This window comes from Podarcis gaigeae, assembly GCF_964106915.1.
Source record: "Podarcis gaigeae genome assembly, chromosome: 12".
NCBI lineage: Eukaryota > Metazoa > Chordata > Lepidosauria > Squamata > Lacertidae > Podarcis > Podarcis gaigeae.
The window spans coordinates 8,372,017-8,516,195 of NC_139688.1; the positions used below are offsets into that span (position 1 = coordinate 8,372,017).

General features: G+C 46.1%; 1 protein-coding gene across 1 annotated transcript; it reads right to left on the minus strand.

The window, feature by feature from the left end:
- Window positions 1-13,239: 13,239 nt before the first annotated feature.
- MINDY4 (MINDY lysine 48 deubiquitinase 4) lies at window positions 13,240-110,878 on the minus strand. The gene is made up of 19 exons (XM_083704073.1): window positions 110,644-110,878; window positions 107,795-107,914; window positions 106,223-106,440; window positions 103,252-103,495; window positions 99,201-99,655; window positions 82,765-82,823; window positions 81,823-81,932; window positions 79,766-79,882; window positions 77,820-77,908; window positions 72,493-72,597; window positions 65,010-65,073; window positions 59,717-59,782; window positions 57,501-57,568; window positions 41,170-41,233; window positions 39,373-39,534; window positions 27,161-27,341; window positions 23,761-23,833; window positions 14,785-17,896; window positions 13,240-14,354 (listed from the first exon to the last, which is right to left on the minus strand). Exons 1-18 carry the CDS (start codon window positions 110,704-110,706, stop codon window positions 17,848-17,850), a joined length of 2,307 nt encoding a protein of 768 aa, XP_083560199.1. The 5' UTR covers window positions 110,707-110,878; the 3' UTR covers window positions 13,240-14,354; window positions 14,785-17,847.
- Window positions 110,879-144,179: the final 33,301 nt, after the last annotated feature.

Consider the following 144,179-nt stretch of genomic DNA (forward strand, 5'->3'; position numbering starts at 1 on the left):
GCTCGGTTCGACTGCTACCTCCAAGCAAATGAGCTGACAAGAGGGTCTGTAGAGCAGAAGCGGGGCCTCTTCCTTAGCCTTTGTGGCCCCAAGGTGTTCGCGAAGGCCCGAGCATTGGTCGCGTCTTTAGCAGTCCAGGCAGCACCGTGGGACACGATTCAAGAGAAGCTCTGCAACCACTACACGCCAAAGCCGTCCAAGATTGCTGCCCGCCATGCGTTCTACCACCGGAACCAGGCAGAGGGGGAGTCAATTAAGAACTACACCGCCGCCCCCCGACAGGCTGCAATGCACTGCGAGTTCCGAGCCTTAGACGATGCCCTGATGGATCGAATTGTCTGCGGGGTCCAGACATCTGTCTGCAATGGCATCTCCTCGTGAAGCCAGACCTCATGCTGCAGAAAGCCATTGAGGAGGTCATGGACTCAGAAGCTGCTGAAGCCCAGGAGATCCACAAGGCCAGCAGCCCATGTCACACTACCTCTGTGCCCCCAACTGTGGCCCCAGCTCCGGAGCAGTCAATGGAAGGCAAGTCTCCACCTACATCTTCCTCACAAACTGAGGGCATGGAGCCGAGCCAAGCCATTTCAGTGGGTCTGCCTGGCTCTCCAGAGACTCAGACCACCGCCGTGCCTGACCATCCGCCGTGTCCGCTGACAGCAGTTCCTTCGACAGCAGCAGAGCCAGGGAACTCAGGCTCAATGCCACATTTGGTCGCACCACAGTCACAGCCAGAATCGGAAGGCCACCTGGACTCTGGGACTGGCCCTTGGCGATCCAGCTGGGTTTCCAAGCGCTCAGCATATTTAAAATACTATGTTCATTGGACAAACTGCACATGTAAAGCTGTATGGTGAATAGGGTCAATTAATATGCTTATGGGCCTTACTGAAACCAATAAGGGTATTGCTGTATGTAATGGAACCACTATGGTTGTAACTAATGCCTTATCTCGGTGGGGAGGGGTGTTATGTATTGAAGTTCTCACCCTGGCCACCAGGAGTATCACGTATATAGTTTTTACTCAGGTCCACATCAGTTACTTTAGGCGGGAAACCCTGGGTTGTTGTTGCTACCACGTCGACAGCCGGCTGCCTATAAAAGCAGGCCGGCTGAGCTGTTTGCTGTTCAGTTCTGTTCCAGCTTACAAATAAAGAGCTGCTTTGGAGAAATCGCTGCATCATCTGCTATGTCTACGCACTATTTAACACTAATAAACAAACCGCTTCCAGACACCCTGTAGAAGATGCAGAAACTTACCATTTGGCATTACCAAACACTTGAGACAAGCTTCCCCAACCTGGTGCCCTTGAGAATCCAGCATCCTTGACCACAGGGGCTGTTGGGAGCTGAAATCCTACAATCTCTGGAGGGTACCAGAGGGTGGGTCCACATTGTGCCTTTGCTCCTTCTTGGGAAGAAATGAGTTGCTGCCTTATTTATAACACACCACAAATCATGCCTGGGAATGGCCACCATTTTGGAGAAACATTTATTGCCCGTGGACAACATGATTTACAAGTGCCGACTCAACGCCCTGAAAGCCGAAGGGAAACAGATTGTTGGCATGACAAAAAGGTATTTAGCACGTTATAAACAAACCCCTGTTGCATTTCCTTTGAAAAATAAAAGAAAAGGGCAGCCTACCCGAAACCCCTCAGGAAGGAGAGAGATGTTTTCTGCAACTGTTCCAGGCAAAAACGTCCTAGACGACAGTCAGCGAAGCTCTCTGGAAATCTTTTTGGGAAGGGCCGGTGAAAAACATTGTCGCTTCATGATTAGAGCTTCCTAAATCAAGTTTTGCTGGCATGACATGAAGTGAACAAGGGCAGTAAAATCGAGGAAGTACATTGTGCTTGCGTCCCGGCCTGGACATGGAGAGGTTATGGGCGAACCGAAATGTCAGCTGGCTGGGATTGTCTTGGTTTAATCCCTGGCCTTGAAAGGTGGGAACTGATCGTTCACAGAGGGGGATGTAATTGGAAAACTCAACCTCACATTGAGCTCTTCTAGTTCCAAAGATGGACATCATGCAATGGCAGCAGCTTCAAAGAACCACCTTGGCTTTGGGACACCATGAGGGTGAGAGCATCACCTATCCATTTTTCAATCTTCACCATCCAATTTCCAGAGCTCCCAGTGAAGGGGAATTGTTAAATCACCTGGGAATTGTAGCTCCAGGAGAGGCATAGGGTGGGGTCTCCTAAGCACTCTCAGCTCCCTTAACGAACTACGACTCCCAGAATTATTTGGGGGGGAATGAAAAAGAATGTTCAGAGTAGTATCTCAGTGCTTTAAATGTATGTAGTGAATGTTATGTACTAAAGTTCTCTCCCTGGGCCAGCAGGGCGATACTGTAGTTTTCACTCAGGTCCACATATGCAAATAAGGAATTGAAAGTGACGTTCAGTGATTGGATAGTTACAGAAAGTTGTTACTGTTGCTTTGTAGCTGAGCTCTATATAAGCAGGTTGGCTGAACCCTTCAGCCCAGTTCTGTCCTGGCCTGTGAATAAACAAGAGCTGTCTGAAGAATCGCTGTGTCGTCTGATATGTTCACCCACAACTTAACAGTGAATGCAGTCTTGGTTTTTAGCGACGTGCTGTTGGGCTACCCATGTGGTACTGCAGTCTTTTCGGGTATGCACCCAGGGGATTTGGGGGGATTGGTAATTATTGTTGAGAGTAAGGGTGAGTGCGTTTGTGCGGGGAAATGTGTGCTGGCACAGGTTGGATTGACATTAAGTTGTGTTGGTGGGTGTGGTATTTGTTGGCAGTGTAGCTAAATTGCACCTGGGAAGCCAAATCATGTGCGATACCGACTCTCTTCTCGAAATTAAAACAATGTCCAAACACTTGTTAAAATATTCAACAGCTTTCTACTTTCAGAACATATAGCTAAAGAAGAAAATATGCAAAGTACAGTGGTGCCCCGCAAGACGAATGCCTCGCAAGACGAAAAACTCACTAGACGAAAGGGTTTTCCGTCTTTTGAGGTGCTTCGCAAGACGAATTTCCCTATGGGCTTGCTTCGCAAGACGAAAACGTCTTGCGAGTCTTGCGAGTTTTTCCCCCTTTCCCCCCCTTTTTCTAAGCCGCTAAGCCGCTAATAGGGTTGCTTCGCAAGATGAAAAAACCGCTAGACGAAGAGACTCGCGGAATGGATTAATTTCGTCTTGCGAGGCACCACTGTATTTACATTGCCGTGCTTATCCAAGCATGGACTAAGTTTTCCTTAGCTGAAGATTACAGCTTCTTCCTTAAGCATTCAAGCAAATCTGTGTATTTCTCTGTTTCCGGGGCTTCCATGACCCAGCAAGGCCACACAGTTCCTTCTGGGAGGTTTCTCCTTCCAGAAGAATTCTCCTTGCTGCTTTTTTAGGAGAAGGTCAACGTCTGTACTTCTTTCTGTCACATGCATTCACACAGAAACATTACCCCTCCTCTCTATTGTGTTGAGATAGAGTGTTATCTAACACAGTCTCTTCTCCAGCGTTCATGGAGATGCAGCCGTTACAGTCAAGTCACTCACACACCAAACAAAATGGAGAACAGAATAAGATACCTCCTGTGGGACCAGTTAACCAGTCACACAAGAGTTACTGGGGAACATTCCAGAATCAAACACACAACAACGCATTTAAGCACTCCCAATTTCAGAAAATTAAATCACTATACTTAACATAATTTGTGTGGGCATAGAGTAAGTGGAAATCTATTTTATAGATTTTTGATGTTTCATCTGTTTTATTGTGTTATGTATTTAAATATATTGTTTGCTTTTCTTTGCAAACCACTTAGTCAAATGAAAAGCAGTCTATAAATATTTGAAAGAAACAAACAATATTACACATTTTGTTGAATGAACCAGCTGTTTTGAGTCTTGGGAGTTTACATGTGCAGTCATTAGTGATAAGGTCCGGGAAATCAGGGTTCAAGCCACTCCTCAATGCTGAAGCTCATTGGATGGTCTTGGGTCAATCTCAGCCTATCCTAACTCATGGGGTTGGTGTGAGAATCATAGCTGTCAACTTTTTTCCTTTTCTTGCGAGGAATCCTATTCGGAATAAGGGAATTTCCCTTAAAAAAAGGGAAACGTTGACAGCTATGGTGAGGATAAAATGGGGAGAAGCTATGTGAACCATCTCAAGCTCCTTGGAGGAAAGAGTGAATATAAATGCACTTAATAAACAATGAAATCAAATAATTTGTTCTCTATCAACTATGCACCCAGTTCAATAGCCCTGGTGCCTATAAACCAGGGGTCAGCAACCTTTTTCAGCCGTGGGCTGGTACACCATCCCTCAAACCATGTGGTGGGCCAGACTATTTTTTTTTTGGGGGGGGGGGATGAATGAATTCCTATGCACCACAAATAACCCAGAGATGCATTTTAAATAAAAGCACACATTCTACTCATGAAAAAACACAGATTCCTGGACCATCTGCGGGCCGGATTGAGAAGGCAATCTGGCCACATCCGGGCCCCCGAGCCTTAGGTTGCCTACCCCTGCTATAAACCTCCCCATTCCCCCAGCCTCAAAGCCATCGAGATCCACCCTTTGAACCATCAAAACCTTCCAGGACCTACCCTTCCAAACCCTGTTAGGTTTTACCACCCCTGCCCATCAAAAGCTTGCAGGCTCCGCCTGTTATCTAACCCCCAGAAGACCAGGTATTTGTGAAACGCCTGTTTGGCAGCCCTAACTGTTATTCGCAAGGCTCAACCAAAACAAACAGGTCTAATGAGAGGATTATGTGTGTTGGACATAATTCACCGATATCTATTCTCTGCGCAATGCAGCGAGGGCAGAAAAGGCCAGCGCTTGTTTGTCCTGCACATTCTTTGCTTGCATTCTGCAAACAGATAAATACCGGTGGAACAGCATGGCGGCAAATACTTGGCATATTTAGTTGCTGATGATCTGCAGGCCTGGGCCCAAGGAGTTTCAGAAGATCTGGAAAGAAGCCAGTTCCAAACCCAAACCAAACTCTCTCTCTCAATCTCTTCACATCTCCCCCTTCCCCTTTTGTGCTTTGGGATTGCTGTGGAAAAGGAGTTTCTGCTCATAAAATGCACCCCAGAAGCTCTCAATATCCTCAACCTTGGCAAGAGCCCAGGGCCCTGTTCTCAGCCCATTTGTCAAGTGTTATCGGCTGAGCGCTGACTCCCACCCCACGAGCAAATCCTACTTATCCTTTCTCGACTGCCAAGCCCTCCTGGAGAGCCTTGATAAATCTGACGTTTATCAAGGGTTGGTTTCCCTTAAGCAACATTTCTGCATGAATGTGAAGACTTCTACTTTGGAGGAATTCCTGGTGGATTCCCAAGCAGCCCCCCAATACTGGAGTGTAAACATAGGGACATAGGTAATGGTCTTATTTCCAGTGTGCACTCAGATGTGAGGGATGTTCCCTTTGTTTTCCTGATTACAGTGGTACCTCGGGTTAAGTACTTAATTCGTTCTGGAGGTCTGTTCTTAACCTGAAACTGTTCTTAACCTGAAGCACCACTTTAGCTAATGGGGCGTCCTGCTGCCGTCGTGCTGCCGGAGCACGATTTCTGTTCTTATCCTGAAGCAAAGCTCTTAACCTGAAGCACTATTTCTGGGTTATCAGAGTCTGTAACCTGAAGCGTATGTAACCTGAGGTACTACTGTATAATGCTACCACTTCTGTTCCCAGTGTGGTACTGTAGTTAGAGCAGGGGTCAGCAACCTTTTTCAGCTGTGGGCCGTCCACTGTCCCTCAGACCATGTGGTGGGCCAGACTATATTTTGGGGGAAAATATGAATGAATTCCTATGCCCCACAAATAACCCAGAGATGCATTTTAAATAAAAGGACACATTCTACTCATGTAAAAACACACTGATTCCAGGACCGTCCGTGGGCCAGATTGAAAAGTCGATTGGGCTGCATCTGGCCCCTGGGCCTTAGGTTGCCTACCCCTGAGTTAGAGTGTCGGACCAGGACCTAGGAGACCAAGGTTCGAATCCCCGCTAGGCCATGAAGCTCACAGAGCTGGGCAGTCTCCGTTTCTTGGCTTCAACATGGGGATGAAATGAGGAATAGCTGGACCTGTGATCTGAAGTAGCAGGGCTCTTCTTCCATTCCTCCCTCAAATTGTACGAGCAAAGATTGAGCTCAAGAACTTTGGGCAAAACTAAAAAAGAAAGACAGCATCTTAAAATGTGGAGACATCACCTTGTCAACAAAGGTCCGTATAGTTAAAGCTATGGTTTTCCCAGTAGTGATGTATGGAAGTGAGAGCTGGACCATAAAGAAGGCTGATCGCCGAAGAATGGATGCTTTTGAATTATGGTGCTGGAGGAGACTCTTGAGAGTCCCATGGACTGCAAGAAGATCAAACCGATCCATCCTTAAGGAAATCAGCCCTGAGTGCTCACTGGAAGGACAGATCCTGAAGCTGAGGCTCCAATATTTTGGCCACCTCATGAGAAGACTCCCTGGAAAAGACCCTGTTGTTAGGAAAGATGGAGGGCGCAAGGAGAAGGGGATGACAGAGGACGAGATGGTTGGACAGTGTTCTTGAAGCTAGCAGCATGAGTTTGACCAAACTGCGGGAGGCAGTGGAAGACAGGAGGGCCTGCCGTGCTCTGGTCCATGGGGCCACGAAGAGTCGGACACGACTAAACGATTAAACAACAAAAAAGCTTTTCTGTTCACTTTTTGAAATATGGCAACCCTGCATATATCTGTAATGGCTGCTGATATATTTAGGCAGTCCATAATATATCAGCAGCCTGCTGGGACACTCTTGTAACAGTTTACACAGCAAACGGGAAGCCAGTGTTGTACTTCATCGGCAGGAGGGATTGTTCTCTCACGGAGAGTCGCCTCTTGCCAGCAGCTCAGAAGTGAACATAATAAAAGCAGAAATACTGCGGAGTAGTCATAATATTAACTCAGATAACAATAGGTGGCTTGAGCCTTGTTGAGAGACGCGCTGAGAACTGATAGCATGGACAATCTGGACGGCAAATGTGTTCCCCTGAAAGATCACCAAATATTAGTGTACAAAAATAAAATCCCAGAGATTTGGGAGCTATTCCATCATAATAATTTTACTTTTTATACCCCATACATCTTACGGGGTTGCCCCAGTTACTCTGGGTGGCTTCCAACATATATAAAAACATAATAAAACATTAAACATTTTAAAAAATACCCTTCCCTATACAGAGCTACCTTCAGATGGCTTGGGGATTGCATAACTCCATATCTTCCAACATTTTTCTGATGAGAATAGGGAAATCCTAAGGAAAAGCAGATAGGGATGCGGGTGGTGGTGTGGGTTAAACCACAGAGCCTAGGACTTTCCGATCAGAAGGTCAGCGGTTTGAATCCTTGCGACAGGGTGAGCTCCTGTTGTTCAGTCCCAGCTCCTGTCAACCTAGCAGTTCGAAAGCACAAAGTGCAAGTAGATAAAATAGGTACCGCTCTGGCGGGAAGGTAAATGGCGTTTCCGTGCACTGCTCTGTTCGCCAGAAGCGGCTTAGTCATGCTGGCCACATGTCCCGGAAGCTGTACACCAGCTCCCTCAGCCAATAAAGCGAGACGAGCGCCGCAACCCCAGAGTCGGCCACGACTGGACCTAATGGTCAGGGGTCCCTTTACCTCTACCTAAGGAAAAGCGGGACATTCCAGAATCAAATCAGAAACCAGGACGGCTTCTGTAATTCTGGGACATGTCGATAGGAGCCTCCTAACAACTCTCAGCATCCTTAACAAACTACCCTTCCCAGAATTCTCTGGGGGATGCCATTACTGTTAAGGGTCTGAGAGCTGCACTTTCCATGGTGGTTTAACAATCCCTCTTCCCAAGGAACTCTGGGAACTGTAGTTCTGTGAGGGGAATAGGGCATCTCCCAACAACTCTTAAGTCCTTCGCAAGCTACAGCTCCCAGAATTCTTTGGCAGAAGCCACAACTGTTTGAAGTGCTTCAAATATGTGGTGTGTTTGTTGTTTGTTCAATTTAAATCCTGCTACCTGACCAAAAACTCGGATTAGTTCTAAAACTCTTTTTGTACTAGTGTCTGGCTCCTGTAGGGTCAAAACTAAGTCATCTGCAAAAGCCTTCAGTTTGTACTCTCTGGCTCTGACCTGAACTCCTTTAACCAGCTGGTCACCCCTTACCATGTTTAACAGAACCTCCAGGACTAATATAAAAAGTAACGGGGAAATTGGGCACCCCTGCCGTGTCCCTTTTTTTTTTTTCTTTTTTTTTTTTTTCCTTAAAAACCTAGCAAAAGAGCATTTTATTTTTTTTTTTATAATAATTTTTTATTATTTTTACAAAACAAAGAAATCAGGGAACAAGGGTATAGGAAAAACAAACAAATCACAAACAAATACATAAAACGTGACTTCCCCATACCTCCCCTTCTCTGCATCATTATTTTAATTTTGCCTTTTGTTCCGAATATATTGCACCTATACCATTTTCAAATCTTTGGCCTACCCCCATCCCATGGAGATTCTTCTTCATAAACTTCCAAGAAATATTGTCAAAGGCTTTCTCCGCGTCCACAAAAATCAAAACTGCCTTCGTATTACTATTAACTGTCAGCATTTCTATTATGTCAATTATGTTCCTTACATTATCCGATAGGTGTCTACCCGGGAGAAAGCCTGCCTGGTCCTTATGAATCTCCTCCACCAACACTTTCTTCAATCTTTTTGCCAAAATGTCTGCAAATATTTTGTAATCCACATTCAATAAAGATATTGGGCGGTAGTTCTTGATCTGTTTTTTATCAACCTCAGTCTTTGGTATAAGTGTAATAAAAGCTTCTTTCCACGATTCAGGTGCCTTCCTCCCCTCTAATATTTCATTACAAACCTCCTTAAGCGGCTGTATTAACCATTCCTTTAACGCCTTATAGTATCTGGAGGTTAGTCCATCTGGTCCTGGAGATTTCCCTAGTTTCATATTCTGAATGGCACCCTCTATTTCTTGCTCAGTTATTTTCTCATTCAAAGTCTGCACACTCTGTTGCGAGATTTTTTGTAATCCATATTTCTTAAGAAAATCTTCTATTTCTCCTTCATTTTCTGGCCCTTGTGCATAGAGTCTTCTGAAATAACTCTGAAAGCAATTACTGATCTCATTTGGCTTAGAAATGTTCTTTCCATCCACCTCCAAACTTGTAACAGTGTTCAATTTCTGTCTCTTCTTCAATTGCCATGAAAGGAGTTTCCCACATTTATCTGCTGATTCAAATGTCCTTTGTCTCATTTGCTTTATCTTCCATTCTATCTCCTGTTTCATCAGTTCCATATATTGCGTCTGGTAAAACTTAATTTCTCTCAAGATCTCATGAGACTTTGGTTTAGACCTCAATTTCTTTTCGCCTTCTTTTATTTTTTCCAGAATCTTATCTTTCTTCTCATTTTGTTTCCTCCTTTTTAGGGAATTCTGCTGTATTAGGAAACCTCGCATCACGGCCTTGCTTGCGTCCCAGATCACTCTTTTCTCCACCTCTGTCCTTAGATTTATCTCAAAATAGTCCCTCAAAGTTTTTTGGGCCTTTTTGTAGACTTCTGGATCTCTAAATAGGGTGTCATTCATTCTCCATCTAAAGGAGCCAGCTGTTGTTACCTTCATTTCCATCTTTACCGCGTTATGGTCGGAGCATGTCTTTGGGCAGATTTCCACTTTTTTTATCATTGGAGCCATTCCACTAGTAATCCATATTTGGTCTATTCTTGTCCATGTCATCTGGGACTCTGAGAAAAATGTCCCCTCTCTCTCGAGAGGGTTTCTTAGTCTCCAAATATCTATCAAGTCCATGTGGTCGGTCATTTCAAAGAAAGTCTTAGGTAATCTCCCATCCTTAGAAATCACCTGTCTTTGTGCTTTGTCCATATATGTAGAGACGACACCGTTCATATCTCCTAAAAGAATCACCTTATAATCCAGGTAGTCCATCAGTGTCTTGGAAAAAAACTTAACAAGCGGGGAAAGAGAGAGGTTTCAAGAGGAAACTGGTCTAATTATGGCGAAAAAAGTGAAATGCCTGGGAATTAATATGACACCTAAAAATGTGAATTTATTTAAAGACAATTATGACAAATGTTGGACTGAGATTAAGAAGGATATAGAAATATGGTCGAACTTGAAGCTTACCTTGCTAGGACGAATTGCAGTGATTAAAATGAATGTATTGCCTAGAATGCTATTTTTGTTTCAGACATTACAAATTGTGGATAAACTGAATTGTTTCAAGAAGTGGCAGAAAGATATATCTAAATTTGTCTGGCAGGGCAAAAAGCCCAGAAAAAACTTTAAGATACTTACTGATTCAAAAGAAAGAGGGGGATTTGCCCTGCCAGACTTAAGACTGTACTATGAATCGGCAGCTTTCTGCTGGTTGAAAGACTGGCTACTACTTGAAAACGCAGACATTCTGGATTTGGAAGGTTTTAATAACATGTTTGGTTGGCATGCATATATCTGGTATGGCAAGGTTAAAGTGCACAAGGGTTTTAAAAACCATATTGTCAGGAAAACATTATATAATGTGTGGACTCGGTATAAGGATTTGCTGGAAAATAAAACTCCCAGGTGGTTATCACCAATGGAGGCTAAAGAGGTGAAGAAGCTAAACACGAGAACCAATTCGCCAAAATATTCTGAGATTTTAGAAATAGAGAGTGGCGAATTTAAATTACAGAGTTTTGAGAAGATAAAGTCCAAAGTACGAGATTGGCTCCATTATTATCAAATAATGGAGGCCTTTAAACAAGACAGGAAAATTGGGTTCCAGGTGGAAAAATCGAAATTAGAAACTGAACTGTTAGAATCCAATACTAAGAACCTATCAAAGATGTATAACTTGCTGTTGAAGTGGAATACAATTGATGAAACTGTTAAATCAGCAATGGTTAGATGGGCACAGGACCTAGGACATGACATTATGTTCGCTGACTGGGAACAGTTGTGGACCACAGGTATAAAATTTACGGCTTGTAATGCCTTAAGAGAAAACATTATGAAAATGATTTACAGGTGGTACATGACTCCAGTCAAGCTTGCTAAGATTTATCATTTGCCCAATAATAAATGCTGGAAATGTAATGAAACTGAAGGTACCTTCTTTCACCTTTGGTGGACCTGCCCGAAGATTAAAGCTTTCTGGGAAATGATTTATAATGAAATTAAGAAAGTACTCAAATGTACTTTTCATAAGAAACCAGAGGCATTTCTTTTGGGTATGGTGGGCCAACTGGTGCCAAGGAGGGACAAGATCTTTTTTATGTACGCCACAACGGCAGCAAGGATTCTACTAGCAAAGTATTGGAAGACACAAGAGCTACCCACGCTGGAAGAATGGCAGGCGAAAGTGATTGACTTTATGGGATTGGCAGAAATGACCGGCAGAATCCGCGACCAGGAGAAAGAAACTGTGGAGGAAGATTGGAAGAAGTTTAAAATATATCTTAAAAATCGCTATAAAATTGAGGAGTGTTAAAGTGTGAAGGGAAAGGAAGATGTATAATTACAGCTATATTTATTCTTTTTTATTTAATGTGATATTGAAAAGGAGAATAAGGTTAAATTTTAATTGGTTAAAAGAGTTGCTGAAAAATTGTGAAACTAGGATGCAAAAAGGGGAAGGTATGGGGAAGTCCGAGAAAAGAGGCTTATGAAAAGGAGGTTAAGAAAGTTGGATCTATGTTTTCTTTTTGTGTGTGTCTGTTGTTGTATGTATTGTTTAGTGTTGTTGTGTTGATAAAATTGGAAAATCAATAAAAAATTATTTAAAAAAACAACAAATATGTGGTGTGTTTGTGGCGTAACTTAGAGCCATCATTTTAATGGCTCTATTCTGGGTAGAACTTAGTTGGACACAACCCTTTGTTTTGTTACGTCAGTGGGGGCTTGTTTCTCATTGATATACGCAAGCATATATGTTTATATATAAATATATTTACACAGGGCGAGTAATGCGTTTTGGAGAGGTGCAGAAACACACGAGAGGCAGGGAGGGCCAGTACCGGCACTGGAAAACAGAGGGAATTAACATTAAACATTGACGCAGCAATTATTGTTGCTTAACACACAGTGAAATTGTCAAATGTTTCGCCAGACCGAGAGCCCCGCGTTCACTTCAAAGTTTGCTGGAGGTGTAATTTCGCGGCAGCCTAGAAATGCGTCTGTGCCCCTCTCGCCTGAAAAACTTTACTACAGTGGTGCCTCGCAAGACGAAAAGAATCCGTTCCGCGATTCTCTTCGTCTAGCGGTTTTTTCGTCTTGCGAAGCAAGCCCATTGACGGCTTAGCAGATTAGCGCTATTAGCGGCTTTTAGCAGCTTACCGGCTTAGCGGATAAGCGGCTTAGAAAAAGGGGGGAAAGGGGGGGGGGGAAACCCGCAGGAACTTGCAAGACATTTTTGTCTTGCGAAGCAAGCCCATAGGAAATTCGTTTTGCGAAGCACCTCCAAAACGGAAAACTCTTTCGTCTAGCGGGTTTTCCGTCTTGCGAGGCATTCATCTTGCGGGGCACCACTGTAGTCTCTCCCAAAAATAGGGTTTCCAATAGTGAAGATCTGAACAAAGTTGTTGAGGGTTTTTTTTGGGGGGGGGAGCCTTTGCTTTCCCCCGATTTTTAAAAATAGCACTACTTGCCATATGTCCGAGTTTCCCCTGACATTATGCCAATTCCCAGACATGTCAGGAAAGACCCAGAAACATGGCAGCCCCACCAAAACTCTCACATGGGGTGGAATTTGGCAGCAATTCTATTTAAATATATATTTTTTTATTCTCACACACAGTTCCTCAAAAAACAGCCGTGTTTTTTTGGGTGGGGTGGAGGAGGGATACAAAGTTATTGTGACAGGACCAGCCAAAATATCTTTTCCCCTTCACATCTGCAATAGGAAGGAGTGTGCTTCTTATTTTATCACCCCTTCCCCACTTATCTTCCATGTCAGCTCAAACACTTTTCTCCTCAGCCCGGGCCGCATCTCATGTGTTTTGAAACCATGACAAGAGAATTTGCAAGAGCAGTCCAGGGTGTGTGAAAATGCTTTCCTAACAGTAGTTTGAACATATTTGGTATGATTCATTTGTTAATTCTACAAATGGCCTCAAAAAAAAGAAAAAGAAAATAAAAAGAAAGTCTGCTTTTCTGCTACAAATACAGTTAGGAGCCACCCTGAATTCCTTCGTTTGCTGCTTATGTGGGGAAAATAAATAATAATGCCTAATGTTAATCTTCGGGCCTTTTTTATTTACAAAATGGCATGTCCACTAAGTACAATATATTTTGCTTTAGAAATAAAATCTGGAGCTGCAAGGAGCATCGCCAAAGGCATGTACTACTACGTTATGCTGAAAACATTTCTGCTAAGCATCGTATGCATTTGCTTTGCTTAATAGAAATTATAGCAAGTGTAACTCAAAAGATATGCTGAAAGGCACATTTCACTTCTGGTAAACCGAAGGCACAAGCGGAGAACAAGATAACCTGCCTGCAGTCCTTTGACTTCTCCCCACATCCAACCGCCGCCGCCCGCAAACCTACTTCACCGAAATAACAGAATCCAGCCCCCAAGATGACCACAATCATTTCAAGCCAAGCTCCAACTAGAAGGAACTGGGCAACGTCTCATCAGGAAAAGGTGAAGCTCTTTTCACCAGTGAAGACTGACAGGCCGCAAGAGAAACCGCCCACCTCTTGTCATTTTATTTCCGATACATTCCTAGATAATGCATTTGATAGAATTACTGGAAACGCTTCTAGGGACGTTTCAGTCTAGACGTTTCGGTCACCACGGAGATCAGCATCTCCCCTGGGCAAATTCTCTCCTTAATCCCAGCCATATTGTCTGCTGGAATGCCCTGTGTGAGTCAGGGCCGTCTTGGAGATGCGTTTCCTTGCCCATAATCCACACTGCTTATGGCTTGCCAGCTGGGCAAAGGAAACTCACAACCCTGTGGCCTCACTTCAACCTTACTGTACTGTGACCAAGCTTCACATGCTAACTCCCAACAGCTTTAAGGTGGGATCAGTTGCCGGAAATTCCTGCAGGGATGCGAGGCCTTGAAGGAGCAATTTATACAGTCATACGTCGGGTTGTGAATGTGATCTGTGCAGAATGCACGTTCGCAACCCGCAGCGGCGCGTCTGCGCACGTGCGGATTGCGATTCAGCGCTTCTGTGCATGTGCAAAGCACAATTTAGCACTTCTGCGCAAGCGCGACCCCCAAAACCCGGAAGTAACCCGTTCCGGTACTTCTGGGTTTTGGTGGGTGGGTCCGTAACCTGAAAAATCGCAACCTGAAGCATCTGTAAGCCAAGGTATGATTGTACTGGGATAGCCACTGTAATGGTTCTAGGGGTTGCTCACACGTAAGCCGGTGCAAACACCTGGCTGGGTTGCCTGAGTGAACCTTTTCTGTCCGGACAGCCACTCACCCGTGGCTGCCTCAATCGCTGGCAGAATCCGTCAGTGGGTGTTTCTTGAACTTCTTCCAGCAAAGAAGCTCTTTGACGCCTAGTCTCCTCCTACTCTCTCTGCGCGAAAGCCTTCTGCGCAAGGAGGGCGTGGGCAGCGGAGGACCTCTACTCTCCGCGCTGGTCCCCGGCAAGGAGTCATGGGACCGCCTCGCTGCTTCCCCCATCTGCCCCCCTTCTCCACTGGTGCTACGCTGATTCTCTTCCCCAGAAGATGGGCTGCCTCTCCCAATCCTGGGACGCTCTCTGGATTTTGCTCTCTCCCTCCGGCACTGATGGCAGTTCCCTGACAGCCACCATCGTGCTCTGTGGATGCTACTAGACTCCTGACTCCCATCAGACCTTGGTTCAATGGCCAGGGGTGATGGGAGATGCATTTCAGCAATATCTGCAGCAGACATAGGCAAACGCCAGCCCTCCATATGTTTGGGACTACAATTCCCATCATCCCTGACCACTGGTCCCGTTAGCTAGGGATGATGGGAGTTGTAGTCCCAAACACCTGGAGGGCCGGAGTTTGCCTATGCCTGATCTGGAGGGACTCAGATGTCCCCTAGCTGCCCAAAGTGGCAACCCAGCCAGATGGACAGGTTATAAGTAATAAACTATTATTATTACCCTTACATGGAGTGACCCATTCCCAGAGCTCAGAACCCTGGCAAAACATTAACCGGGTAGCCAAAGCAGTGTCCTCTGTTTTGTTTGACTACAATTCCCATCCTCCCCGATCACCATGGACAGCGGTCAGGGATGATGGGAGCTGGAGTCCATCAACATATGGAGGACGTATCACTTTGGCTCTTCCCGACAGATGCCAATAAATCTGCATCAGCAATGTGATCCTGCATCCTTAGGCGGTGGAAAGGTGGAAAGAGGTGTTGCGGTTGTCATTTTTTTTTTAATAATAAAACTGGTTGCAGTGCAGCAGGAAATATAGCTTGCGGTTAGGGTGGGACAGTGGTGGTGGGGACCATTTTCAGCCAAAGAGGCTTGTCTCCTGGGGGGCAAAAGTAGAAGGGCCAATGGACCTGACTCTTAGCTTTTGTTATTATAGGCTACATTCCAGCTGCACAAGTCAGCGGTATCTGTACACATCTCTCCTTCCATCCAGGCAAACAAGGGGCAGATTGCAGCCAGGCAAAAGCACTTAAGGTGCGGAGCAGGGCCGGTGAGGGGTGTGCCCTGTTTGGGGTGGGGGAGGAATCCTAAGGGCCAGAGATAGAGAGAGCTAGCAGGCCACATTTGCCCCCAGGACCTGGGGTTCCCCACTCCTGGGCTGGAGCAAAAATAGGAAATGAGGAGCCAGTAAGCATTTAGGCCACTCTGCACACTGATGAATACTACGTGAACCTTGCAAGCGCAGACACAGGAAATACCCAAATAACTATCTAGGTCAGGCATCCCCAACCTGAAGCCCTCCAGATGTTTTGGCCCACAACTCCCATGATCCCTAGCTAACAGGACCAGTGGTCAGGGATGATGGGAATTGTAGTCCCAAAACATCTGGAGGGCCGAAGGTTGGGGATACCTGATCTTGCTACTTCCTGGAGCTTCTGACTGACTGACAGAAGCTGTGCCTGAGACCTGGAGGTAAATGTTAGAGAGCCAATCAGGGATTGACAAAGGGGCACAAGCAATGGCATAGAAAGGGATGGCAAGAGAAGCTTGGGTGACTCTCTTGACGTGGAACCCTGTGGAATTTCTACGGGGGACTTGCTTTGTTGCACTGCTGGTTAACCACCGAGATTGGGGCTGACAATCCAGCTACCTCCCCTAGTGGAATATAGTGTCTTTGGAAGAATGAGAAACCTTTATTTTCACCTATTTTTTATCTGCTTCTGCGAAGTCTGGGCAGGGGCGGGGACGATAAAGCTTTTGTTCACTTTTTGCAACTCAGTCGTCTTCGCTGCACCAGTTTGGTTTGACTGGTGGATATAAATCTGCAGGGATACTCGCAGTTCAGGCACCTTAAAAAGACCATAAAATCTGGTGTTTTGGCAAGCCAGCCATCATGATTCTAATATCTAGATTGTTTCAAAAGCACACTTAAATGCAGATCATGACGATGTATTGTGACCTAGCTTGCAGGGGGTGGCCTTTAATGCTTAAGAATTACAACCGGATAGTTCTCATTGTCCAACAATATTTTGCGGGTTAGATAAGGGGCCCCTTAGTGAAGGGATAGTCAAGGTAGTGCCCACAGGCACCAGTATACCCACCAGTACCTCCATAAAGGTCTCCATAAATATCGCCTCAAAAATTCGCAACACACAACTGTTTGCTCTTTGACCTCAGCTCCCATGTGTGCTGGCTCAGTCTCCTCTATACTGGACATGTCCCCATAAAACATGACATTTCACTGGGTGTCAGTGAATCTTCCTATTGATCTTCCCTATTGATGGGATGGCTGGCTGGCGGTGGGGTAGGCCCCCCGCCATTTTGTGACCCTGTTTCTCATTCAGCTCTCTAAGAAGTGGCAGCCATTACGCCACAGCACCGCAGCAGCCATTTTGTGCTATGTCACGTCCCAACCAACGGCTGCCATTTTGTGACGGGCACCCACGGCACTTTCTCGGCATTCCAAATGGGCCCACTGAGGCCTTTCTTGGTGGAATGAAGGGAGGACCAATGCTCTTGACCAGGCATAGTCAAACTCGGCCCTCCAGATGTGTTGGGACTACAACTCCCATCATCCCTAGCTAACAGGACCAGTGGTCAGGGGTGATGGGAGTTGTAGTCCCAACACATCTGGAGGGTTGAGTTTGCCTATGCCTGCTCTTGACTTGGGTCTCTCGGTAGCCAGGAGTCAAAGGACCAGCAAAAGGGGGAGGAAAAAAGAGGGGAAATAATAATAAGCATTGGCAGTGATACCCTTTGGTCCAGAGTGGGGAGCCACTAAGTTAGCCTAATGCTTGATCACACTATTAGGAAGAACAGTTTCTTCTCTCATTTTTGTGTGTGTGCTCTCCTGTTTCCTTCATTTAGAACGGAGACAGTGAAAAACAGCCAACTGTGGGCGCAGTCGACGTTGTTTAGAAGCAGATACAATCGCAGGACGTGGATTGGATTCAGAAACGGAACTTGAGTAGATGTTGACAGATTTACTGCTCTCTCCCCGCAGCTTGTTTTGGCTGTCAAGGTTGGCTCTCCATTTTCACACGCGGCACGCAGCGCAGACCCAGATGCGCGTGTGCGCACGGCCGCTTGTTTACAACAATGGAAGGAGTGCGTGGTGCTCCAGGTAGAATCCTGAAACATCCTTCGGCCTCGTTGCGTGCGATGGAAGCATGCACGGCACCTTCCGGGGTTTCCTATGGCTGTGGGAATGGGCTGGTTTTCGGTCGCTGCGGGCCGCCGTGATCACAGGATGGGTTCTGTGCCGTTCCAGTCGATGACGGCACCTTTCCACCTAAAGGCAAAGCAGAATTGTTTACTTGGATGGGTTTTAAGGTGGAATTACCACAAGACTGGCGAGGACCGGTTGAAGGAGAAATTAACAGCTGAACATGAAAAACAACATGCAGGATCAGGCCCATCCAGTCCAATATCCTGTTCTCACACGGGACAACCAAATGCCTAGGAGATATGCAATGCAAGCAGGATCTGAGCACAAGGGGCTTCGAGCAACTGGTATTCAGAAGCACGACTTGCCTCTGGCTCTCCTCCCTTTGAGGTTTTGAAGCAGAGATAATAATAATAATAATAATAATAATAATAATAATAATAATAATAATAATAATTTTATTTATACCCTGCCCTCCCCAGCCAAGACCGGGCTCAGGGTGGCTAACACCAGGTATAAAAAGAATTGATTAAAAACAAGATTAAAGTACAACATTAAAATGCAGCCTCATCTCAGTAGAAACTCAAATCAAATACTTTTTGGGGATGAAAACGTCAAGTCTTCACCAAGGCCAACTATCCAGACTGCTCCTACATGGGCCAGAAAAAAGCCAGGGAAGTCCCCAAATAGGAGTTCCATCACAGAAGGAGAAAGGAAACAGGAAAGAGGGGGAAGGGATCAAGTTGATTCCAAGCCAAAGACCAGGCGGAACAACTCTGTCTTACAGGCCCCGCAGAAAGAAATCAGATCCCGCAGGGCCCTGGTCTCATGAGACAGAGCGTTCCACCAGGCCGGAGCCAGTGTTGAAAAGGCCCTGGCTCTGGTTGAGGCTTATTTGACTTCCTTAGGACCCAGGACCTCTAGGGTGTTGCTATTTATGGACCTTTATGGATGCTTTGGCTGAGATTCCTGCATTGCAGGGGGTTCGACTAAATGACTCTTGGGGTCCCTTCCTACTCTACAGTTCCACGAATCTATGATGCCAGAGCATAGCCATCATGGTTGGCATCCGTCAAAAGCCCTCTCCTCCTCTGTGAACACGGCCAGTCCTCTTTCAAAGGCATCTAAGTTCCTGTCCATCACTGCCTCCTGTGGACATGAGTTCCACAGTTAACTAAGTGCTGCGTCCAGAAGTACTTTATTTTTGTCTGCCCCGAATGTCCAGCATTCAGCTTCCCTAGACGTCAGGGCTAGATTCGCCATTTTAAGCAAAACAAGAAGGTGCTCGGGGCATCAAGGGAAGGGGGCACCCCAGATATTTTCCCGTTGCTGGATTTACCATGGACTGTATCACAGAGTTGTAGGTCTGGAAGGGACACCAAGGGTCATCTAGTCCAACCCACCTGAAAATACAGGAATCTCAATGAAATTCAAAGACTATTTAGTTAAATATGTTAAGATAACTTAATTGGAAAAATTTGCAAACACCAGATAGGCTTAGGATTTAAATATGTAATGTTAGAGAATATCATGTTTAAAGTTAAAATGAAAAGAAAGAAAGATGTTAAGTGATTAAGTTAATTTTTTGAGAAAATTGGATTTGGAAAACTGTTACAATGATATACACTGAAATTCAGCCAGGCGGATTTGAGGAAGTCACTTAATAATGTTAAAAAGATTAGATTAAATACAATTAAGATGTATGTTTGTTTGTTTAAAAATTTTGGAAAATCAATTAAAAAAAATAAAGGAAAGAAAAAGAAAATACAGGAATCTCAGCTGAACAAAAATAATGGCGCAGCTGAACAAAAATAAACGTTATTTTATACTAATACACCAAAATGAGCATTATTTCCCCTCTTACTGTAGGTTTCGTTTCATTTTGAAAAATCAAATTTTATTTTAAGCTTTATTGCTGTTTATATTCCAAATCAGATATATACAGGAGCACCAAAATCTTTTAAGCACTTAGGACAGGGGTGAGCAAACTTTTTCAGCAGGGGGCCAGTCCACTATCCCTCAGACCTTGTGGGGGGGGGCGGACTATATTGGGGGGGAGAACGAATTCCTATGCCCCACAAAAATAACCCGGAGATGCATTTTTAATAAAAGGACACATTCTACTCATGTAAAAACATCAGGCAGGACCCACAAATAACCCAGAGATGCATTTGAAATAAAAGGACACATTCTACTCATGTAAAAACATGTTGATTCCCGGACTGTCCACAGGCCGGATTTAGAAGGCGATTGGGTCAGATCCGGGCCCCGGCCCTTAGGTTGCCTACCCATGACTTAGGACCTCTAAAGAACTTAATCTGGCCTTGCTAGATGTCTACGAATTCTAGTTTCATGAGAGAGGAAGGAAAAAAAACTTCTCGTTTTCCATGCTCTGCTACCATCCTGTCGCCTCTCACTCGCCTTACAAAACGGAACTGTTGTTCCTGAGTTGAGAGTCAAGATTCTGCGACTGAATGAGGCGGGAAAACCCTCTCAGGAGGAGAGCCTCGGCCCAACGACGTCACATGAACCGCCTTTACAATGGGAGCTCATCAGCAAACGCTTCCTGCCGGTGGCCTTCATAAAAGTGCCCCGAGGCTTGAATCAGCCGGGACCGATTGTTCTCTTAAGGACTCTTTTGACAGTCATGTTTATTTATGGCTATGACTTCAAAGGAGCTCCAGCGAGGAGCCAGAATCGTTGAAATACACTTGGGAGTTCAATGGAGAGTCAATTCTCGCTTCTAAAAGCTTTTGTAACAGCACAGGTTTGCCGCCTTAATTGACTCGGGAGTCAGTCCGGGAATGCCAACTGCACATCTTGTTTAACTTCTTTTATGTCCTCCAAACACGTATCTGTTTTTTAAAAGACACAGAGGCCTCTCTGGGTCTCTCTTCTTCCCACTGTAACTCTGCAGAAAGATGTTGTAGAAACTTGGGTCTCTCACTGTTTTTGGACTACAATTCCCATCATCCACAGCTGCTGGTCCTGCTAGCTAGGGATGATGGGAGTTGTAGTCCAAAAACAGCTGATGACTCAAGTTTGGGAACCCCTGTTGCAGATCATGCAGCTTTTCTGTTGCATGTTTGCTTGGTTTTTTGCTTCTGCGTACATTGTTTTGAATGTGCAAATAAATGGGATGCAGGAGTCGTCTGACTTCTTTGATTTCCACTACGTATTTGTAGGGTCAGACGATTATGCTGAACCTATCTTCTGATAGACAAACTAGACAGCATCTTGAAAAGCAGAGACATCACCTTGCCAACAAAGGTCCGTATAGTTACAGCTATGGTTTTCCCAGTAGTGATGTATGGGAGTGAGAGCTGGACCATAAAGAAGGCTGATCGCCGAAGAATTGATGCTTTTGAATTGTGGTGCGGGAGGAAACTCTTGAGAGTCCCATGGACTGCAAGAAGATCAAACCTCTCCATTCTGAAGGAAATCAGCCCTGAGTGCTCACTGGAAGGACAGAGCCTGAAGCTGAGGCTCCAAGACTTTGGCCACCTCATGAGAAGAGAAGACTCTCTGGAAAAGAGCCTGATGTTGGAAAAGATGGAGGGCACAAGGAGAAGGGGACGATAGAGGACGAGAATGTTGGATAGTGCTCAAAGCTACGAACATGAGTTTGACCAAACTGCGGGAGGCAGTGGAAGACAGGAGTGCCTGGTGTGCTCTGGTCCAGGGGTAGTAGTAGCTATTAGAAATAAAAGGAGTTATGCTTCACAGCCAGCTTCCACGTTATTCATACTCTGCACAAGTCTGGTACTCACAATGCACAGTTGTGGGTCCTGTGCATTGGGACCTGCTTTCCAGAACTGGAAGGTCTCTGAAGGTGCTCCAGTCACCTAGCTCAGTCGGGGCAGAACCAGTTGTTGAGCCCAGTCGCTGACATTGGTTGAAAGGCGTACTGACAGATGGGAGTTGTAGTCTGACAACCTCTGGAGGGTACCAGGCTGTGGGGAGGCTGACCCAGGATAGGTCTGTTGGTAGCGCATGAGACTCTTAGCCCCACGTTGAGCAAAAGAGCATTGCAGGGGGGTTGGACTAGAACCTTTGAATTCCAGAGATATGCTTTCAAGCCAAGGGAATTCCAGGAGAGGCAGGCCTCAGGAGGTAACAAAATAAGACGGCTGCCTTAGAGATCACGGCGAGATCAAAGTTGCAGCCTACCCTTTGGCAGAGCTAACAGAAGTTATTTCCTCTTGCTGGAGACAGAAAACAACAAGAGGAACAGGAGTGTGATATGAGCCTCTCTCTCCCCCTCTCTTTTTTATTCCTTGGGGCGATGGAATACATTACGGGCACATGACATTCCGGGGGGAAAACTCGAGAAAGGCACATTCCTTTCGTCTCTCGGATAAGAACCAAGCTTCTCGCACAGGTGACGGGAGTTGCAATGCAGTCTGAGGCTGGAAGCAGCACGAGGAATGACAGGATGAGGATGACAGGAGATACACAGCAAAAGGGTTTGCTCTTAGGGATTTGCAAGACATTTCAAAACATAGGGTATCCCAAATCCACTGAAATCAATGAGCCTAAATTAGTCAGGCCTACTAAATTAGTCAAAAGGGATGCGGGCGGCGCTGTGGGTTAAACCACAGAGTCTAGGGCTTGCTGATCGGAAGGTTGGTGGTTCGAATCCCCGCGATGGGGTGAGCTCCAGTTGCTCGGTACAGCTTCTGGGTCATGTGGCCAGCATGACTAAGCCGCTTCTGGCAAAAACAGAGCAGCGCACGGAAACGCCGTTTACCTTCCTGCCTGAGTGGTACCTATTTATCTACTTGCACTTTGTGATTTCAAACTGCTAGGTTGGCAGGAGCTGGGACCGAGCAACGGGAGCTCACCCCATCACGGGGATTCGAATCGCCAACCTTCTGATCAGCAAGCCCTAGGCCCTGTGGTTTAACCCACAGCGCCACCCGCGTCCCAATCCTCCATAGGAGGAGCAGGCAAAACATTCATTGTGCAAGGATTCCCCCATTGCCATCAGATCTGTGCTAGAGGAAAAACAACGCCTGTTGAATTTCTGGCTGTCATGCAACTGTTAAAAGCACAGGAGCCCTGCCAAGAGAAAAATAGTCTCTTGTCGAGGAGTGGAGAGAGTTGGTGTATCATCTGCACATGAACTGTGAAGGCTGAATATTTGCATAACATATCAGATAAGTTTTCGGATGTTCTGAAGAGGAACCCCAATTGGCTTCTGGTTGCATCTTTGGCCAAACAAGTTAGCCAGGTTTTTGAAGCATTTTAAAACCCCTTGAATCTGTTTGAACAGAGATTCCAGCAGGACAAAGATAAAGACATAAACGAAAGTGTGTGTTTGCAGGCGACAGTTATTTTATCTAACCTTCTGAAAATCCACCACCTGGAAATTATAAAAGTGTAAAGAAAAGAGAGTCTAAGGGATGAAGAGGACAATCAGGCAGGTGTATTAGCAACAAAACAGGTTGTGATGTTTGAACAAAGGCTTTAATGGCAGCTGAAAAGGCTCCTCACGTTCTCTGAAAATTGCACATAGGCTGCAGATAACGCCTTTTGCTAAGCAGTGTGCAATTTAGCAGGAGACGTAGAACGAAGAGCTGCCACGTGCATTTTCAGCCTGCAAGGGTTCCCAACTACCATCTGACTATGAAGTCCTACCAAAGGGACTAATTGGCTGCAAGCACTGAAGACATGCAACTCGCTTGAAAAAATATGAACACGACAAAATACTGTATTTTTTGCTCTATAAGACTCACTTTTTCCATCCTAAAAAGTAAGGGGAAATGTGTGTGCGTCTTATGGAGCGAATGCAGGCTGCACAGCTATCCCAGAAGCCAGAAGAGCAAGAGGGATTGCTGCTTTCACTGCGCAGCGATCCCTCTTACTGTTCTGGCTTCTGAGATTCGGAATATTTTTTTTCTTGTTTTCCTCCTCCAAAAACTAGGTGCGTCTTGTGGTCTGGTGCGTCTTATAGGGCGAAAAATACAGTAGCTCTGGACTTCACCTACTTGGTCCGAATGCAGTGTTCCAGCGGAGGGATGAGGTCATTATCCTTTCCTTCAATGTAAGGCTGTGAGGTATCTAGAGGGGGAAAATCAGGCATCCATTAACATTGCGTGTGAGAGCATCAAGCATATTTAACGGCTGCATGATTACTTTGTTATATTGTGTTTGGATACCTGTGCAGAAATAAGTCTTTTGCTTCACAGCAAAATTTCTTTTGGCCCAGTGTTTTGGTCAAGACCACACCCAGTCTTAACCTGAGGAAAGGCTGACCCAAATCATCCTTCAGTCTCATCTAAGTCTTACTTAGGCTGCTGATTCTTTAGTTGCAACCTTGCCTGTGCAACAGGATATATCGCTTTCTTGTTTCTGTTTCCATTGTCATTTCTGTTGGAATAATGCACATTTTCCTGGTGATGCTATTGGCCTCTTAAACCTGACTCAGCTTGGGGTTCCAGCATGTCTTTTTTGGGGGTATAATTTTTATTAAATTTTCTGTTTTACAATTTGGAATATTCATTTAAACAACCTTAAAATGTCAGTGACTTCCCTTCTTCTCTTTCTGTGGTTCATTTTGCATATCAATAAATCCCTGCATATTTTACATAAACAAAACCATTCAGTATTCCATTATTACATACATCAAAACTTGTTTACACTGTTGAATTTATCTAATGGTGCCAACATTTTCAAGTGTACACAATTTCCCCCGTATAATAAATAAACATTTTTCAATTTCCTTTAAATGTATGTTCTTCTTGTTCTCTTATTCTATATGTTAGGTCTGCAAGTTGCACATATTCCATCAGCTTAAGTTGCCATTCTTCTTTAGTTGGGATCTCGCTCGTTTTCCATTTGGGGCTAACAAAACACGGGTCGCAGTAGTGGCATACATAGGGGGGGTAAAGGGGACCCCTGACCATTAGGTCCAGTCGTGACTGACTCTGGGGTTGTGGCGCTCATCTCACTTTATTGGCCAAGGGAGCCGGCGTACAGCTTCCGGGTCATGTGGCCAGCATGACTAAGCCGCTTCTGGTGAACCAGAGTAGCACACGGAAATGCCGTTTACCTTCCCGCCAGAGCGGTACTTATTTATCTACTTGCACTTTGATGTGCTTTCAAACTGTTAGGTTGGCAGGAGCCGGGACCGAGCAACAGGAGCTCACCCCGTCGTGGGGATTCGAACCGCCGACCTTCTGATCGGCAAGTCCTAGGCTCTGTGGTTTAACCCACAGCACCACCCATGTCCCTTTTAGTGGCACACATAAATAACCTTTTTTGACACGTGGGAATTCCCATCTGAATTATCCCCAACAAAAAGAACTCTGTGGGGCTTTTTTGAAAAGTACTTGGTTCCAGCATGTCTGAATCTGGCCATGTTGCTGTGTTCCAAAAGGAATTTCCCCTTTCCTGTCTTCAGGCTGGAGAAATCTGATTGTCCCTTTGACAGAGGAACTGGGTGTAGAAAAAGCAGGGGTGGGAGTCACCCCCCCTCCGCAGGACACAGGCCTTGGGGGCAACATTTTGGGGGCGCCTTTGTTGAGTGTGACCAGAGGCAACAGCAAGCAGAGCAGCAACTGCGACCCCTGAAATGCAGGCATCTTTCGCCCAGCATGGGACTTGAACCCATAACCCTATGATTCAGTGTCTCATGCTCTAACGACTGAGCTATCAAGGCAGAGGTTTCTATACATAAACATCTCTCCATCACCCAGGCCAGCAAGAGGCAGCTTCAGAATTCAAAGACTTATCCCAGCCAGGCAAAAGCATTCTGTGTCTATAAAATCCTTCTCTCTTTTTCCAGGTGGAGCTTTAACTTCCTTGGTCAGTTTTCCTGAAAGTGCTGTAGCCCAACATTTTGGGGACATATGCAAATATTTTGGGGACATATGCAAATGTTTTAAACAACAACAATAATAAATTTTATTTATACCCCGCCCTCCCCAGCCAAGACCGGGCTCAGGGTGGCTAACACCAGGTATAAAAACAATTGATTAAAATACAACTTAAAGATTCCTCATGCTACTTGTTGTGCAAAGGGTGGGTAGGTGGGATTTTTATCAGGATCATGGCTGAGGAGGGAAGGGTTAAGCATCCCCTCCCTGTGTCTTGCAGTACGGAAAAGTATCGCACCCTCCGGCCAGGCAGGGAACTGGGACTTTTTAAAATAAAAGCCAGACAAGTTCTGCCAGCCACGAAACTGAAGCGCCATCTATTTGGGCCCTGAATTTGGCCACTGAAACCACCTTCTGGCAATATGATAAAGGGAGAAAGAGGCAGGCAGGGCCCAGCCCTGGGGGGGGGGGGGTCAAATGCTTTTGGAAACCAGAAGGGAGGTGGGGGAGAATTTCAGAGCTCAGCACCGAATTCCACTCCCCTGCGGCTTCGTTTTCCCGTCGGCTGAACGACAGTGTTTCATAACACCCACTGCCTCTCTCCCTTGCCGTTCCTCTATGAATAGCAGCCCACAGCTCTGGAGCTATTGGCAGCCGGGGTTGCCAGGATGGTTAGACGTGTGGGTGCGTTTGGAATGAAAGCAAAGAGTTTTCCTCCATTCAAACTGAGACGTGTACAATACGCCGAAGAACAAGGAAAGGGCTGGAAAAGTTTGAGCCTTGCAGGTACCATGGCAGAAGGCTGGGGAGTGAAAAATGTAAAAAAAAAGCCAGTTATGAAGGTGTCTAAAGTGAAACCTAGTACATGAACCACAGCTGCAGGAAGTCAGCAGGAAACAGCTTTTCTCAAGCTTCGGACTACAATTCCCATCATCCATGACCACTGGGCTGGGGATGATGGGAGTTGTAGTCAACCACATGCAGGGACCCGAAGTTTAAGGAGTCTGGGATGGTAAATAAGGAGAGTTGAAGGATGCCAGCGTGAAATTGCATCTGTTTTGAATGGTGATCCAGAAATAGGATTTCGCAAATTTCAAGACAGTGAGACTAAGCAATGCAATATGGGAAGACTTTAAGCTAGGGGTTGCCAACTGTTTTCCCAATAGCCCCTGCTGCTGTGCTTGTAGCAGCAGGTTGATGTGCAAGAATTAAGCAGGTGAGGCTCATTCAACAATTTAATCTGCTTTTCATGTGGACTTAAATGATGTAAGGCAGCGAGTCCTTCAAACTAGGACTGAAGACCAGGATCAAATCATGGTTTGAAAAGTTGTCTTAAACCACAGTTTGCTGGCTCAAATGTAAAAGCAAACTGTGGTTTGATCAAACTTATTCAGCTGCCAAGAGGGAAGAGAAGGGAAGGATGGAGCTCACAGAACTTGTCCTTGCCTTCCAAAACATGGTTTGGAAAATCAGGAATGAGACGTCTGAAGGCACCCTAAGCCTCTTCATGAAATGCACGATTCAAAACCACACGCCCACCCCAGTTTCACTCTTTTGTTTGTCTCCCTACCGACGGTTAGACGGATCTCGTCTTGCTGATTGGCTAAGCCGTCGTAGTAATAGAGGTCAAACCGCCTCTCGGTTTTCCAGTCCGCGAGCAGATCCTTCCGCAAGCAGAAGAGCACGCTGAAATGGCTTTCGCTGCACACAACCCAGATTGGGAACTTGGGGGTCTTCAGGTAACAGCCAACCTGAGCAAAGGGGAAAGAAAAAAGTACACACATTTGGGACAAGGTTATATTTTCACAACTGGATAATGCCCAAAGGCTCTTTCGATCTTATTCTCTCAGTGGAAGACCATAAGCATTTTAAGAAGTGGGAGGAAAGTCCCTTCAAATGTCGTTTCTGTTTCCTAGCAAAAATCACAACCATAATAATCTATTTATATGCCACTCATCTGACTGCGTTGCCCCAGCCACTCTGGGTGGCTTCCAGCAAATTATTTCGCCAGGTGAGAACATTCCTCTTCAACTTTACAGCCTTTTAAATGTGTCTGTGGAAAGGAGGGTGCTATTGTTTTCCTGTTTTGTTTTACTTATTTACTGGTTTTTATCCTGTATTTTATTCTGTGAAGCGCCCTGAAATCTTATGATGAAGGGCAGTTTATAAATCTAATAAAATAATAATAATAAAACCACAGTAAAACATCACACATTAAAAACTCCCCTAAACAGGGCTGCCTTCAGATGTCTTCTAAAAGTCAGATAGTTGTTTATTTCCTTCACATCTGATGGGAGGGCGTTCCACAGGGTGGGAGCCACTACTGAGAAGGCCATCTTCCTGGTTTTCTGTAACCTCACTTCTCACAGTGAGGAAACTTCCCAAAACAAGACTGCCTTCAGATGTCTTCTAAAACTTGTATAGTTCTTTATCTCCCCGACATTTCCTGTAACTTTGCTTCTCGCAGGGAGGGAACCATCAGAAGGCCCTTGGAGCTGGACCTCAGTGTCTGGGCTGAATGATGGGGGCAGAGACGCTCCTTCAGGTATACTGGGCCGAGGCCATTTAGGGCTTTCAAGGTCAGCACCAACACTTTGAATTGTGCTTGGAAATGTAGCAGCTTAATTCCATACTGCTGATGTGACATTTGAAAGCCTAGGCATTGTTGGCAAGGCCAGTTGGAGGCTCTTTGAGTGAGAAGGACCCGTGTTGTGAACAACATCAGAAGAGCCCTGTTGAATCTGGCCAAAGACCCATCTAATCCATCATGTGTTTTCCCATCTGAAGTTTTTGTGATTTCTAGCAGCTCAACACCACCACCTGTCTGGCCCAAAGGAAAAGGTGGGTGAACATTTGTTCATATGTGGTGGAACTGTAAGGTGGTAAAAAGATTTTGGGAAATGATATATAATGAGTTGAAAAAAATGTTTAAAATAACCTTTGTTAAAAAGCCCGAAGCCTTCCTTTTAGCTATTCTAGGTGCCGAAATCCCAAAGGAACAAAAAAGACAATGTGGTCACGGCTGCACGGATGTTATTGGCCCGGAGATGGAAAGAAGATAAAGTCCCTACCAGAGAAGAATGAAAGATGAAGTTAATGGACTATGCAGAAATGGTTAAAATGACCAGAAGAGTCAGAAATAAGAAAGACCAAAATTTTAACAAGGAATGGGATTTGTAAACAGTTAAAAGTAGGATAGGAATATCACTTGTAGTTTAAGGTTAATTCTGGACATAATGGAAGAAGTAAAAGGCTTGGATTATCATAAAAGATGCAGGAGGAATTGTTTAATAATAGGACCCACAAACTCCAGGAGTTTCCTGTTTCTATGATTTATGCTTGATATATCTCTGCAAAATTTTAAGTTGAAAAACCAAATAAATATTTTAAAAAGGAAAAGAAAAGGTGTGTGAACATGCAGGTTATAACAGTGTAATAATAATTATTATAATAATTTTTATTTATATCCCGCCCTCCCCAGCCGAAGCTGGGCTCAGGGTGGCTAACAACAATCAAATAATCCAACTTTCTAAAAACATCTCATTCTAAAAATTAATTAAAATCAAATTGATGGCAACCGCTAAGCAAAATTCTGTGCAGATTGCCAGAGGAGGGAGTCAGGCTGCGCCCTGACCAAAGGCCTGGTGGAACAGCTCTATCTTGCAGGCCCTGTAGGGAGTAATAAAAAATATTTCAAAAGAAGAAGAAGAAGTTAGTGGTAGGAGCAGATTCAGAGGGGCTCTTGTCTGTGGGTCCCTTAACGAGTCACCATCAAATGCCCAATGATGCGGACCTTTGACGCCAGTTCTGAATGGAACAACTGCTTTCCAAACCCTGTGTCATTATAAGGCCACCTGACCTGCTTTCTTTTTGATTGAACAATTAGATAACCCTATTCCCCCCCCCCCCTCATTGGGGGATAAACCGTTCTCTGCTTCATTACTTTGATAATGACTATTTTTAAAGCCATTGTTCCGACAATGGTTTGTTTGTTTGTTTCTTGGGTAAATTTTTGATTTGTGAACAGAGGCCCGCAGTTATAAATACGCCGTCAGAATTAAACAAAGAGAGAGAGAGAGCAAAAGGTAAATTTCAAAAGGGGGAAAGATAATATCGCAAGGATTTCCTTTCGAACGCATGCATATGGAAGCGTTTTGAAAAGCAAACAAGCCGTTCAGCTCTTTCCCACTCCAGAAGAAACAAATTCTCAAGAATGCCGTTTGATGTGAAATGAGAAACACATTGAAACGTTTCTCCGGAGCGAAACCGCAAATGCCGCTCAATTAAAAGATTTTCAAACTTTCTAGCTTCAAGGAACCTTTTCCACATCTATTTGTTCTTTAAAAACAGACGACAAAAACCCCCTCCATGACCAACACAGAATGCCTGTAACTTGCATAGCAGGGACAGACAGAAAGCAAGGCTGGAGCTACCGGTAGATTTTTGGGTGGTTTGCAGAACACTGACAAATATCTCTGACTCTCCACAGTTTAACAAGAACAGCGAAGAAGAAGAAGAAGAAGAAGAAGAAGAAGAAGAAGAAGAAGAAGAAGAAGAAGAAGAAGAAGACTCTATCTGTGACAATTGTGTATGACTTCCGGGAGTTTACCCTTCACCTTCTCAGGTGAAGATAAAAAATTATGCCACATACCCTTTGAAACCCTTTCATATACCTCAGCAGGGAGGAGTACCAAACTTGGGGAGGAAAACTGTTCTATGCAAAGCAACCTTCCCCCTTAATAATATGTTTAAGTGAAAGACAACATGGCCACTCAAGATTTTATGATCGAGAGTTATTGGTCTGAATAGTCTAATCTACAAGAGATCCCCTTCAAACTTAGGTTTTAATATAATGGTTCTTTCAGGAGCTGTATCCCCCAATAAGCAGTCATTCATACCCAATGTTACTTTGGATCACAAGATGCTTTCATATTACTGATAATATTCACAGGAAAAGCCAACTGGGCCTGAAGCCATATTTTAACTTACTGCTCAGACTTTTCTTATGGCTTCTTTTACATCTTTAACTCTGATAAGAGTTTCCAAGAAGCTAAATCGTCACCATCCAATCAATCAAAATGCATTTTCTTCTCTGCTGTTGAAACCACATTCTGATTGGATATATTCCACAAAATCTATCACCTGCCGACATCTCTCGCTTCTACCACTTTGTTCCAGCCATGACAATTCCATACGACTTGCTCACCCCCAAAACAAAATTACACCTTTACTGCCCATCATTCTGACGTGTGGTAAACCAGTCTTCCAATAACAGATTCCCATCAGTTCAAACTCCCATGCTCAATCCTTGCCGAGTTCATTAATTCAACAGCCTCGGCTCCGTTTACAGTCAATCAAAAGCTCCAGGTCAGTTTCTTGACATCAGATGTCCAACTCAGCTCTATAAATAATGTTTCCAGCACCACTCCTTGGCTTGAACAAGGGTTCCCAGCACAGTTTATTGAAAGATGTTCCCATCACAGTCCATTTATCAGATTCCCAACAAGGCTAAAATCAAGTACCATATTTTTTGCTCTATAGGATGCACTTTTCCCCCTCCAAAAATTAAGGGGAAATGTGTGTGCGTCCTATGGAGCGAATGCAGGCTCCTTGGCTTCAGCGATAGCAATGCGAAGCCTCCGAAGTGCAGAGGAAGCGCGCCCTCCGCATTCCAGAGGCTTCGTGTTGCTTTTGCTGAAGCCTGGAGAGCGAGAGGCGTCGGTGTGCACCGACCCCTTTCGCTCTCCAGGCTTCAGCGAAAGCAACACGAAGCCTTTGGAGCGCAGCGCAAGTTCCCGCTGCGTTCTGGAGGCTTCAGGTTCCTTTTGCTGAAGCCAGGAGAGTCTTGCTCTCCCGGCTTCAGCAAAAGGAGCCCAAAGCCTGAGGAGCGCAGCAGGAACTTGCACTCCGGCAGGGAGAGGCTGGAGGCAGCTATGGCTTCTTTAGCCCCGCGCAGCCTCTCCTGGCTGGAGAGGTTGCACACAACTAAAGAGGAAGCCAAGACAGCGAGCGGGATCCATCCCGCTCGCTGTCTTGGCTTGTACCATGGCCATGTGCAACCCCTCCGGTAGGGAGAGGTTGCGTGCAGCCTGTACGCTGCTCTTTGGGGCTGGGGGAGAAATAAGATTTTTTTTCTTGATTTCCCCCTCTAAAAACTAGGTGTGCCCTATGGTCCGGTGCGCCTTATGGAGCGAAAAATACGGTACTTGCTCCCTATTCTCTTTGAAATGAAACACGTGGTGCATCTTGTCTATGGGACCAGTTGCTCTATTTGTGTCCACCCCCCACTCCCAGTTCAATTCCTGGCATCTCCAAGGCTGGGAAAGAAATGCCCGACACTCTTGAGAGACGGTACCAGCCAGCGTTGGCAATATTGCAGTAGATGGACCCGTTTCCCTCCCCCTCTCATAATACCAACACTCAAGAGACCTCCTATGAAGATTCAGAACAGACAAAAGCACACAACACATAAAGGATGGAACTCACTATATCAAGATGTAATGATGGACTACAATTTGTTGGCCTTAGAAGACCACTGGATAAATTCATAAAGATGGATTCATAGAGTATAATGGCTACTTGCCATGACGACTAAGTTCTACTTCTGCTGCTGGAGGCACTGGGAACTGTGAATCTGCTGGGAATCGTGGATGGGGAGAGGCCTGTTAAGCTCAAGTTCTGTGTCCTGTGTGTGTGGGCTTCCCAGGGGCATCTGGTAAAAGGTAAAGGGACCCCTGACCATTAGGTCCAGTCGTGACCGACTCGGGGGATGCGGTGCTCATCTCGCTTTATTGGCCGAGGGAGCTGGTGTACAGTTTCCGGGTCATGTGGCCAGCATGACTAAGCCGCTTCTGGCGAACCAGAGCAGTGCACGGAAACACCGTTTACCTTTCTGCCAGAGCGGTACCTATTTATCTACTTGCACTTTGATGTGCTTTCGAACTGCTAGGTTGGCAGGAGCTGGGACCGAGCAACAGGAGCTCACCCCGTCACGGGGATTCGAACTGCCGACCTTCTGATCGGCAAGTCCTAGGCTCTGTGGTTTAACCCGCAGCGCCACCCGCATCCTTTCATCTGGTTAGCCACTGTAAAAACAGGATGCTGGGCTAGTTGGGCCATTACCATACTAATTTAAAGAGTGTAATCTGTCAAGGATGCTTCCCCGCCAAAGGAATGCACACGACAGAAAGCTGACTCTTTATTGTCAAAAATAACACAGTCGCTTCTACAGCTCTAGAGACCTACATACACCAATCTAACAGCTAGGCAGTTATTCCCAGGTCTGTGCACTATGGAGCAGTTGCAGCAACAGAGGACCGAGGACCCCCCCCCCTCCACCAATTTATGTACCTTCGCCCAATGGGGCTGCATGCACACAGAGACTACGCCTGTATGGAAGCTGCCTCTGCTCACCCCTCTTCAATCCGCTCCTGGTTCTGGGAGAGGGTGGTGCAGGAGAGAATGGAGATGCACCTGGCCCTTCACCTGCCTGACCTGCCTCTTCCTCCAACCCATCCTGTGCTCCACCCTCCAGCTCTGAAGCTTCCCCCCAACATCCAGGTCTTGCCTCCTGGCTGGTACAGGTCCCCACAAATCACTGGGCTCCTCTCCCGAGTCAGACTCCAGCACCGCTTCCCTGCTGCACACCCACCAGTGTCTTGCCAGTCTCCAATATCATTCATCATTGGCATTAAATGAAATTACTTGTAGGGCTGCTAGACAGCGTCTTAAAAAGCAGAGACATCACCTTGCCAACAAAGGTCCGTATAGCTCAAGCTATGGTTTTCCCAGTAGTGATGTATGGAAGTGAGAGCTGGACCATAAAGAAGGCTGATCGCCGAATAATTGATGCTTTTGAATTCTGGTGCTGGAGGAGACTCTTGAGAGTCCCATGGACTGCAAGAAGACCCAACCTCTCCATTCTGAAGGAAATCAGCCCTGAGTGCTCACTGGAAGGACAGACCCTGAAGCTGAGGCTCCAAGACTTTGGCCATCTCATAAGAAGAGAAGACTCCCTGGAAAAGACCCTGATGTTGGGAAAGATGGAGGGCACAAAGAGAAGGGGACGACAGAGGACAAGATGGCTGGACAGTGTTCTTGAAGCTACAAACATGCGTTTGACCAAACTGCGGGGGGCAGTGGAAGACAGGAGTGCCTGGCATGCTCTGGTCCATGGGGTCACAAAGAGTCGGACACGACTAAACGACTAAACAACAACAACAACAAATTGTAGGGCATCGCCAGCCCTGGAATTCTATTAATCCATAAACACACACACACACACACACACACACACACACATATACTTGGGCAGAGTCCTGTTAGACCAGGCCTGTTCTCACAGGGGCCAAGTCGAGGCCCATGGAAAACCTGTAAGCTGCACATGAGCTTCTTCCAGGAGGCTGAAGGGTTTGTCATTAATAAAGCGCATTCCCATATGGACAGGTCACGTCCGAAAATAAACACAAAGATCAGGCTGTTCTATTATCACTTGCAGATTTGAATAGGAGTTGAGAACATGAAAGGCAATGAAGAGAGGAGAAAGGATGGAAAGAATCGAGAGGTTCAGAACAAATATAACAAGCTCAGATCTTGACAGGGAGATCAATCAACTGTGTGATGCAGCAGCAAAAAATAACTAATGCTACTCTGGGCTGCACTAACAGAAATAGAATGTCCCAATCAAGGGAAGTCATAAAAAAGGTAAAGAACGACTTGGGTTGCAGCGCTCATCTTCCTTTACTGGCCAAGGGAGCTGGTGTTTATCTACCTCCACAGACAGTTTTTCTGGGTTATGTGGCCAAAGCATCTGTCAGAGGGAAAGGGAGTATCTCTCTCTCTGTGTTCATTAGACAGTGCATTTATTTTCTCAACCTGGCTGCTGAGAATAGAGGTATATTGCCATTCTAGAAAAAAGTGGCTTCATTTTATCCGAGACCTGCTGCATCCACTTAGCGCTGTGCCAAACGGCTCAGCCGTGCAGAATGAGCATGCACCATGAAATTTACAGCATGCGGTGCATTAAAAGAAAATGTTATGAACATGATGTGTAAAGGTAAAGGACCCCTGACAGTTAAGTCTAGTCGCAGACAACTCTGGGGTTGTGGCGCCCATCTTGCTTTACAGGCTGAGGGAGCTGATGTTTGTCTGCAGGCAGTTTTTCCAGGTCATGTGGCCAGCATGACTAAGCCGCTTCTGGTGAAACCAGAGCAGCACACGGAAATGCCGTTTACCTTCCCGCCAGAGCGGTACCTATTTATCTACTTGCACTTTTTGACAAGCTTTCGAACTGCTAGGTTGGCAGGAGCTGGGACCGAACAACGGGAGCTCACCCCGTTGCAGGGATTTGAACCAATGGCAGATTCACACTGGGCCATCCACAGATCATTTCGCTGTATGAGAGCCAGTGTGGTGTAGTGGTTAAGAGCGGTAGATTCGTAATCTGGGGAACCGGGTTCGCGTCTCCGCTCCTCCACATGCAGCTGCTGGGTGACCTTGGGCCAGTCACACGTCTCTGAAGTCTTTCAGCCCCACTCACCTCACAGTGTTTGTTGTGGGGGAGGAAGGGAAAGGAGAATGTTAGCCACTTTGAGACTCCTTAAAGGGAGTGAAAGGCGGGATATCAAATCCAAACTCTTCTTCTTCTTCTTCTGTATTAGTTGTTCTCCAAAGCTTCCCCCATGTTATTGCCTAGAAAACATGAACGTGGGTCCAAAAAATGAAAACCAAAATGTCTGTGGTCCGGGAAGTTCCAGGATTCCATCAGGAAGTGATGGGAAAGACACCAGTTGGAAACAGAGTACAGTCAACAACCATTTTGTGCGGCGGTTCTGTCCTGACGGGAGGCAGGCAGGATTAGGGCGAGCGACACTCCAACCTTCCCTGGACTGGTGCAAAGGTGGCCTAGATTTCTCTGTCTCCCTCTCTGGTATGGTTGTTGCTTCCAGGGCCTGCTTTTTTTGAGTTGTCTTTAGCTCCTGTGATTTCTGATGGGTTTTACATTGGTCCGTTTTAGCCTGTGTTGGATTCTTGAGGTTTATTGTCACTTTTTATTTTATCTTGCTTAGAGCACAGTCTAATTGGTCACATTTCTCACTGACGTGCATGATGCCCAGAGAGCTTGTTCACGAGGCATCTGAGAAGCCTAAGTAATACATACCATAAATAAGTAAATATCCCACATTTCGCCCTGTGCTCTAAAGGGATTCTAGCATTTGATTAACATACGGCGTCTGGGGGAAATTGGGCTCCCGGCGAGCGACTTAATCAATTGCAGAAATTCCTGCAAAAGGGCATGCCCATTTTTTGCCTTAAGTGAAACTCCTGATGCAAAGAGGCTGGATATATGTGTACATATATAATTATTGAAATATGTGCCGCACCACTGTATGTTGGAAGGATTAAGTCTCCAGGCGCACGAGGGAAGCAGCGAAGGCAAATGAAATTCTAGTGGGTTTAATTCTTCCTTGGCTCAGTTCTAAAGCAGGCTGGGGGAGAGCGGGCGTGCTGTCTCCTCTCAACCACCGGTGTGTAAACAAGAGAGAGGCTCGTAATACTCCTTAAAGCAAGCTGGCATGACCAGAAACCAAGCTGAACCCAAACTTTTGCAATCACACACACACACACAAACACACTTAATTCTCCTGCCCGAAATGTCAGCAAATGGGCTCAGTCAGCACTGAATTAACTTGCAGTAACTGAAACCTCAGTGCCTAGGACTCAGTGGGTAAAACCTCAGTGCCTAGGACTTGCTGATCGCATGGTCGGCGGTTCGAATCCCCGCGGCGGGGTGAGCTCCCGTCGTTCGGTCCCAGCTCCTGCCCACCTAGCAGTTTGAAAGCACCCCTAAGTGCAAGTAGATAAATAGGTACCGCTTTATAAGGGGAAGGTAAACAGCGTTTCGTGTGCTGCGCTGGTGCTGGCTCACCAGTTGCAGCTTCGTCACGCTGGGCACGTGACCCGGAAGTGTCTTCGGACGGCGCTGGCTCCCGGCCTCTTGAGCGAGATGAGCACGCAACCCTAGAGTCGGTCACGACTGGCCCGTACGGGCAGGGGTAACTTTACCTTTTTAACTAAAACCAGGAATGGAAAAGCAGTAGGGGGAGAGACACATGTTCAAGGATAAATGCAGGGCTGGGGAACCTATCACTTTCCAAGCATGGTTGGGCTTTTTGTCAACAGGGGGAAAGGCTGTAGCTCGGTGATAAAGCATCTGTCACCCTTGCAAGCAGAAGGTCGCAGGTTCAATCCCCAGCATGACTGTCAAGCAGTTCTTACTATCAGAAAGTTCTTCTTGAGGTTTTGTTGGAATTTCCTGTCTTGTAACTTGAATCCATTGGTTCGGGTCCTAGCCTCCAGAGCAGGAGAAAACAAGCTTGCTTCATCTTCCATGGGACAGCCCTTGAGATATTTGAAGATGGCTCTCCCATCTCCCCTCTGTCCCCTCTTTTCCAGGCTAATCATGCCGATTCTAGACCCTTTATCATCTGTCAATATCCTTAAATTGCCGTGCCCAGAACTGGACACAGTATTCCAGGTGTGGTCTGACCAAGGCAGAATACAGCGGTATTGTGACTTCCCTTAGGGATGCGGGTGGCGCTGTGGTGTAAACCACTGAGGCTAGGACTTGCTGATCAGAAGGGTGGCGGTTCGAATCCCTGCAACGGGGTGAGCTCCCGTTGCTCGGTCCCTGCTCCTGCCAACCTAGCAGTTTGAAAGCACGTCAAGGTGAAAGTAGATAAATAGGTACTGCTCCAGCAGGAAGGTAAATGGTGTTTCCATGTGCCGCTTTGGTTCACCAGAAGTGGCTTAGTCATGCTGGCCACACGACCCAGAAGCTGTATGCCGGCTCCCTTGGCTAATAAAGCGAGATGAGCGCTGCAACCCCAGAGTCGTCTGTGACTGGACCTAATGGTCAGGGGTCCCTTTACCTTTACCCTTTAACTGTAAGGATGGCTGAGCTTTTATCAATAGTTTCTCAAGAGTGGTGAACGGCACTATTTAGTGGGAAGAAACTCCAATGAAAATACTTGTCATTACAAGGATTATTATTTTTTTAGTATTATTATTTACATGGCTGTTTATTTGTATATATTTTTTAAAAAATTATACGTGGATGTTTTTAGGATTGTCTTTATTTGTAATGCCTAATAAAGGTTCGGCAAAGTAAGCGTCATGGACATGTTGTAGAATACATCTCTCTACACCCACCCACAAAATCCCACCAGGCAGGGAGGGGGCTGCTTCCTTCAAGACTCTTTACAGAGTTGGTCAGGCTCTAGCCACCTCTGCAAACGTTTTTGAAGAAAGCTAGAGGGATAATGAGATAATTCTTTTTTTAAAAAAAAAAAAAATAATTTTTATTAACCAACCTATCAAATCAAATCAAATCAAATCACATCACATAAATTCCGAATTACAAAGCCGAATTTTAAATTTTTGTTGGAGGGACCCATATTTCAAGTTCCGAAGGGGGATTCCGATCATCTTCTTGCTGCTGCGTTAATATCCATAAATCTGTCCTAATAATGTTCATAATTCTATCCAATCTTATCTTGCTGTTTCCACATCTCATCTTGTTTGTATATTTTTCTTTTTTTCTTTATGATCTTTTCTGATAATCTCCTTAAGCAGGTAAACACCAATTATAATCCTGTGTGAATTTTTCCGTTCCTCCAATCATCATATCAAGATGGTTTCCATATATCATCACTTTCGTAAATAACAGCACTCTTTCCATCATTAATCTCGCAAATCTGTTGCTCTTTAGTCCCTCTGAGGAGGCTCACCCACAATATAAAAATAGATATGTTCCTCCTCCCAGACATAAGTCTTCCGACAGAACTTGCCAAAATGGCGATGGCATTTTTTGCTGCGTCATTCCAAAGCTCTTATGCTTTCCACGATCTTCTTGAAACATGCTTTGGTTAGAAAATTATCTCCACACAGTCATAAATCCACAGCTTAAGTCATTTAAACGACATTTCTGACTTGAGACTTGTGGGTGGGGACGATTCTTGGTTAATCACATAGAGAAAAGAAAGGAAAGTTTTCCCCCCTACCCCATCCAGTCCCGTTGCCGAACATACCGAGCCTTGGTGTATCTTCTCATGATTTATTCTTGTTCCTCCGACCCGTCTTGTTTATCAGAGATCTCTTCAGTTAGCAGTCTTTACTCCCCCTCCTTCCTTGAAATATGTGCATTAGATTCCTCCTAATTGTTTCTTTTGAAGTTCTTGCAGCTAGAGGCGCGAATGAGACAGCGACCAGGAGAGCCGAGATCCACACAAGGGTTTTCTGCCTAGTGCCCCCACCCCCACAAATTCGGGGGTGGTATAGGGCACAGCAGGCAAGGGCAGTCCCCCTCACACACTTGGGGGGGGGCAAGGAGGCTGTTTACTCCCATCACAGCCTCTTAATTACCTCGTGTGGGTCGGAGAGATGTTATTGTCAGCCATCTTCCGATGCGCCCCTAGTGGCCCCTCGGGATAATGAGATAATTCAGTAGAAGGCACCTCCATATGCTCCTATATTTCCATGGGGCTGATTACAGAAATTCACCTTATTATCCTGGAATGCGGGAGGAGTAAGAACAACATAGAAGTAAAGGAACACGGACACACCCCAATTTTGCACAGATGTCAGGATGGAAAACAGTGTACCCTGTGGCTCAAAGAGGGTTCTCCTCCTGAACTAGATACAAGTAAATCAAAGACAGCCTTTCTGGACAGGGGAAAAGGCCAGATTCATCAGTGTCAGAAGCCCTTGGAATTTGGTGCATACCTGACAGATGTTGTAGTGCTCAAAGAGGGACAGGACGCCGACGTCGCTGCGGGCGGAGACACCTTTCAGGAGGGTGATGTTGCCGTTCCCAGAGTCTAGCTCCATCACGTCGTTGAAAACGTTGGAGACGGCTTGGCCAGTCAGGAGCAGGTTAACTAGTTCCTGGTTACCGCAGAAGAAAAAGGGGCTCTTGGAACAGACACTGGTCTGGTAGGAAGAACTGGTGCTCATGTTCTAGGAACAAGCAAGGGGGTCGCCTCCTCCTTCTGCAACAAGCTCCCTTGCAGGACCAGAAGAGGCATGAAAAGGGCAGGGGAGAGGTTGGTTGCACATGGGCACAGTCTCCAATTTCTTCAGGAAAGCCTTGGAGAGTAGGGGACTTCAACAGCTGTGGAGAGGTGGGGATTTTCAGTCCCAGCAACTGATTCCTGAGGATGAGCTGCTGTGCTCATTAAGGCCTGACACTCAGCCAAGTCTCTCAAAATCCTGGTTTTGCTAATAAAGAACTAACTCCAACTTTGAACAGTGTGATTTACTGCCAGCTGGTTATTTGGCAGTGGGTGCCATGGGCAGCCCTCCCCCCAGAGTTCCATCTCTCTGGCCTCTCCCAGATCAGTCCCTTCCCCTGCAGACAGAGAGAAACTTCTCCAAGGGATCTAGAGGAAAGTTGGGTTCAGCTGAACTAGTCCTAGAATAGGGGTTGGCAAAGTTTTTGTGGCTTGCGCCGGTTCACGGTCCCGCAGACGCCGCAGTGAGCTGGAGTGCATGTGTGTGTGCACATGCATGTGCAAACGCTATTTTCGGTGATCCTTCCGGCAGAGGAAGCGTGCGCAGCTTCCCATTGGCTGCAAGAGCTTCCTGCAGCCAATGGGAAGCTGGCCAGCATTGAGGAAGGCGGTCCCCGCTTTGCTCCGTGCCAGTTTAGCGCGGTGCATGGGAACCAACCGAGCAGGCGACGGGGGTCCCTGAGCGGGCAGTGGGGGTCCATGGGCCGGTTAAATGAGCCCCATGAACCGCTTGTGACCCATGGGCCTTGGTTGCTGACCTCTGTTCTAGGACTAATTCTGCTGGACCCAACTTTCCTCCAGATCCCTTGGAAAAGTTTCTCTCTCTCTGCAAGGGCAGGGGCTGATCTGGGAGAGGGCAGAGAGATGGAACTCTGGGGGGAGGGCTGCCCCAGTTCAAAGTTGGAGTTAGTTCTTTATTAGCAAAAACAGGATTTTCAGAGACTTGGTTGAGTGTCAGGCCTAATGAGCACAGCAGCTCACCCTCAGGAATCAGTTGCTGAGACTGAAAATCCCCACCTCTCCACAGCTGTCAAAGTCCCTTTCTTGCCAAGGCTTTCCCCAAGAAATCGGAGACTGTGCCTGTGTGCAACCAACCTCTCCTCTGCCCTTTTCATGCCTCTCCTGGTCCTGCAAACAAACTTGTTGCAGAAGGAGGAGGAGACCCCCTTGCTTTTTCAGCAGCCTGACTCATCCCTGCCTCTTGACGTCCTCTCCTCTCCTGCTTCAGCTTCTGCCTTGGATTGTGGGCTGCTCTCTGCCACAGATTCTCCCTGCTCACTAAGCCCTGTTACCTCTTCAGCTTCTGACACCTCCTGCTCCTCCTAGTCTCTGACCCTCATCGTCATCCCACCACCAACCCCCCAGCTCTGAGCTCTTTCCCTTTGGCGTCCCCCCAGCTGGTTCCTCCCACCATTCCTCTGCGTCCAACCAAACCATGGCACCCGCTCACAAAATTCACCCCCTGACATATACATTTCGGGCCCGTCTCAGAAGCCTTTGCCATATTTACCTGCGTACAGTACCCGTGTGCGCCAATCAGCCAGTTTGTGATCACGTCAAAATCTCCACGTACTCTAGGGTGGGATGATAAAAATGAAGGCAGCAAAGTTAGATCGACTGAAGTTCCCACCAAAAGGGCACATCAAAAACACATCATAAAAATGGGTCTAGTCCAGGGGTCAGCAAGGTCTACCTCACTTGGGCCGGTTCACTCCAGCAGAGATCCCTCCATGGGCCGGATCGTTCTTGTGCATGAGTGCACATAGCCACGATTTCCTGCGTCTGCACAGATGCGATTTTTGGTGTCTGAGCATGCGCAGACATGATTTCCAGCACCGTGGAAGTGAGTCCCCACGCCGTGCTGCACCGGTTTAGCACAGCATGTGGGGACTCGCCGAGAGGGTGGCTCGATTTAGGGGCAGTTCATGGGCCGGTTAAAGACCCCTGTGGGATGCTTGTGGCCTATGGGCCTTACCGTATTTTCTGCTCCATAAGACGCACCTGACCATAAGACGCACCCAGTTTTTAGAGGGGGAATGCAAGAAAAAAAAAATCTTTAAAGGGAGCGCTGAGCAGAGGGTGTATGCATCCCAGGCTCTGCTCAGCGTTCCCTTTCACGAGCCGCGTGGAGCGTGTTTGCGGCTCTTGGGGGCTTTTCCCTGAGGAGGGAGAAGGGACTGACAGGCTGTCCTTCTCCCTCCTCGGGGAAAAACCCCCAACATGCTCCACACGGCTCTTTAAAGGGAGTGCTGAGCAGAGCCTCCCGCCTGCATTCGCTCCATAAGACGCACACACATTTCCCCTTACTTTTTAGGAGGGAAAAATTGTGTCTTATGGAGTGAAAAATACGGTAGGTTGCCTACCTGGCTAGTCCACTATTTTGGAGACTGGGCCGGGTTCCGTGACATTCTGGGAGATGGCTCTCAAATTCTGCCATGGGTGTGTAAAGTCCTATTATAAGTGTGCACCGTTCAACCCAAGTGCATTTTGCATTGCTGCTGCACACTTTAAACCAGCCAATTTCTTGCCCTCCTGATATGTGGATTTCAATTCCCTTCAGCCCCAACCAGCACAGAATCCAAAACATCTGCAGAGCACTAGGCTGATGAAGACTGCCTTAAACCCTTTTGATATATATATGCAATCATTAAGTCAAGACTCTGGAGGAATCTGGGTGATTTAAGAAGGGCTGAACCTGAAAATCCTCCCCCAAAGTCAAATGCTAGAATCCATAGGCCTCCTCTATCTCTCTAAATAAAAGACTTTATTCAAAGAATAAGGCCACAATATCTTTCCATTGTCTACATGAGTATCCTTAGAAAGTATTCAGGAAGTTACTATGAGTACTAAAAGAATCAAAAAAGAGCCTTTATCATGGAAAGGGCATTCAAAGAGCATGTTTAAATTTTTAAAAGACGATAACTTATAAAACATTATTATTATTTTAGCTACATTAATGGTCGGAACTCTTTTCAGAGCTGAACTGACAAAGCAGAATGTGAAATAAGGAGCAGTCAAAGGGAAAATATCACTGCACACTTTCATGGGGCTTCAGAAAGAACCACCTTTGGCTACTGGCCACGGTTTTTCGCTGAGGGAACAATCGCACGCTGGAAACCCCAAACCTTTGCTAGAAACAACTGACCGGTTCAACCTGCGTCAATTAGGGGCCGTGGGATGTGGAGTCCGGACAATAGGAGGAAGCTTCTAATTCCATCCTTGGGTGCAAACGGTCTGGGAATCTTGAGTTGTACCTAAGAGGCTCGCAGGGGAGTGACATCTGCGCTTCGCATCATTTCTGAGAGTGAGGAAGCCATCAAGGACATGGGATGGAGACGGACGGCTAAGCTTGGGTTGTATTGAAATCCCCTGGGTAATCTCCATTAGGTACATGTAACTTGGTGAGGAGACAACCAGGCAACCTATCAAGACAGGCCAAGCGTGAACAACATGGGAGTTGGGTCCATTGCTTCGGCCTCCCGCTGCACCTGAGCCGGGCAAAATACAGTGTACCTCGGGTTACAGATGCTTCAGGTTACAGACGCTTCAGGTTACAGACTCCGCTAACTCTGAAATAGTACCTCGGGTTAAGAACTTTGCTTCAGGATGAGAACAGAAATCGTGCAGCGGCAGCAGGAGGCCCCATTAGCTAAAGTGGTACCTCAGGTTAAGAACAGTTTCAGGTTAAGAACGGACCTCCGGAACGAATTACAGTGGTACCTCGGGTTACATACGCTTCAGGTTACATACGCTTCAGGTTACAGACTCTGCTAACCCAGAACTATTACCTTGGGTTAAGAACTTTGCTTCAGGATGAGAATAGAAATTGTGCAGCGGCAGTGCGGCGGCAGCAGGAAGCCCCATTAGCTAATGTGGTGCTTCAGGTTAAGAACAGTTTCAGGTTAAGAACGGACCTCCAGAATGAATTAAGTACTTAACCCAAGGTACCACTGCAATTAATCTGAGCAGATGGAGGTGAAAGAGAAAGAGGGAAAGAGCCTCACATTTCCATCTTCCTCCTTCGGTTCAACACACTTTTCACGAGACAAAATAACGACCCCCTCAACACCTCGCAAGCAAGGGAGCAGTAAATGGGGTGGCCAGTGCTGGATTTATGTATAAGTTACACAAGCTATAGCTTAGGGCCCCGCTCTCTTGCCCCCCCCCCCCAAAACAAAGGAGGAAAAAAAACTGGATGTACATTTCCAAAATATAAGATAAAAAATAAATAAAATAAAACCTACATACAGCAACAGTGTTTTGTGTTGTGTAGGCTCCTATGATGTAAGTAATGGGCCCCCGCCCATTAGTGGACTACTATGGTGACATTGATATTGATATTGATATTATATAAAAAAATGCATTGTATTAACTACAATTGCATTGCATAGGTTATAACACTTAATTTCATATTAATAAAGCCATTTATAATTATTAGTAGTTTGGTCGGGTGGCGGGATTTAAGTTGAACAAGCAAAAAACTAAGGTTCTAGCAAAAAATTTGACAACTACAGAAACAGATGAGTTCGTGAAAGAAACAGAATTAAATGTGGTTAAAAAAGTAAAATACCTAGGGGTGTATCTGACCTCCAAAAATTTGAATCTGTTTAAAGACAACTACGAGAAATGTTGGTCAGAAATCAAAAGAGATTTGGAAACGTGGTCAAGATTGAAACTTTCCTTGTTGGGCCGAATAGCAGCTATAAAGATGAACGTATTGCCAAAAATGTTATTTTTGTTTCAGACCCTACAGATCGTGGACAAGGTGGAATGTTTTGGAAGGTGGCAGAAGGATATCTCTAAGTTTGTTTGGCAGGGCAAAAAGCCCCGAATAAAGTTTAAGATATTAACTGATGCGAAAGAAAGAGGGGGATTTGCCCTGCCAGACTTGAGGTTATATTATGAATCCGCAGCCTTCTGCTGGTTGAAAGATTGGATCTTACTGGAAAACACTGATGTCCTAGATCTGGAAGGGTTTGACAATGCTTTTGGGTGGCACGCATATTTGTGGTATGACAAGGTTAAAGTGCACAAACTGTTTAAAAACCACATTGTCAGGAGAGCAATTTTAATGGTCTGGACAAAATATAAAGACTTATTGGAGAGTAAGACTCCGAGGTGGCTCTCACCGGTGGAGGCCAAGGCACGTAAGAGACCTAATATGGAAGCCAATTGGCCTAAATATGGGGAAATTATTGAAAAGATTGGAGACAATTGGAGGTTGCAGAGCTTGGAAAAACTAAAAAACAAGGTGCGAGATTGGTTGCATTATGCACAAATTCAAGAGGTCTTTAAAGTAGATAAGAAGGTTGGATTCCAGGTGGAAAAATCGAAACTAGAGACAGAATTGTTAGAACCAAAAAGTAAACTACTTTCGAGAATGTATAACCTGCTGCTTAAATGGAATACTCAGGATGAGACAGTCAAATCCACAATGATAAAGTGGGCGCAGGACTTGGGGCATAACATTATGTTTGAAGACTGGGAAAGGTTATGGAACACCGGAATGAAATTTACGGCATGTAGTGCCTTGAAGGAAAACATTATGAAAATGATATACCGGTGGTACATGACCCCAGTCAAGCTTGCTAAGATATATCACCTGTCTGATAATAAATGTTGGAAATGTAAGGAGGCGGAAGAGACACTCTTTCACCTCTGGTGGACCTGCCCGAAGGTGAAGGCCTTTTGGGAAATGATTCATAATGAACTAAAAAAGGTACTTAGATTTACCTTACCTAAGAAACCAGAGGCCTTCCTCTTGGGCATGGTGGACCAGAGGGTGTTTAAGAAGGATAGAATTTTTTTTATGTACGCCACCACAGCAGCAAGGATTCTGATTGCAAAATATTGGAAGTCACAAGATTTACCCACACTGGAGGAATGGCAAACGCAGTTGATGGACTACATGGAACTGGCCGAAATGACTGGCAGAATCCGAGACTTGGGAGAAGAAACAATCGAGGAGGACTGGAAAAAATTTAAGGACTATCTGGAAAAACATTATAAGTTGTATGAATGTTAAAAAACGCACCTTTTAGGAAATTCTAGTTTCAGTAATGTTAAACTAAAGAAATGGAAATTAAGGTACAAGAAGTCAGAGATAGAATAATGAAACAACTTTATTGTGTTAAAATGAAAACGTATATGATTTGGGTTATAATATATTTGAAATTGGGTAACATGATAAAATGAAAGATACAACAAGTATTGAAACAAGTTAACAAATTGCTGATGTTATGTATCACAGAGAATGCAGGGTTGGGAGGACGCGGGGAAGTCCAGTAGATTTGGAAAAAAGAACAAGAAAATTTGTAACTTTCTTTCTCTACTTTTATAATATGCTCTTTATTATTTTTTCTGTATTTCATAAAACTAATAAAAAATATTATATAAAAAATATATAATTATTAGTAGTTTGCATCATATATTTGCACCGATTATTATTATTTACACCGATTATTATTTCATGTTATAGCAAGTTTCTAGAGACTGGATTATAAGTCTTTGTAAACGGTGTTTCTACAGGAACTTTTGTTATTGCCAAATGCCAATGTGTTTGCATTATTACGTTTCTTATGAATTAAAAAAAAAAAATCATTTTAAGTTAGAGCTTAATAATTATTTCACTATTAATATACTTCTTCTTAATTGTATTTTGCTATTAATATACTTCTTCTTCGTGGTATTTCAGTTCAACAATTACTTTGATAAAATACATATTTTGTTATGTGCAAATGGCTTTAGAGACTTACTAAGTTCATAAATTACCATATAGCATATATTCAACACAAAAAACAGCGACAATTTGTTGTTGACAAAGGACAGCTGGACATATAAAGACCCCCCCCCTTACCTTCAGTAGCTTAGGGCCGCATCAAACCTAAATCTGGACCTGGGGGTGGGATCAAGAGACTTTATTTTCACCCAGGGAAGGCCTCGAGGATGCCGCTGTCCCCAGGCTGTCTGAAAAACATTATTCCCTTAGCAGAATCTGCCCGGGCTTTGAGATCTTCAAAGGAGGCCCTTATCTCAGTCCCACCACCTTCACAGGCACTCTTGACGGGGATGTGGGACAGGGCCTTCTTGGTGGCTGCTCCAACTTTGAAAATTATAGAGAAGCTAGAATTGCTCCTTCTTTGTTGTCCTTCTTGCTGACAGGCAACAAAGGCTTTCGAGAACAGACTGTTTTGGCATTCTGTCATTTTCAATTATCTTCATTGTCACTGGTGTGTTTTTTAGCGGATCTTTTAAAATGTTATTTTAATTCCAATAGTCTTTCTTCACACCTTAATGACTGTCTCAGTTATGCTTTTGGCTTCTGTTTTATCTAGGCAAGGCAGCTTGAGCCACCCAGACAGGGAGAAAGGGCAGAAATATAATAATCCTTATAAAAATAATTCTCAGAGTCCCTTGCCAGATGGGAGCCGAACGGGGCTCCCCCACGTTCCATGACGTTAACGGACAGAAAGTAAGAGAGTTGACTTCAGGGGAAAACCCTAACTTACAGACACAAAAATAAACCACCCTTCTCTCCTCCCTGCTGCTCCCCCCCCCCCGCCTTTTTTAATTGTAGATTTTCCTACTCCCGGCCGCTTAAAAAGTAGAGGACGCCATGTGTGTGTGTGTGTGTGTGTGTGTGTGTGTGTGTGTTTAACGGGAGGCCTGGCACTTCTGCAGTTCCTCTCCATGTGGTGAAGTTTCAGTGCTCCAGGGCTGACCTCACACCCCTTTCTTCATGGCAACAGACTGTTAACATTAGCAAAACACACACAATTACGGGGTTGGCGACAGAAATAGGCCGCGGGTGGGGAAAGGGGGGGGGGAGAGAAAAGGTCTTAAAATAATTGCAAGGGACGCTTCTAGGAAACGGCAGCCTGGGCACAAGGGATCTCGGAAGTATGTTCTCCCTCGCTATGTACATGCGCCACCATTAATGGGTTTGGTCCAATGGCAGGAGAGCCCAGCAGCCACATGCCAAGTGTATCTTTAATGGGCTGAAACAACAACAACAACAACAATTTATTATTTGTACTCTGCCCATCTGGCTGGGTTTCCCCAGCCACTCTGGGCGGCTTCCAACAAAGATTAAAAAGACACTAAGATGTCACACATTAAAAACTTCCCTGAACAGGGCTGCCTTTGGATGTCTTCTAAATGTCAGGTACTTGTTTATCTCTTTGACATCTGATGGGAGGGCGTCCCACAGGGCGGGCGCCACTACCGAGAAGGCCCTCTGTCTGGTTCCCTGTAACCTCACTTCTCGCAATGAGGGAACCGCCAGAAGGCCCTCAGCACTGGACCTCAGCGTCCGGGCAGAATGATGGGGGTGGAGACGCTCCTTCAGGTATACTGGGCCAAGGCTTTAAAGGTCAACACCAACACTTTGAATTGTGCTCAGAAACGTACTGGGAGCCAATGTAGGTCTTTCAAGACCGGTGTTATATGGTCTCGGCGGCCGCCCCCAGTCACCAGTCTCGCTGCCGCATTCTGGATTAGTTGTAGTTTCCGGGTCACCTTCAAAGGTAGCCCCACATAGAGCGCATTGCAGTAGTCCAAGCAGGAGATAACCAGAGCATGCACCACTCTGGCAAGACAGTCCGCAGGCAGGTAGGGTCTCATCCTGCGTACCAGGTGGAGTTGGTAGATAGCCGCCCTGGACACAGAATTAACCTGCGCCTCAATGGATAGCTGTGAGTCCAGAATGACTCTCAGGCTGCGCACCTGGTCCTTCAGGGGCACAGTTACCTCATTGAGGAGCAGGGAGTCCTCCACAACCGCCTGCCCCCGTCCCCCAAGAACAGTACTTTTGTCTTGTCAGGATTCAACCTCAATCCATTAGCCACCATCAATCCTCCAAAGGTGATGATCTTCCTGTATCTTCCTTCCCTGCTCCCCTGTGGCCTGCAAAGCTGGTGTGTATTCTAACCTGCAATTTTAGCTCTGAATGCGCACTTCTGACTGCCAATCTTACTCATTTTGCTTTTTTCCATAAGCTTGCTGGTAACATAGGTTTTCTAACTGGCAGTTCTGTTTTTGCATTCTTTGTAACACCGCATGGAGGTCTTGTGTACAGCTAAGCAGCATATACATTTTGTTAAATACAGTTAATAATAATAATAATAAGAAGAAGAATAATAATAAAGTTTAGAAGATCCAGGCTACAGCTAACGCCTTGCATGCAAGACGCAAGAGGCTGGGGTGTGAAGATTGAGACGCAAAATATCCGGAACACCATGAGGTGCTAATAGAAGGGAGCTGTCGGCAGCCCACACAACAAAAGCAGCAATTTTCAGGGTGTGAGCACTTGTATTAATTTGAAGGCAGTGTGAGTTGAGGAGGAATTTCTCCCACACATTATAGGAACGGCAATGGAATAAGCATATGTTTGAATGCACAGCAAACCTCCGAACCGTGCAACGGAAGCCCGGTTCCCTTCAGGAGGGAGGTGGGAATATTTTCAGGAAGGTTAGAGGCAAGAGAGAGAGGGAGAGACCTGGCTATTCAAGTTCTGAGGCAGATTAAGAGGCTATGAAGCACATTTTCCACGGATTAGAATAGATTGCTCTTAATGGACCAAGCAGCCTCCCCAACTGACCTTCTGTGTCCCTGAGACTTGGAGCTGTTTTCTCAAGGCCATTGTTTTTTGGCCTGTTTTCTTTTCTTGTTTTTAATGATGCTCTATATTCCCAATTAAACACATAAGCAGCCATTGTTTGCTCCATCGTCCCCAAAAGCAAAAAAAGTTTCAGAGGGGAAGTTAAAAAGCTTTGAGAGTTTTTCGGGAGTCTAAGCTGGGATGGGGATCTGTGTTCCAAACACGCTTGAATCCGCATTCAAAGAAGAGGTGGGAGGCCAGGAGGGAATTATTCTGAGTTGTGGGCTCACGATACTCACGCCCCCAAAATGCCATGCTAACTGTCTTGTCCGTTAATCCTCTAGCAAAGTGTCTTTACTTACAACAGGTGGCCTACACCTGCCTTAGCTGATGTCAGTCTCCAGAGGCTCTCCTTTTCCACAGGAAGCAGCTTGACAGAATCACAGAATCACAGAGAGTTCAAGGGTACCCCAAAGGACATCTAGCCCAGCCCCCTCAATGCAGGAACCTAAACCTCATACTGAGTCAGACCGCTGCTCCATCCAGCTCAGCACTGAATGACTGGCAGCAACTCTCCAGGGTTACTCCCTAAAATATAACTGGTTTGCTCACTTCTATATATAGGGTCACAGCAGTCACAAAATTAAAAGACTCCTGCTTCTTGGGAGAAAAGCAATGATAAACCTAGACAGCATCTTAAAAAGCAGAGACATCACCTTGCCAACAAAGGTCCATATAGTTCAAGCTATGGTTTTCCCAGTAGTGATGTATGGAAGTGAGAGCTGGACCATAAAGAAGGCTGATCGCCAAAGAAAGGATGCTTTTGAATTCTGGTGCTGGAGGAGACTCTTGAGAGTCCCATGGACTGCAAGAAGATCAAACCTCTCCATTCTGAAGGAAATCAGCCCTGAGTGCTCACTGGAAGGACAGATCCTGAAGCTGAGGCTCCAATACTTTGGCCACCTCTGGAGAAGAGAAGACTCCCTGAAAAGACCCTGATGTTGGGAAAGATGGAGGGTGTTGCTATCAAAGGGTTAAAGGATAGCAGAAACGCTCTAATCACTGAGCAGCTGGAGGTCATTAGGCTTCCAGGAACATGAGTTTGTATAAATAGTCTCCTGTGTGTTTGTTCCCTCCCTTTTCTCCCCTTTTTTGGGCGTGTTTGCTGAGATGTGTGGTTCTTCGCCAGGGTTGTTTTTTGTTTTGTAAATAAACCTTATCTTTGAGTTACAAACCGCATGCTCCAAGACTCCTCTTTGAAAAGATACTGCCTCTCCTGCCCTTCTTCAACTGCTGTGCGAAATACTCTGCTGTAGTGGGACTTGTGACGATGGAAGCGCACTGGGCATTTACATTAAACTAATTAAAGTTTAATTGGACAGGTTATGGATGTTTGTACGTCAAGAAGGAGCTAAGGAGTGCAGTTCAGAGTGATTTATGCAAGGACTGGAGCGAAGGCAGAAGCGGTTGCCGACAACGAAAGCCTTCAAAGCAGCTTGAGTCCTGCAACGTGCCTAGAAAAGTTTTAAACAGGCACTGAGCAGTTTGTACTCGCTGGAAGACGTCTTATTCCTCAAGGAGCCACCTCAGCAGCTGGGAGACGGTCTACAGGTGTGTGAGTATCGTTCCTAAGCCCCAGGGAGGATGGCAGAGTCCCAGGAAAGTTTTTCTGTCCCGTTTACGCGACTCAATGGGAAAAATTGGCAAGATTGGAAGGCTAGAGTAAGGGTTTGGTTGCAAGCAAAAGAGTTGTGGAGTTGTACTGAAGCACCGCCTTTACAGGCAGCTGCAGACGCGTCTGCAGAAGACAAAGCAACAGCAGCAGCTTCACAGAAACGTGACAGGAAAGCCCAAGGTCTACTAGTTTTGGCAGTGGGACCAGAGCAAATGCCTTACGTTTCTGAGTTAAAGAACACGCATGAGGTCTGGACGGTTCTGCAGCGGCTAAATTCCAGAAACACTGCGGGGGCCAAGATCCATGCTACAAGATGTTTGTTTGATTTACGTCTCCAACCGGGAGCGTGTGTGAAAGAACATATTGCCAAAATGGTGTCTGCCTTTAATCAACTAAGACAGCTGGGCATTCCTTTCTCTATGGAGCAGCAGTCATACATATTGTTGTCTTCTCTTGATAAAAGCTATGAGACTCTAGCTCTAACTTTGGAAGCTATGCCTTCAACTGAATTAACCCTTGAATACATTTCATCTCGGCTTGCAGATGAACAGGATAAGAGGCAAAGAGAAAGAGGTTTGTCTTTAAAGGGGAGTTATGCTGTGCCTAAGAGTGTTGATGCTGAGTTTGAGCACACAGTAAATGCTTTTGCAGCTAGACACTGTTTTCGCTGTGGTTCCCCTTCCCATTTAATTAGGAATTGCACACGTGAACCTGGTCAAGACAGCACCAAGGCCGTTACCCCTAGTTACCAGACAAGGAGTTCCAGGGGACGTCGAAGAAGAGGAGGAGGTCGTGGCTACTCCCACAGCACACAGCACATGGCTTCAGCAATGGCGTTGATGCAAGGGCGTGGCCAAGGCAGCAATCTACGCTGGTTGATCGACAGTGGTGCATCTCACCACCTGGTGGCGCCATCTAGTGTCCGTTTGCAGAATTGCAGACATTTGCAAACCCTTAAAGTTGTGACAATGGCAGATTCAACTAAACGTTCCTTAGAGACCGTAGGCACAGTGTTCTTGAAATGTTTGCAAACAGAAATTGATGCCTACGTGCTAAAGGGATTGAAGGGGTGTATTTTGTCTGTGTCAGAACTTGATAGAAATGGGTTTAAAACTGTGTTTGAAAATGGGGTTTGCACTATTTCAAAGAATAACGTATCTCTTTTGCAGGTGGAATGCAGAGATGGGTTATATTATTTTGAGACAAGTCCAGATGAAGTTGAACAGGTTCATGCTGGTTGTGTGAACTCACCTACCCATAATTCTTGTGTCCATTTATGGCACCGCCGTCTGGGACATATTAATTTTCAGTATGTTAAAAGGCAACCTGAATTATCAGAAGGGTGCAAAATGAACAAATGTACTAAGTATTTGGATTGTACTGCATGCAAAAGGGCGAAGGTTCATAGATGCAGCTATCCCAGTTCAGATAGGAAATCTGACAAAGTATTCCAACTTGTGCATATGGACCTATGCGGCCCAATGCCTGTTGCTAGCATGGGAGGTTCGAGGTATGCACTGTGTCTCTCGGATGACAAAACAAAGGTTACATGGTTTTTTCCTCTCAAAACAAAAGCAGATACTGCAGAAACAGTTATAAATTGGGTTCATGCAGTGGAACTTGAATTCGGTACTAGAGTACTTGCTTTTCAGACAGACAGAGGGTCAGAATTCACCGGGTCTGTGTTGCAGAATTTCTTTAAGAAAAAGGGAATTAAGCATCGTCTGTCTACACCTTATTCCCCCCAAGAAGGAGGCGTGGCCGAACATAAAAATAGGGTTCTGCAAGAGTTGGCAAACTCTATGTTGTTTGATGCTAAACTCCCTCAAAGTTACTGGGCGGAAGCCTGGCAGGCGGCTACTCATATTCTGAACCGGGTATATAATTCGGTAATTGCCACTACCCCATATTTTGCTTTATATGGGAAGAAGCCCAAAATTAATTACTTTCGGGTGTTTGGATGTCCAGCCTATGTACTTATCCCAAATAGCGTTAAGGAAAAAGGGAGGTCCAAGGGCTAGGAAACTCATCTTTTGTGGGTACGAACCACACGCCAAATCTTGGAGGTTCGTGAACCCAAATGGGGATACTACAAGAGTGGTCCTCAGTAGGAGCGCTGAATTTTGTGAGCAGTCCGGATGGACTCACTTACATGCTAACCCTGACATTTTGAGAGATGATTTAGGCATTTATGCTGAGAATGAAAGTCCAGAGAGTAGTGAGCCAGAAGGGGATGGTGCACATGGTTCAGATGCAGATTCTGACCAGGCACAAGGTTCTTCTCCTAAGGTAGAAAAGCCAGAATCTAGGAGTGTTCCAACATCGCCAGTCAGTAGGCCTAGCAGACAGCAAAAGCGAAGCAGGTCACCTGCAACACCAAGCCCAAGGGAGGTATCTAAACGGAGGTCTTTATCCCTAGAGGCACATCCAGGTATAAAGTCTGAGACAGATTCTGACAGCCAACGGTCAGAGGGGGCACAAGAGGAACAATTGCGCAGGTCAAATCGTGCCACAAAGGGCAAGCCACCAGAGCGGTTTAAGGTGACAAGTGTATACGTAAATATGGCACAGTGTGAGCCAGATAGCTATATGGATGTACAACAGCTTCCAAGCTCAGAAGCCGTAAAGTGGCAGGAAGCAATGGAAAAGGAGATGGCTTCAATGAAGTCTCTCGGTGTGTTTACAAGTACAGAGCTTCCGAAAGGGCAACAAGCTGTAGGTTGTCGATGGGTATATCGTTTAAAGCCCACAACTACTGAAGAGTTGCAATATAAAGCCCGACTAGTTGCAAAAGGGTTTTCGCAGCGCAAAGGTGTTCACTATTCTCAAATCTATGCCCCTACTTCAAGATCAGAGTCATTAAGAATGCTTTTAGCCTCTTCAGCTAAGAAGGGAAATAAGCTGTTTCATTTTGATGTCAATGTGGCTTATTTAAATGCAGACTTACAGGAGGAAGTCTATATGACACCACCACCAGGTTTTGAAGGAGACAAGCCAAACCAGGTCTGGCGCCTACACAAATCCATTTATGGGTTGAAACAGTCCGCCCATAATTGGAATTCCTGCTTAAACGATGCTCTAGAGAGCATGGGGTTCAGAAAGAGCGCAGCAGATGCGTGTCTTTATCTAAAAGGCTCGGGATGTGAACAAGAAGCAGTCTTGATATTCGTTGACGATTTATTATACAGTGGAAAGGATGATAAACTTGCACAACAATTTGCCACAAAGCTTGGAGAAAGGTTTCAGATAAAATCACTAGGCAATGTATCTGTTTATCTAGGAGTTAAAATTCAGCAAGATGAAAATGGGAACTATTGGCTCAGCCAAGAAGCTAAGATCCAGCAGTTGCTGGAAAGGTTTAAAATGGACAACTGTGCTGGTGTTAAAACCCCAATGGAGCTAAGTTACATAAAGGATGCTCAAGCTGAGCAACAGGCAGAGTTCAGTAATCCCGGGGTTTACCAATCAGCGATAGGCAGTCTACTCCACATTGCACAGTGGACTCGGCCCGATATAACATATGCTGTCAACATGCTGTGTAGACAAGCTGAAAAACCATCAATGCATGCTTGGCAAGGAGTAAAAAGAGTTTTAAGGTATCTCCAAACTACCAAAAGGTTTCGCTTAAAACTATCAGCAGAGGGCAGCACACAACTTGAATGTTGGGCCGACAGCAGTTGGGCAGATGCTGGACCAGATAGAAAATCAGTGTCAGGAATGGCGATAAAATTTGGAAATGCACTAATTGGTTGGAGATCAAGAAAGCAGTCACTTATAGCTTTAAGTTCAACTGAATCTGAGTTTAATGCATTATCAGATATATGTAGAGAACTGGAATTTTATAAGCAACTGGTACAAGAATTGTTTGGAGAATGTTCCCTACCTATCAGAGTGTGGGAAGACAACCAACCTTGTATTAAACTAGCTAAATCAGGTCAATTCAAGGCACACACAAAACACTTGGATATCCGTTATCAAAATGTATGCCAAAGTGTAAAACAAGGTTTAATTGAACTAAAGTATTGTCCAAGCCAAGAAAACCTTGCAGACGGTTTTACGAAAGCTTTGAGTCCGCAATCTCATAAATGTTTCTGTTCAGGTTTAAATTTGAATTAAGGTTGGTACAGCTCAGTGTTACGAGCGAGAGGGGGTGTTGCTATCAAAGGGTTAAAGGGTAGCAGAAACGCTCTAATCACTGAGCAGCTGGAGGTCATTAGGCTTCCAGGAACATGAGTTTGTATAAATAGTCTCCTGTGTGTTTGTTCCCTCCCTTTTCTCCCCTTTTTTGGGCGTGTTTGCTGAGATGTGTGGTTCTTCGCCAGGGTTGTTTTTTGTTTTGTAAATAAACCTTATCTTTGAGTTACAAACCGCATGCTCCAAGACTCCTCTTTGAAAAGATACTGCCTCTCCTGCCCTTCTTCAACTGCTGTGCGAAATACTCTACTGTAGTGGGACTTGTGGCGATGGAAGCGCACTGGGCATTTACATTAAACTAATTAAAGTTTAATGGGACAGAGGGCACAAGGAGAAGGGGACAACAGAGGATGAGATAGTTGGATAGTGTTCTCAAAGCTACCAGCATGAGTTTGACCAAACTGGGGGAGGCAGTGGAAGACAGAAGTGCCTGGCGTGCTCTGGTCCATGGGGTCACGAAGAGTCAGACACAACTAAACGACTAAACAACAACATATATAGGGTGCCTACATTCTGCATGCGCAGTTGGCTTTAGAAACCTATTAGGTCCATAAATTACCAAATAGCACACAAAAAACAGTGACAATTTGTTGTTGACAAAGGACAGCTGGACAACAGTAGCTTCAGTAGCTTAGGTCCTCATCAAACCTAAATCCAGCCTGGCTTCCAACGCTCTGAATGTCAAAGTCGGGAGAGGCGGGTGTTGCGAATCGAAAAACACACAGCAATCAAAAAGGCATTAGCTGAATCAGAGCCGCTGCCCAGAGGAAGCAAGCAGAGGAACTAAAATGCCCCAGTTCTTATCGTCTGTTTACATTCAAGAACCTTAATGAGTTTATCGCTTATCTCTCCCAAGAATGACTTGTGGGGTGTTGCTGTTTTTTGGACAGCTCTTCAAGGCAGGAGTGGAAGGAGCAGGCCGTCTTGCCTAAGTATATTTCTAATTACTACTGTCAAAACTTTCAGGGGAAGATGGATTCCCTTGTTTTCTTGCCCATGGAAAAAATACGTACCAATGAGTTTCTGGTACAGGCATTGTGAAGGGCAGCTAAACAGATGAGGCAGGCTTGGAAAGCAATGGAAAGCCCGGGGATTGCTGGCCAGCTGTCCTGGTATGGCAAAGAAACTTCGCAGGAAACCCACACGACTAACGGGAGAACCCCACCCTAGTTTCCTTCTTACGTTTCGGTAGGAGCTGTGGGAATGTGGCTCCTGTGAGCTGGGGTAGCCCAGGGAGCCCAGCGTGGCGGGGCAGAGATGCAAACCAACCACCTGCATGGCTGCAGTTTACCTGGACGGGGCTGTGTGGAACGGAGCACCTGATTGGCTCGTCTGGCGCAGAGTTTAACTTTGGAACTCATTGCCACAAGAGGCAGGTGATAGCCAACAGACTAGTTGGCTTTAAAAGAGGATTTGGCAAAGGATCGCATTGGAAGACCTACATGGGCACCAGAAACTGAATCACCTGGAGGCCTGTGTGCCCTCCAACTCTGTTCTGTCCCCGCCACACAACATGACCATGTGTCTCCTTTGCCATTCTGCCAACCCTGGAGCAGCATGGGAAGCAGTCAAGGGGGTGGAGAGGGGTTCAGTGTGAATAATTATTATTTATTTATACCCCACCCATCTGGCTGGGCTTTCCCAGCCACTCTGGGCGACTTTCAACAAAATATTAAAATACAGTAATGCATTAAACATTAAAAGCTTTGCTATAGAGGGCTGCCTTCAGATGTCTTCTAAAAGTCTGGTAGTTGTTGTTCTCTTTGACATCTGCTGGGAGGGCGTTCCACAGGGCGGGCCCCACTACTGAGAAGGCCCTCTGTCTGGTTCCCTGTAACTTGGCTTCTCGTAGGGAGGGAACCACCAGAAGGCCCTCGGCGCTGGACCTCAGTATCCGGGCAGAATGATGGGGGTGGAGATGCTCCTTCTGGTATACTATACTATATACTATACTAACAGTTCATCTATCCAGAAAAAACTGTTCTGCTGTTTTCTGCTGGAGCGCCTATCACCGCTTTCTGCAGGACACTGACTACTAAAAGGCATCTTGCCTTCATCGCAGTCTGTTTTGATAGTGACTGTCTACACTTACCATTTCGGGTTAATGAACTTTAAAACACTGCGCATGTACAGATGCTACCTGGGCAGGTGGAGCGCAAGGAGCCCATACGGCTCTAAAAATCGACGCAGACGTGCCCGTTAAGGGAGTCTCAGGAGAGCCTTTTTTCGAGAAACCAGGGCCTAAGGAATTCCATCCGCGATAAGCCAGAGCATACTTGGGAACTTTGGCCACGTTGCACATCGCACAGCTATATCCAAGAGGCTTAGGAGCCAATGCCAGCCACCCTTCAGAAAGAAATGCAGATATACTCACTGATCGATGGATCTTGAAAGTATCGCGGACAAAGTCAGAAGAATGCACCCGTACGGACCAGCTTCAAACTGGGAGGGAAGGAAGGGAAAAAGGTCACGGTTCTGAGCTAGAAGACGGACCTTTCAAACTAGTCGTTCACAACAGAACCAAAAATGCATCCATTTGTCTTATTTAAAAAATATTTTTGTGTTAAATATTGTATGAAGTATTGTGTAAAACATTGTGTGAAATACTGTGTTAAATATTGTGTTAAATACTGGCTGTGTGGAACAGGACCACCAACTATCCTTTTGGCAGATACTTTTGTTTCATCTTAATAAATATAAAGGTAATTATGTTGGTGCTTAAGAAAAGAATCCCAAACCTACAAACCTCTCCTGGTATGCCCCGCGGAGAACCTTAAGGTCCACAAATGACAACACTTTGGAGGTCCCGAGCCGCAAGGTGGTTAGATTGGTCTCAACTAGGGCCAGGGCCTTTTCAGTACTGGCCCCGACTTGGTGGAACGCTCTGTCACAAGAGACTAGAGCCCTGCAGGACTTGACATCTTTCCACAGGGCCTGCAAGACAGAACTGTTCGGCCTGGCCTTTGGTTTGGACTCAGTCTGACCCTTATGTTTCCCTCCCCTTATGGCCTTGATTTATCGGCTACTTTTAAAATGAGGCTGCATTTTAAATTGTATTTTAACCTGTATTTTAAATTGTTTTTTTCCCCCCTATTATGTTTTTACTGTAATTTTACTAGTGTTAGCCACCCTGAGCCCAGCTCTGGACGTGGTGGGCAAGGAATAAATAAATTATTATTATTATTATTATTATTATTATTATTATTATTATTATTATTATTATTGGGTGGCCTTGTGGTCTAAACCATTGAGCCTCTTGGGCTTGCCGATCAGAAGGTCGGCGGTTCGAATCCCCACAACAGGGTGAGCTCCCGTTGCTCGGTCCCTGCTCCTTCCAACCTAGCAGTTCGAAAGCACGTCAAAGTGCAAGTAGATAAATAGGTACCGCTCCAGCGGGAAGGTAAATGGCATTTATGTGCACTGCTCTGGTTTCGGCAGAAGTGGCTTAGTCATGCTGGACTCATGACCCAGAAGCTGTCTGTGGACAAACGCCGGCTCTCTCGGCCTGCAAGCAAGATGAACGCCACAACCCCATAGTCACCTTTGACTGGACTTAACCACCCAGGTTCATTTATCTTACCTTTCTCAGACCCATTGAAAAGAATGGACATGACTAAGTTAGGTCCATTGATTTCACTAGGTCTACTCTTAAGCAAAACTGTGAACTACCACCCTATATTAGGCCAACCAAAATATCACAACATTTATTATTATGATGATTGATTGGGGGGGTTGAATTTATTTTGTACTGATGTAGAATTGGGAGTTGGTCTGTAAGTCATTTTTGGTGTCCCTGCCAAGCCTGTGATTTTAGAAACATAGGGAGCTGCCTTATACCAAGGCAGAATGTTTGGTCTGTCTTGCTCAGTATCTCTTAACCTGACTGGCAGAGGCTGTCCAGGATTTCTGGCAGGCAGCCTCTCCTAACCCTGCCTGGAGACTTCAGGGATTGAACCAGTAAGCTCTTGCTTGCAAAGCAGACATTCTGCCTCTAAGCTATGGACCTTCCCGGCATTCTGTACCTGGAAGATGAGATTCTGTAGAAGCAGAGACAGCTAAAGGGGTCAAATCCAGTCTCTTTGACAAGTTACTGTCGCCAGCCAAGTCTGCTACATGCTCCACAGAAACTTGCTAACTGAAGATTATAGAAGACAAGCTGAAAGCAGGTCTTCCTCCTTCTCTTAGCTGGAGGTAAAGCCATCAAGGTAGAATTGTAGAATAGTAGTTATTGGGACAGTGTGATTTTTGCAGCTGCTGTAAAAAGTGGCAAAACGACGAAACACAGGGCAGAGCAATGGAGGAATTCTGAAACAATAATGGGATATCAGCTCTGCCCAAGGCAGGACGCAGAACAGCAACAACCAGGAAAAGCTAGATATAACATTTTACAAGGACAAGAAGAAAATCACGGACAGAATAGTTGGCACACACAGGAAGAACAAGGATATAGTTTGAGTGCCTCACTTGTAGTTTTATGAATCATGTAAGGCGACGTGCAAATGGAAATAAATGCTCTGAACAAGTGTGTGTGAGAAAAATCACACTGCAACTGAGAAGCGATTGAGAACCGGACCTGGCCGAGATTCGTACCTGATGAATATTTTGTTGCAGGAACCTCAGCAGGTCTTCGTAACTTGTGGCAACGTGCAACATCAGCTGCGAAAGGAAGAATAAAGAGTGGGGGGGGGGGAGTTAGGCCAAAATAAAAGGGAAACATCCAGCCAAGGTCTAGGCAACAAATCCCAAAGAGAGAGAGAGAGAGAGAGAGAGAGAGAGAGGACTACTGTCATGTGTAGCAAAGAGTTTCTCCTGGTGGAGACAGGCATTCTGCTACGTATTGGGGTTCTGAGGCTTTCTAGTAGAGGTATAAAGGTAAAGGTAAAGGACCCCTGACTGGCTGGCGCTGTGGCAGGTGGAGCTGTGGTCTAAACCACTAAGCCTCTTGGGCTTGCTAATCAGAAGGTCAGCGGTTCAAATCCCCGCGACGGGGTGAGCTCCCGTTGCTCGGTCCCAGCTTCTGCCAACCTAGCAGTTTGAAAGGGCGTCAAAAAAAAGTGCAAGTAAATAAATAGGTACCGGCTTCAGTGGGAAGGTAAACGGCGTTTCCGTGAGTTGCTCTGGTTTCGGTGTTCCATTGCACCAGAAGCAGCTCAGTCATGCTGGCCACATGACCCGGAAAAGCTGTCTGCGGACAAAAGCCGGCTCCCTCGGCCTGTAAACCAAGATGAGTGCTGCAATCCGAGAGTCGTCTGTGATTGGACTTAGTTGTCAGGGGTCCTTTACCTTTTTTACCTTCACAGGGAGCTCTGGGAAGTGTAGCTCTGTGGGGGGAATCGGGAGGCCTCCCGATAGCACTCACCACCCAGAAACAAACTACAGCTCCCAGAATTCTTCGCGGGAAGCCATGGTGGTTTAACAAAGCATGATGCTGCTCTAAAGGCATGGCATGGATGTGGCCCTGGTTTAAGCAGGAATGTGGCAAATTAAGCTGTTAGATTATGCCGAAATGGCAAAACTGACTAGGAAACTCAGAGACCAAGAAGACGAGAAATTCAAGAAAGAATGGGAAAAGTTTATAATTTATTTAGGAGACTACTGTAAGCAGATGAAAATGTTAGCAAGATTTTAATCCCACTTGTAATGTAAGAAATATGGACAATGAAAGTTAAGGTAAAGGGACCCCTGACCGTTAAGTCCAGTCACAGACGACTCTGGGGTTGCGACACTCATCTCGCTTTACTAGCCGAGGGAGCTGACATTTGTCTACAGACAGTTTTTCCAGGTCATGTGGCCAGCATGATTAAGCCGCTTCTGGCGAACCAGAGCAATGCACAGAAACACTGTTTATCTTCCAGCCAGAGTGGTATCTATTTATCCACTTGGACTTTGACGTGCTTTCAAACTGCTAGGTTGGCAGGAGCAGGGACCGGGCAATGGGAGCTCACCCCATCACGGGAATTCGAACCGCCGACCTTCCGATCGGCAAGCCCTAGGCTCAGTGGTTTAGACCATAGCGCCACCCGCGTCCCCTATGGACAATGTGGATAGATACAAAACAGAGACTATGAAATAATATGCAGTTGGAAGTGTTGACAACAGGGCCCACAGAGTGGATGGGGGGGGGGTAGTGAGATTCAGAGAAATCTCGTTTTACGGATATGTATTTGGTACTGTAACGAATTCTCATTTGTAAAATCAATTAAAAATGACACCCCCCCCCCAAAAAAAGCAGAAATGTGGCCCAAATGGGTTAAGAAGAAGGCTTAGGGGAGCTTTGAAGAAGGGGGGTGTTCCGGAATAATGCACAAGAGCCCTGGAAGCTGCCTGGTCTGGTGAGACAATTTGTCTGCCTAATCCAGGATAGCCTCTGACCAGCCACAACTCCCCAGAGTCTCAATGGGGGAGGGGCTTTCCCATCACCTGGGACTCTCTGAAGATGCAAAGCCCTGAACTATGGTCTCTTCTCTTTCTTTTTCTCTCTCTCCCCCCTACTTTCTGAGATGGTTGGGAGATGTAGGGCTGATGAGGATCCCCAGAGAGGCTTAAATTGAAACGCCTTGTATTTTTCATGACGTTCATTCCACAAGAACGATCTTTCCGGTTCATTACTGTTTTGATCTCATCTCCACTCTGCACAGTTTGGGGTTCGCCGCATGGGTTATGTGCAAACATGTATATTGGAGTCCCGGTGTCAAGGTTTCTGTTTGTTTTTTTAACTGTTGCGTAATGCCTAGTTTTACGCCTCTTCCCCAGCCTAACAGCAGCCCCGCCGGAAGAAAGGGAATTTGGGTCCCCTCTTTTTTGGGAACACACACACACACAACCACACACTCCCAGGACTCTGGGAATAACTGCTGAGCGGCTAAACCCCCAGATTTGCTGAAACGTGCTGAAATCTGGATTCTCAGCGTTTGCCAGACGCTGACCACATATTTCCCGGTTCTGTTCTTGTTGGCATTAAGGGCTAGAAGCATGCATTTCAAGTTTGATGGATAGCAGGGATTCTCGGGATTCCGAGAGTGCAAATCCCAGATGCACAAGTTTGCAAATTCCACACGTGCGGAATAGAGTACAGTGGTACCTCGGTTCTCAAACTTAATCCGTTCCGGAAGTCCGCTCCAAAACCCAAGCGTTCCAAAACCAAGGCACGCTTTCCTATAGAAAGTCATGCAAAATGGATTAATCCATCCCAGACTTTTAAAAACAACCCCTAAAACTGCAATTTAACATGGCTAAGCTAATTGTAAATAATGTGGTTACTGAAGAACTTCCTATAGAAAAAAGGACATGACAGGGGTGCCCAATATCCCCATTACTTTTTATATCCGTCTTGGAGGTATTGTTAAATATGATTAGGGGGGACCAGCTGGTTGAAGGAATTCAGGTCGGAGCCAAACAATATAAATTGAGGGCCTTTGCAGATGACCTAGTATTGACTTTACAACAGCCAGACACTAGTACGAAAAGAGTTTTAGAACTAATTCAAGTTTTTGGTCAGGTAGCAGGATTCAAGTTGAATAAGCAAAAAACTAAAGTCTTGGAGAAAAACTTAACAAATGATGAGAAAGAGAGGTTTCAAAGTGAAACTGGGTTAATGGTGGCAAAAAAAGTGAAATATTTGGGGATTAATATGACATCTAAGAATGTGAATTTATTTAAAGACAATTATGACAAATGTTGGATGGAGGTAAAGAAAGATCTAGAAATATGGTCAAATTTGAGACTTTCCTTGTTAGGCCGAATTGCTGTAATCAAGATGAATGTATTGCCTAGAATGTTATTTTTGTTCCAGACATTACAAATTGTGGATAAAGTGAACTGTTTCAAGAAGTGGCAGAAAGATATATCTAAATTTGTCTGGCAGGGCAAAAAGCCCAGAATAAAATTTAAGATATTAACTGATGCGAAAGACAGAGGAGGGTTTGCCCTGCCGGACTTAAGACTGTATTATGAATCGGCAGCTTTCTGCTGGTTGAAGGATTGGCTACTTCTTGAGAATACAGACATTTTGGATTTGGAAGGATTTGATATTAGATTCAGTTGGCATGCATATATTTGGTATGACAAGGTAAAAATTCATAAAGGATTTAAAAACCATATTGTTAGGAAAGCATTGTATAATGTTTGGATTCGATATAAGGATTTGTTGGAAAACAAAACTCCTAGGTGGTTGTCACCAATTGAAGCTAAGGAAGTGAAAAGATCTAATATGGAATCGAAATGGCCAAAATATTGTGAAATTCTAGAGCAAGAGAGTGGAAAAATTAAATTACAGAGTTTTGAGAAACTAAAGCCCAAAGTACGAGATTGGCTTCATTATCACCAAATAATGGAAGTGTTTAAACAAGACAGGAAAATTGGCTTCCAGTTGGAGAGATCCAAATTAGAAACAGAGTTGTTAGAACCCAATACTAAGAACTTATCAAGAATGTATGACTTGCTGTTGAAATCGAATACATTGGATGAGACAGTTAAATCAGCTATGATTAAATGGGCACAAGACTTTGGTCATGACATTATGTTTGCGGATTGGGAACAGTTATGGACCACCGGTATAAAATTTACGGCATGTAATGCCTTAAGAGAAAATATTATGAAAATGATGTACAGGTGGTACATGACCCCAACCAAGCTCGCAAAAATTTATCATTTGCCCAGTAATAAATGCTGGAAATGTAATGAGATGGAAGGAACCTTTTATCACCTTTGGTGGACCTGCCCGAAGATTAAAGCCTTTTGGGAAATGATTTATAATGAAATTAAGAAGGTACTTAAATGTACTTTTCATAAGAAACCGGAGGCATTTCTCTTGGGCATGGTCGGCCAATTGGTGCCAAAGAAGGATAGGACATTTTTTATGTATGCTACCACAGCGGCAAGGATCCTCTTAGCAAAGTATTGGAAGACACAAGAACTACCCACACTGGAAGAATGGCAGACAAAGGTGATTGACTATATGGGCGCGGAGATGACCGGCAGAATCCGTGACCAAGAAAAAGAGACGGTGGAAGAAGACTGGACGAAATTTAAAGTATATTTGAGAAATTGTTGTAAAATTGATGAATGCTGAAATGTCAAGGGAAAGGAAAATATAGAATTACAGCTGTAATTGATTAAGTGTTAGAAGAAACTTAAAGAGAAAATAAGTAATTAATTAATTGGTGCGAAGAGTTGCTGAAAAAATCTTAAAACAGAGATGCAGAAAAGGGGAGGTAGGGGGAAGTCCGAGAAGCAAGGTTATGAAAATATGTTTTCCTGTAATTATACATGTTTGTATGTTTTTGACTTGTTTATGTCTGTGTATTGTTTTGTCCTTTTTTGTGTTGGAAAAATTGAATAAAAATTATTATAAAAAAAAACCTGCAATTTAACATGAATTATACTATCTAACAAGACCAGTGGTCCATAAAATGAAAGCAATAAACAATGCACTGCAGTCACACAATCAATCCATCGGTAGCTGAACTGGGTTCCACAGTGTCACAAAAACAAAAACTGAAAGAGCCGCCAAAACAAAAATGCAAAATAAACAGCAAAAAGAGACAGACCTCAGCGTAAGACTCATAACAGAAGTGTGGCACTCAAATTGGAAGCGTAACACTCCAAACGGAGCACGTTCAGCTTCCAGAAAAAGTTCGCAAGCTGGAACACTTTACTTCCGGGTTTGCAGTGTTTGGGTTCCATGTTGTTTGAGTACCAAGGCGTTTGAGAACCAAGTTACCGCTGTACGCTATTTCTAACTACAAAGCGGGAACATATACCCAAGAAAGGTTCCTGCATTGCAGGGGGTTGGTCTAGATGACCCCTCAGGGTCTCTTCCAACTTTCTACAATTCTATGAAAGGTTGAGGGCGGGTGGAGGACAGTTCTGGCTAAAACATTACCGTTTCCAAGATCCCATCTGCTTTGTATTTCCCTACAGGAGTGAACTGCTGCGTTCCAGTACACCTAAAAAGAACAGAACAACAAAAGATCTGAAGAAGGAAAACAGCCGATGAGGAGCCCCGTTCGCTAAGGGCAGGAGTCATTGAAGGACTGTGCCCTTTGCATCCAGGGTCAATATTTGGCAGGGGCTGGAGGAGCAAACAAGAGTTTGGAATCTCTCCCCCCTCAATACTTTCCCAGGCAAGAGGAAAACAGTAATCCCATGTGCTTTTGTCCTTCAGATTTTCTTTAAATAGGAACCTCAGAGGTTGGGAAAACATCCTCTCCTCTGAGCGACACCACTGGTCCAACTCTGGTCCAAAGACCTACCAAAGCTATGATAAGGTTTTTCTATGGAAAAGGGGGCCAATATATCCTGGCCGCCTCCCAGGTCTTTGCTGCAACACACACACACACACACACACTTTTTAATTAGTTTTTTTTAACATATCATTTTCAACAGTAATTAAACATACATGATTAGTCCTTGCTGCAAAAATAATTAATTTGCTGCAAGAATATTAACAGAACTGACATATTCTGACTGATTCTGCTACTGCCAGCGATCAACACGGGCCTCTCCCTGAAAACAGCAGCGCGGACTCCACGCCGCAACCTTTTGTTGCAGCGCTTGCTGCAGTTTCATGAATGGACGAGTGCTATGTGTACAGAGTGGACACACTTGTCACAATGCTCTGTGCAACTTTTGCAAACATACCAGGGTGTGTGTGTGTGTGTGTGTGTGTGTGTGTGTGTGTTTTCCAAATTAGCAGCAGATGTGAAAGGCACCAAAAGTCTCTGGGACTTGAGTGGTGCGGAGTGGGCAGGATTGAACCTTCTCTCCCTCGCTGCGGTCCTGATGAAGAACACCACTCCCTGTGGCTGCTGTTAACTAGGGGAGGGAAAACCCAAGGGGTTTTCACGCAGCATCCTGCCTGGTTTGGCGTGCTCTGACATGCACAATATTTTCCCGTATCTTCCCGGGGTGGAAAATCGGTAAGGGAGGCCGAGCTGTCTCCGAAGGAAGCTGACTGAAATATACTCAGAGTCGCAAAGTGATTTCATGCTCTTTATTCAGCTCATAGTGGTGAGGAGGAATGAATGAATGTCCCCTCAAAGTATCTGCTTTATATACATTATTTACACAATGGGCTGCACATGATTGCACATGATTGGCTAATTCTGGAATTCTACTGTAAGCCAATCAGGTTGTGGATTCACTTCTATCTGGAGCATGATTGGGTGGTTCCTGCCAACCAATCATATTGAATGAATTGAATGAATTAATTTATTACGGTCATAGACCAGAAAAAACAACAACGATAATTTACAAGGGGAGTAATGGTGTCAATTAAAAATTGTAAAATTATACATAAAAACAATACACATATGCACACACACACACACACATACACGCACACACGCACTACAATGTATGTATAGACTTAAAAAATGAAGGGGCTTGTCCAGGGGTCAAGTCTTTTACTTTTTTACAGCTAATGCCCTCCGCTTGATCGCAGCCGCAGAAAATTTGGCCACTTTCAGTGTTACTTCTGGGTTTTTATCTCCTAGTAGGATTTTCAGCCGCTGAGATTCAGATCGACCTGGAAATTTCTGAACGATAGGGGAAATAAACAGTGACCTGATATCCCCATAGAGGTCGCAGTGTAGCAACACATGTGAAACCGTTTCCACCTCTTTCAGACCACATGGGCAGACTCGTTCAGCATAGGGTTTGCCCACGTATCTGCCCTTTAGTAAGGCAGATGGCAGTACATCAAATCTGGTAAGGGTAAACGCCCGCCTGTATTTTGCGATTTGTAAATCCAGCAAATATGGTGTTAGATTGAACCCTTTTCCATAATCTTGGATGGCTGGATATTTATCTATCTTGCTCATATGGTCCTGGAGCTCTACATCTCCTATTCGCTGGCTCACCATCCTTTTAGCCTTTTCAAAACCTGAGGCTATAAGTTCTTGTGGGGAAAGCCCCAGGCCCTTCAATTTTTCATAGAGCAACAATCTCCATTTAGACTGGAACGGGTCTAATAGAGTCAATGGAGCCACTCCCACTGGGAAAAATATGAGTTTTAGCCAGAAGTGAATCTTCAGGATCCATATCCTGGCATTGATAGGGAGTTGACCTACCTCCAGCCTAATGGCAGGTAGGTAACCCTAGTAGGGAGCGGTAAAATTTAGTTTGTACAGATTCCAGGGACTTGAGTTTTTGACAATTAAATATCTGGGTGCCATACATCAGTTGTGGAAGTATTTTTGCGACAAAGACCTGGGAGGCAGCAGGAACATATTGACCTCCTTTTCTATAGAAGAATCTTATGATAGCTCTGGAGGATCTTTGCGCATTTGCAATGGAATTCTTAATCTGATGGCACCAGGATCCCTTCTCATCAAAGATTATTCCAAGATATCTAAAGGATGTTACTTGCTCAATAGGTTGGTTATTAATTTTCCATTTATGTCGGAGTTTTCTCTTGGAGAACACCATAATTTTTGATTTAGTGTAATTTATTATTAGGTGTTCAGCTTCGCAATACTCTGTAAGAGCTCGTAAAAGTTTTCTTAGACCCACACAAGAGAAGGAAATAAGTGCCGCATCATCTGCGTACAAAAGGACTGGAATTGGTATATTATTTAGGTTTGGGGGAAACCAATCATATTGCTGCATTGTTCTAGGACCAATCAGACTGCTGCATTCTGAATCCTATTGTTCTAGGACCAATCAGACTGCTGCAATTTGGATCCTATTGTTCTAGGACCAATCAGACTGCTGCAGTTTGGATCCTATTCAACTCAGTACATAACACCCCTCCCCTCTAAGTTCCAGTCCTGCCCGGGAGGTCGCATTCATAGTCCTCGAGGTACGCCGGCGGCCTACGTGTGCGTTGTGGCCTGGGGTGTTCCCTGGTCCGGGGTTCAGGTTCTGGCTCGTGTTCGAAGGATGCTGGCTGTGATGGGCCTGTTTGGTCTGGCGCAACCGGCTCGCTCAGGCGTGGTTCTGGCTCCGGTGTCCTTTCGGCCTCGCAGGTCCTCTCTGTATTTACTGATTCTGCCTCTCCTGCTGCCCCCTCCTGCTCTATGGGCCTCACTGCCCCGCTGTTCCCTTGGGACTCCTCTGACCCTTCCTCCTCCTGGTTTTCTCCTGGGAATCGTCGCCGTATCTGGTCGCAGTGGCGGCGCCAGCATTGCCCCCCATTCGTTAGCACCTCGTACGACACGGGGCCAGTGACCCTGGTGACTGTGGCAGGTACCCATGCTGGGCCTGCCCCAAAATTCTTTGCGTACACTGGGTCCTGGGCCTTGAAGGTCCGGGGGTTCCTGCCTTCCCCCACCACTACCTCATCCTGAGCTCTATCGGGGTGAAGGCGGTCCAATCTGATTGCAAGGCGCCGACCCATTAGTAGTTCAGCGGGGGTCCGGCCAGTTGTTGAGCTGGGGGTGCTGTGCTGTGCTAGGAGGAATGTGGCAAGGCGGTACTCCCAATCCCCTTGCGTCATGCGGCGAAGGGTGTCCTTGGTGGTCCGCACCATGCGTTCTGCTTGGCCATTGGTGGCAGGGTGGAATGGCGCCGAACGGATGTGGCGGATGGCGTTCTGCGCTGTGAAGGTTTGGAATTCTCCTGACGTAAATGCAGTCCCATTGTCTGAGACGAGAGTGTCAGGGAGCCCGTGGGTTGCAAACAGCCTGCGTAGTACCCGGATGGCTGCGGACGTAGAAGTGGACGGTACCAGTGCGACTTCCAGCCATTTGGTGTAGGAGTCCACCACTATGAAGAATGTTTTCCCCTGAAAGGGGCCAGCGAAGTCCACATGCAGGCGTGACCATGGTGCTCGGGCGGACTCCCAGGACTGGACTGGGGCCCTTGGGGGATCTGGGCGGGATTCTTGGCAGGCCTGGCAGTGTTTGACCCAGGCCTCTATCTCTCCGTCGATCCCTGGCCACCACACATAACTCCTGGCCAGGGCCTTCATTCTTACTACCCCTGGGTGTGTCTCATGTAGGGCTGTGAGGACCTTTTTGCGGAGGGGCTGGGGAACAACAACCCTGCTTCCCCATAACAGGCACCCCTTGTGGGCCGACAGTTCATGTTTGCGGGTTGTGTAGCCAGCGAATTCTGGCCCAGGACTGCTGCTGGGCCATCCCCTCCACACCCAGTCCAGGACCCAGGAGATGACCCTATCTTTCTTGGAATGGTGTGCAACTTCTTGTGCCTGAATGGGGAGGTCAGGAAGCAGCTCCAGGCTCATAACCTCTTGTGCAGGTGATGGGTCGGGGCCTGTTTCTGGTAGTGGTAGCCTGCTGAGGGCGTCCGCATGGCCCATCGCCTTCCCCGGGCGGTGAATCAGTGCATACTGGTAGCTGGCAAGGAAAATTGACCACCTGAGGACACGAGGAGACAGCACTTGGGGGGTCTGCTTTTCGGGAGCAAACAAGCCAAGCAACGGCTTGTGGTCAGTCACCACGGTGAAGGGCCGCCCGTACAAGAAATCATGGAATTTTTTTACTCCCTTCACGATTGCGAGCCCCTCCTTGTCTATTTGCGAGTAGTTCCGCTCGGTTGCGTTGAGTGTCTGGGAAAAGTATGCTACCGGTACCTCTCTCCCATCCGGGAGTTGGTGTCCCAGGACAGCGCCGATGCCATAGGGTGAGGCGTCGCATGCTAGCACAACTGGCAGCCTCTCGTCGAAGTGCGCCAAGACCGAGTTTGAGACAAGCAGGTCCTTGACTGCCTGGAATGCAGCCTCCTGGCGCTGGCCCCACACCCAAGGGGCCCGCTTGTCCAGGAGTCTGTGTAGGGGCTCTGCTACCGCTGCTTTGTGGGGAAGGAAGGAATGGTAAAAGTTCAATAGTCCCAAGAAGGCCTGAAGTTCAGTCTTGCTCTTGGGTGCTGGGGCATCACAAATGGCCCGTACCTTGTCCCCAGTTGGGTGGACCCCTTCTGCATCCACCATAAATCCCAGAAAGTCCACCTGAGGCACTCCTAGTAGACATTTTTCCCGCTTCACCTTGAGACCCGCCATCTGGAAACGGTGCAGAACGGTGCGGAGGCGGTCCTCAAACTCCTCTGGTGTGGGCCCGGCAATCAACACATCATCGAAGAAGGGAGTGACGCCAGGAATCCCTTTAAGGAGCGAGTCCATTAGATTCTGGAATATGCCTGGTGCCACACTGACACCGAATTGCAGCCGCTTTACCCTGAACGCTCCTCTGTGCGTCACAATTGTCTGTGCCTCTGCTGTGGCCTCATCTACTGGAAGCTGTTGATATGCTTGGGCCAAGTCCAGCTTGCCAAAAATTTTCGACCCAGCCAGGGTGGCAAGGACATGGCTGACCACTGGCACTGGGTATGCATGGGCCGTGAGGGCCTTGTTTATGGTACATTTGTAGTCTGCGCAGACGCGGACTGAACCATTAGGCTTGACGGGTGTGACGATTGGGGTTTCCCAGGGGGCATTAGGCACCGGCTCCAGCACTCCTTGCTCCACAAGCCAGTCCAATTCCTCGTCTATACGGGGTTTCAGGGCGAACGGGACCCGGCGGGCCTTTAGCCTGACCGGTCGTACTGCGGGGTCAAGCTGTAGAGCAATGGGGGGGCCCGTATACTGTCCCAATTTCCCATCGAAAACCTCTGGAAATTCCTTGCATATGGCATCCACGTCCACTTGTAAGGTAGTATGGTTCACCCCGGTGATGGCTAGCCCCAGTGGTCCAAACCATGCCAATCCCAGTAAGCTAATGTAGGGGCCCTTGACCACAAGCAAGTCCAGTTGCCGCGTCCGCCCTCGGTATTGCACCCTGAAGGTCCCCACCCCAATTGTGGGGACGTTACGTTTCTGGAAGTCCCGGAGGGTGAATGGGGCCGGCCTGAGTTTGGGACCCCCAGTAGGACACAGTTTCCTTAAGGTCCTTGCCGAGATTATGGATAGATTTGAACCCGTGTCAAGCTCCATGCGGCATGGGGCCCCCTCTATCCGTACCTCTACATAAATTGTCTCTATGTTGGGGTAGGGCAACTGGTATACCTGGACGTCCGTGAGCTCCGTCGAGTTGCCTTGGTGCGTTGGGCCCCGGGACCTGGGGCTCTTGGATTGGTCATCTGATGCCTGGCGTCGGGTGGGCCGAGCCCGACACACCCGGGCGATGTGTCCCAATTTTCTGCACTGCCTGCACTCTACGTTGCGGAAACGGCAGGTCCTCCACTCGTGACTTTCCCCGCAGCTTGCGCAGTTCCCTCCTTCTCGTCGAGGCAGCTGTGGTATGTGGGCTGCTTGAGTGTGCTGCTGTACTCGGTGCACTTCCTCCCTGTCAGATCCTGAGTCGTCGGTGAGGTCTTCGTGGTGAACCCTCGGTTGGGATGGCAGGCTCGGCCGTGCCTCTTGTGTCGACCTCTTGGCAGCTTCCGTTGCCAGGGCCTCCTCCAGAGCGACCTGGAACGTTAGGTCCTTCTTAGCGTAGAGGCGTCGTTGCAGCTTCTCATCCTTCAGGCCACCAACGAGGCGGTCCCGAAGCATGTTCTCCAGCTCTGAGAAGTTGCAGAACCGGGCGGCTTGGCGGAGAGAGGTCACAAACCCAGTTATGGTTTCCCCAGGGGCTTGCCGCTTTGCGTAGAAGGCATTTTGACGAGCCACCACTGAGGGCTGTGGCGAAAAGTGCCCCTTAAGCTGTTCCATTATTGTTTTGTATGGAACAGTAGCGACGTCTTCAGGCGCAAGGAGAGCCCGGGCGATTTCAAATGTCTCCTCTCCGCAGACGCTGAAGAATATTGCCCTCTTCTTGGCGTCTTCTTCATCGGTGACCCCTTTGGCTTCTAGGAGGAAGGTAAAACGGGAGGCGTACGCTTCCCAGTCTCCCATTGCTGGGTTGAATGGCGAGAAGCTGCTGTCGGTTGCCATTCCCAGAGCTGAAGCCTGGATACACGGTGCGAGGCAGCGGTGCGGCAGGTGGCGGTGCTGCGGTGCTGTGTGTGGCAGTCAGCTCAGCGGGATCCCACCTTCGTCGCCAGGGAAATATACTCAGAGTCGCAAAGTGATTTCATGCTCTTTATTCAGCTCATAGTGGTGAGGAGGAATGAATGAATGTCCCCTCGAAGTATCTGCTTTATATACATTATTTACACAATGGGCTGCACATGATTGGCTAATTCTGGAATTCTACTGTAAGCCAATCAGGTTGTGGATTCACTTCTATCTGGAGCATGATTGGGTGGTTCCTGCCAACCAATCATATTGCTGCATTGTTCTAGGACCAATCAGACTGCTGCAGTTTGGATCCTATTCAACTCAGTACATAACACTGACCCTCTATTATCAGGATCTTTATTGATGAAACGTGTGAAAATCAGTGGCTTAAGGAGGGCGTTGTCGGAAGGGGGCAGGAAAGGGAGGAGGTCTGCTCAATCTTTCCGAAAACACGTCTTCCACTTACAAGGCAATCGTGGCTTTCCTGCGGCCGCCTCCACGCCACAAAATGCTGGCGATGGCCAGAGCGAGGCACTGGGTTCTGGTAGCTGCCGACACTTGGAGGCACTGCCTGTTTCGAGACAAAAAGAGATAGCAAGGCGTCACCAGCGGCAAACGTTGCAGGGGGAGAAATGAAATGGGCAATGAACAGGGAGGACCATTCGGCAGTGAACATAGGAAGCTGCCTTCTGCCGAGTCAGATCACTGGTCCCTGTAGTTCAATGCCGCCTACACTGGCTGGCAGCAGCGGCCCTGCAGGGCTTCTGATGGAGAACATACAGCTTCTGGGTTATGTGGCCAGCATGACTAAACCACTTCTGGCGAACCAAAGCAGCGCACGGAAATGCCGTTTACCTTCCCGCCGGAGCGGTACCTATTTATCTACTTGCACTTTGACGTGCTTTTGAACTGCTAGGTTGGCGGGAGCTGGGACCAAGCAACGGGAGCTCACCCCATTGCAGGGATTCGAACCACCGACCTTGTGATCGGCAAGTCCTAGGCTCTGTGGTTTAACCCACAGCACCACCACCCATTACACATTGTACTTGGCTGCAAAACTGCCTTGCAAAATTCAGAGAGGTGCGAATTTCAAAAGAAGGCAGTGTTTCCATATTGTTTTGGACCGTAAATTAGGTCGGTTCACATTTAACTGTGAACTGGATTCTATTTCTCCCCCATCTCTACCTGAGAAAGTAAGTTCCACTGAACACAGTGGGACTTCCTTCTGAGTAAACACACTGTAGGAAAAATTGCAGTCTATACACCTCTTCCTTTCTCTACACCACCAATAAGCTGTATGTGTTGAAATGTCCTCTTCTGAGCCACACTCTCATCAGAGGCTGGACTAGGGGAGAACCAAGCAGCCAATTCTCTCACATATCAGCCTTGCTGTTGCTCAAACATTGGTAGACTCCATTCTGGTTCATGCAGAATTCTCTCTTTTTAAAACATAATTTATAAAAATTATAAAACATAAACTAACATAGCATACCCACAATTAAATAAAATAACATAGCATACCCACAATTAAGAGATTTCTCCAAATCTCTGGACTTCCCACCATCCCTTCCATGGGCTCTGTTATTAAATCTTTTCTACTGCATCTTTTTCTATACAGTCGCACCTTGGTTGTCAAACGGTATCCATTCCAGAAGTCCATTCGACTTCTGAAAACGTGTGAAAACCAAGACACAGCTTCCGATTGGCTGCAGGAGCTTCCTGAACTCAGTCGGAAGCTGTGTAAACCAGGTCAGACGTTCCGCTTCCAAATAACATTTGCAAACCAGAATACTCACTTTGTGGCGTTCGGGAGCCAAAACGGACAAGTACCAAGGCGTTCAACAACCAAGGTACGACTGTGCTCCTTATTATTATTATTATTAAAAACTTCATTATCTCCAGAATACCCGTTACATTACAAGTGTTATTGCAACCCTGCTCATGTTTTCATCTGTTTGCAGTGCAGATTTTTCAAACAGACGAAGCAAAACTTCACATTTAAATTGCACACGATTTGTATGTACTGTATTTTTCGCTCTATAAGATGCACCAGACCACAAGACGCACCTAGTTTTTGGAGGAGGAAAACAAGAAAAAAAATATTCTGAATCTCAGAAGCCAGAACAGCAAGAGGGATCGCTGTGCAGTGAAAGCAGCAATCCCTCTTGCTGTTCTGGCTCCTGGGATAGCTGCGCAGCCCGCGTTTGCTCCATAAGACACGCACACATTTCCCCTTACTTTTTAGGAGGGAAAAAGTGAGTCTTATAGAGCAAAAAATACGGTACTTTCTACGCAAGGTGCACACTTGAAAAGAATTGCTAACGTACACACAATTTGACACATTTGATTGCAAAATGCAAATTTTGCACGCATCTTTGGCATGCAATACGCGTTTGTGCGCACTGAAACAAAATCTTGAGAGGTGCAAGAAACCGACAGGGGAGCCGCCTGTGTCACGATCTGCAAGCAACCTTTGGGCTGGCCGCATAAACTCCTCTTCCTTAATGCCCTTTCCATTTTAGATCTTCGGTTCAAAGAACGACACTCCCTTTTCAAAGGAGGCTGATTGATTTCTATGAGAGGCGGCCGGGCGAGCGAAGTGGTGGCTTGCAGAGCACGATGGCAGATGTCTGGAAATAGCTGATGGGTTCAGATCGGGAGGGAAAGGATGTACTTAGCATAAAGGTTAAAAGCAGAGAGAAGACATTAGGAAAGGGCCGTTTCAGGCCAGATATTGGAAAACGACCCCGCCCTGTTCCGTAGGATGCAGAAGAATGTACTTTGGCTAGGGCAAAGGAGACCCCAAGGGGGACATTTTGTGGAACGGCTGAGAGGGGGGAAAAAACCAAAACAAATGAACATTATGATGATGATGGTCTGATGACTCCTGATTGTAACCCATAAGCTTAAGCGTGGAGGCTTTAGGTTGTCCCTCGCTGCCAGGGTTTCAACATACCACTCAGCCCCGAGAACTGAAAGCAGAGGCGGAGAAATGCAGAAACTGAAAATTAATTCAAAGTCTTCAACAGCTTTGGCCCTGTACACCTGAAAGAGCATCTCCACCCCCGGTGTTCAGCCCAGACACCAAGGTCCAGCTCCGAGGACCTTCTGACTGTTCCCACACTGCAAGATGTGAGGTTACAGGGAACCAGGCACAGGGCCTTCTCGGTAGTGGCACCCGCTCTATGGAACACCCTCCCAGCAGATGGCAAAGAGATAAGCAATTACAGTGGTACCTCGGGTTACATACGCTTCAGGTTACAGTCGCTTCAGGTTACAGACTTTGCTAACCCAGAAATAATACCTCGGGTTAAGAACGTTGCTTCAGGATGAGAACAGAAATCACGCGATGGCGGTACAGCAGCAGTGGGAGGCCCCGTTAGCTAAAATGGTGTCTCAGGTTAAGAACAGTTTCAGGTTAAGAATGGACCTCCAGAACAAATTAAGTACGTAACCAGAGGTAACACTGTACACAACTTTCTTTAGACATCTGAAGGCAGCCCTATATCAGGAGGTTTATATATGTTTGATGCTTCATTGTGTTTTTGTGTATGTTGAAAGCCGCCCACAGCGGCTGGGGCAATCCAGTCAGATGGGCGGGGTACAAATAATAAAAATATTATTATTCTTCATCCCAGGCTGACGACAGTTTGAGCTCATGATTTGGGACAGAAGTAGTGACCAGCAGAGAAGTGAGCCGTAGGCTCCCACCTGCTAAATTTAGGGATATTTGCTATGTCAACACCTGCCCATCTGACGCAAGGTAGGCTAGTCTTTGGGACGCGGGTGGCGCTGTGGGTTAAACCATAGAGCCTGGGACTTGCCAATCAGAAGGTTGGCAGTTCGAATCCCTGTGACGGGGTGAGCTCCTACCAACCTAGCAGTTCGAAAGCACGTCAAAGTGCAAGTAGATAAATAGGTACTGCTCCGGCGGGAAGGTAAACGGCATTTCTGTGCGCTGCTCTGGTTCGCCAGAAGCGGCATAGTCATGCTGGCCACATGACCCGGAACTGTCTGCGGACAAATGCCGGCTCCCTCGGCCAGTAAAGCGAGATGAGCGCCGCAACCCCAGAGTCGGTCACGACTGGACCTAATGGTCAGGGGCCCCTTTACCTTTACCTTTAGGCTAGTCTTTGCCAACCTGGTGGCCTCCAGTAAGCCCAGCCAACCCAGCTCAACTGCCCAACTGGTGCTTGGCCTGCAAGGCTGTTGATCTGACACCCGGCACTGTGTCCTCAAATGCTCCCAAGAAGCACCCAAATTAGCTGCAAATTAAGATCTTGCTTCCTCTTTCCTCGCCCGTAAGTGACCAACACCAAGAAGTGCCCAGATTAGCTGTGAGTGATGTAAGGTTTCGCTTCGCCTTTATCTGCTTCCCTGCAAGTCACCAACACCCTTCCGAGGAGACGGAAGAAGGTTAACATCCTACACTGTCCCAAAGGCAGAGGAAGAACGCCAAAGGCCTCTCTTTCATGTCTGATGCTTTGATTTGATGTTTAGTCTTCTCAAATAGGGAGATCTTTTGAGCAGACCAGCAGTGGGAACACCAAGAAGACTTATCTCTCACACAGAGGCCTGCTATTGTCTAAAATTCCAAATGGCGTCTTCATCTGAAATGCGGATGTTTCAGATTTAGAATGTGCGTGGAAGGGATTTTGATCTTATCCCCCTTTCGGTTTACTTCAGGGGGGTGAGTATTGGGAGTGACATTGCAGCCCTGATGAATTTAACCAACTTAATTTTGCTTCATTCTTGAGGAAATCATTCTTAAGGAAATCATTCTGAAGGAAATCAGCCCTGAGTGCTCACTGGAAGGACAGATCCTGAAGCTGAGGCTCCAACACTTGGGCCACCTCATGAGAAGAGAAGACTCCCTGGAAAAGACCCTGATGTTGGGAAAGATGGAGGGCACAAGGAGAAGGGGACGACAGAGGACGAGATGGTTGGACAGTGTTCTCGAAGCTACCACCATGAGTTTGACCAAACTGCGGGAGGCAGTCTTTTCTCGTGAGGTGGCCAAAGTCTTGGTGCCTCAGCTTCAGGATCTGTCCTTCCAGTGAGCACTCAGGGCTGATTTCCTTCAGAATGGAGAGGTTTGATCTTCTTGCAGTCCATGGGACTCTCAAGAGTCTCCTCCAGCACCATAATTCAAAAACATCAATTCTTCGGCAATCTGCCTTCTTTATGGTCCAGCTCTCACTTCCATACACCACTAATGGGAAAACCATAGCTTAGGTATTCATTATTTTAATCGGGAGGAGTTAGCAGTCAGCAGCGGTCAAACTTAGCTTATTGCAGCTTCTGGGAGCTCATGGACGAGAGTTACTAACAGGCCTCTGAAGCAAGGGCATTTGCAAGGGCATTTTGCAGGGGAATTTAAGGGGGAGGCAGAGAGTACTGTCTCACGGAGTACATAGGGCCAAGAGACATGGGGGTGGGGGGAACCGATGCAGTGACCTGTGCCATGTTTGTTTATGCAGAGGGTGTTTATGCACTTGTGCACAGCAACACACTGCTTATGCGGAGAGTCCGTCCGGCTTCCTAGCCCTCCCCAAACGCACCCGGCCCGTCACGAACAACGTGTGTTTTGCAAGTGCAAAAAATACATATGGCTTGACCCTCAAGGACAGTATCCATTACCCTCTCAGTCAACACGGGCGCTGCAATTTGGACTTTATCTCCCTTTAATGAGGTCAAGACCAGGAAGACCCCTTTTCCCCTTCCAACAATAGAGGGGGATTAGCATTCAGCTTAGGGTGGAAAACAGGCCGGCTCTCACCAGCGTCAACTCACCACGTATCGCTGTTCCTGCTGCTGTCTCCAAAGATAAGATGTCGCAGGAGGCAGGCTTGGACTACTGCCAGGACCCCGCACGGCCCACCCTAGACAGCGGCAAAAGGCAAGGGACGGAGAAAAACAATGAGCGCCGTTTGAAGCTGGTGAGAAGCTTGCACGGGTTGCAACCCTCTTCAGCTCCACCTAGTCTCCCACCTCGTTTCCCTTTGTTTTCTGTGTTTTTAACCGCCGTGGCCCAAATGTCGTGGACGTTGTGACTGGCTGAAAATTCTGCGCTTGTAATTAAAAGGTTGCGTCCCTGGATGTTTTCCCAAAGAAGAAAACCTCAGAACAGTATGCGTGGGTGATGCCAAGATCTGGAGCATGTGGTTGATTTGTTCTGTCGTCGAGTGGTGAAGCAGGGGTCTGATTTCTCTCGGTGGCCAGGTGGCCTGGGAGCAAACAGCTGGAGCAAAAGAGCTCAAATATCCCGGCCAGGAGGAGATTCTAACCCTGGTCTCCCCGTCTGTATCCTCCTATGTCTTACTATTAAAGGTAAAGGATCCCTGACCATTAGGTCCAGTCGTGGCCGACTCTGGGGTTGCAGCGCTCATCTCGCTTTACGGGCCGAGGGAGCCAGCATACAGTTTCCAGGTCATGTGGCCAGCATGACTAAGCTGCTTCTGGCGAACCAGAGCAGCGCACGGAAACGCCGTTTACCTTCCCGCCGGAGCGGTACCTATTTATCTACTTGCACTTTGACGTGCTTTAAAACTGCTAGGTTGGCAGGAGCAAGGACCGAGCAACAGGAGCTCACCCCGTCGCAGGGATTCGAACCACCGACCTTCTGATTGGCAAGTCCTAGGCTCTGTGGTTTAACCCACAGTAGTGCCACCCGCGTCCTAAGTCTTACTCTTAGGAGGTCAGTAATGGGTCCTCAGACCCAGCACATGGGACACTGATACGAAGTCCTCTTCCTTAAGGCAGCCAACTGGGCAATGTTTGGAGGGTTCAGACTGGGAGACCAGGGTTCGAATCTCCACCTGGCCAGTGCGCTCACTAGGTGATCTTGGGCCCATCACTATCTCTCAGCCTAATCCACCTCACAAGGCTGTTGTGGGGCTTAAATAAGGAGAGGGGAGAACCACGCACACCCCCTTGAGCTCCCCGGAGGAAAAGGTGGGGCATAAATATAATAATCAAATAATAAACAGATAAATAAACAAACAGGCTATGGAGATGCAAAAGCATATGTCTGGAGATCACACAATTTTAAAAAAATTCATTGCTTTCATGAGGAAATATTTATAAATGCGTTTTTTTAGGATATGTTAGGCTTGGCTAAGAGCGAAAAACTATTTCGTTTTGTAAGTGATCGCCACAATCCTAAATGCAACAGAGGTAGGAAATCTCTGCCCCACTCCAGGTACTCATGGACCCCCAACTACCACCAGCCCTACCCAGAATGGCCAGCAGCCAGGGATCATGGGAGCCGAGGTCTAGAAATACACGGAGCACGATTCTGCTCTGTGCATGAATATTCGGAGGGGAATGACTGTACGGAACTTTCTGTGTCCTGGAGTCACAGATGATCTGCTCTTGTCCCAGAAGTGGGATCGGTGCCTCAGGAATTCTGCGCATGCAACTGTTTGCCACAGCTTCCGCTTCCTTCAGCTGCTTTGTGCATCCCGTGCCCCCAACTCTATGACCAAGGCATGAATGTGCATTGCTGCCAAAGAGCAAAGACAGTATTTTGTGTGGTCACCAGTACAGCCGCATCAAGATGTGCGGTGATTTATGCACAAGCAGAATTGACTGAGCCTAGGGTTCTATCCAGATGAAAGTCCCCTTGTATACTATTGCACTAGTGCCATTCCAATGGGGCTGGCCTAGGACAGAGCCCCCCCCATTTCCCCCATAAATTGTGCCCCCAGTGGCTTCAAAATCCTGTCTTCAGACTTTACCTTTTTCTGCACAATGCCATACTTCAGCTGAGGGTTGTCGTTAAACATAAAGCTCTGTATTTTCCATTCCTCGCTGAAGCAGCCGAGGCTGGAGCCAAACAAAAGGATCTTCAGGTCCTTGATTTAAACGAGGAGGGGAAACATGAGATTAAGAATTTTTAAAAGGGAAGGACAGACCTCCTGTTCTTTTAGAAATCTAATTCTTCATTCTGGGGGGTGCACAAAAACTCCCAACAAATAAATTTTCAGGGACGGCCTAAGGGCGATTGCGTGATCCAAACAGTTAGGATTCCAGCCAGCCACACCCTATTTCAGGGAACTCCATTCCATTCTCTCTTCCCCTGCATTATAACCCCCCCCCCCCCAGTCAGCATTCTGAGCCCCTGATTCCTGCAGGGATTTCCAAGCAGGAAGGAGAAACCTAGTGGCACGCTGCCCGAGCCTGTCTCGCCACACTCGTAAATTTAATAAAAATAAATGGCGTATACAGTTGTCCTGATTAACTCCAAGGAGTCGTTTTTTCCTTCCCTCGCAATGTTCCTTCGGCATAAATGGCTCTGTGTGTGTGTGTGTGTGTGTGTGTGCGCAACAGAATGAGGCTTTTTGGCTGCAGACCCACTTGGGACTCAACCAGTCTTCCATTATCTTCAGGAAGGCTGTGCCAAGCCTAATTGTTAAAAGAAAATGGAACCCACTGCAGCTGGGGGGGGGGGCAGAAAATTAATTTAAAGTTGAAAAGCTTTTTTTCCAAGGGTGTTTGTGGGACTTGCTATCAAAATATTACAGCGTGGAGCTCTCCTGCTGTTCACGCTACGGTTTCTTACCCACCCTTTGCCATAAAATCCCAGGATGGGTTCCACCAGTTTGGCTCCTCGTACATTTCTGAGCACAATTCCAAGTATTGGTGCTGACCTTTAAAGTCCTAAATGGCCTTGGCCCAGTATACCTGAAGGAGCATCTCCACACCCATCGTCCAGCCTGGACACTGAAGTCCAGCACCGAGGGCCTTCTGAAGGTTCCCTCTCTGTAAGAAGTGAGGTTACAGGGAACCAGGCACAGGGCCTTCTCGGTAGTGGCGCCTGCTCTATGGAACACCCTCCCATCAGATGGCAAAGAGATAAGCAATAATACGACTTTCTTTAGACATCTGAAGGCAGCCCTGTGTCAGGAGGTTTATATATGTTTGATGTTTCATTGTGTTTTTGTATATGTTGAAAGCCAACCAGAGAAGCTGGGGCAATCCATTCAGATAAGCAGGGTACAAATAATAAAAATATTATTTTTCGTCCTGTCTCAGATTGAATTGTACGTTTCTGGTAAGTTCCCTTGAATCCCTCTTAAAAGAGTAAAGATGCCACAACCTTATTGAAAGTCAATAAAAGAAGTTTACTCACATCAGTTCACAGTTGGATTCCTGAAGGCAGACAAGTATGTACATGTGGATCTACCCCATATGGGGGAATAATCCCAGTGCTTCTGCTAGCTGAGAGCTAGCAGGGCAGTCCTAGCTGAAAGCTGGTCAAACGAAGAAGGAAGTCAGAAAGTGTGCTGCGTGACTCATCCTTTTGTAACCTGGACAGGTAAGGTCATGCCCACCTTGCAAAAGGAATTATGCTCCAGCCAGGAGGAACAGGAAGTTTTGAACATTCCCCTGCATGTCTTCTCTAGCATTACAAGGAATGTTGTACTTGATTGCTTCTCATGGATCACATCCCACAGACACAACCTTTGATCTGCCCCAGCAGGGCTCCCATGTTCCCTGGTCTGGATAGATCATGGTCTGACTCCCTATAACACAACCGCAATTCCTCATGTTTGGAGATCTCAAGCAGGCATAGAGGATATTCCATTTAATCATACCTCAAGCTACAGTTGAAGGATGTGAGGTGGCCAACGTTTGAAGAACCTCTCTCCAAAGAGCTGGGCCTGAGACCTTCTAAATGTTGACCACACTGGGCTAGATTTGGGGGGGTGCTGGTCTGCTTCTGTGTACGACAACAGTCATTCGGCCTTTCCAACAGAATGTTCTGCATCGGCCACATCAATGTGTTTCTTACCCTTGCAAGATAGTAGTCAATGGGCTTTGACGTGACTTGGACAGCATGCAAAGCCGAAGAGTCATGGATCATGTAGACATCCTCCAAATTTTCTTCGTCTTCAACATCAACTGCGGAGGGCAAAGGAAAGGCTGTTTAATATCCAGAACTCATACTCAGAAACATGCAACCCCAAAACATTAGCTTTTGTGGCTTCGGCAAGTGAAGGCGCCCTCCGTTCTCTTCCAGTCTTTAAAGATGTGTTCCGTCTACATATCTGTCACGGCTGAAGAAGAAGAGTTTGGACTTGATATCCCAGTTTATCACTAACCGAAGGAGTCTCAAAGCAGCTAACAATCTCCTTTCCCTTCCTCCGCCACAACAAACACTTTGTGAGGTGAGTGGGGCTGAGAGACTTCAGAGAAGTGTGACTAGCCCAAGGTCACCCAGCAGCTGCATGTGGAGGAGCGGGGAAGCGAACCCAGTTCACCAGATTACGAGTCCACCGTTCTTAACCACTACACACAAGCATCACCCTCCAGGAATACTGATTTGACACGTACATAAAGTTCTGCTATAAAGAATTTGGATTTTCATTACATGAGCTTGACGTCATAGCGGGCAGCTCGATGAAGATGGAGTCCCAGTGTGCAGAGGCTCTAAGATACTACTGGAAGGAATTTTTTTATTTTGTTTCGACTACGGCAGACCAACACGGCTACCTACCTGTAAATGAAACATATGTTGTAGATATTTTCCCACATCTATTATGCTATTTTTGTGACATACAAATGACATGAGAAAACTTGCTATACTTATTTGTATAATGTTATTCTTGTTTATAAAGCCCAATAAAATAAATCAATAAAAATTTCTATCGGCCTCCAGAAATAGTGATGGATAAACATGTAAAATCCCTACCCTCGCAATAAGTGAGATAGTTGAGAACGGAAGAAGGTATACCTAGTTCCAGAGCGTCTTGGTTCAAGCTGTCTCTGCTGGGAGAGGACACAGGCATCTTTCTGGACAGAAACAAATTAAGCACACAGATGACCAAACAAGAGGCAATTTATCAGAAAGGCTGCTGTATAAACAGAGATAAACAACAACATTTCAGCAAGGAGAGCAGTTTTTCATCCACATTCTGTGCTCAGAAGGATGGGGGAGAAGGGGGCATCAAATCCCCCACCCCCCTCAACAAAATTCAGGGACTGTCAATTTCAGTTTCCCGATCTTAAATTCGGACCTCCACAGCAAATTTGCCATTTCTTCTTTAATCCTTGCAGAGATTTGCCAGCACTTCCAATTTTTCCCAATAAACCCATTCTCGTCCGCAGTTCCAACTAACGTATAGTGGTACCTCTGGTTAAGAACTTAATTCATTCTGGAGGTCCATGCTTAACCTGAAACTGTTCTTAACCTAAGGTACGACTTTAGCTAATGGGGCCTCCCTCTGCCACCGCACCGCCGGAGCACGATTTCTGTTCTCATCCTGAAACAAAGTTCTTAACCTGAAGCACTATTTCTGGGTTAGGGGAGTCTGTAACCTGAAGCATCTGTAACCTGAAGCGTCTGTAACCTGACAGGGCCTAACGTGGGGGTGCAGGGGGGGCGGCCGCACCAGGCGCAACATCTGGGGGGTAGGGTTAGGGGGCGCAAATCCACGGGTTAGGGGGCGCAAATTACTTGCATTGCCCCGGGTGCTGACAACCCATGCTACGCCACTGAACCTGAGGTACCACTGTACACATCTTAGCAAGCAGTCTCTCCTAATGCAATGCATTTTTGTAAGGTATTCCGCTATCACATTAGTTTTCATGCCCTGAATATGTGCATTTTTGTAACTTGGTTGAAAAACTGTGTCGCAAAAAATCAAGTAAGTGAGAATTCCAAAGGATAACTGTGTTTTGGTTTGCAAAGTGTGAATTGGGTAGCTTCTCACTGAAATGCAAACAAAATTAAATCCCCCCGTTCCCATTGGGGGGAGAAATACAACTTTTTTTGGGGGGGTAATGCCCTGCTGCCCTGTTTTCTCTGAAAAGCCCTTGCAGGCTATATGATGTAGCAACACACATATAGTTTCAATATCTGCCATTTTGGGATGCAGGAAATGGTTGCTACCGGCCTCCAGCTCTGGACAGGAGTCCAGATAATAATAATAATAATAATAATAATAATAATAATAATAATAATAATAATAATATTTTTTATTTATACCCCGCCCTCCCCAGCCAAGGCCGGGCTCAGAGCGGCTTACAAGCAATAATAAAAACAAGATGAATGGTTACAACTTAAAAACAAAAATAAAATACATTAAAATACATTAAATACATTTGCTACCGCAAATCCCGTCCCTGCAGGGGGAAAGTCAAAATTGCCCTTTCATTTTAGTATCTGCTAATAGAGTAGTGAAATGGAAGTGTGGGTACAATTTTAGCCTAGGGCCTTCAAAAAAACCAACAACCTCTTGACGACATGTTGTGCGTTGCAAGAAAGCTATGCGAAAATGATGTACCGATTGTATTTAACCCCTACTAAGATGGCAAAAATGTATAGGACAAGTACAAATACCTGCTGGAAATGTAAAGAAAAAGGAACCTTTTATCATATATGGAGGACTTGCAAGGTAATAAAAGCTTAATGGGAGATGATATATAATGAAATGAAAAAAATATGCTTAGAATAACCTTTGTTAAGAAATCAGAAGCTTTTCTATTAGGAATTATAGGTACCGATATCCGAAAGGACAACAGCCACTTCGATGCTACTAGCCCAAAGATGGAAGGAAGACAAGGTCTGTACCAAGTTGATGGTACTACGCCAAAATGTCAAAACTGACCAGAAAACTCAGAAACTAAGAGGACAAAAACTTTATAAAAGAATGGGGGAAATGTATAAGTTATTTAGGAGACCACTGTAAGCAGATGGAAACATGAGCAGGATTTTGATTTCACTGGCAGTGTGACAATCACCATGGATAATATGGTTTGATATAAAAATTGGAGTATGGAAGAAGATGCAGCAGAAAATGTTTAAAATGGGACCCCATGGAGAGGATAGGGAGGGGAGTCCTGAGATTCAGAGGAATCTCTTTATATGGATACACAGTGGTACCTCGGTTTACGAACTTAATCCGTTCCGGAAGTCCGTTCTTAAACCGAAACCGTTCTTAAACTGAGGCGCGCCTTCCCTAATGAGGCCTCCCACTGCCGGTGCCCTTCCACCGTTTGAAGTCCGTTCTTAGACTGAGGTAAAGTTCTCAAACCGGGACACTACTTCCAGTTTTGCGGAATTTGTAAACAGAATCGTTCTTAAACAGGGCTGTTCGTAAACCGAGGTACCACTGTACTTTTCGATGCTTTGTTTATAATTTTGTATTTGTAAAACCAGTAAAAATGATTTCCAAAAAAACCCCCAACCTCTTGTCACAGAGAACCTTTTAATTCTTATTTTGACTATTATTGCATGGTACATTGCACGGGCTCCTCCCTCCCTCGTTTTGCACATTGCGTTGTCTTCCCATCAAGCTGTTAAACCTACTTGGACCTGCTCCAGTTTGGTAACTGAAATTGGACCATATTCCTGGCATCTCTTTGTCTCCACGGAGTGAGGGAACCGTTTCCACACCCAGATGGGAGGAGAGACGGAGGTCGTTATCCCGGATATGGGATCCCACACATTCCCAGCTCAACAATGTCATCGCATCAGCAACTGCCGACTTGCAACATCCTCCCCATTCATACATTTCCCCTCCTGGCTCTTTAGCAGATGAGCAAAGCAGGGAACTCCCTTCGTGACATTCAGGACCTTCGTAGCAGAATACGTGGGGCTTTTTCTGGTGGGGGTGTGTGTCTCCTGGACCTCTGACTATTGGACTCCTTCTGTAACTTAAGAACATAAAGCTAGCACTCGTTTTCACCCTGGAAAGATATAAGGAATTGATTCAACAACGTGACTCAGTCAGGAGAATTGCAGCATGCATACACAATGGAGTATAAAATGAATCACCGGCATTAGCAATGACTCAAGGCAAAAAAAGAAAACCCCACCCAGCGAAGATCCGTGTTTTAAAAGACCAGTCATGGGATTGAATCAAATGGGTTGCAAATCAATAAAACTACATTGCAGTGGGATAACCTTTGGGACGCGGGTGGCGCTGTGGGTTAAACCACAGAGCCTAGGACTTGCCGATCAGAAGGTCGGCGGTTCGAATCCCCGCAACAGGGTGAGCTCCCGTTACTCGGTCCCTGCTCCTGCCAACCTAGCAGTTCGAAAGCACGTCAAAGCGCAAGTAGGTAAATAGGTGCCGCTCCAGCGGGAAGGTAAACGGCGTTTCCGTGCGCTGCTCTGGTTCGCCAGAAGCGGCTTAGTCATGCTGGCCACATGACCCGGAAGCTGTACGCCGGCTCCCTCAGCCTATAGAGCGAGATGAGTGCCGCAACCCCAGAGTCAGCCACGACTGGACCTAATGGTCAGGGGTCCATTTACCTTTATGGTAACCTTTGGCAAGGATATCAAAAAGGTAAAAGGTAAAGGACCCCTGCACAGTTAAGTCCAGCCAAGGGCGACTGTGGGTTCGAATCCCACAGTGCTCTTATTCCTTTCCTGATAAGTCCATTCAGGATTGGCCTTGACTCAACAGGGTCAGATTCCACATAGTGATTTTATACAGTTCATAATGCAAATATTCCCCATCTTGTAATGTTCAGTTATATTACGAGATGAGCAGTTTTCCTGAACTTCTTCAACACAAAATGCAGAACAAGCTTGTGCATGTGTGCCATCAGCAGGGTGTCTTGGGAAATGTAGTCTCTCAAGGTACCTGAGAGTGACCTTGGGCCAGTCGCTGCCTCTCAGCCGAGCCTACCTCGCAGGATTGTTGTGGAGATCAGTTAGGAAGGAGAGTACCTAATGAGCTCCTTGGAGAAAAGGGTGGAGCATGGATGCAAGAAACAGACAAATAAATAAGTGTGCGCCAGGGTACAGCAACACAACTGTGGCATCTGCACACTGCCTCCCAGTCAACACAATGCAAAAACCAAGAAACAAGAGGGTTTCTGGGGCTGGGAAAGATTTGCAAGGACTTTAGCACTGCTTCCCGATCAGCAGATGATCTCGCAATCGCAACTATTGTATACATAGCACGCATGGGTTGGTGGAGCAGGAAAATGCACAGTTCCCGCATGTTGTAAGAAGGAAGCAATCCATCACATTAGGAAAAGGGGGCAGGAAGAAAATAGGCCTCCCCATAAGGAAGCCATACGGCGCTCTCTCCAGATTGACAGGCCTCTGCCTTTTGATCTCCACGCATTGCGGGCCCGGTGTTTACATGAAGAGCAACGCTGCTGGGGAAAGTCCCTCTCTTGATACAATAAGGCCCTCTTCCTCTACAGCTTCCTATTTACAGTATAGAACAAATACACAAAGGGTTTTTTAAATAAGCAATGGTCACAGGACACTTCAAAACAACCAACTCTCCTTGCAGGAGAAATCAGGCTGCAGCATTGGGCCGGCTTGCTTGATGGGTTTTCCACGGCATGGTGGTACCTTTAGAAATAAATCTAGAGACTCAAAATAACTCTTCTAGGCTTATAAGAGACATCGCCTTGCCGACAAAGGTCCGTATAGTTAAAGCCATGGTTTTTCCAGTAGTGATGTATGGAAGTGAGAGCTGGACCATCAAGAAGGCTGATCGCCGAAAAATTGATGCTTTTGAATTATGGTGCTGGAGGAGACTCTTGAGAGTCCCATGGACTGCAAGAAGATCAAACCTATCCATTCTGAAGGAAATCAGCCCTGAGTGCTCCCTGGAAGGACAGATCCTGAAGCTGAGGCTCCAATACTTTGGCCACCTCCTGAGAAGAGAAGACTCCCTGGAAAAGACCCTGATGTTGGGAAAGATGGAGGGCACAAGGAGAAGGGGACGACAGAGGACGAGACGGTTGGACAGTGTTCTCGAAGCTACAAACATGAGTTTGACCAAATTGCGGGAGGCAGTGGAAGACAGGAGTGGCTGGCGTGCTCTGGTCCAGGGGGTCACGGAGAGTCAGACACAACTAAACGACTAAACAAAAACAAGGCTTATAAGAACAGAAAGAGAGTTTGCAGAATAAGTCCAGTGGCCCATCTGAGCCAGCATCCTGCTCTCACAGAGCCTAGACCTATTATTATTATTATTATTATTATTATTATTATTATTATTATTTATACCCCGCCCATCTGGCTGGGTTACTCCAGCCACACTTGGTACTCCCAACAGATACATAAAAGAACAAAGCATTAAACATTAAAAATTTCCCTAAACAGGGCTGCCTTCAGATGTCTCCCAAAGGTCAAATAGTTGTTTATTTCCTTGACATCTGACGGGAGGGTATTCCACAGGGCAGGCGCCACCACCGAGAAGGCCCTCTGCCTGGTTCCCTGTAACCTCACTTCTCACAGGGAGGAAACCGCCAGAAGATACTTGTGGGAAACCCGCAAACAGGATTCGAGCAATAGAGGACTGCTCCTCAGAAACATCGCTGCCTCCAACCATGAAGGGTAGAGGATAGCCATTGTGCCTAGTAGCCATCAGTAGTCCTCTCCTACATGAATTTATTCCATCTAATTCTCTTTTAAAGCCATAATAATATTAATAATAATAATAATAACTTTTATTTATACCCCGCCCTCCCCGGCCAGAGCAGGGCTCAGGGTGGCTAACACCAGTAAAAGTACCGTAAAAACATAATAGGAAAAGAAAAACCAATTTAAAATACAGTTTAAAATGCGATTTAAAATGCAGCCTCATTTTAAAAGTAGCCTATAGATTAAAACCATAAAGGGAGGGAAACATAAGGGTCAGACTGAGTCCAAACCAAAAGCCAGGCGGAACAGCTCTGTCTTGCAGGCCCTGTGGAAATATGTCAAGTCCCTCAGGGCCCTAGTCTCTTGTGACAGAGCGTTCCACCAAGTCAGGGCCTGTACTGAAAAGGTTGGTGGCCATGACTGCCTCATGAGGCAGGCAGTTCCACAGTTTAACTGAAAGATCTATTTCCCCATACGAGCCCAAGATGGTGCCTGAACATTATCCTGGATTCCCTTCACTAGGTATCCAGCTTGTGGCTGGATGCACTCAGTGGTGCTAGGCAAGGCGTTCCCGCTCTCTCTCTCGCTCTCCAGAGGCAAAGTTGGCAGGGGCAAGGCGTCCCGTCTCTGAAGCAAAGTGCCAGCTGTCATTCCCTTCTGCCATTTCCTGTCTGCCAGGGCTCCAAAGGCAGTAATGACGCCAAGCTGGGGAATAAGGGGCACAGGAAACGAAGAGATGCCCTTTGGATGACGACAGCCTGGGAGTCAGAGAGGACGGGAAGAAGACTCAGACCCGTAAGCTGGGCCAAGAGACAAAAGGCCCTTTCCTCCCCCTAAAAAACACAACCACACAGGACTTCCTTTCAAAATTCGGTACCAACTCCACCACTTCCCGGTTTCTGAATCAGAGGCAACACCCACCTAGTCCAGCTCTAGAATAATATATGCATATTTATATATTTACAGCTGTAAAGTTAGTAAGATGTACCAATCGACGAAAAGGTAATTTTCAAAAACCTATTTTATTCTCTTGTTAATTATGCTGTTTTAAATGTGCATTTTATATTTGACTTCACTTAGCAATGTTTGTTTGTTTGTTTTGAAATGTTTAAGGGTTTTTTTTTGTTAACTTTGTGTTAAATATGTATTCTGTAGTTGACCTCCTTTGTAATCTTTTGAAATCTTTAAGATAATATTTTAAGCTTTATGTTAATTATGTTGCTTTGACTGTATGCTCTATATCTGACTTTCTTCAGAAATGTTGGATTCGGGATTGTAAACCACTTTGAGATTTTTCTTAAAAATATAAAGCGGTATAGAAATGAAATAAATAAACAACAACAACAACAACTGTAACTGAGCAAAGCACAGAGGTTGTTTGCAAGGTTTTCTAAATGGCTCAGGACCACAATACCTCAATGACCGCCTCTCTCCATATGAACCTACCCGGACCCTGAGATCATCCTCTAAGGTCCTTCTTCATGTTCCTCCTCCTCAAAAGGTCTAGAGGGCAGCAACACGAAAACGGGGCCTTCTCTGCAGTGGCTCCCTGTCTATGGAATGCACTGATTTATTAATATGTAGCATTTATAACCCACCTTTAAACTATTTATGCCCCACCAAATTGCACATCCCTCGCAGCTGCCTGATGCTTCATGACCCTCTTTCCATCCCAGAACAAATTGGACGGAGCACAAAGTCGCTCAAAAACAAACTGAATTTTTTCTTCTTCTTCAGAACACACACAGATACAAGGTGAATCTTGGAGCCTATTCACATTCCTATCCTGTACATGAAAAAACAACAACCCAGCGTATTGCCAATAAATTTACCTGCCAGGTTAGGATGACCAGAGGCAAGATGCTCTTTATCCTTCTACAACACCTGGCATCCACTCAGGTCCCATATGAGAAATGACAATCAATCAATCGAGACAACTGGACATCTGGAGAAACATATCTGATTACAGTCTTTAATACGCATCACAAACCGGTTTTCTAAGTAACTTGAAGCTGCTGCTATGCCTTTTTCCAAGAAATGACAGACTAGCTGCTATTGTTGTTGTTTATTGTATTTTAAATTATGCTTATTACATGTGAAAAAGCAATAAAATGCATTAAAAGAAAAGGCTGCGTCATCTGCCACGAGACCAGAGTCCAGGGAAATCTAATGCATATCAGGCTTCCCTTGAGAGGGCCATCTTTAGCATCTGCACCACCGGGGTGCAAAGATCCGCCCAGCGCCCCCAAATTTAGTTAATTTCTTGGCATTGTAGGGGAGGATGTTAACAGACAAGACTGTAAGTTGTTTTTATATGCAGTAACGGCAGCAAGAGTACTATTGGCACAAAAAGGGAAGCAAGAAGAATTACCGACGAAAGAACAGTGGCAAATGAAATTAATGGACTATGCAGAATTAGATAAATTAACAGGAAGGATTCGAAACCTGCGGGATCAGAGATTCTTAGAAGACTGGAGTAAATATTTCAACTATTTGAAAAACAACTGTAATAAGCAGATTACGCTAGTAGGACTGCAAGAAGTTCTGTAAGGAGGATTATATGAAATATTGCAAGGAAGACTATGAAGAGAATTATTAGTTAATGATAATTAAAAGTAATAGAGAAATTAAGAAATGCAGAATAAGTGATAAAGAACGGAAAATCTTCAGAGGTTGTTGACGGAAGTCTAAAATATTGTATAAGATAAGAAGTTATGTTAACTGACTGTTGGAAATGATATGTTAAAAAATTAATAAAAATGTGTGCCTGTGTATATATACATACACAAATAATTTAGTTAATTTTGCATGCACAGCGCCGCTGAGAACATCGAGTCTGACAAGCGCTGCCATTGTGAATGACAAGCGCCGCGTCTTTTGTAAATTATTTCGTAACAGGTCAATAGTTAAGAATTTAGGCAGCTTCAGCGGCAGGAACCTGGCACCCCCCAGAATTCGGCGCCCAGGTGCCCCGCACCCCTTGCACCCCCGGGTTAAGACGGCCCTGTCTCTGGATGAAAGAAGTGAGACAAGTCACTCTGGTGCAGAAGGTGGCGATTGCAGTTTCCATCCTCTAACTGTGACAGAACTGTATTGCTAACCAGAATAAGGGGCAGTTGGATGTGCCACCCCTAAATCTAGAGTGTAAGGACTGGGCTGGTTCCACAGCCAGCCAAATTTTCCACAGAATAGACAGGAGCAGCACTGACAGAGCAAACGGCAAAGCTTGGGGAGAGTTTTATGGAGAGGGAAGAACTAAGCTGCGGTTTAGATAATATTAGATAAACACTTTTTCCATCCCCAGACCCTGTCCATGTTCCCCAGCGGCTCATCACTCAGAGGGGTGTCATGGGTTCAGCGCCTTCTCAAAAACTTTTTACAGCCTCTGCTACTGGTGGGTTAACTTGTTAGAACCGCTATGCGTGGCAGCTTGGGAAAAACGGACTGCGAAGAAAACGAGACGAAAGCTTCCATCTGCAAAAAACCAAACAGGGTTGTGCTTTACAGGCTGGGATAGCAGGGATGAAGCAAAGCGTTAGAGAAGAATCGGGGGAAACGGGTTTGCTGATTTCACGAGCCTGCACTAAACTTGGAACAGCCTTGCCAAAGATAATGGTATTTATCGAAATGTTGCAGGGAAGGAAGAGCAGTGACTGTACGCTGAATGCATCAGGTCCAAAGGGAGAAGAGCAATTATCCTTCCCCCCCCCCCAAAAAAAAAATCTTCATCAGATTTGCAGATGACTCCAAACTGGGAGGGGTAGCTAATGCACCGAAGACAGAACAGCAGGATTCAAGATGTCCTTAAGAGATTGGAGAACTGGGCCCAAACTAACAAAATGAGTTTCAATAGGGACAAATTTAAGGTTCTGCACTTAGGCAGGAAGAACCAGATGCACAAATATAGGGTGGGGACACCTGGCTTGCTAACAGTGCATGTGAAAAGGATCTAGGGGCCTTAGTAAACCACAAGCTTCACATGGCCCCTACCAACTTTACAGTTCTATATTCTATAAGTTAACAGTGTGATACAGCAGCAAAAAAGTGAATGTTCTTCTAGGCTGCATCAGCAGAAGTACTGTACAGTGTCCAGGTCAAGAGAAGTAATGTTGTTGTTTAGTCATTTAGTTGTGTCCGACTCTTTGTGACCCCATGGACCAGAGCACGCCAGGCACTTCTGTCTTCCACTGCCTCCCACAGTTTGGTCAAACTCATGCTGGTAGCTTCAAGAACACTGTCCAACCATCTCGTCCTCTGTCGTCCCCTTCTCCTTGTGCCCTCCATCTTTCCCAACATCAGGGTCTTTTCCAGGGAGTCTTCTCTTCTCATGAGGTGGCCAAAGGATTGGAGCCTCAGCTTCAGGATCTGTCCTTCCAGTGAGCACTCAGGGCTGATTTCCTTCAGAATAGAGAGGTTTGATCTTCTTGCAGTCCATGGGACTCTCAAGAGTCTCCTCCAGCACCAAAATTCAAAAGCATCAATACTTCGGAGATCAGCCTTCTTTATGGTCCAGCTCTCACTCTCAGTAGCACTGCTCTATCTGCCTCGTTCAGACCACATCTGGGATACTGTTTCCATTTCTGGGCACCACAATTTAAGAAGGATGTTGACAAGCTGGAATGTGTGCAGAGGAAGGCGACCGAGATGATCAAAGGTCTGGAAACCAAGCCTGATGAGGAACGGTTGAAGGAGCTGGGAATGTTTAGCCGGGAAAAGAGGAGACTTGAGAGGAGATATGAGAGCCATCTTCAAATATCTTAACCGCTGCCATAAGGAAGATGGAGCAAGCTTGCTTTCTCCTGCTCTGGGGTGCAGGACTCTAACCAATGGCTTCAAGTTATGAGAAAGGAGATTCCGACCAAACACCAGGAAGAACTCTGGAAGTAAGAGCTATTTGACAGTGAAACGGACTCCCAGGAGAGGTGATGGACTCTCCTTCCTTGGAGGTTTTTAAGCAGAGGTTGGATGGCCAGCTGTCATGGCTGCTTTAGTTGAGAATCCTGCATTGCAAGGGGTTGGCCTAGATGACCTTTGTGGTCTCTTCCAACGCTATGATTCTATGATCCAGTTCACCTCAACACATTTTCCAGTGTTTTGAGCCCTCCCACTGCCCACCACCAAGGCCCACCAAGTTTGGAGAAGGCCCATGTGTCTCAATAGCTGGGGAGCATTTAAAACAGTGACCCTTATTGTTGTGCTGGGCCCAGGTCCAGGTCCAGTCAGGAATCCAGGGGTTCCGCTAGGAGTCAGACTGACAGGGCCAAGGCAGGACACGAGGCAGGAAACCAGGTAAACACAGGTACAGGATCTCAGGCAGGTTCTGGCAAACAGCAATGTCACTCCCGCAACCTGGGGCGGGGGCCGACAGCTTTTTATCTTTGTCGGGGTAACGGCTGGTCCTGATGCCCCGGTGACTCACCTCCCTGTTTTGCCTGAAGGTGAGCACTCCTCCTGCCAGTACTCAGGCCTCTCCTTCTCTCAGACCTTAGTCTCTGCAGCTTGGGAGACGTCAGTGGGTTACTAGACCCAGAGGCCGCCTCAGCCTCCCCTGACCCAACCGGTAGTGGAGCAGCTGTAAGTGATGGCCCAGCTGAAGGCAACGAGGTCATCCCTGCATCTGGAGCCAGGGCAGGCTCAGGCCCCTGACTCGACCCAGCTGGTGTTTGTTGCAGGGGAACCTGTGCAGACTGGGGCTCTTCAGGATCAGGCCCCAGACTTGGTTCAGATGCCGCCTGAGGCAAGGGATCTGGTGCGGACTGAGTCTCCTCTGGTTCCGAGTCTGAGCCCGAGTCCCAGGCCATCACATTGTTCACCTCCTGCCATCTATCCCTCCTTCTCTCCTCTGAATGGGAAAGGATTATGTCAGGGAACTGCCATCGGAGCCAGAGGCGGAGGCAAGGCTCCCAAGCGATGCTGGAGAAGGGCCCAGCAGGAAGAGAGGCAGCTCATCGGCTGGGGAAGGAAATCAGCGTAACACCAGGGATAAAGGGGGCAGATGGGGGAATCGGCGAGGGGGCTCCAGGACTCCTCACCGGAGACCAGCGGGGAGAGCACGGGTCCTCCGCTTCCCACACCCACCCTGCGCAGAAGACTTCCGCGCAGGGAGAGTAGGCGGAGGCTTGGCGTCAAAGAACTTCTTTGCTGGAAGAGGTTCAAGAAATGCCCACTGACGGATTCTGCCAGCGACTGAAACAGCCACGAAGTGAAGGGCTATCCAGAGAGAAAAGGTTTAACCAGGCAACCTAGCCAGGAGTGGCGGCAACTTACGCACGAGCAACCCCTATAACCATTACAGATTAGTATGGCCCAACGTCTAATTTTTGGCATGGAAGATTTCGCCTCCCCCCGAACCCACCCAACTTGCACAGAGACAAGTGCTTTTTTAATAGCTCCTAAAATATCACTGCAAAAACCTCATCATTTGGTAATGGGTTGTTTTCGAGCCGCGTCCATGGAGGGATCCTGAAATGGCCACAAAGGCTTAAAAGGCCTCTATTGGAAAATTAGTCATGACTCAGAGAAGCATCGTTTAAAAGAAAAAGAAAAAAAGGAGACACTTTAGGCCATTTTGTATCCCAGACGATTACTCCAAGCTGTGCCTTTGCACGCGAGGGGGGGGGGGGAGGCTGTTGACTGGTCCCTGTACACAAACACAGAGCTATAATGGCTGTGTTTGCACATCACACAGAACCATAGTGGATCATAGTTCATAGAATTGTAGATTCTAAGGTCATCTATGTTGCGATTACACTGGTGGTCAACAAAAGAGGTTCAAAGACTGTCTCAAGGCAAATCTAATTTTTTTTTAGTATAAACACCAACAACTGGGAAACACTGGCCTGTGAGTTCTCCAATTGGAGAACAGCCTTTAGCAAGGGTGTCCTGGGCTTTGAAGACACACGAACTCAGGACGCAAGGGAGAAATGTGCTAAGAGGAAGGCACGCTTGGCAAATCCACACCGTGATCAACTCCAGCCCGGAAACCAATGTCCCCACTGTGGAAGGACATGTGGATTCAGAATTTGCCTCCACAGTCACTTACAGACTCACTGTTTAAACCGTGTTTATGGAAGACAATCTTACTCGGCTACAAGGGATCGCCGAAGAAGGAGGAGGAGGAGGAGAAGAATCCTAGGAAGAGTCCCAAGTACCATATAGAGAAGAAATCCAGCCCTTAGGACTGAGATTCTGCACTCTTCTTTTAACCTTCCCTAAAACTAAAAACCAGCATCTTCCTTTCATTGGCCAGCTATTTATTTATTTTTTTAACCCTCTCCCTCCCTGATGCCTCAAATTCATTGTTCTTCAGACAGGTCCTTTTGGATGCAGCGCTCTGGTTCTCAGACCTAATCCTTCTCTAGACAGCGTGCATAGGCAAAAAAATAAAATAATAAAATAAAGGTGCCCGAGGCTGGTGGCGGATCAGCAACAGGCATTTTTGAAAATGTCAAACCACAGGGTGGGTGTTTAAAAAGAAAGAAAGAAAAACCATCACCACCACCACCAACAAAAAGTAGAACGGGAAGGAAAAGAACAAGAAATGTATTTCTTGATCGGCATTTGGGGGGGCACACCCCAGAATTCCCAACAGCTGGAACTGACAGAGAGTTGTCTTCCAAGGACGGGAGAGGAAAGGGCCAAGTCTGAGCTAGTCGTGGTTAATGACGTCTTTAAAGTCCTGTGATAACATTTAGAACAGTCATGGCTCCTCCCGACCAGAGAAGAATGGGAAACCAAGCTGATGGAGTTATGTATGAGTTATTTAAACCACAGAGCCTAGCACTTGCCGATCAGAAGGTCAGCGGTTCGAACCCCCGTGACGGGGTGAGCTCCCGTTGTTCGGTCCCAGCTCCTAGAATCATAGAATCATAGAGTTGGAAGAGACCACAAGGGCCATCGAGTCCAACCCCCTGCCAAGCAGGAAACCTAGCAGTTCAAAAGCACAAAGTGCAAGTAGATAAATAGGTACCACTCCGCGTGCTGCTCTGTTTTGCCAGAAGCAGCTCAGTCATGCTGGCCACATGACCCGGAAAAACTCTCTGCGGACAAACATCGGCTCCCTCGGCCAGTAAAGCGAGATCAGCGCCGCAACCCCAGTCATCCGCGACTGGACTTAACAGTCAGGGGTCCCTTTACCTTTACCTTAGGCAAACTAAGGCCCGGGGGGCCTGCAGTCAGTCTGGGAATCAGTGTGTTTTTACATGAGTAGAATGTGTCCTTTTATTTAAAATGCATCACTGGGTTATTTGTGGGGCCTGCCTGGTGTTTTTACATGAGTAGAATGTGTCCTTTTATTTAAAATGCATCTCTGGTTTATTTGTGGGGCATAGGAATTTGTTCATTTCCCCTCCCCCCCCCCCCCAAAAAAAAATAGTCCAGCCCCTCACAAGGTCTGAGGGACAGTGGACCAGCCCCCTGCTGAATACGTTTGCTGACCCCTGATTTAGGAGACCACTGTAAGCAGATGGAAACACTGGCAAGATTCTGATTTCACTTATAGTGTGACAATTATGGAATATATGGACTGATTTGACAGAGTATGGCAAAAAATGCAGTTTTAAATGTTTAAAATGGGACTCCAGTGAGGGGAAAGTCCTGAGATGCGGAGGAATCTCTGTATATTGATATGTATTTTTTTATTTTTCATATAACTTTGTATTGCAAAATCAAATAAAAATGAATTTCGAAATAACAGTCACCCCAGAATCCTGGGAGGTGTAGTTTGTTAAGGGTGCACAGAGCTAAAATTCCCAGAGTTCCCTGGGAATGAGTCTGGCGGGTCCTAGTTTCACTCAGTTTGTAGAGCATCATCATCATCATCATCATCATTATCAACAACACCTGAATTTGTATACTGCTCTGTGGTTCACAATGTAAAATCACAACATGAAAACCACAATATATATATACAGTGGTACCTCAGGTTACAGACCCTTCAGGTTACAGACGCTTCAGGTTACAGATGCTTCAGGTTACAGACTTCGCTAACCCAGGAATAGTACCTCAGGTTAAGAACTTTGCTTCAGGATGAGAACAGAAATCGTGCTCTGGCGGCGCGGTGGCAGCGGGAGGCCCCATTAGCTAAAGAGGTGCTTCAGGTTAAGAACAGTTTCAGGTTAAGAACGGACCTCTGGAACGAATTAAGTACTTAACCTGAGGTACCACTGTGTGTGTGTGTGTGTGTGTGTGTGTGTGTATACAGCAGCAAGCCAATAACCCCTAGGAAAACACATTGAACAGGGCATTGGATGCCGGAGCATGAGACTCTTAATCTCAGGGTTGTGGGTTCGAATCCCATGTTGGGCAACACATTTCCGCATTTCAGGGGGTTAGGTTAGATGATTCCTGCGTTCCTTTCCAACTCGACGATTCTGAGATTGTTAAATCACCCTGGGAAGTGTAGTTCCTTGAAGGGGGCCTCCTAGAAACTCTCAGCACCCCCAAACAAACTACAGCTCCCAAACCTCTTTGGGGGAAGTTGTGGCTGTTTAAACGCTTACCGTGAACGTGGCCGGAGGGGGGGGGGGGACAAAATCTCTCCTTGAACCACACGCACCTTTAGAAATCTCCCAGTGTGGCCTTCCCCCCTCCTAAATCACCTTGTTTTTCTAAAGACTGGACCCCCGAAAAGTCACTCTCTCTCCTTGCCTAGAAGGCATTGCAATCCTGCGATCGCTGATCACACCCAACCAAGTTGAACTGAGGCAGCTCCTCCTGCTCAAAGGCCAGCGATCGTACATCTTTCAGAAGCGTTAGTCAGAAGCTCTGAGTCACAGCATTTTGGACAGTAATTTTTGGGAGTTGGCAGAATGGGAGCAAGCTATCTGTCAATGAGCAGCGGCAAGGAGTATTGCTTTTCGGAGAGTGCCCTCTGCTGGACTTCTGGACGTATGACCATACTGCAGGCATCCCAAGTCGGAAACGAAAACCGTTCAAACAGTCCATCTCCCTCCGCAGGGGGACTCTGGGAATTGTAGCTCTGGGTAGGGAATAGGAGCCTCCTAGCAGCTAACAAGCACCCTTAAGAAACTACAGCTCCCAGAATTTTTCAGGGGAAGCCACAGCTGTTTAAAGTGTTACCATAGTGCTTTAGATGTATGGTCTGAATCTGACGTATAGATGGTATTTAACACCAGCTAAACTTGCCAAGGGACGCAGGTGGTGCTGTGGTCTAAACCGCTGAGCCTAGGGCTTGCCGATCAGAAGGTCGGCGGTTCGAATCCCTTCGATGGGGTGAGCTCCCGTTGCTCAGTCCCTGCTCCTGCCAACCTAGCAGTTCGAAAGCACGTCAAAGTGCAAGTAGATAAATAGGTACCACTCCGGTGGGAAGGTAAACGGAGTTTCCGTGTGCTGCTCTGGTTTTGCCAGAAGCAGCTTAGTCATGCTGGCCACAGGACCCGGAAGCTGTACGCCGGCTACCTCGGCCAATAAAGCGAGATGAGCGCCGCAACCCCAGAGTAGCTCAGACTGGACTTAACTGTCAGGGGTCCCTTTACCTTTACCTTTAAACTTGCCAAAAACTTGCAGGAGGCAGTGGAAGACAGAAGTGCCTGGCGTGCTCTGGTCCATGGGGTCACGAAGAGCCGGACTCGACTAAACAACAACAACAGAGTTTGAAGGGACCACGAGAGTCATCTAGTCCAACCCCCTGCAACGCAGGAATCTCTTTGCCCCACGTGGGGCTCGAACCCACAACCTTGAGATTAAGAATCTCATGCTGTTACCAACTGAGCTATCCTAACCTACCAGAAAATAAAGCACTGGAGTAGCATATTTACACACAAGCGTGTCAATAAACGACGTTTTAAATACGATTTCAATCATGATCCTACCTGAATTCTGTATTTTGAGGTTGGCTCTTTGGTGTGGATCTCGCTGTCCTTTCACGGTCAGCTCCCATTTGCCTCGGAAGAAAGTTCAAGCAGCTGCTCCCCTTATTCATCTCCGCAGGGTACAAGGGCACAGCTTTCCTTTCTTCAACTGGGCGTCTTTCGGACATCAATTTGGCGAATGGGCCTTCGATGCTTTGGGCTGAATTTCTTGCCCCTTCCCCGCCGGCATTTGTGTATGGGCCAGTCAGGATTGTGGATGAATAGTCCTTGGTTACGTCGATGGAACGGCCGAGGTGCGGAGAAAAGAGATTTGTAGATGGCCTGGAGATTCCTGCCCACTCCTGCGAATCCCCCATTGGCGCGGCCAAACGGTCCCCGGTTTCCTTTTCCTCTCCGGGTTTAAATGTTCTCCGGATTCCAGATGGTTGTTTCGTGCGCCGTCTTTTCAAGGAGTCCTGAAATAAATTGTCGAGAGAGGAGAGCGGTGGTCAAAGCACGAAGCATTTAATCTCGGGGTTATGAGTTCGCAACCCACATTGGGCGAACAATTCCTGTATTGCAGGGGTTGGAATAGAAGACCCTTGGGTACCCTTCCAAAGCTTAATAATAATAATAATAATAATAATAATAATAATAATAATATATTACTTCACATAAAGTATGCACAATTGCCCCTATGACTCTAAAAGAGAACTGAATGTAAAATACATACACGGTAAGTAGAATTATTACTGATATTCTTGTGCTAGCATCAAGACTCATTGCTCTTGGTGGGATTTGCTGTTGATTTCAATGTTCCCCCTGAAAAATACCCTCTTAAAGAAGACAGGCAGGCAAGCCCCAAGACTACATCCTATGGAAACCCATAAGCAGAGATCGGGCAACGCATAGATTCTGGAGCAACCCCAAGCTCCTTTTCCCACATTGGTTAAGGTTGGTCGAATCAAGTGTATTTAATAATAATAATAATTTATTATTTATACCCCACCCATCTGGCTGGGTTTCCCCAGCCACTCTGGGCGGCTTCCAACTGAATATTAAAACAATACAACATCAGACATTAAAAACTTCCCTAAGCAAGGCTGCCTTCAGTTGTCTTTTAAAAGTAAAATAGTTTATTGCCTTGACATCTGCTGAGATGGCATTCCACAGGGCAGGTGCCACCACCAAGAAGGCCCTCTGCCTGGTTCCCTGTAACCTCACTTCTCGCAGGGAGGGAACCGCCAGAAGGCCCTCGGAGCTGAACCTCAGTGTCTGGGCTGCATGATGGAGGTGGAGATGCTCCTTCAGGTATACAGGCCTTGGTACAATTCCATAGGCCTTTATGCACCAAAGCACCCTAAAGCTGAATGTTTTTAGAATAAAATGAGAATATACACACAGCAGTGTTTTTTATGACAGAGGGGTAACCGACCTACGCTTGTCCTTCTCTTCTGTACAAGAGACATTGATAACTCGACTCCTCAAAACATCTAAAAGTGGCCCTAGGATGAGCCAAACAGGATAGCAAAGAATAAAAAAAAACTGTAGAGTTGAAAGGGGCACCGAGGGTCATCTAGTCCAACCCCCTGCAAATGGAGGAATCTCAACACACAGTCTCCCATCCAGTTTGAAACCATGTCAGACCCTGCTTAGCTTTGCAAATGTGCAGTTTTAATTGCTGTACCATAGGGATTAGAATGGTAGAATCTGCCTTACATTGAGCCAGATTCTGGGTCCATGTAGCCCAGAATAGGTGGTTTCTCTTCAGGGCAAAATGGGGCACTGCCCTTCTCCCAGCCAGGGCTCAACACTGTTCCTGTCACCCCCAACATAATGACCCACATAATCATCAATTAGATCACTCAGTCTGTCTCTGGTGGCCAATCAGCTGCAAGTCTGCAGACAAATGCACCCAATGAGCAGTCATTATGTGTTGCTAGGCCCCGCCCCCTTGTCACCTGGTGAAAGCCATTTTGTCCCAAACAATTACTTTCCCTCATAGGGAAAGCCTGGGTAGGTCACTCACTGGAACCCAGATCTACCTCCATTAACAGCGCATACTTAAAGAAAACAAGAGAGATTGTTGTGGACTTTAGGGAATGTAAATTGAATATTCAGCCACTCATTATTGAGGGGAAGTACGTGGAACAGGTCTTGATGTTTCGATTTCTGGGAATGGAGTTGAGAGATGACCTAACCTGGGGAGAAAACAGCAAAGACCTGATGAAGAGAGCACAGCAGAGGTTATAGTTCCTGAGAATCCTCTGGAAAAATAATCTCTCAAAGGACCTGTTGATGGCATTTTACCATTGTACTGTTGAGAGTGTATTAGCGTATGGTCTGTGTGTGTGGTTTGGGAGCTGCACAGCCAGGGAAAAAACAATGCTGTCAAGGGTTGTAAAGACTGCGGAGAGAATAATTGGGTGCACTCTTCCCACCTTGGATCAAATCTATGCTTCCAGGTGCCATAAGAAAGCTGCAGAGATAGCGCAGGATAGTGCGCACTCCGGAAATGATCTCTTTCAGCTTCTGCCTTCTGGAAGAAGGTACAGCATTATAAAGACTAGGACTAGTCGCCTGAGAAACAGTTTCTATTCAAATGCGATTTTGGTTTTAACTGCAGTGTAAGGTAGTCTCTATGGGAGTATATTGTATTTAATTATGGGGTATCAGAGTTTTTAGGGGTTAGCCAGGCTGGGATGGCTGGGATAGCAGGCTTGTTGGTTTTTGAATGTCTGGTGTAGATTTTCAATTTCGTTGTTCTGTATGGGACAATGACAATAAAGATTGTTGTATCATATTGTATCGTATAAAACCCCCAACTCAGTCCTGCACAACCCAACAGGTTTGCATAGAGGTAAAGGTAAAGGGACCCCTGACCATTGGGTCCAGTCGTGGCCGACTCTGGGGTTGCGGCGCTCATCCCACTTTATTGGCTGAGGGAGCTTCCGGGTCATGTGGCCAGCATGACTAAGCCACTTCTGACGAACCAGAGCAGTTCCCTGAAACACTGTTTACCTTCCTGCCGGAGCGGTACCTATTTATCTACTTGCACTTTGCACTTTATCTACTTGCACTTGCACTGCTAGGTGGGCAGGAGTAGGGACCGAGCAACAGGCGCTCACCCCGTCGTGGGGATTCAAACCGCTGACCTTCTGATTGGCAAGTCTAGGCTCTGTGGTTTAACCCACAGCGCCACCAGCATAGAGGTAGAGCTATCCTAATCAACAAACCATCTGCTGCCTTTTAAAAGATGTGGCTTTTATCCTTCCACAGATTTGTCCCAGCACTTTGGCTCTTCAGATAAACCCCATTCAGGTGACTTTCACAACTGCCTTGGAAAGATCCATGGCTCAATGGGAGAACATCTGCTCTATCCAAAGAAGGTATTGGGTTTCACCCCCAACATCTGCAGGTAGGATTGGGAATGTATATCTGGTATATGTATATCTGAAACCCTGGAGAGTCCCTGCCGCTCAGTGTAGACAATATGGAGCTATGTGGACTAATAATAAGGCAGCTTCCTGCTCCCTCCTAAAATCAGAGGTGGATGATCGGCAAATACGTCCGTTTGGCTTCTCTCATTTCCTCACTCTTCCAGCCTAATTATCTTCAGTTCTCGACATATCTACATCAGTCTGCATTGCTGTTTAAAAAGGGGAAATGCAACAGCGTTTTTGTGTGAATTTCTTCTACAACACACACTTCCTATGCCATTTTGTCTAATTTTGAAGGAGGGCTGCTTTTTTCCAGTTCCCATATTGTTTCAGGAAGTACGAATTTGGGAATTTAATTTAATTTCTCCCTGGTCTGGGGAGCCCAGCTAAGGAAGTCCCTGTCTTCAGGTTCTGAGGAAAACACCAATGGCCTGAGACGACTCTGGGCTGTTGTTTTTTTTGCTATGTTTAAATATTTTCCAATGCTGGGGTTTTCTTGTTCTGTTTACATACCTTAAAATGCAAAATTTTAAGACCAGCTGTCTTGTCAGAAAGGTGGTACAGAAGTGCAATAAATATTTTTTTTATATAATAATAAAAATAACAAAATGTTTAGAATGAGAGCAAATAACCTGTGGAGAGTTGACTGGGGGGGCCGCCATCGTTCCTCTGCCACATAGACCACCGCTCCTGGCTTGGGGTTGCTCCCTCGTGGCATTCAAAGACAGCTCAGGTGTCCTCAAGCCCCCATAGTGATGGCTCGCCGGTTTCTCTCCCTCAGAAGGTGAGCTGGTCTCAAATGCCGTCCCAGTCTTGCACTTTTCGCTTTTCTTGTGCAGGTCTCGCTTGGGGATTATTTCCCCATCGATCTCGTAGCTGCAAGGACACAGACGCAAGAAAGTCTGTCATTTATACTACCTGAATGAAGTTCATGGACCACTGATGGTTCTACAGACCAGTGTACTGGAAGAAGCAAAGATCACCAGTGTGGAAGCAATGATTCTTCAACATCCACTTTGTTGGACTGGTCATGTTGTGCGGATGCCTGGTTATCGTCTTCCAAAGCAACTACTCTATTCAAAACTTAAAAATGGAAAGCGTAATGCTGGTGGTCAACAAAAGAGGTTTAAAGACTGCCTCAAGGCAAATCTTTAAAAATGTAGAATAAAAAGGTAAAGGGAACCCTGACCATTAGGTCCAGTCGTGGCTGACTCTGGGGTTGCAGCGCTCATCTCGCATTATTGGCCGAGGGAACCAGCGTACAGGTCATGTGGCCAGCATGACTAAGCCGCTTCTGGCAAACCAGAGCAGCACACGGAAACGCCGTTTACCTTCCTGCCGGAGTGGTACCTATTTATCTACTTGCACTTCCACGTGCTTTCGAACTGCTAGGTTGGCAGGAGCAGTATAAACACCAACAATTGGGAAACACTGGCCTGGAAGCGCTCCAGTTGGAGAATAGCCTTTACCAAAGGTGTCATGGGCTTTGAAGACACTCAAACTCAGGACGCAAGGGAGAAACGTGCTAAGAGGAAAGCATGCTTGGCAAATCCACACCGTGATCAACTCCCACCCAGAAACCTGTGTCCTCACTGTGGAAGGACATGTGGATCCAGAATCGGCCTCCACAGTCACTTACAGACTCATTGTTAAAACTGTATTTATGGAAGACAATCTTACTCGGCTATGAGTGATTGCCAAAGGACAGACCACAGTATGGGAACAGCTGCCTGGAGAGCCATGGAGTCGAATAGAAGCACACTTTGGTTTAGAAACTCTGTCTCATGGTTTGAGCAGGCATGAATGTCATTTCAGTGAGCTTTCTCTCTTCCGTTCATCAGGCATAGAGGCATAAATAAAACCATAATATGACAATGGAGCCACCAGTGACCTTGCTTCCAAGGAAACCAAGCGCTCTGGGATCTCTTACTATTCAGAGATTGGGGTATGCACAAGCACTATAGTAATAGGAAGGCAGTATATTGCGTTGTTGAGCTGGGGATATATGTTGAAAACCATCATGAATCTCGACAAGACCTAAGTACAGTTTTAGGAGATCGGCAGGTGTGGAGGACTTCCTGGTCCTGAATGGGGTAAGTGTGCCCCTGAAGGACCAGGTATGCAGCCTGGGAGTCATTTGGGACTCACAGCTGTCCATGAAGGTGCAGGTCAATTCTGTGTCCAGGGTAGCTGTCTACCATCTCCATCTGGTACGCATGCTGAGACCCTATCTGCCCGCGGACTGTCTCGCCAGAGTGCTGCATGCGCTGGTTATGTCCTGCTTGGAGAATTGGAATGCACTCTATGTGGGGCTACCTTTGAAGGTGACTCGGAAACTGCAATTAATCTAGAATGTGGCAGCTAGACTGGTGACTGGGGGTAGCTGCCGCGACCATATAATATCTTCATGTTTCCAAGCACAATTCAAAGTGTTAGTGCTGACCTTTAAGCCTTGGTCCAGTATACCTGAAGGAGCGTCTCTACCCCCATTTTTCTGCCGGGACAGTGAGGTCCAGCACCGAGGGCCTTCTGGCGGTTCCCTCACTGTGAGAAGTGAGCTTACAAGGAACCAAGCAGAGGGCCATCTCGGTGGTGGCGCCTGCCCTGTGGAACGCCCTCCCATCAGATGTTGGGGAGATAAAGAACTACACAAGTTTTAGAAGACATCTGAAGGCAGCCCTATATTGGGAAGTTCTTAATGTTTGACCTTTCATTATGTTTTTGTATGTGCTGTAAGCTGCCCAGACTGGCTAGGGAAACCCAGCCAGATGGCCAGGGTATAAATAATAGTATTATTATTATGACTATTTATCATTAACTAGGTACCACCCAGCCCTAGTTATGTGGCACCTGTAGGAGTGAAGATCATCCAGTAGTAATAATAATAATTTATTATTTATACCCCACCCATCTGGCTGGGTTTCCCCAGTCACTCTGGGCAGCTTCCAACAAAAGATTAAAAATACATCAAAACATCAGTCATTAAATACTTCCCTAAACAGGGCTGCCTCAAGATGTCTTCTACATGTCAGATAGTTGTTTATTTCTTTGACATCTGATGGGAGGGTGTTCCACAGGGTGAGTGCCACTACCAAGAAGGCCCTCTGCCTCGTTCCCTGTAACGTCACTTCTCGCAGTGAGGGAACCGCCAGAAGGTCCTCAGAGCTGGACCTCAGTCTGGGTTGAATGATGGGGGTGGAGATGCTCTTGCAGGTATACTGGGCCAGTCCGCAACTGGAACAGACCTCTGAGTCCAGGCATTCTGTAAATGCACACAAGGCCTCACTCCTGTCAGCAATTGTGCTGCAGCATCCGTGCCTCAGTTGCGTGGACAAAGAATGGAGAGAGATTTGTGTGTGTAGAAACTCCTGACCTTCCTGTGGCTGGAATCACCTGTGCAAAGGTCAGAGTCACATCCATTGCTCCACCCACTAGCCAACCTGGCCCCACCCAACACCGGTATGTGGTCCCTAGAAGGATCGCCAAAAGGGAATGCAGAGATGAAAAATGCTCTCCACTTCTGAATTACACCAAGAAGATTCATCTGTAGCGACATTTCTTGGCCCAAGAAAATGGATTAAGAATCAAAGCGCTTATCCGTACCTGAAGGTCTCGGTTTTGATTTTTCCAGGCCCAGTTTGCAAGTGGGCGTCTTCATCAGAGAGGTAATTCTTCAGGACAGTCTCCTCTGTGCAATTGGGCTGGGGGAGCTTCTTCCGTGGGGCTGGCGGGCTCCCCTTAACGCCCTTGGAGCCGCTCGTACGCTCCAGAAAATAGCTGGCCATGACTTCAAGGAGGGTTTTCAAGGGATTCTCCCTTGCCTGCAACAGAAGAGCTCAGCTGGTTAGAGAAAACCTCTGTCTTTCATTGAACCATTAACTGAGATATGTGCACAGTGGAAGTGGCTTCAAGACTACCAGTTCAACGAGCTCAATACTGTCTACACCAGGAGTCGGCAAAGTTTTTGTGGCTTGGGCCGGTTCACGCATGTGCAAACACTATTTCTGGCGCTACTTCCGGCACGGAGGAGGCGTGCGCAGGTTCCCACTGGCTGCAGGAGCTACCTGTTAAGTTGTGGGTGAACATATCAGACAACACAGTGATTCTTCAAACAGCTCTTGTTTATTCACAGGCCAGAACAGAACTGAACTGAAGGGTTCAGTCAGCCTGCTTATATAGAGCTCCACTACAACGTAACTGTAACAATTTTGTAAAACTATCCAATCACTGAACGTCACTTTCGATCCCTTATTTGCATAACTATCTACAGTATCCCCCTGCTGGCCCAGGGTGAGAACTTCAGTACATAACACTACCCTTCTTCTCTTCCCGTGGTTCATTTTACATATCATATACATCCCTGCATATTTTACTATAACCACCCAAATCCGTTTTCCACTTTCGCATCCATCAAAAATTATTTACTCTGTTGAATTTATCTTAATGATGCCAGTGTTTTCTGCTGTGTACAGTTATTTTCCATATATTCAGTAAATGCTTTCCAATCTTCTTTAAATGTATGTTCCTCTTTCTGTCTTATTCTATATATTAAACCTGCAAGTTCTGCATATACTGTCAACTTAAGTTACCAACCCTTTTTAGGTGGGACCTCACTCACTGTCTGTTATGTACTGAAGTTCTCACCCTGGGCCAGCAGGGGGATACTGTAGATCGTTATGCAACTAAGGGATCGAAAGTGACGTTCAGAGATTGGATAGTTTTAGAAAATTGTTACAGTTACATTGTACTGGAGCTCTATATAAGCAGGCTGACTGAACCTTTCAGTTCAGTTCAGTTCTGGCCTGTGAATAAACAAGAGCTGTTTGAAGAATCGCTGTGTCATCTGATATGTTCACCCACAACTTAACACTGTCCATTTATGGGCAAACAAAACACAAACTGCAGTTTTTGCACACATAAATAACCTTTTCTAACACCTAGGAATTTCAGTCTGGGTTATCCTCGATGAAAAGGACTCTGGTGTGTGTGTTTTTTGGAAAAGTAGTTTTAAACATTTTTTTCAACTCATTATAAATCATTTCCCAATACACTTTTACCTTTTTACATGTCCAGCGAGTTCCGTAGTTTATCTATGGAACGGCTGGCCTCATCTCCACCCGCTCTCAGGTTTCCAAAGGATCTGGGGAATTTTGTACAGAGGATTCATCTTCTCACCTTGTTTTGCTTGCACAAAGACTGGAGCTGCAAGACATTTCGCAGCTCGTTTCTGTTGTTGATGCTGAGAGCTGTTCGGGGCAACTCTTCATCCATCACAACAATGGTTTTCTTCAAGCACTGCGGAGGGAAGAGAGAGGACGGACGTGGGGCTGTGCAGGATAGGGACCTCTCCCCATCCTGTCTTAACAGTTCAGGACAACTTGTTGATAAAGTTCCTACAGAAAAATACTATCCAGTGAAGTTGGCATAGCACATAAAGATAAAGGTAAAGGGACCATTAGGTCCAGTCGTCGCTAGGGAATATTTGCATTATGAACTGTATAAAATCACTATGTGGAATCTGACCCTATTGAGTCGTGGCAAATCCTGAACGGACCCATCAGGAAAGGAATATGAGCTCCGCAACCCCATAGTTGCCTTTGGCTGGACTTAACCATGCATGGGTCCTTTACCTTTTACCTTTTAGATATCCTTGCCAAAGGTTACCATAAAGGTAAAGGGACCCCTGACCAATAGGTACAGTCGTGACCGACTCTGGGGTTGCGGCGCTCATCTTGCTTTACTGGCCGAAGGAGCCAGCATACAGCTTCTGGGTCATGTGGCCAGCATGACTAAGCCGCTTCTGGCGAACCAGAGCAGCGCACGGAAATGCCGTTTACTTTCCCACCGGAGCGGTACCTATTTATCTACTTGCACTTTGTCCTTTCGAACTGCTAGGTTGGCAGGAGCAGGGACCAAGCAACGGGAGCTCACCCCGTCGCGGGGATTCAAACCGCCGACCTTCTGATCGGCAAATCCTAGGCTCTGTGGTTTAACACACAGTGCCACCCATGTCCCTGGCATGGCACACAGGGGCATGCAATAGGATTCTGTGCATAAAGCAAAGGTTCTCAACCTTTTGGTGTCTGTGGGCAGATTTTGAGTTTTGGAAGCAGGGTGGATTTGATTTACAGTGATACCTCAGGTTACATACGCTTCAGGTTACAGAATCACTAGTCAATAATACTTGATTTAAATCATTTGTCTTACAGAAAGACTCATTCTTGCTAGTATAATCTTAATATTTACAACCAGAAGGAGGTTTCGTTTTTGGAGTAATAAATTTTCAGAGTAGTTTTTACAGTTATATCGAAAATTACTGATTTGGTTAGACTATTAGAAATACAAAGACAGATAATTATGAAACCATTGTGAGGTTTCATAAGTTAACTGTTTATATTTGGACAACTTTTCTGCTGTACTTTATTGGAAGGAGAAAAATAATCATTTCCTTAACAACCATTTAAACAATTTATTTAACCAAAGCAATATCATTATAGCATATGTATCCATGTTTGTTAACTGATGTGGTTAAATGTTTTTTTAAAAAAGCTTAGACTGAGTTTTAGCACACATGAAAAACTTAAATCCTTATTTCCTGATTACTAGCCTTTGGACTATAATGTAACTTAAATAGAAAACTATCTTTAGAAAGATTTCTCCTCCAAAAGCATTTAATTAAAAAAAAAAATTTAAAATCCGATTTAAATTTAAAAAATCAACTTTTAAAAAATTTATTTATTTTTTAAATCATTGATTTTTATCTACCCTGTTTGGAAGAAAGTTTGCGGGTGTTTACAACCCTATGCCTCTCTAGTGGGTCAGGATCCTCACCAGGGCTGGATCATGAGGCAGTGCAGGAACCATATTGAAGCGATAAGGTTAGCTGCTTTGCAACTTGTGGTGGGGGAAAACAAACAAATAAACAGAACTGATACAATGCAAGTGAAATCATATAGCTTTGCAAGGCTGTCAGCAAAACCAATTCCCCCAGACTTCAATTTCTTTAAAACTGTGACATTATGGCAGGGGACAAAGCTGTATTGTAACTTTTGGGTTTGTTTGGGTTTTTTTGGTGTGTTTTTTAAAAACCATTTTTAAAAGTTATATGATTTCATTTGCATTGTATCAGTTCTGTTTGTCCCGTCCCCCCCCCCCCCGCCACAAGTTGCAATTTATTTTTTAATTGAGCTTGCAAGCTGCCCCCAATGATATGAAGTGGGGGCTAAGCATGTAAATAAATGCATAAACAAACATAAACAAAGGATGCGGAGGGTTGGACTAGATGAGTCGCTTCCAACACGGCAATTCTATGATTCCGTGAAACTAATAAGATAAATAATCCAGGCTTGAATTAGATGTGTGAAATGGATATGGGTCACAAAAGCAGACATGCATTTTTAATATTGGAAATTCCTTCTCTGTCTCTTTCTCGCCGACTCTGCAGCTTTTAATGGATAAAATGCTACAAGCGGCCAAACAGATGACTTTTAATAGCACCTCCTACCGGGGAGCTCTCAATCCCTTTCTCCCCCTCCATTATTATTTTTTAATGTTATTTTTAAACAGAATAATAACTAGCACGGCTTCATTGCTCGGGAGAAACACCGTGCGCTTTTTCTCTCTCCAGTACACATCCGTTCAACACAATCTACTGTCTGTTTTAACATTTGGACAGCCTTTTCCTATCAAATTGGGTGGAAAAAACCTCATGTTTCTGCTTCCGCGCTCATGGGAATCCCAAGTGCATTCTGGGAAATGTAGTCCTCGTGGTGGGTGGCAGAGAGCTTGTTGTTGCAGCTTGAATCAAAGCCATTCTCATATATGTTTATATTTATATATATGTACACACACACACACAAGCACTAATTTCCCCAATTCCCAGCAAAATATGGGGAAAGCAAAAGGAACGTTTTAAGCTTAACAAAATGCATTGCTATTTTCCCCCCTTCCCAAAGCATCGTAAAGCGCGCATGCACTGCTCTCCAAGCAAGATCGCAAAGCTCTTTATTTTTATTATCCTTTACCTTTTTGCTGAGAAATTCTCTCACCAAGGAGGCAGCCACCTCTTCCAGGAAAGAGGCTTCCATTGCAAAACTCCCAGAGCATGCAAAAAAAAAAGGGAGATCTGCGTTTGCTGCCTCAGTTTAAGGACCGGGAGAGGGAGAAAGAGAGAACGCCTTTGTTTTGTGCGCCTGGCGAACTGCAGCTGCACAGCTTCCAGGTCTCCATCTGCAGCCCGGCTGTTGCGTTGCCGTTGGCAGGTTGCCGTGGCAATGGAATCGTGGCCCGGAGAGCGTTCGCAGCGCCCCCTGCCGCTCCTGCGGGGGCAAGGCACCCGGCGCGGCGAGGCAACTCACCTGGGCGCGCACAGGTAAGCGCTCAAAGCAAGGTACTCAGCGCGCCGGGCACTTCGGAGGGACCCAGCCAGTGCCGGATTTACCTGCGAGAGTTCCAGTTGGAGAACAGCCTTTTCCAAAGGTGTCATGGGCTTTGAAGACACTCGAACTCAGGACGCAAGGGAGAAACGTGCTAAGACATGGGTAGGCAAACTGAGGCCCGGGGGCTGGATCCGGCCCAATCGCCTTCTCAATCCGGCCTGCCGACGGTCCGGGAATCAGTGTGTTTTTACACGAGTAGAATGTGTCCTTTTATTTAAAATGCATCTCACAGTTTTTTGTGGGGCATAGGAATTCGTCCATTTTTTTTTCTTTCCAAAATATAGTCTGGCCCCCCACGAGGTCTGAGGGACAGTGGACTGGCCCCCTGCTGAAAAAGTTTGCTGACCCCTGGTCTAAGAGGAATGCACGCTTGGCAAATCCACACCGTGATCAACTCCTGTCCCATTTGTTTTTTATCTTATATTTTGGAAATGTACATCCATTTTTTTCTCCTTTAATTCTTTGGGGGGCCCCCAAGAGAGTGGGGCCCTAAACTATAGCTGGTTTAGCATCTTCTTCTTTGGCAATCACTCGTAGCCGAGTAAGATTGTCTTCCATGAACACGCTTTTCACATTGAGTCCATAAGTGACTGTGGAGACCAATTCTGGAACCACACGTCCTTCCACAGTGAGGACACAGGTTTCTGGGTGGGAGTTGATCACGGTGTGGATTTGCCAAGCGTGCCTTCCTCTTAGCACGTTTTTCCCTTGCGTCCTGAGCTCGAGTGTCTTTAAAGCCCATGACACCTTTGGTAAAGGCTGTTCTCCAGCTGGAGTACTCGCAGGCCAGTGTTTCCCAATTGTTGGTGTTTATAGTACATTGTTAAAGATTTGCCTTGATACAGTCTTTAAACCTCTTTTGTTGACCACCAGCATTACGCTTTCCATTTTTAAGTTCAGAATAGAGTAGTTGCTTTGGAAAACGATCATCTGGCATCTGCACAACATGACCAGTCCAATGAAGTTGATGTTGAAGAATCATTGCTTCAACACTGGTTATCTTTGCCTCTTCCAGTACACTGGTATTAGTTTGCCTGTCTTCCCAAGTGATGTGTAACAATTTTCAGAGACACCGTTGATGGAAACTTTTGAGGAGTTGGAGATGGCGTTTATAAGTAGTCCACGTTTCACAAGCATACAGTAAGGTTGGTAGTACAATAGCTTGTAAACAAGGATTTCGGTTTCCCTGCGAATGCCCTCGTCCTCAAACACTCTGCACTTCAATCAGGAGAAAGCCATTTCTCTGTCCCAGCTTCTGCCAACCTAGCAGTTCGAAAGCACCAGTTCAAGTACATAAATAGGTACTGCTGCGGTGGCAAGCTAAATGGCATTTCGGTGCGTTTTGGTTTCCGTCACGGTGTTCCGTTGTGCCAGAAGTGGTTTCGTCATGCTGGCCACATGACCCCGAAAGCTGTCGGTGGATGAATGCCAACTTCCTCGGCCTGAAAGCGAGATGAGTGCCACACCCCATAGTTGCCTTTGACTGGACTTAACCGTCCAGGGGTCCTTTACCTCTTTACCTCTGCTATGCAGCATTCTTGAGTGATCTGGAATGTGTCCTTCAACTCTGAGATCGCGATTGATGAGTGGGATCTGCACTCATTGCCCCGCACACTTTTTTGACCCTGACCCCACCCGCCGCTTGCATGTGGCCCCTGGGAGGATGCCCAGAATGGAATGTGGCCCTTGGACTACAAAGGGTTCCCTACCCCTGCCTTATAGTGAAGGATAACAGCACCCCTACTTTCCACCTCTGCGTTCTTGGTTCATCTCACTAGCCAACCACTAGGTGACAGCATTAACACACAATTGGGTTTTGCAGGATGCAAACAAGTCAGTGAAACAGAGCTGGGCAATGGCGGTGATATTGGAGCAGAATCCCACCCCATTTCCAGCCCTTGAAGCAGAGGGCTAATGAGCCAGTAGGGATAATTTTGGCCATCTCACCTGAATAATGGGCTCCCATTTGTCCCCTTCTCCTTGTGCCCTCCATCTTTCCCAACATTAGGGTCTTTTCTAGGGAGTCTTCTCTTCTCATGAGATGGCCAAAGTATGGAGCCTCAGCTTCAGGATCTGTCCTTCCAGTGAGCACTCAGGACTGCTTTCCTTAAGAATGGAGAGGTTTGATCTTCTTGCAGTCCATGGGACTCTCAAGAGTCTCTGCCAGCACCATAATTCAAAAGCAGCAATTCTTTGGCGATCAGCCTTCTTTATGGTCCAGCTCTCACTTCCATACATCACTACTGGGGAAACCATAGCTTTTACTATACGGACCTTTGTTGGCAAAGTGATGTCTCTGCTTTTTAAGATGCTGTCTAGGTTTGTCATTGCTTTTCTCCCAAGAAGCAGGCGTCTTTTAATTTCGTGACTGCTGTCACTATCTGCAGTGATCATGGAACCCAAGAAAGTAAAATCTCTCACTGCCTCCATTTCTTCCCCTTTTATTTACCAGGAGGTTATGGGACCAGTAGCCATGGTCTTAGTTTTTTTGATGTTGAACTTCAGACCATATTTTGCACTCTCCTCTTTCACTCTCATTAAAAGGTTCTTTAATTCCTCCTCACTTTCTGCCATCAAGGTTGTGTCATCAGCATATCTGAGGTTGTTGATATTTCTTACGGCAATCTTAATTCCGGCTAGGGATTCAACCAGTCCAGCCTTTCGCATGATGAATCCTGCATATAAGTTACATAAGCAGGGAGATAATATATAGCCTTGTCGTACTCCTTTCCCAATTTTGAACCAATCAGTTATTCCATAACCAGTTCTAACTGTAGCTTCTTGTCCCACATAGAGATTTCTCAGGAGACAGATGAGGTGATCAGGCACACCCATTTCTTTAAGAACTTCCCATAGTTTGCTGTGGTCAACACAGTCAAATGCTTTTGCATAGTAAATGAAGCAGAAATAGAAGTTTTTCTGGAACTCTCTAGCTTTCTCCATAATCCAGCGCATGTTTGCAATTTGGTCTCTGGTTCCTCTGTCCCTTTGAAATCCAGCTTGCACTTCTGGGAGTTCTCGGTCCACATACTGCTTAAGTCTGTCTTGTAGAATTTTAAGCATAACCTTGATCACTGCCTTGTTGTGGTGAAGGGGCTTGAATAACTCAGAGAAGCTATGAGCTATGCCATGCAGGGCCACCCAAGACGGACAGGTCATAGTGGAGAGTTTTGACTAAACATGATCCACCTGGAGCAGAACCGGCAAGCCATTCTGTTATCCCTGCCAAGAAAACTCCTTGGACAAAGACAACAGGCATATAATAGTGAATAGCATACAATAATATACAAAAATGGATACTTGGGAAATTGCACACGAATGTGCATATTGGGAGAAGTTTGCACTAAAATGCTCATAAATTCTCACAACCAAGTTTTTTTTAAGTAGTAAAAGTAAATCACAGATGCTGTGGAAATGTGGGAAAGTAAATTTAAAATTGGGAAAATGTGAATGGGAGAAACAAGCATATCTACCTATCCCTATTCTCCGGCTACTTTCTACACCTGGCTTGGATACATAGCTGTCAACCGTCCCTTATTTGGCGGGAAACCCCCTTATCCCAGCGCTGTGTCCCGCTGCTGTCCCTTATTGTTGATGTCCCTTAAATTTCCCTGGTTTCAAAGGAAGCAGCTCCTCTCCCTCCCTCCCTGGCCAGGGAGGAGGGAGGCTCCAACTGTGTTGCTTGGCTGCGTTGCTCACCCAATAAGGAATCTAAGAATGACTGGGGGGGTGGAGCTTGCATGCCTTGTGCCGATCAAATCGGCCGCGTTGCCTGGGGACTCGCCTTTGCTCAGCACTTCCCAGCGGAGAGGTGACGGTGGTTTTCCTTGCTGCATCCCCTTTGCCGGGTTGCTGCGCTGTGGGAACCACTGCTTGAGGCTTCATTTGGCTGCTGGCTGGGTTTTCTGCCTTTGGCTCGGAGGGGCTCAGAAGTTGAACATACCTGTGTTCGGAAAATCCCTTATTTTGGCTGCTGGTCCCTTATTTTCCAATCTGTAAGTTGACAGCTATGCTTGGATGAGTGCTCTTTTGGCCTGCTGAACCCTGCATAGCTGGTTGCGATGCACATTTTAGGCTCATGTGATGTATCCTGCACCCCATAATCAGCTTTGGAACTGAGAGTTGCTGGTGTGAACATGTTCAGGGGGGCGGAAAGATCCGTCCCTACCAGAGTTATTCAGATCCCACCTGACTTTGGTTTCAAAATTCGGTTGAACAGGCTGCAGGCCTTCTCTTTGTTATAAATACAACCTTTATATCCAATATTATGCCTTCAACGTCTGCTTCCTGGATGTCTAGGCAATCCCTCAGCTGTTGTCCCGTGTCAACGGTCAAGGTACTCTAAGCAGCCAAAGGGGAAACTCTTCTTCCACGTGGTTGATAATAAACCTGTAACAACTTCATTAGAGACCTTATTATAGTACCAAGGCTAATTTTTGGAAAACTCAATGTTGGCCCAGTTTGCTTTGTAATGCCACTGCTGTTTCACACAGCCATCTATCAAGTTTGACAGCATCTCTACTTAGGGGAGATAAATCTGTGAGCCAAGCAAACTTCACGGAGAAATACATTTGTCAATACGGTTTAAGGTCCCTCATGCTCCTGAATTCCAAAAATGCAACTTCCATGGTGCAAAATAAATAAATAAAAATAAAACAAGATTTATTCATTTCAGATTGTTAGTCTTGCTGCAGTAAATTAATCCCAATTGTGCCACGGACTCTAGAGTGCCAAAGCCTCATAATTCTTTTGTGGGAGAAAGATGGATCCCGCAGGGTGCTGAATGGATGAATTCAATAAAACATAATTATACAAGCCATGGGCCCCCCAATGTTATTGGACTACAACTCCCATGAATCCTGTCTATTGGCCATGCTTGGCTGGGGCTGACTGGAGTCTGAGTCCAGCATTATCAGGAGGGCCACTGGTACACAATGCCTGGGTAAAATAATAATAATAATAATAATAATAATAATAATAATAATAATAATAAATAATATCTTTATTGCCCCCTCTCGGGGACAACGAAATTACTTTCGTAAAAATGCAATTGGCTGGCAATTTGTTTGTGTGTGAACTTCCTGGTGGTTGCTGTGGTTCTTGCATAGGATGCTGAATTAAGGTGGACTGAAATCTGCTCCAGCAAGGAACTTTTCACTCTTGCTTGAAGACTTGGACTCACTGGACAGAGTAAAACTTGTGATTGTTGTTTAGTCGTGTCCGACTCTTCGTGACCCCATGGACTACAGCACGCCAAGGACTCCTGTCTTCCACTGCCTCCCGCAGTTTGGTCAAACTCATGCTGGTAGCTTTGACAACACCGTCCAACCATCTCATCCTCTGTCGTCCCCTTCTCCTTGTGCCCTCCATCTTTCCCAACATCAGGGTCTTTTCCAGGGAGTCTTCTCTTCTCATGAGGTGGCCAAAATATTGGAGTCTCTGCTTCAGGATCTGTCCTTCCAGTGAGCACTCGGTGCTGATTTCCTTGAGAATGGAGCGATTTGATCTTCTTGCAGTCCATGGGACTCTCAAAAGTCTCCTCCAGCAAAAATAATTCAAAAGCATCAATTCTTCAGCGATCAGCCTTCTTTATGACCCAGCTCTCACTTCCATACATCACTACTGGGAAAACCATAGCTTGAACTATACAGACTGAAATTAATTGATCTAAGGTGCCCATTGATTTCAATGGATCTGCTCTGAGCAGGACTAACGTTGAAAGAAACCCTTAAGCCTTTCATTTCTGTATGCACCAGGCAAGATATTTCCTGATCAGCATTCCCTGAACCTCCTGCGTTAATTTTTTTAATGGCCATTTTGGTTGTTGCACTGTTTAAATGGACTTGTTTCATAGCACATTTTCATTGCAGATTTATTGTTAACATATCAATGGAATAGTTTGAGTGTGTTCTTCAGTTACGTGCGTTTATATTTATATGTAATTGGTTTTATACTTGTAAAATGCTTGGGGACCAAGGAGGAGGAAGAAGAACACAGAAAGCTGCCATATACTGAGTCAGTCCCTTGAGTCCTGTTGGCTATTTTTCTGAGTCATGCAGATTTCACCATTGAAGCCCTAGTGATGAAGTAGACTCCACACCCCAGACTTTGAAGAAGGGTAGCAACTATTACAAACAATATCATACATATACAGTGGTACCTTGGTTCTCAAACACCTTGGTACTCAAACAACTTGGAACCCAAACACTGCAAACCTGGTAGTAAGTGTTTCAGTTTGCGAACTTTTTTTGGAAGCCGAATGTTCTCTGTTTTGAGTGTTACACTTCCGATTTGAGTGCCACACTTCCGTTTTGCGTGTTACGCTGAGATCTGTCTGTTTTTGCTATTTATTTTGCGTTTTTGCTTCTGCGGCTCTTTTTTGTTTCATTCTTGTGGCTGTGTGGAACCCAGTTCATCTACTGATTGATTGATTGATGGTGTGACTGCAGTACATTGTTGATTGCTTTCATTTTATGGATCAATGGCCTCGTTAGATAGTAAAATTCATGCTAAATAGCTGTTTCAGGGGTTGGTCTTAAAAGTCTGGAATGTATTAATCCCTTTTGCGTTACTTTCTATGGGAAAGCATGCCTTGGTTTTGGAACGCTTTGGTATTGGAACGGACTTCCGGAACGGACTAAGTTTGAGAACCGAGGTACCTCTGTATATTAAGTCCAATACAATGTGTTTCACTCTCTTGAGCCCAAGAGAGGGTCTTCCTGCTTCTAAAACTCCCTTGAAGCAGTCCATGAATTGTAGCTGGGTCCTCACCAACTCCTTTGAGCCGCATGTGCTTGCAGTTTTCACACTCGGCGAAACAACCAGCCAATCTTCCACCCATCCTATCACTACCCATGATCACTTTTAAAGGGAGCTATCCATTTCTGTGACCTTAATTGGAGTCACAAGATTTTGCAGCTGTTACATTACATCACATGGGTTTTCTCTTCCCCCAGTTCTTTGCAAAATGCATTTCCTAACAAATACGGAACCAGCACAAATACTAACATGCCCATCTAGCTCAGTGTCAGGAGTGCATGCAGGAGCCAGGCTCTGTGAGCGGTAGGGCTTCGCAGGACTGGGGCCTTCCTAAGTTTGTTCTAGAGAGGCAAGGCGCGGCCGCACAGGTGAGGCCACTTGGTAACTTACTGCACCTGGTGGCAAGAGCCCAGAAGGGATATAAGGTCAGGATTGTCAGGATTTTCGCTCTGCCAAGCTGATAAAGCTCATCCTCCTCCGGCTGAGTCCTCCGGAATCGCCTCTGATGTGATTGACAACCTGAGCCTCTGATAAGGCTCCAGTCACATCTCCCCATTCAGCAGAGTTTCCAGCAGCACGCGGAAGGATGAGATAGTATGAGCTACATGCTATGCTTTATTTTCTAGCTATGCAGACAGCAAAGAAAAATACATCCTCTCTCTGTGAAAGACAGAGAGCAACTGAAACAAACAAAGGAACAGGAAACCAGTAAACCTCACATCCGTCTCCTGTCTTCCGTGAGACTTCCAACAGCCTGGAATGTCTCTGGAATGTAAACAGAGTCTTGTGACTCTAAGCAGCTGCACAGTGGCAAACAGAAACTAAGAAGCATTTCCCTTTGGCTCTTTGCCACAGCAACACGCTTCCTGCCTTGCTGCGTTTGGCTTCTTGCTTCCTGATCCTCGGACCTCGGCTCCTGGACTCCTTGCTTCTCGACCCTCGGACCCTTGACTTCGTGACTCCCTGCTTCTTGACCCTCGGACCCCCGGCTTCTGGACTCTTATTCCTACTCCCACCCCGCCATCTTGCCCCCTGTCCCGACGTCCTCAGCTGGAACTTCCATTGCCTGTAGACCGGACTGTGACAGCAGCAGTGCAGACATTGGGCCAAATTTTTTCAGTAAACAGCTTGGTAGCTACAGGTCCTGGAGGGTTCAGAAGGAAGCCCCGGGTAGGAGAGGTGTAAACATAGGAGGTTGCTTTCTACGAAGTTAGATCCTTGGTCCATCTAGGTCTGTATTGTCTACACTGACTCGCAGCAGTTCTCCAGGATATCTTCCCTGAGAAAGAACAAGGAGGAGGAGGAAGAGGATGGGATGTTGCTTTGCAAACACACTGTGCTGGGCCCAGGCAGAAACCCGTGAAACATAGTCCAGGACCGGTGCAGAATCCAGAGGTTCCACTAGGAGTCAGTCCAACAGGGCCAAGGCAGGACACGAGGCAGGAAACCGGGCAAGGGCAGGTACAGGATCTCAGGCAGGATCTAGCATACAGCAGTGTTGCTCCCGCAACCTGGGGTGGGGTCCAACAGCCTTTTATCTTTGTCGGGGTAATGGCCAGTCCTGATCCCCTGGTGACTCACCTCCCTGTTTCACTTCTGCTGCGAGTTCTCAGGTTTCTTCTTCTCTCAGACCTGAGTCTCTACAGCTCGGGAGACGTCGGTGGGTTATTAGACCCAGGGGCCGCCTCATCCTCCCCTGACCCAACCGGTAATGGAGCAGCTGTAAGTGATGGCCCAGCTGGAGGCAACGAGGTCATCCCCACATCTGGAGCCAGGGCAGGCTCAGGCCCCTGACTCGGCCCAGCTGGTGCTTGTTGCAGGGGAACCTGTGCAGACTGGGACTCTTCAGGATCAGGCACCAGACCTGGTTCAGATGATGCCTGAGGCAAAGGATCTGAGTCTCCTCTGGTTCTGAGTCTGAGCCCGAGTCCCAGGCCATCACACCCACAATACCATGGAGTTCTTTTAAAGAGAGGGAGGAACAAAGAGAGAGGCAACAAAACGCACAACTTTTCAGCCTTGCCCAGCCTGGGGGAACGCTCTCTCACAGGAGACCAGGGCCCTGTGGGGTTTGACATCTTTCCGCAGGGCCAGCAAGATGGAGCTGTTCCACCAGGCCTTTGGTGTGGGCCTAGACTGACCCCCTTCTTTCTATGGGACCCTGTATGTATGTGGCCACCTTGGCTCTTTCCATCGGCCCATATGGGACCAGCATGTGTGGCTGGGCTGGTGAACTTTTAATTCCTTATCTCTATGGTTATTATTCATGGGTTCCCACTTAATTTTAGTTTGATTTTAAATATGATTCAAATTGTATTTTAAACTACAGTGGTACCTCGAGTTGAATCCTTAATTCATTCCGGAGGTCTGTTCTTAACCTGAAACTGTTCTTAACTTGAAGCACCACTTTAGCTAATGGGGCCTCCTGCTGCTGCCGCACCACCAGAGCACGATTTTTGTTCTCATCCTGAAGCAAAGTTCTTAACCTGAAGCACTATTTCTGGGTTAGCGGAGTCTGTAACCTGAAGCGTATGTAATCTGAGGTACCACTGTAATCATTTGATTTTGTGTTTTTAATGTAATATATTACATTATATTGCAGTGAGAGATTTTACTTTCTTGGGCTCCATGATCACTGCAGATGGTGACAGCAGCCATGAAATTAAAAGATGCCTGCTACTTAGGAAAAAAGCAATGACAAACCTTGACAGCATCGTAAAAAGCAGAGACATCACCTTGCCAACAAAGTTCCGTATAGTAAAAGCTATGGTTTTCCCAGTAGTGATGTATGGAAGTGAGAGCTGGACCATAAAGAAGGCTGATCGCCAAAGAATGGCTGCTTTTGAATTATGGTACTGGAGGAGACTCTTGAGAGTCCCATGGACTGCAAGAAGATCAAACCTCTCCATTCTGAAGGAAATCAGCCCTGAGTGCTCACTGGAAGGACACATCCTGAAGCTGAGGCTCCAGTACTTTGGCCACCTCATGAGAAGAGAAGACTCCCTGGAAAAGACCCTGATGTTGGGAAAGATGGAGGGCACAAGGAGAAGGGGACGACAGAGGACGAGATGGTTGGACAGTGTTCTCGAAGCTACAAACATGAGTCTGACCAAACTGCGGGAGGCAGTGGAAGACAGGAGTGCCTGGCGTGCTCTGGTCCATGGGGTCACAAAGAGTCGGACACGACTAAACGACTAAATAACAATAACATTAGTCACCCTGAGCCCAGTCTCATCTGAGGAGGGTGGGGTATAAATATTATTATTATTATTATTATTATTATTATTATTATTATTATTATCATTATTATTAATGGAGGCACCCAGTTGTTGGCTTCCTGCTGCAGAGGTCAGCCATGGCCTTCTCTGCACACACAGACAGACAGTTTCTCTCCAGTAGATCGCCAGGACGGAGCCCAAACATAGAATCCATTAGAAGTTCTCCATCTCTTAATTCGTCGTTAACATGGCTCTCCTGGAATAGGAGCGCCCCAGGGAAGGGTTTTGTGTTCTGTATTTTCTCAAAACTGCCAATCAGCGTCTTCCTACACAACTGGGAATGCACACACAAAGCTCTTTATGAGGTTGTTGTGACTTTTTCTAGAAGCAATTTATCGCTGGATCCGGCTGAGGTCGTTCCATTTGGCAAGAAACACAGATCCCCTCTAGAGAAATGCCTTATTTTAGCTCACGGCGGGCTTGCATCTTTTCCAAAGCAGGCACTTAACAGTCCCAATGGTGTGTGCTTGTGTCCGTTTCCCTGCTGACTACTGAAAATATTTTCTAATTTATTGCAAGCATTGGTTTTACCACCCACTAACAGTTAGTTCTCTGGGCAGTGTACTTTTTTTATAAAAAAGCATCAAATCTAAAGGTAGAATAAACCAGTTAAAACAGCAATCAGATTAAATTACAATTACTCAAGAAGCACTCAAGTGTGTGTTGTCCAAAAACCTAGAAAATAAAGAGGAATTCACCTAGCACCCAAATGCCACAAATCAGGGACAGTTCACTTTGAGGCTGAGAGGGGATTTGAACCCCAGCATCCCAGGTTCCCGTCCAAAACTCCAACCACTGCACAACGCTGCCTGTTTTGACTATTGATTTGGTGGCTGGACACTGGCACTTTGGCAAATACGCCCTTATCAAAGCTCCTCCTTCAAAACTCCAGGGGGAAATGAAAAAGGAGTTATGGGGTTTCCGAAAAATGTCCGCCTTTGTGTTAGCCTGGGAGCAATCTTGTCAATGAGACAGAGCCAGAGTTGTGCAAAGGTAACAAAGCTGAGTGACAGCAGTCACGAAATTAAAAGAAGCCTGCTTCTTGGGAGAAAAGCAATGGCAAACCTAGACAGCATCGTAAAAAGCAGAGACATCACCTTGCCAACAAAGGTCCGTATAGTTAAAGCTATGGTTTTCCAAGCAGTGATGTATGGAAGTGAGAGCTGGACCATAAAGAAGGCTGATCGCCGAAGAATGGATGCTTTTGAATTCTGGTCTGGAGGAGACTCTTGAGAGTCCCATGGACTGCAAGAAGATCAAACCTCTCCATTCTTAAGGAAATCAGTCCTGAGTGCTCACTGGAAGGACAGATCCTGAAGCTGAGGCTCCAATACTTTGGTCACCTCCTGAGAAGAGAAGACTCCTTGGAAAAGACCCTGATGTTGGGAAAGATGGAGGGCAGTGTTCTCGAAGCTACCAGCATGAGTTTGACCAAACTGTGGGAGGCAGTGGAAGACAGGAGTGCCTGGCGTGCTCTGGTCCATGGGGTCACAAAGAGTCGGACACGACTAAACGACTAAACAACATCAAACAACAACAATGAGGCTGAGTTAAGAAAGCCTCTCTCCTTCCAGAGGGGAGGAGTTGTGAGTGGAAGCCGGTTTCTGCATCGGCAGGGGGACGTATTCAGCCCCCTGTGTCAGTTACCTGGCTGCCACGCCATGCTCATCAGCCAGCCAATAGGGCTGGCTTGGGGGTGGGGTTTAGCCGCTTTCAAGAAGCTGTGGCAGCACTGTGCCCTCATTTTATTTCCCTCCCCTCCCTTCCCCCTCCCCTTTTATGAAGATCACCCGCTCTGAGACCCCACAGCTAATTCTCCCCTGGTCTCCTTGCTGGCCCAAGTAGGACCAATTCAGCCAGCTAGCCCTGGGGATTATCTAATGCTTATTTCCCCTAAATTGATTTTTGAATTTTATTGTTATTCATGTTTTTATACTGTATTTTATGCTGCTTTTATAATTAAGTGTTTTAAATTTGTTGTTACCCGCCCTGAGCCCGGTTTTTGAACTGGGAAGGGCGGGGTATAAATAAAAAATTATTATTGTTATTTATTATTCTGCTGCCAGAAGTCGTCGGATCACCCACCCACCCTCCCTTTAGGATATATTTATGCTTCTGACCTTGCTATGGACCTTGGCTGGTTGCCTTGGTTGACCAGGGGGCCTGGTAGGAATTGTTATCCATTTGGCAAATTGGCACCAGCCTCTTGGTTTTCGCCTACCTCGTAGCAAATCGTCACAACTTTTCAGGTATTGGCGGCCAGGCATTGGAATATGTGTTGTGTGCTGGAGGGCAGGTTGTGGCCATCACCTACCGCTCCCCTTGTAGGGTATTCCGTTAAAGGAATCCAGCTGTTGTGGATCCTGTCCGATGCCCTGCTGGTAGCTAGGGCCATGGCACGACCCCCGATGACATCAGGGGAAGCTTTCAGTTGTATTTGCATCAACAAGCTCCTCCCACTGGTTGTTAACCTTCGGATGACTCCCCGCTGAGCAGGGTGGAGTCATATATTAGATTGCTTGATCCAGTGCCTAAGCCAATACCACTCACATGCTGTAACCAATAAAGTTGTGGCCTTATTTAGTCCATTAACCTAAAATACATGTGTCCTTGTGTCTTTATTTATTTAATAGGTGGACACTTCTCCTAATGTTGCAGTGCAGTTCTCTAGCCAAATAATGTGTACAAACAAGCATTTTTATTAAGGAAGATGTTGTTGTTGTTGTTGTTGTTGTTGTTGTTACTTTTATACACCACTTGATTGGGGAGGGACCATTCCAATCAGTTTCTAAAGAAGATAAAACAATAAACTTATTAACAGCTTTGTTGGAAAAGCTAACACGGAAACAGCAGGTAGCAAGGGGCCAAAAGAAAAATGATAACTTCTATGCAGTATGGGGCGATTTTATTGAATACACAGGTAATGAGGAACATGGGGGGGGGGGTTGGGGGGGTAACATAGTAATCCTTGCATTTTAACCTTTCATATTGTTGCAGATATAATGTATTCCTTCCTTTTGATGAGATTGGAGCACATGATGTGTTATTTTATGGTTTTTAAGATTATGAGATTGTTTGAAATATATACTGCGGCAAATGGCAAATAAACAATTTTTAATTTTTTTAAAAAACACAGTACAATGATCAATTAAAATAATTAGTCAAAACTGCATAAAGATATGTCCATATTATGCTAAGCTGCATGAAAATGCTGGTGTATTTTCCAAAATGGTGTGGAAAGGCAGATAGCTGGATTGGAAAAAGGAGAAATTGGAGGCAGTTGAAATGGATTCCTCTCTCCCTCCTTACGGCTGCGATATTCTTTGGCTCTGCAGAGTTCAACCTGCTATGTTTGGGGGTCTGTTTGGCAACTCTAAAATCCTATGGCAAGTTTTGCCCAAGCTCTTAACATAGGTCAGAGGAGTGGGCATATCGGTGCTGTCCAGAAGGGTCCATTTCCCCAAAATTGCTGGGGAGGGTGATAGAATGGAGCAGCAATAAGGTGAAAGAGGTGGGGTGTGCAGGAATGGTGTTGGCATATGGGCAGGAAGATGGACGAGAGGAAGGGAGGAGCTGAGTTTTCCCCTGGCTCAGTTTGAGAATCCGAGCCAGAGAATAACTTTGGAAGTCATAGTACTTGCCTTGTATCTTAACTTACGATTCCGTGTCACTGAGGTCCACATTCTGAATCGCTGAATTGCTATGCTTGGCTGCGCCATTAATAATAAGACACCTTTAAAGGGACTTAGAAAATATTCAAGAGATAGAATTGCATATAGCTTCTATATAGCTGGTACCTCAGGCAGATGAAATACATACTCAGAAGCAGAGCAACTCCCTGTGGTTGTAAATATGCAAAGTTCAATCTGATAGCACAAATTGGAGCTTTATGCCCTTTAATGGTATATATTAACAGGAGCACCAGAGCATCGTTACATCGAAACCCTATGCAGGAAAATGGACATTACGGCTGCTCTTAGAGCTGCCTTTACCAAGCCCTTATGTGGTTCGATTTGAGTTTGCAGCTGTTGTCCATTCATGTGCCTCCAGGTTCAAAAACTGGAACAAGGCCCCCAAATGTTGCTCGCAAAGGTTTGAAAATTCAGCTCCGTCGAAAGGAGACATGGCGCGACTCGCGTTCCTGCAGGCAAAAATATTGGCGGACATGTCTCTATCATCAGGGAGGATTTTGAAGAACAGAGATCCTCTGGCAAGACACTCCCTCCCTTTTCCTCCCTCCCTGCACCTTTTGACTACAGCTGATGGCCAAATTTGACTGCGTTTTCAGCATAACAAAGGGCATAATTTTTCATATAAATGAATGAATAGATCTGGAAATGGCTGTTATCAGCATGTCTTCTGTAATGGGGTTTGGGGTTGCTTGTGCGTAAGGCGCAAACTGCTCCAAGCTGAGTAGTTTGGTTAAAACTTTCCCCTGGCTGGACAGTCAGTACGCTGTGACTGTCTCAATCACTGGCAGAATCCGTCAGTGGGCATTTCCTGAATTTGTTCCAACATAAAAGTTCTTTGACACCAAGTCACCGCCTAGCTTCTCTGCGCGGAAGCTTTCTGCGCAGAGTGGGCGTCCCAAGGGGAGGTCCTGTGCTCTCCCCGCTGGCTTCACTGGAAGAGTCCAGGAGCCTTCCCTCCGAAGCTCCCTCAGCCTCCCCTTTCTCCCTGGCGTCACGTCTATTTCCTTCCCCAGCGGAAGCTCCCCCTCTCTCCTTGCTGGTTCCCTCTTCAGCGTCATTAGGGAGCCTTACCACCACCCTTATTTAACTTATATGCAGAATTCATCATGCGAAAGGCTGGGCTGGATGAATCCCTAGCCGGAATTAAGATTGCCGGAAGAAATATCAACAACCTCAGATATGCAGATGACACAACCTTGATGGCAGAAAGTGAGGAGGAATTAAAGAACCTTTTAATGAGGGTGAAAGAGGAGAGCGCAAAATATGGTCTGAAGCTCAACATCAAAAAAAGAAGATCATGGCCACTGGTCCCATCACCTCCTGGCAAATAGAAGGGGAAGAAATGGAGGTAGTGAGAGATTTTACTTTCTTGGGCTCAATGATCACTGCAGATGGTGACAGCAGCCACAAAATTAAAAGACGCCTGCTTCTTGGGAGAAGGGCAATGACAGGCCTAGACAGCATCTTGAGAAGTAGAGACATCACCTTGCCAACAAAGTTCCGTATAGTAAAAGCTATGGTTTTCCCAGTAGTGATGTATGGAAGTGAGAGCTGGACCATAAAGAAGGCTGATCGCCGAAGAATTGATGCTTTTGAATTATGGTGCTGGAGGAGACTCTTGAAAGTCCCATGGACTGCAAGAAGATCAAACCTCTCCATACTGAAGGAAATCAACCCTGAGTGCTCACTGGAAGGACAGATTGTGAAGCTGAGGCTCCAGTACTTTGGCCACCTCATGAGAAGAGAAGACTCCCTGGAGAAGACCCTGATGTTGGGAAAGATGGAGGGCACAAGGAGAAGGGGACGGCAGAGGACGAGATGGTTGGATAGTGTTTTCGAGGTTACCAGCATGAGTCTGACCAAACTGCGGGAGGCAGTGGAGGACAGAGGTGCCTGGCGTTCTCTGGTCCATGGGGTCACGAAGAGTCGGACACGACTAAACAACTAAACAACAACAACAAAAACCACCACCCTTGGCTCCGATGGCAGTTCCCTGACATCTTCCATATGTCCCAGCAAATTCAGGGAAGCTCTGTGTTCTAGACATACCACCCTGCCTTTGCTAGCTGACGAAGTGAGACTGGTGTCTCTCCTGGAAATCTTGTTCTCACCTTGCTAGTGGATAATTCCTGCTTTAAATGCGCTCTCTCTCACACACACAAGCATGCGCATGCAAACCAATTATGTTCCTTCTTTCCCTATAACACAGAGAGCAGGGCCAAAGGTCTTGCATCATCTTGGGCTTTCTCGTTCCAAAACATTACAAAGGGTGACTTTTCCCCTACAAAACACTTCTCAGTCGAACAATCTAGAAACGGCTTTTTAAAATGTTTGTGTCCAGGAATGAACATTATGTTCCCAGACTTGGGTTGTTGAAATAGCTTCACAGCATCGATTGCCTTGATTTTTAAAGCAGTGCCTCTTGTACAGCATTCCAAGGCACCTAGAGGCTCCCTTGATGGAAATATAAGCCACAGTATGCAATTTACCCCTCCTAAAAGAACCCCCCCACACAAGTATGGAGTTTGTTGCTTGAGGCTCAGGTAGACTCAGTGAGAGCTAGTGTGGTGTAGTAGTTAAGAGCGGTAGACTCATACAGTGGTACCTCAGGTTACAGACGCTTCAGGTTACAGACTCTGCTAACCCAGAAATAGTACCTCGGGTTAAGAACTTTGCTTCAGGATGAGAACAGAAACCCTGCTCTGGCGGCACAGCGGCAGCAGGAGGTCCCATTAGCTAAAGTGGTACCTCAGGTTAAGAACAGTTTCAGGTTAAGAACAGACCTCCAGAATAAATTAAGTTCTTAACTCGAGGTACCACTGTAATCTGTTGAACTGGGTTCGCATCTCCACTCCTCCACATGCAACTGCTGGGTGACCTTGGGCCAGTCACACTTCTCTGACGTCTCTCAGCCCCACTCACCTCACAGAGTGTTTGTTGTGGGGGAGGAAGGGAAAGGAGAATGTTACCCACTTTGAGACTCCTGAAGGGGAGTGAAAGGCGGGATATCAAATCCAAACTCCTCCTCTTCTTCTTCTTCTTCTTCTTCTTCTTCTTCTTCTTCTTCAGTGGCTACCAGTGCCTTTTTCCTGCTGTGGCTGAAATGCCAACTGCAGCCAAGCTTGGACAGGCGATAACATACACTGGTAACTTCAACACTTGATTACTGCAATGGGCTCTATGTGTGGCTACCCTTGGACCTGGTATAGAGGCTCCTGCTGGCACAAAGTGTTGCAGCTAGACCAGGGGTCAGCAACCCATGGCCCATGAGGGTCATTTAAACAGCCCACAAGCCACCCCCGAACTGAGCCGCCCACTCGGCAAGTCCCCGCACACTGCACTAAGCCGGCACAGTGGGGACTCTCTTCCGTGGCACCAGAAATTGCATCAGCGCAGATGCAATCCGGCCCACAGAGTGATCTCCACGGGAGTGAACCGGCCCAGGCAAGGTAAACCTTGCCGACCCCTGAGCTAGACTGTTGGTGGGGACAGACTATCGACAGCACATACTTCCAGTTCACAACAGTTTGCATTGGTTGCCCATACTGGCTACTCGACAAAAATGTACTGCGGAAACCAAGACAGCAATGAGATTCACTGACTGGGATAACAATACAAATTGCCACCCATCAGCCACACGGGTGTCCTGTTCCTGATGGCAATCTGGACCTCACCAAGGCTGCTGCACCCTCGTCTTTGGCACGCCTTCCTCAAACAGGGAAGTGCCCTCAAACAATTGAGCTAACACAACACACAAAATGAACTAGATGAGCTATCACAGCTGCATTCACTGCATCCATTTAAAGCACTATGAAACCACTTTAGACCGTCATAGTTTCCCCCCAAAGAATTATGGGAGTGGTTAAACAGCCAGACCCTCTTCACAAGGAATTCTGGGAACTGCCTCTCTGTTAGGATGCAAAACGCCATTTTCAGTCAAGAAGAAGGGCCAAAAGGTGGCTTTGCTGTGGCTTCACAAGGTTTTCAGCATGATGGGTCCAAACTCACAAATTATGGTATCCATTTAAAAACAAACAAACAGACAAACACTCCCTACAAGTGTAAATAGAGGTCAGGGGTGGGGAACCTTTCTCAGTTCAAAGGTTGCATCCCTTAACATGCAAACACAGAGACATACATGGCTCTTGGCTCTTATTTCGAAAAGATTTCGAGCAATTGCTGCAGAGGAACAATAAAACCCAATCTCCGCGGGGATTCCAAGCACCGCATTTTTATTTAAAGAGAAAGAAAAAGAAGAGCTCGTTAGAATGCAGCCGAACATAACAACTTAACGCTTATGGCAGTAGGCAAAATATTGCGAAAGTTGATGATTACAACCAGCTGTTTAATTTGTACCTTTCAGGAGGCTGTCTGTGAGAGATGCCTGGTTGGAATTATGGAGGGAACTCCATAAAGTTGTCTTTGTGAGACCCGGCATTAAATCTCCATTGTCTGAGTAACCAACTGCCTTCCTTTATCTTCCATGTGCCGTTTTAGTGGGGATGCCTTAGGCAGAAGGAAGAGCATCATAGCTGTGGATCTGGCAGTGTGTTACAGAAGAAAAACAGAGAGAGGCGGATGTTACCAACTCTCAGATAATGGCGTTGCTCCGAGTAAAGTCCCACCCGCCCTCCTATTCTACATCATCTCTGCGCAAGCTGATCTGTGCTTTCTGCCTGTGAGCTCTCTGTTCCCCTACTCTCAACGCTCGCCTGGTCCTGAGAAGGGGGTCAGGAATGCTTTCTAAAGACACTGAGTCAGTGCCGGATTTATGTATAAGCTAAACAAGCTATAGCTTAGGGCCCCACTCTCTTGGGAGCCCCCCAAAAATTAAAGGGGGAAAAACTGGATGCACATTTACAAAATATAAGATAAAAAATAAATAAAATAAGACCTACATACAGCAACAGTGTTTTGTGTTGTGTAGGCTCCTATGATGTAAGTAATGCTAGGCTGCTCCCTAAAATATCACTGCTTTGCTCATTTCTGTATAGAAGACATCTGAAGGCTGCCCTGCTTAGGGAAGCTTTTAATGTTTAACAGAACAAAACAAATTTCCTTCCAGTAGCACCTTAAAGACCAACTAAGTTATTTCTTGGTATGAGCTTTCGTGTGCATGCACACTTCTTCAGATACCTTATCTTCTTCAGATACCTTCTTATCTGAAGAAGTGTGCATGCACACGAAAGCTCATACCAAGAAATAACTTAGTTGGTCTTTAAGGTGCTACTGGAAGGAAATTTGTTTTGTTTTGACTATGGCAGACCAACACGGCTACCTATCTGTAAATGTTTAACAGGTTATTGTATTTGGGTGTTCTGTTGGAAGCCGCCCAGAGTGGCTGGGGAAATCCAGCCAGATGGGCAGGGTATAAATAATAAATTGTTGTTGTTGCTGCTGCTGCTGCTGTTGTTGTTATATAGGGAGCCTACATTCTGCATGGACTGGCTGCATGGCAACATGTGCAAATGGCTTTAGCTATCTATTAGGTCCATCAATTACCATATAGCATATATTCAACACAAAAAAAACAGTGACAATTTGTTGTTGACAAAGGACAGCTGGACATATAAAGGGCCCCATTACCTTCAGTAACTTAGGGCCGCATCAAACCTAAATCTGGCCCTGACTGTCCTCCTCAGGAAGGTTCAGGAAGGGGGGCGGGTGGTCCCCACCATTCTTCCTCAGTCCAGTCCCTGACACCACCCCTTTTAAGAGAACCTTGACTGTGGACCAAGTGAGTTGTGATTTACTAAAATGGGAAGAGATAAATGCAGGAAGAAGACTTGTTCAATGCCCCAAGGATATTTCTTTTTTAATGCGGCTTTTCAGTGTGATCAGATATTGATACCGCCAGCCTGTTACAGAACGGCATCTGCAGTCATTGTCATGGGCAAGAGCAGCCTTAACAGCTTGCTGCAGTCATCAAAGCTGAAATAATATCTTTCGTGCCTGGTCCATTTAACATTACTAGTGTTATTGCCCTGCAGCATTTATTTGTGTGTGTGTGTGTTTATAAAAGTGCAATGGCAGCTTGTATGCAAACTTTTTATTTAACCTCCCCCCTCCCCACACCCTCTTCCCCCTCCTTCAAAAAACCTAGCAACTGTCAGGCGATTTCTGAGCAAAACTTGAATCTGGCTCTGTGTGCATTTCCTGTTTTGGAAGTTAAAAAAAAAAAAAAAGGAGGCAAGGGATCACAGGTTATGTGCATTCTGCTGTGTTTTTCTTGAGATTCAGATTTTGTATAAAAAGGAAAGCCAAACTGGGTTTGGTTTGCAGGGAGAGAGAAAAAGATCTGAACCCGAAATTAACACAGGTGAATTTTTGCATTTAGAATACAGTCAAAGCTGCTTCTTGACTTACTGAATCAGTGCCGTAGCGTGGGGGGTGCAGGGGGGCCCGGCTGCACCGGGCGCAACATCTGGGGGGGGGCGCTCGCATTCGCAGCTCTCTGCCCCTACCTGGCTCACTCACTCTCTCTCACTGCAAACAATACATGTGCTTAGGGGGTAAGGGTTTCTTTAACTAATCTAGTGGAAGAGACTCGAGTGCTAAAATCCACAGGTTAGGGGGCTCAAATCCACGGGTTAGGGGGCGCAAATTACTTGCCTTGCCCCGGGTGCTGACAACCCACGCTACGCCTCTGTACTGAATTCACCCCGCTTTTCAACAAATGTGCAATCAGCTCTTGTCTTAGGTTGGTGAGGCAATCAATACATACAGCACAGATTCACCTTAGATAGGATGAAAACCAGAAGGGGGCTATCTCTGTTGTGCTTATAGCACCTATGGAAGACTTCTTAAGAACGTTGAAAGAGCGTGCTGGATCAACAGCCATCTTGTTGACCCACCTGTCATCGTAGTAATGAACCAGATAGCTATGGGAAATGTACAAGCAGAATCTGAGCATATAAACACCCATGGAATGTGCTTCTAAGTGAAAACAGGCAAGCCCCATTCCTCCGAGTGGTTCGAGACAGGGCGACCTTGGTGGTGGCTTCACAGCTGCAGAATTTGCTTCCAACTGAGAATTGTCCTCTTCTAAAGCCCTCCAAGGGGGACGTGGGTGGTGCTGTGGGTTAAACCACAGAGCCTAGGACTTGCCAATCAGAAGGTCAGTGGTTCAAATCCCCGCGATGAGGTGAGCTCCCATTGCTCGGTCCCAGCTCCTACCAACCTAGCAGTTTGAAAGCACGTCAAAGTACAAGCAGATAAACAGGTAGTGCTCCGACAGGAAGGTAAACGGTGTTTCCATGCGCTGCTCCGGTTCGCCAGAAGCAGCTTAGTCATGCTGGCCACATGACCCGGAAGCTGTACGCCGGCTCCCTTGGCCAGTAAAGCAAGATGAGCTCCGCAACCCCAGAGTCGTCTGCGACTGGACCTAATGGTCAGGGTTCCCTTTACCTTTACCTTTAAAGCCCTCCAAATGTTCTCAAATCAGGGGTTCTCAAACAGTGGACTGCAGACCACTAGCAGTCCGTGAATTTCATTCCGGTGGTCCAGATCATATCTGTGAAAAACATTTGCTACTTGGATTCTATGGAATTCAAATTCTAATATGATAAAACACGACATAAGTAATAAAAGATGTCACTCATCTTATGTATTTATGACCTGAATACTTCACAGTGAACCAGGAGAATGATTTGTGTGTTATGTGTGTGATTTGCACATCACATCAAACCTCATCCTGTGTCACTCTGACCTAAGCTGCATCTATCCTTCATTTAGGAATCTCTCCCGCTCTCCTCTTTAACAACAACAACAGGTGCTCAGTTTCCGAGGCACCTCCAAAGGACCTGCCTTTCAACAAGCAGGTGCTAAGCTAAAAGCCAATTATAGTCCCCGGCTCCACGGATTAAGTCCTCCGGTTTTGTCTTCAGCAAGCTCATGTTTTCAGCTCCTGGGGCCTCGGGGTCACCTCTGGGCTAAAGCATCTTGCTGTCAAATGAGACACCTGGCTGCTAAGGTTTCACTAATGTTTTAAACCGCAAACCAGCATGTGTGATGTGCATGGAATAGGATGGAGAGAACTGAGAAGAAAATCAGCATCGCGGGGGAGAGAGTACGGTGTTAATTCCTGGTTTTCACATATTGGTGCCACACGGTGGAATCAAATGCATGAAAATGGAGAGGGAGGTGGATTTGAGCTAAAGAGTTGAGCGCCATGTAAACTAAGCTGCACGCTGAGGTGTGGAGGCAGGCAGCTGTGTGCTGGAAACAGCTCTGTCTCCAGGAAACCAGAAAGAAAGGCTGATTCACACATCCTTACATATCCCTTCTCCTTCTCTCTTGATTGCCCAACACCTTGCCTGGATTTGAGGGGGCAAGATTGGCCACGCCCTCCCTGCACCAACTTGTGCGCTGGGAGCACCTCCAATGGCCACACATTTAGAATAATAATAATAATAATAATAATAATAATAATAATAATAATAATTTATTATTTATACCCCGCCCAATCTGGCTGGGGGGACCCAGCCACTCTGGGCGGCTTCCAACAAAACACTAAAATACAATAACCTATTAAACATTAAAAGCTTCCCTAAACAGGGCTGCCTTTAGATGTCTTCTAAATGTCAGCTACTTGTTTATCTCTTTGACATCTGGTGGGAGGGCCTTCCACAGGGCGGGCACCACTACAGAGAAGGCCCTCTGCCTGGTTCCCTGTAACTTGGCTTCTCGCAGCGAGGGAACCGCCAGAAGGCCCTCGGCGCTGGACCTCAACATCTGTGAGGCTGGATCATATTCCTGCAGGGCTCTTCCGAATGAGGGGAAAACCTGAGGGGATCTGCACTGGCTCCCTGTGGAGTACAGGATCAGGTTTAAGGTGCTGGTTTTAACCTTTAAAGCCCTATATGGCCTAGGACCCTTGTACCTACGGGACCACCTCTCCTGGTATGCCCCACGGAGGACCTTACAGTCTTCAAACAAAAACATCTTGGAGGTCCCGGGCCACAGGGAGGTTAGGCTGGCCTTGATCAGAGCCAGGGCTTTTTCGGCTGTGGCCCCAATCTGGTGGAACACTCTGTCACAAGAGACTAGGGCCCTGCGGGACTGGACATCTTTCCGCAGGGCCTGCAAGACAGAGCTGTTCCACCAGACCTTTGGCCAAGGCACAGCCTGACCCCCTCCTTTGGTAATTCGTCACAGAACACTAGCCCAATGGTTGCCATTAATTTGATTTGAACTGATTTTATAATGAATTGATTTTAGAATGCTGTATTACTTTACTGTTGTTAGCCACTCTGAGCCCGGCTTCGGCTGGGGAGGGCAGGATATAAATAATTTTTTATTATTATTTATTATTCTGTCCCAGAATGGGCATGTAGCCTATGTGGAGGGTTCTGGATAGGGACACAGAGTCCAGGGAGAAAACTAGGACGCATAATGCCGGCACTGGTTGGAGATCCAAGAAGCCGAGTCAGGTCAAGCAAAGGGCAGGTTCCAGTCAGGCAAGGTCAGGCAAAGCAGAAGGTGAGTCCGGATGAGAACTATCAGGCAAAGCAGAGATCAGCATCCAAGAAGCAAATTGGTCAGCACCTTGGAGAGCTCCAAGTGGAGCTTTGGGCTGAAAGTCAGACAAGGCAGGCTTGAAGGTTGATGCAAAACCTTTCAAACTCAAACATAGCCCCCAACTGCAATGGCTGCAATGGCTTTTGGATAGCTAGCTGCACCCCTGAAGAGTGGAACCTTTATCCTTGATCCAGCCTGCTTTAAGAGTCACAGACTCTAGAAGAATTTTGTTTTGTTTGTTTAGTCGTTTAGTTGTGTCCAACTTTTCGTGACCCCATGGACCAGAGCACGCCAGGCCCCCCTGTCTTCCACTGCCTCCCGCAGTTTGGTCAAACTTATGCTGGTAGCTTCCAGAACACTGTCCAACCATCTCGTCCTCTGCCGTCCCCTTCTCCTTGTGCCCTCCATCTTTCCCAACATCAGGGTCTTTTCCAGGGAGTCTTCTCTTCTCATGAGGTGGCCAAAGTATTGGAGCCTCAGCTTCAGGATCTGTCCTTCCACTGAGCACTCAGGGCTGATTTCCTTGAGAATGGATAGGTTTGATCTTCTTGCAGTCCATGGGACTCTCAAGAGTCTTCTCCAGCACCATAATTCAAAAGCATCAATTCTTCGGCGATCAGCCTTCTTTATGGTCCAGCTCTCACTTCCATACATCACTACTGGGAAAACCATAGCTTTAACCATACGGACCTTTGTCGGCACGGTGATGTCTCTGCTTCTTCTACAAGTTCGAGTCCTCAGAGTCTGAAGATCATTATTATTTATCTGTTGCATTTATATCCCACCTTTTTCTCCAGGGAGCTTAAAGGGGGCGTAATATGGGCCCAGTTCCCCATTTAATCCCCTCAACAACCCTGTGAAGTACGTTAGGCTGAGAGGCAGTGACTGTCCCAAGGTTGCTCAATGAACTTCACGGCTGAGTGGGGATTTGAACCCTGGTCTCCTAGGTCCTAGTCTGACACTTTAACCACAACACCACGCTGGATCTGTAATGATCTCCAACAGGACACAGTACATACATCCTCCATCGTCCTGAGAAAACCCCTTCAATCCCAATTTTATTTAATTCTTTGGTAGATTATTCTCCTCCTCTTCCCTGAGCTTGAAAGTAGTAGCACTAGCAGGGGAAATAATGACATTCCGGGATCAAATTAGAATCCAGGATGGCTTTTGTAATTCCAGGACTGTCCCTGGAAAACTGGGACATCTGGAGGGTAAATCGCATTCAGCTTAGCTGAACTTACTTTCAAGTAAAGGTGTTCAGGATCCGACTGAAAGCCCTGGGGAACACCAACACTGTATCACTGGAGCACAAACAATGTGGCAGCCATGACCAGTTTCACAGTCTAGCCATGGAACCCTGTGAATCTCTACTCAGAAGTAAGTCCCACTGAGTTCAAAAAGGCTTATTCCCAGGTAAGCGTGTATAGGTAGCAATTATTTTAATCAACTATTTGTGATTCCCTCCTAAAGGTAAAGGAAAAAGGACCCCTGACTGTTAGGTCCAGTTGTGGATGACTCTAGAGTTGTGGTGCTCATCTCACTTTACTGGCTGAGGGAGCCGGCGTACAGCTTCCAGGTCATGTGGCCAGTATGACTTAGCCGCTTCTGGAGAATCACAACAGTGCACGGAAATCCCGTTTACCTTCCCGCTGGAGTGGTACCTATTTATCTACTTGTACTTTGATGTGCTTTCGAACTGCTAGGTTGGCAGGAGCTGGGACCGAGCAACGGGAGCTCACCCCGTCACGGGGATTCGAACAACTGACCTTCTGATCGGCAATCCTAGGCTCTGTGGTTTAGACCACAGCGCCACTCACGTCCCATGATTCCCCCCCTACCCTGCCCCAAATTATATAAGCCTCCTTCAGGGCCTGAAAGACAGAATATGAATTGAAAATAATTTGATTAGTAGAAACTCATGTTGCACAGCTGAAATGTAACCCCCCCAAGGGGATTAGAAGGACTGTAAATTCAGCAGTTCATGATGTCTGAGGATCCAGCCAACTGCAATAACAGAAATCCGAAATCACCACAGGGCAACTGTTTTTCCGACCGGCATCATAAATTGGAGAAGACATTTGGTAGTTCGTAATCCACCTCCCTCAAAATTTGCTCCAGGCTGCTGTGATGAACCATGGGCAGATGTAATTTTGGGAAGTCAATATGCCATGAATATTCATCTTCTATCCCAGTGAAGTTAACACCAAGACTCAGTTGAAAAGTGGAGGGGCTTTCAGTGGTTTGTTCACATCACTCTCTTAACTTCACACCTTCTACAAGGCCCTTGGGACATATTTCTAATTATACTCACAGGTTGTGTTTTCACTGCCCATGTTTCAAATAGCTGGAGTGGAGTCGGTGCCACTCAGCAAAGGAAGATGTTCCGAAAGCAGAGCAAGACTCCCACTCTGGACGAAGGAGATCCACTGTGCAGACAGAATTGCACCCATTATCCTTTAAGGTCCTGACTGTCAGGACCGGAGCAGGTAATTTTCCCATTCTACCCTGTTTATTATTAGCATACTGCTTAGTACAATAATAAGGAATGCGTGTGGCGCTGTGGGTTAAACCACAGAGCCTAGGACTTGCCGATCAGAAGGTCAGCGGTTCGAATCCCCACGACGGGGTGAGCTCCCATTGCTCGATCCCTGCTCCTGCCAACCTAGCAGTTCGAAAGCACGTCAAAGTGCAAGTAGATAAATAGGTACCGCTCCGGCGGGAAGGTAAACGGCGTTTTTGTGAGCTGCCCTGCTTTGCCAGAAGCGGCTTAGTCATGCTGGCCACATGACCCGGAAGCTGTACGCCAACTCCCTTGGCCAATAAAGCGAGATGAGCGCCGCAACCCCAGAGTCGGCCACGACTGGACCTAATGGTCAGGGGTCCCTTTAACTTTATCTAATACAATAATAATAATAATAATAATAATAATAATAATAATAATAGCTACAAAGTGGTTTACAAGAATAAAAACATCCATGTAGAAACATCCATAATTAAAACATGCAGTAAGCCAATCCAATTAAAAGACAGCAATTAATATGGAGACCCATCTTCCCCTCTCATCGAAAGATTCCTGCATTGCGGGGGAGGGGGGGACTAGATACCCCTCGTGGTCCCTTTCAACTCTGCAATTCATAGAATTCTACGATTCTCTGTAGAGTTGGAAGGGATTCTATGAATTCCACGATTCTGTGAGCAGGATCTGTGAATCTGCCTCTCCAGCAGTAGAGACTGAGGTTGACGGCACCCAGCAGCTTCTTAGCTGCTCTTGGTAGGAGCACAGGATCACTCCGTAGAAGGATCTATTTCCATTCCTTTATTTTGTGGGATGTGAAACACAAGAGCAGTCAAGTACAACATTCCTAGAGTGAACATGTTTACACATGGGGAGGAATGTTTGCCCAGCCAGCAGGTAAACTTCCTGTTTCCTTCTGGGCTGGGACAGACTTCCTCTGCATGTGACTAGAGGTGGGCATGGCCTCACCTGTGCAGGTAACGACAAAAGCAAAGGGCAGGGCAGCCATCTCTATCTCTTTGACTACATGCATCGAAGAAGCAACATCTGCTTAGCCAAAGATGCTCTCTTGGCCTCCAGCCTCACCTGTGCAGGTAACGACAAAAGCAAAGGGCAGCACAGCCATCTCTCTCTCTTTGAGTACATGCATCAAAGAAGCAACATCTGCTTAGCCAAAGATGCTCTCTTGGCCTCCAGCCAAGAGAGGACAAAGGGACTGTCTCCTTATGAGATAGTTTCCAGGTGTATGTAACTTTTCTAAGCTAAGTCTGCCTTCTGGGATCCTATTGTGAACAGAATGATGTGTGAGTAAACTCTTTTTATACTTTTATAGATGACTGTGCCGTGTCTTATCTTTTATGAGGGAATAAGGGGGAAATACCAGAACAGTTATTATAGAGGCTTTAGCAAGCCTGAGCAAATGCATCCGCTGCAAGTTTAAAAAGGGGAATGTTACTCTGCTAAACTGTGAACTTGTTAACACAAGTTGGAAAGGCTATAATCAGACAATATATCCTCTCCTGCATCCCTGTACATTCCCACATATTTAACAGCTCCAAGGGAACCCAGCCAACTGAAGGTCTCTTCTCTCCCGTGGCTGTAGGAAGACATTGTCTCAACAAGGTGTTAGAGCCCATGGAAGCCTTATGTACTGACAAGACCTAGAGTATTGTAGGCTGCCCCTCTCTGGAGAACTGGCCAAATGAATGGGCTTTCCTGAGCCCATGAAGATATAGGACGAGTCCCCTGGAAAGCCTCAGAGAATGGTGGCAGATTTTGTTCCCCAGGTAGAAACAAGGACAAATTTTCTGTTGGTCTAATTCATCTCAGAACAGGACTAAAGTCCACCCCATCCTGTCTCCATCCATTATTTTAAGGACAAATAGTTGCACACAATTTTCCAATAGGGAAAACAGTTACAAAGTGGTCCAGGTTTTGTTTATGAGCTTTCTTCTTTTGTTGTGGTCGTATTTTTTATTTTATTTTTTAAGAAAGTAATTTCAGCTGCCTGAAACCATTAAACTGTTTTAATTGCTGCCCTCTTTTAATGGGCTTATTGTGTTGCACATTTTAATTGTGGGTGTTTATTTTAGTGTCTTCCTGGAACTGTCTCAGCGAGTATTTTAATGATGTGGGTTTATATATTTTTTTCTAATTGGTTATATACTTGTAAATCGCTTAGAAGGCACTCTGGCAATCAAGTGGTGTATTAAATATTAATTGCTCCTCTGGGAGGAAGGAGGGGATATAAATTATATATTATTATATATATTACTTCACATAAAATATGCACAATTGCCCCTATGACTCTAAAAGAGAAAATGTAAAATACATACACGGTAAGTAGAATTATCACTGAGATTCTTGTGCTATCATCAAAACTCATTGCTCTTGGTGGGATTTGCTGTTGATTTCAATGTCCCCCCTAAAAATACCCTCGTAAATAAGACAGGCAGGCAAGCCCCAAGACTACCTCTATGGAAACCTATAAGCAAAGATTGGGCAATGCAAAAATTCTGGAGCAACCCCAAGCCCCTTTCCCCACATTGGTTAAGGTTGGTCAAATCAGGTGCATTTAATAATAATAATAATAATAATAATAATAATAATAATAATAATTTATACCCCACCCATCTGGCTGGGTTTCCGCAGCCACTCTGGGCAGCTTCCAACAAAATAGTAAAATACAGTGGTCTGTTAAACATTAAAAGCTTCCCTAAACAGGGCTGCCTTCAGATGTCTTCTAAAAGTCTGGTATTTGTTCTTCTCTTTGACATCTGGTGGGAGGATGTTCCACAGGGCGGGCACCACTACCGAGAAGGCCCTCTGCCTGGTTCCCTGTAACTTGGCTCCTCCGGTGAGGGAACCACCAGAAGGCCCTCGGTGCTGGACTTCAGTGTCCGGGCAGAATGATGGGGGTGGAGACGCTCCTTCAGGTATACTGGGCTGAGGCCATTTAGGGCTTTAAAGGTCAGCACCAACACTTTGAATTGTGCTTGGAAATGTACTGGGAGCCAGTGTAGGTCTTTCAAGACCAGTGTTATATGATGTCAGCGGCCACTCCCAGTCTAGCTGCCACATTTTGGATTAGTTGTAGTCCCATGTAGAGTGCATTGCAGTAGTCCAAGCGGGAGATAACTAGAGCATGCACCACTCTGGCGAGACAGTTGGCAGGCAGGTAGGGTCTCAGCCTGCGTACCAGATGGAGCTGGTATACAGCTGCCCTGGACACAGAATTGACCTGCACCTCCATGGACAGCTGTGAGTCCAGAATGACTCCCAGGCTGCGCACTTGGTCCTTCAGGGGCACAGTTACCCCATTCAGAACCAGGGAGTCCTCCACACCTGCCTGTCCCCCCCTGTCCCCCCAAAACAGTACTTCTGTCTTGTCAGGATTCATCCTCAATCTGTTAGCCGCCATCCATCCTCCAACCGCCTACAGACACTCACACAGGACCTTCACCGCCTTCACTGGTTCTGATTTGAAAGAGAGGTAGAGCTGGGTATCATCTGCATATTGATGAACACCCAACCCAAACCCCCTGATGATCTCTCCCAGCAGCTGCATGTAGATGTTAAAAAGCATGGGGGAGAGGACAGAACCCTGAGGCACCCCACTAGTGAGAGCCCAGGGGTCTGAACACTCATCCTCCACCACCACTTTCTGAACACGGCCCATGGCTTTTGGAATCCCAGCTTGTGGGGTTTATCTCCTTCCATCTCCCCTACTGCCACCTGGGATGGCCCCAAATAAAGTCCTGGATACTTGCTCCCTGGTCCTTTTTAATTGGAGATTCCAGGAATTCCACCAGAGAGATATTGCTTGCAAAGTATGGGCTCTGACACTAAACCATGGCTTCCTCCTCCTCTTCTCTTGCGCGAATTCAGATGAAAAGGACTACGGTTTCTTGGCATGTTCCTGGGAGCCAAATGGTTTTGTCCCACATAGTTTAAAATATCTGCCTTCACTAATGGAATGAGAATGAAGTGTTGTCTTTCCTGTCACTGCCTGGAGACATCTCTGCTCGTTTCTGTTTTGTCAAGAGCTGTTGCTTCTCAGTGTTTCCTTGCCTGTAGCACATTTGACTCCTGCTAGGTGATTAACAGCTTTCTGTACAGAGCTGCCTTCAGATGGCTTGGCAGTCAGATAACTCCACAGCCCACAACATTTCTCTGAAGAAATTTGTTGTTGTTGTTTAGTTGTTTAGTTGTGTCCGACTCTTCGTGACCCCATGGACCAGAGCACGCCAGGCACTCCTGTCTTCCACTGCCTCCCACAGTTTGGTCAAACTCATGCTGGTAGCTTCGAGAACACTGTCCCACCATCTCGTCCTCTGTCGTCCTCTTCTCCTTGTGCCCTCCATCTTTCCCAACATCAGGGTCTTTTCCAGGGAGTCTTCTCTTCTCATGAGGTGGCCATAGTATTGGAGCCTCAGCTTCAGGATCTGTCCTTCCAGTGAGCACTCAGGGCTGATTTCCTTCAGAATGGAAAGGTTTGATCTTCTTACAGTCCATGGGACTCTCAAGAGTCTCCTCCAGCACCAGAATTCAAAAGCATCCATTCTTGTTGGCAAGGTGATGTCTCTGCTTTTTAAGAAATTAGGGACATCCTAAGGAAAAGCAGGACACTCCAGGATCAAATAAAAAACTGGAACAGCCGTAAATCCGGACTGTCCCTGGAAAATAGGGGTACTTGGAGGAGGACCAAATTAGAATGCAAACCATTTCTTATATCAACTGTCTTGTATTTTGCATAAATTAATCAAAGCATAATAAAGATGTTACTTAGGAACAATGGTTTTTTTAAACAGATTCTATAACACTCCCGTTCCTTGCTGAACTTTTGGGTTGTTCGATTCCTAATTATTTCTGTCATTTTTACTATAAGTATATCATATAATACCAAGAAATGAGAAACATTTAAAGAAGGCAGTTAATTAAGGGGAAAGTGTGTCTCATATTGAAGTAGACGCAAGTCGCTTCAAAAGGCTAGAATGTTAATGATTGATAATTTAGAATATTAATTATTGGTAAATGGTGGAGGGGGGGAATGTTGATTTAGTAAATACGTAGTTAATCGTTTCTGTTTGTTACTACACTTAAGTTTCTGTTTGTTTTTGTTTGATTTTTGGACTGTTTTTTCTTTTGGAGATCTGTAGGAGGCAAAACTCAATAACTCAATAAAAAAATAAAGCAACAAATAAAATAAAAAATAGAATGGGGGCCAAATCAGGGTGAGCTGGCACTTCCTGCTATGGGCTCCATCTCATAGATAGAGTGGCTGGGGAAACCCAGCCAGATGGGTGGGGTATAAATAATTTATTATTATTATTATTATTATTATTATTATTATTATTATTATTATTATTATTATTATTATTGACTTTGTCTCCAGCCACTGTCGGTCTTAGGGATGTGGGTGGCACTGTGGGTTAAACCACAGAGCCCAGGACTTGCCGATCAGAAGGTCGGCGGTTCGAATCCCCACGACAGGGTGAGCCCGTTGCTCGGTCCCTGCTCCTGCCAACCTAGCAGTTCGAAAGCACATCAAAGTTCAAATAAATAAATAGGTACCGCTCTGGCAGGAAGGTAAACGGCGTTTCCGTGCGCTGCTCTGGTTCGCCAGAAGAGGCTTAGCCATGCTGACCACATGACCCAGAAGCTGTACGTCGGCTCCCTCGGCCAGTAAAGTGAGATGAGCACCGCAACCCGAGTCGGTCATGACTGGACCTAAAGGTCAGGGGTCTTTACCTTTACCTTACTGTTGGTCTTCTTGCCTACCTTCCTCCCATTCTCAAGGGATAGCAGCCACCACCATGGGATAGAATCCCAGTCAGAACTGGAAGCCAGGCCTAATCCTGGAGGGAGTAAAATGCATTTATGTATTGGCTTGAAAAGTGATGGGCTATTATCCAGGTTTACAGGGAAATCACCAAGAAGTGATATTTCCCCCCTATGTTTTTCTTATAATGGAGTACACAGTCAGTTTCCCCTTGTTAGAACGAGTTAAACGGAATAGCATGAAAATGCCTCCAAGCCCTAGCGACATTTCCCTGTAAAAAAGTAAATTGCACAAATTCGCACTCCCAGTGTGCTGCAGGGAAGGCTTGGCGTACTTAACCCAGCGTGTTCACTTGTCTGTTATTTATTGATGCTAAATAACGTGGAGCTATGAACACAGTAGCGTGTTTCTCCTTAATAGGCCTTGGTTTTTCCAAAGTAAACAAAACTAATTAAAGCGCTACAGAGTTCAGAGTAATCCTGGCTCAATTATTGAAAGCCTTTCTGGAGTGGATTTGGAGAGCAAGTAAATACAAAGGAAGCGAGATGGAGATTAATGTCGAATTATGCGTCCCTTTCGGCAAAGGGTTTGACTTTTCCACCAGTAAGAGAAAGTCAGGGTGCTAGGAAGCCTGGAATGGGATCTGCCTTCCTGAGAGGGTGGTTCTGGAATGCGTTGTGCCAAACTGTGACTGAATCCAGACATGATGGAGGTGTAACATGGGGCTGTGCATAGCCCCACTACAAAATCTGGGGCTGCAACTTGGTAAACACTTTCCCTGACCCACAGATACCTGCTTGGTTGTTACCTGTCCTTCAAGGCTGTATCCTTTACGGAGTTCATTGTGTTTAGGACTGTGTTACTACACTTCTAAGGGACGCGGGTGGTGCTGTGGGTTAAACCACAGAGTCTAGGGCTTGCCGATCAGAAGGTCGGCGATTCGAATCCCCATGACGGGGTGAGCTCCCGTTGCTCAGTCCCTGCTCCTGCCAACCTAGCAGTTCAAAAGCACGTCAAAAGTGCAAGTAGATAAATAGGTACCGCTCCGGCGGGAAGGTAAACGTTTCCGTGCGCTGCTCTGGTTCGCCAGAAGCGGCTTAGTCATGCTGGCCACATGACCTGGAAGCCGTTCGCCGGCTCCCTCGGCCAGTAAAGTTAGATGAGCACCGCAACCCCAGAGTCGGTCATGACTGGACCTAGTGGTCAGGGGTTACCTTTTACTACACTTCTAACTGACTGCTAATCCATGGCCATTTGATGTACCTTTGGGGACAATTAATTTGCTGATGAAGAATTATCGTGGAGATAGTTCATTATCCTGGAAGAACTGTTCTGTCTCCTGCTGTGCTTGGAGCACCCTATTGCAACGTTTGGAGCACCCATCAGCTCACATGTGTAGGATATTGACTATGGAAAGGCATTCTGCCTCCATTTCAGAGATCCTTGACAGTGACTTACCACTCCTATCATTCCTGTTCATAGGACATTTGCAGTGGACGCTCGGGTTGCGAACGTGATCCGTGCGGGATGCACGTTTGCTACCCGCAGCAGCACACGTGCGGGTTGCAATTTAG

Excerpts from the sequence above, each read along its gene's own strand:
- MINDY4 (XM_083704073.1), bottom strand. The coding sequence starts at position 110,706 with ATGGAAGCCTCTTTCCTGGAAGAGGTGGCTGCCTCCTTGGTGAGAGAA. Across the intron at positions 107,915-110,643 it reads GAGAATTTCTCAGCAAAAAG|TGCTTGAAGAAAACCATTGT; the intron begins GTAAAGGATAAT and ends TTCCCTCCGCAG. Across the intron at positions 72,598-77,819 it reads AGCAGGAACAGCGATACGTG|GCAGTGCCTCCAAGTGTCGG; the intron begins GTGAGTTGACGC and ends GTCTCGAAACAG.